This window comes from Dipteris shenzhenensis, chromosome 14 (assembly GCF_047967505.1).
Source record: "Dipteris shenzhenensis isolate YYH24624 ecotype China chromosome 14, Dip_SZ_1.0, whole genome shotgun sequence".
NCBI lineage: Eukaryota > Viridiplantae > Streptophyta > Polypodiopsida > Gleicheniales > Dipteridaceae > Dipteris > Dipteris shenzhenensis.
This window is the reverse complement of record NC_141609.1, coordinates 2983796-3127974: the sequence shown is the minus strand read 5'-3', so window position 1 is coordinate 3127974 and position 144179 is coordinate 2983796. Positions and strand designations below refer to the sequence as shown.

The 144179-nt window shown below is 43.2% G+C and overlaps 2 protein-coding genes across 2 annotated transcripts in view; both read left to right on the top strand.

Annotated features, from left to right (window-relative positions):
• The window catches only part of LOC147894072 (10 kDa chaperonin-like), a 21169-nt gene extending 5158 nt beyond the window's left edge, over positions 1 to 16011 (top strand). Inside the window, exon 3 of the mRNA XM_087384873.1 lies at positions 15476 to 16011. Within this exon, the coding sequence (XP_087240999.1) occupies positions 15476 to 15524 (49 nt within the window). The 3' untranslated portion in view covers positions 15525 to 16011. The remainder of the gene's footprint in view (positions 1 to 15475) is intronic.
• Positions 16012 to 46418: 30407 nt separating this feature from the next.
• On the top strand, positions 46419 to 108239 carry SSE1 (shrunken seed protein (SSE1)). The gene is made up of 10 exons (XM_087384822.1): positions 46419 to 46677; positions 58421 to 58478; positions 67935 to 68187; positions 68382 to 68728; positions 87858 to 88135; positions 88236 to 88303; positions 88406 to 88467; positions 88563 to 88675; positions 107520 to 107620; positions 107776 to 108239. The coding sequence occupies exons 1-8, from the start codon at positions 46609 to 46611 to the stop codon at positions 88622 to 88624; spliced, it is 1197 nt and encodes a 398-aa protein (XP_087240948.1). The 5' UTR covers positions 46419 to 46608; the 3' UTR covers positions 88625 to 88675; positions 107520 to 107620; positions 107776 to 108239.
• The last annotated feature ends 35940 nt before the right edge of the window (positions 108240 to 144179 follow it).

The following is a 144179-nucleotide window of genomic DNA, read 5'->3' as shown; positions in this document are numbered from 1 at the left end:
AATCCAGTGTTTCATGTGCATACCAAGCACATCGAGGTTCACTATCATTATGTTCGAGAGCGTTTGTCAGCAGGAGACATAGAGTTGTCCTACCTTCCCACAGAGGACAACATAGCAGATCTGTTTACAAAGGCACTTCCTTGTCCCAAGTGTGAAGTCTTTCGATAGGCTTCACTCTTGGTTTCATTTGTTACACGATTTGGCTACCTTGTACATTCATAGGTGGCTATATCCCTTGGGATAAACATGTGCCACCATGACTAGAGAATACCAGGTATTCTGAGACGTTTCCAAAATACTTCAGCCCATACCATGGAGGGGGGTTTGTAGGCCATCATCTTCCGGTTGTATTGATGCCCTCTTGGCCTTGGTATGTGCCATGTAGCTTTAGTTATTGGCACTTAGGTCACCTAGTACTTTTAGTGTCTTATGACACCTAGTACTAGTGGTACCACTAGGACACTGTCCTAGGGTTCCCTTTTATTGTACTTTGTACTTTCATTTTCATTCATAGTTGATGTGACTGATTTCACTGCTTCCTCCACTCTTTGCATCCTTTCACTTCCGTGAGCCTACAATCAACATCATTTAAAGAGGAATTTCTATGAACTATTGAGACCCAGATGGAATCTAAACTCACGAAGGCCCCTTTTCCAGAGAAGAAAAGTTGACACTAGATTGTTACCAAAGAGATTCCCACAGCTGATTGTCTTTAGTTGAGCAAGGTTTAGAGCAGACAGAATTGGATAGTTCTTTCATTTCAGAGCCCTTAAAGGTTTGACATGTTGGAAGTTTCTGGCTAGCATTTGGGCCGACAGTCCAAATCAGGATGCAACAAAGTTTTAAAAATCCAAGTGGCAGCTAATTTTGCAGCAGTGTGTTTACTCTTAAACCTCATTCATGTTTGGGTCTAATGAAAAACTCCCATCTCAACTTGGAGATTCTCTTCTTGCCACCCTAGAGGAAAGATCTACACTTACCGATGAGTTAATCAAGACCAATCCTTTGGGATTTATACAGTTGTTCAAGACCATTTTCCTCCTACAAGGTTTTCTTGAAACCCTCTCCATTTGTCAACTTGCTTACTAAATGTCAACTTGACGTCAGTGGGGATGTCATAGTAGCTAGTCCCTGCTATGTGTGATGGAGTTTATGGTTTTCAACCTTGTGAGTGACTATCATGAGATTGAAACTGCACTATGTTGTGTTTTTAGAGGATGAGTTTGGGAATGTTCATGGATTCATCTAGATATATACTAAATGTCTCCATGACTCACTCCCATCTATCTTTTAGAGCTTGTACATGATGGAAGGGTGGTTTGCAACCCAGCATGTCCCTATCGGCAACTAGTTGCTGCTTGAGCCACTTCTCTTGAGTAGGGGCCAGCAAAAAAACCAGGTTTTCCCTCCAAGTGAACCCAAATTCAATTTTTTGGTTTGCAACCCCTCCCTTCATGTGAACAGGCTCTTCGAGAAATGTCAAAACCCATGGGAATGCCCAGTAATATGAAAATAATTCTTTGAAAATTCTTTGATAGCCTAGTTGATCAAGTAAATCGTGACCTTTACCAGAAAGAGTGGCATAGCTAATCTTAAGATGGTTTATTTGAGATCCTGAGGCTTTGCAGAAAGTGTCGAGGCACTTCCTTAACGTATTACTGAGTGCTCCTTGTGTAAGAAATCCTAGATTTACTATATTTAGAAATGTGCTAAGGAACAGAAAGGAGACTGAGATAGCAGAGAACAAGGAATAATTGTATTGCTTGAATGTCTGTAGGGTAGATGTAGTTGTCATCCATACAATTGGGCCTCTCTTATATAGAGAGTGAAGAGTCACACATGAAAAGGTGTGTACTCCAAAGGGTATGTGCATGAAGAGGTGTGTACCCCTTGTGAAGGGTGTGACCCTTGATGAGAGGGTACATTACAATAGAAATGTCTCTTCAATAGGATCTCTTGTGAAGGGTTGTGCCTCATTAGGAAGTGTTTCGTCGAAAGGGCATACCCTTCCACAAGTGTCCATTCATCAAACCATCCATAAGTCTAGAAATAGAGAAAGGAATACGTCACAGATCGTGACATCCCCTCCCACTCAAAAGAAGACCCTGGTGGAGATAATGAACTGATGTAGAAAATATCACAGTAAATTCTGAAAATACTGCTGTAAAATGTCAGGGTACTGCTGTAAGTCTTCATCAGATTGCCAAGTAGCGTCGGAGTCGTCCAGATCTCGAGCGTTCATGACTGGCTGAGTAAAGATATACTTTAAAGAGTGATGGTCTGTCTTGACCACAGAGTTGGCTCCCATGAGATAATGTTTCCAAGAGCGATAAGCATGTACAACGGCAAGAAACTCCTTATCATAAACCGAATATCGGGTTTGGATATCAGAATGTTTATGGCTGTCAAAAGCAATAACTCTGCCTTCTTGCATCAAGACTGCTGCTGTAGCGATGTCAGAAGCATCGATCATGACCTCAAACGGAAGGTTTGGGTCAGCAATAGCCATAACTGGTGTGGTAGTGAGTGCTTGCTTGAGTTGTTGGAAAATATACTCTGTTTCGGGAAGCCACTGAAAAACTGCTGTGCTTTTCAATAATTCGGACATAGGAGCTGCGATTTCGGAAAACTGATAGACCTTTGTATGGTAGAAGTTTGCCAATCCGAGAAAAGAGCGGACATGATGAACATTCTTAGGAGTAGGCCAGTTTTGGATTACCTTAACCTTCTTGGGATCCACAGAGATGCCTTGAGCGGAAATAACATGTCCCAAATATTCGAGTTGGGTCTTGAAGAACTTACTCTTCTCAATGTTGATGTAGAGAGAATTTGCGCGGAGAACTTCAAAAACTTGGTGAAGATGTTGTTTGTGCTCATGTAGGGATCTGCTGAAAACGAGGATGTCATCGAGGTAAACGATGACGAACTTATCGAGGAAAGACCTGAAAATGTCGTTCATTAATGTCATGAATGTGGCCGGGGCATTGTTTAACCCAAAAGGCATGACCAAACATTCATAGTGTCCATACTTTGTTCGAAAAGCTGTCTTGTACTCATCGCCTTCTCGTATGCGTATTTGATGATAACCTGAACGAAGATCAATCTTTGAGAATTGTGTTGCGTGTAGAAGTTGATCGAAGAGGTCATCGATGCGAGGCAATGGATACTTGTTTTTGATAGTGAGCTTGTTGAGGGCTCGGTAGTCGATGCAGAGGCGCATTGACTTATTCTTTTTTTCCACAAGTAGTACAGGAGATCCGAAAGGGCTGCGACTAGGCCGAATGTGACCTTTGTCGAGTAGTTCGGTGACCTGTCTTTGGATTTCTTCATTTTGAGTGTAAGAAACCTGATAAGGAGGTTTCGACGGTGGATTACTGCCTGGAATAAGTTCGATTGGGTGATCCATTGGTCGTCGAGGTGGTAATTGCTTTGGCAATTCCTGTGGAAAAATATCCAGGTAAGGCTGGAAAAAAGGTTGGTTGAGGTATTCAGGAGGATCCTTTGTTGATGTCTCCTCGACTGCCTTAACCAACATAAGTGAAGTCTTTACTTGACGTTTACGAACCCACTTCTTTACTTGTAGGGCAGAGGCAACTGGGGTTGAAGGAGAGTCCCTAGAACCAGTTAGCTCAATAAGTTTTCCCTGGTGGACAAACTGGATAGTATGGCTGCGAAAACTGATTGATGGATCATAGTCGTAGAGCCACTGTTGTCCGAGTATGACATCGTACCGAGAAAGAGGCATGATGTCAAAGTTCAACTTGTCCGTATAATGTTGGATGCGAAAAGACAAGTTTTTGATCTTGGTGTTGCACAAGAAAGTCGTTCCATTTGCGAGTTCAATCTGATAGTCCATGAGACTAGGACTGGTGGTCAACCAAAGTTTGTCGACCATCGAACTAGCTAGGAAGTTATGAGAACAGCCATTGTCGATGAGAATAGTGACCGTTGTTCCACGAATCGATCCTTGAACACAAAGTACTTGAGTGGCCAGGGAAGGTTCGGGGTTGCTGGCAAGGCTCAGTGGATGGTATTCGCCATTCGAACAGCTTTGCCTTTCTTGTCTTGTGCTGGGGTACCATCTTCTGTTTGGGAAGTGCTAGGTTCCATATTGGAATTTTGCTTTGGTCGCTTGGGACAATCGAACCATCTATGGTCGCCTGTACAGATGGTACAAAATCCTTTTGTGATGGAGCTGTTCTGCTTGTCAGTTGCCGCACCTTTATGTTGGGGATGTCGGTAATGACTTTGTGAAGAAGAAGAAGCGCGATCCTTGGAGGAGTGCTTCTGTTGGAATCCAGCAAATGATTTTTGAGGCTTCTGGGGATCTTGAGACTGTCGCTAATCTTGATTACCAAAGTTTTTTCGAAACCTGGTGTTATCTTGAGGGCGAGCACCTTTGGCCAGAGGAGAGTTCTGTGTGCGATTAGCGCTCTGCTTCCCTGTGTTTTGAAAATCTGTAATGCGCTCTGCGTAAGCAATAGCGCCATCTGTGGTGGTGATGTTTGCTTTAAGGACATCAATGCGTAACGAGGGATTTAGGCCTGAGATGAAAGCATGAAGGCGATCATGCTCAGTTAAACCATCAATCTCCAGCACCAATGTGGTGAACTGAGAGATGTAGGAAGACAGGGAGCCCGTTTGCTCCAACTGTCGGAGTTTTGAACGTGCTTGGAAGTCCGCATTGGTAGGTATGAACTACTTACGGAGCACGTGTTCAAAACGTTCCCATGTTAACACACTTTTGCCGTCCTTTAAGTGTCTTTGCCACCATAGAAAAGCTGTATCCTTGAGGAGGGAGGCTGCCAAGGCGATCTTTTTGCCTTCAGTGAGGTCAACAGTATCAAAATACATGCGCATTTTTGCGAGCCATTGGTCAACTGTTCGGCGATTGCGTTGACTAGTGTAGGCTTCCGGGAGTTTGATGTCAAGTCTTTTAGTTTTGGAAGCTTGAAGTAAACGGTAGAGGGCATGTAGTTCAGTGTTTTCTACCTCTGGTGGGAATGAATCCGCATAGTCGTCTGGTTGCGTCACGTCATCCTCTGTATGTGTAGTACTTCGAGAATCTTGAAGTTGTTGAACTTTCTGGACCATGTCGGAAATGCTGTCCTGAAGCTGGGAAATTTGAAGTTGCAATAGTGATTCGCCTTGTACGTTGACTTCAGGGGTCTTTTTTGGACTTGAGTGTTTGATCTCTGGAGAGGCTTCACGGGAGCGTTGCGACATATCGGAGATCCCTGTGAGAAAAGCGCGAACTTGCGCTCTAGTTTGTACCATTCCTGGAAGAAGATTCGGGCTGCTCCCTGAGGTTGCTCATGTTGGAGGGGGCAGGCGAGGTAGGATGGAACCGCTCGTGGAAATCTGGTAAAGGAGGTCCTGTTTGAGGTAACACTGGTGATGCCGAAAGTGGTGTTACTGCTCGTGAGAGGACATGAGTAGGTTGCAGAGTCCACGGATCTGAGAAAGGATAGGGAGCTGCTCTCGGAAATGGAGGATATCCAGGAGAAGGAGTGCCTTCAGAGTGTAAATACTGACTTGGAGAAGGTACAACCTGTAGAGGAGGGTATCTGGGAGCTGAAGGAGGTGGAGAGTACCTGGAGATGCCGAAGGTGAGGGGTAAAATTCTCTCCAAAGATGGACAGCAAACTCTTGAGGGATATCGGGTTCTGGATATCTTCGTGTCTCGTGGAACACAACCTGTATTGTGCTGAGGAAGTAATGTAAGTGAGGTGCCTCACGCAGAAGATATAGGATGTGGTCCAAATCCCTAGGAGGGCACGTGACACAGAAGACCCACGATGCAAAAGCTCCGAAATGGGCTGGTTGTGCAATCTGAACACGATATTGTGTGGTAGATGATGCTTGAGGTGTCCTTGAAATGCCGGGTGAATTACCAGGGGTTTCCATGCTTTAAGGGAGATTCTTTCATTTGCTGTAATTTGTTAATGACAAGAGAATCCTTAAAAGCAGATTGGAAAGACTCCACCTGGCAATAATTTAATCTGCCAAATTGTTGCGTAGAAGAAGGCTGCAAACCGCTGTCCGGAGATCCATGTTGCAGTGGTTTGCGAGGAGCGGATCGAGGCTTGTCTGGTCCGGGCTATTAACAGGCTGTCTTCATCGCGAGAGGAGGCTGCAACTGGTGCTGATTTGGCAGGAAAAGATGGCGAAACAAGGGGGGGGGCTGCAGGCTGTCAATGGCGGAAAACTGGTTGCAGTTCCCAGGGCTGGACTTTGCAGATAAGGCAGGGCTGTCACGGATTTCACGCTGCAGGCTGGCAGGGAAATAGCAGGTAATCAGGGTTGCAATGGCGATTCAGGGCTGCGCAGTTAGGCTGGCTTGGCTGGCAAAGCAAATGACTGCGCAGGGAGGGGCTGCGTGCTGGCGAGGCAAATGACTGCGCAGGGGGCTGGCGTGCTGGCGAGGCTAGGGCTGCGCAGGAATGCTGGCGTGCTGGCAAGGCTAGGGCTGCGCAAGGGCTGGCGTGCAGATCCGTACGGTCCACGGGCTGAGGCAGCTGCTGCTGCGGGGAGATCCGTACGGTGCAGGCCGTACAGAATAAGAAGGTGCGCCTCTTTTCGTTGGGGCTGCCTAAAATGGTTAGTTGCCCGAAAATTAATTTGGGGGTTTAGTTAACCCTAGGGTAGCTAGGGTAAACCTAAGGGTAGGGGTTGGGTTTATTTTTTTTTTCCCTTTTTACCCCTCTAGGTACCCTTTTATAGGTGCTTGTTGCCTAAAAGGTGTGTCTATTCGAAGGGGTGTGACCCTTGGAATAGGTGCACCTTTTCATGAAGGGGTGTGTCCCTGTTTTTAAAAGGGGTATCCCTACATGAATAGGTGTGTCCTTTTGTCCACGATGGGGTGTGTCCCTTGAGTGAGGAGTCAAGACTCTTCATCAAAAGGTGTGTCCGATGGTGGAAAAGGTGCGTCCCTTGGTTTTGGGACAGTCCAAGCACCTGAAAAGACACGATTTTTGTCGTGTCCATTCACATCAACTCGTGATGTGTGGGAGATGGAGAGGCCATAGATGACTTTAGGCAGGGTTGGCACTAAAAATTTTTACGCTCATCCTCTCCATCTCTTCCATGCACAATGTGTCAGATATCCTTCTAGCGGAAAAGATGTATCAGAGCGGCGCTAGAAGGTGGGGGGCATTTCCTACAGGCAGGAGCGAATTTTGCTCTGATACCACTGTAAGAAATCCTAGATTTACTATATTTAGAAATGTGCTAAGGAACAGAAAGGAGACTGAAATAGCAGAGAACAAGGAATAATTGTATTGCTTGAATGTCTGTAGGGTAGATGTAGTTGTCATCCATACAATTGGGCCTCTCTTATATAGAGAGTGAAGAGTCACACATGAAAAGGTGTGTACTCCAAAGGGTATGTGCATGAAGAGGTGTGTACCCCTTGTGAAGGGTGTGACCCTTGATGAGAGGGTACATTACAATAGAAATGTCTCTTCAATAGGATGTCTCTTGTGAAGGGTTGTGCGTCATTAGGAAGTGTCCCGTCGAAAGGGCAAGTGTCCCGTCGAAAGGGCATACCCTTCCACAAGTGTCCATTCATCAAACCATCCATAAGTCTAGAAATAGAGAAAGGAATACGTCACAGATCGTGACACCTTGGATTAAGGTTTGTGTCATCAGCAAATTGCTGATTGACCAAGTGTTTACCTGAGGGGAGTTCAATACCGTGAAGACTACCCTGTTGCATCTTATCTAGCAAAAGCTACCCAAGAGAATCAGTTGCAATAGCAAAGAGCAGAGGTGCAGTTGGGCAACCGTGCATTTTAGACCTTCTTAAAGGGAAAGGCTCTGTGATCACACCATTAACACAAACTTTTGCTGAAGCATTTGTCAGAAGAAGGTTAATGTAGGAGACAAGTTGGCCCTAAGCCCATATTTTGAAGGGATTGAACAAGGAAGTCCCAGTCAAGCCTATCGTAGGCCTTATCAAAGTCAACTTTTAAAAACATATATCTTGACAGGTATCCTTAGCATATTCACACCCTTCCAATGGCTTCTAAAAGGTGCCTGCCCTTAATGTACCCCTTTTGATCTTGTAGAATTCATGAGCCCATTCTTCTTTGAATCCTTAGAGCAATGTGCTTTGGCAAAGTTTATAACTCCAATTTAGCATTGTAAGAGGTCTCCAATTCTTAAGGATATCTTTCCTACCTTCTTTTGGTGTGAGCTTGATAATTCCTCCATTGATCTGGGCAAGTAGCCTTTTAGTCTACTTTTTAGTTTGAATACTTTCCTACAAGCAACTTGGGGCCAACCATTTCCCAAAATATCTTATAGAATTCAATAGGGAGTATGTCTTCACTAGGAGTCTTATCATGTTTCATAACAGTAACTGCTTCTTTAAGCTCTTTAAGGGTCATGGGAGCTTCGAGATAAAAATGAAAATGGGAGCTTCCAGATTTAGATTTAGATGCTCATTGGGGAGAGACTAAAATGAAAATGTTTAGACTTCACAAGCAGTTGTAGCTTGAATGAAGAGATTTTGGACTACCTTTTGATTAGCCTTCTCCTTTAGTGCTAGCCTTCATCATGGCTGAGTCTGCCCTTCACCTCCGGAGTGCGGACAGAAACTCAGTACAAAGACTTTGTATAAATGGATGCTCAAGTATGTGTGGGTGTGTGGATTTATATGTGTGAGAGCATATTTTTATACTATGGTCTACACCCACTGTTGGGCGTTGATGACGTCAGTGGGGATGTCATAGTAGCTAGTCTCTGCTATGCATGATGGAGTTTATGGTTTTCAACCTTGTGAGTGACTATCGTGAGATTGAAACTGCACTATGTTGTGTTTTTAGAGGATGAGTTTGGGAATGTTCCTGGATTCATCTAGGTATATGCTTCTACCGTATTAGCGGACATGCAAATTTCACCTTGTGAAGTTTTTGTCCAAGTTGCGGTCTGCTGGTATTGTGATAATTCTTTCTATCTTAAATGATGCGTTGCCCTATCAACTAGATTTAGATTTAGATGCTCGTTGGGGAGACACTAAAATGAAAATGTTTAGACTTCACAAGCAGTTGTAGCTTGAATGAAGAGATTTTGGACTACCTTCTGATTAGCCTTCTCCTTTAGTGCTAGCCTTCATCATGGCTGAGTCTGCCCTTCATCTCCGGAGTGCCGACAAAAACTCAGTACGAAGACTTTGTATAAATGGATGCTCAAGTATGTGTGGGTGTGTGGATTTGTATGTGTGAGAGCATATTTTTATACTATGGTCTACACCCACTGTTGGGTGCTGATGACGTCAGTGGGGATGTCATAGTAGCTAGTCCGTGCTATGCATGATGGAGTTTATGGTTTTCAACCTTGTGAGTGACTATCATGAGATTGAAACTGCACTATGTTGTGTTTTTAGAGGATGAGTTTGGGAATGTTTCTGGATTCATCTAGGTATATGCTTCTGCCGTATTAGCGGACATGCAAATTTCACCTTGTGAAGTTTTCGTCCAAGTTGCAGTCTGCTGGTATTGTGATAATTCTTTCTATCTTAAATGGTGCGTTGCCATATCAGCTAGATTTAGATTTAGATGCTCGTTGGGGAGAGACTAAAATGAAAATGTTTAGACTTCACAAGGAGTTGTAGCTTGAATGAAGAGATTTTGGACTACCTTTTGAGTAAGCCTTCTCCTTTAGTGCTAGCCTTTATCATGGCTGAGTCTGCCCTTCACCTCTGCAGTGTCGACAGAAACTCAGTACGAAGACTTTGTATAAATGGATGCTCAAGTATGTGTGGGTGTGTGGATTTGTATGTGTGAGAGTATATTTTTATACTATGGTCTACACCCACTGTTGGGCGCTGATGACATCAGTGGGGATGTCATAGTAGCTAGTCCCTGCTATGCATGATGGAGTTTATGGTTTTCAACCTTGTGAGTGACTACCATGAGATTGAAACTGCACTATGTTGTGTTTTTAGAGGATGAGTTTGGGAATGTTCCTAGATTCATCTAGGTATATGCTTCTGCCGTATTAGCGGACATGCAAATTTCACCTTGTGAAGTTTTCGTCCAAGTTGCGGTTTGCTAGTATTGTGATAATTCTTTCTATCTTAAATGGTGCATTGCCCTATCAGCTAGATTTAGATTTAGATGCTCGTTGGGGAGAGACTAAAATGAAAATGTTTAGACTTCACAAGCAGTTGTAGCTTGAATGAAGAGATTTTGGACTACCTTTTGATTAGCCTTCTCCTTTAGTGCCAGCCTTCATCATGGCTGAGTCTGCCCTTCACCTCCGGAGTGCCGACAGAAACTCAGTACGAAGACTTTGTATAAATGGATGCTCAAGTATGTGTGGGTGTGTGGATTTGTATGTGTGAGAGCATATTTTTATACTATGGTCTACACCCACTGTTGGGTGCTGATGACGTCACTGGGGATGTCATAGTAGCTAGTCCGTGCTATGCATGATGGAGTTTATGGTTTTCAACCTTGTGAGTGACTATCATGAGATTGAAACTGTACTATGTTGTGTTTTTAGAGGATGAGTTTGGGAATGTTCCTGGATTCATCGAGGTATATGCTTCTGCCGTATTAGCAGACATGCAAATTTCACCTTGTGAAGTTTTCGTCCAAGTTGCGGTCTGCTGGTATTGTGATAATTCTTTCTATCTTAAATGGTGCGTTGCCCTATCAGCTAGATTTAGATCTAGATGCTTGTTGGGGAGAGACTAAAATGAAAATGTTTAGACTTCACAAGCAGTTGTAGCTTGAATGAAGAGATTTCGGACTACCTTTTGATTAGCCTTCTCCTTAAGTGCTAGCCTTCATCATGGCTGAGTTTGCCCTTCACCTCCGCAGTGCCGACAGAAACTCAATACGAAGACTTTGTATAAATGGATGCTCAAGTATGTGTGGGCGTGTGGATTTGTATGTGTGAGAGCATATTTTTATACTATGGTCTACACCTTGTGTTGGGCGCTGATGACGTCAGTGGGGATGTCATAGTAGCTAGTCCCTGCTATGCATGATGGAGTTTATGGTTTTCAACCTTGTGAGTGACTATCATGAGATTGAAACTGCACTATGTTGTGTTTTTAGAGGATGAGTTTGGGAATGTTCCTGGATTCATCTAGGTATATAGGCGCTTCCAGATAAAAATTATGAAAATTTTGCACAGAATTTTTTCTAACATCCTGATAGGTCCGCCTGGCTAAAATAACATGAATATTGTCTGAAAGAAGAGATGAGCTGAAGGTGGTCTGTTTCATTACTGACAAAAGAATTGTCACTCTTTGATAGGAGAGGGATCTCTTCACTATCCCTCTTTCTTTTGATGAGTTTAAAGTTTTCTTTTGATGGTGTCTATTTAACCTGCCCCCCATTCCCTAAAGTACACCTTAGCCATCATTTAATTTTCTTTGTCTAGCCTCTTGAACTCTTTCTTAGTCTGCAAAAAGGTCCTATGGAGCATTGACATTACCTTGTCTAGCCTGCATTTCCAGATTCTCAAAAGTGACTGCAATTATGTCCATCCTTTGTGTGCTTGGTTTCTGGATCTGTTCTTCCTGGTGTTTTTAAGAATAGTCTGAGTTTCATCTACAGCCTTTTGCCAAAACTCTGCAGCAGATAAACCGGTATCACGCGGCGTGCTCGACACTGGTCTTTAAAGCAAAAAGAGTAGGGTCAGCTTTGAACAAGAGGCAAATTTTCTTCCCGTCTCAAAATCACACACCAATAGTAGGGGCTTATGATCAGAGATGGCAAGGGAGGAAAAGGTCTAGGTGGTGATCTTAGTAGTCTTACACAATAGTTCTTGTGACAGATATGCTCTTATTTAAGGCATCGCAAGTTCTCTTTTTGTTTTTGCAAGATGAGGAGCGTATCAGCATCTCCTGATTGATGACTAACCTATCTTAAAACACTTAGTGCATGCAATGGTTTAACTGTAATCGAAATGAAGGAACAATGACTCAATAACTCTCATAAAGACAGTTTATTCTCACTAACAGGAGCTCAACCCGACCAGGCTTGTTGCTCTTACAAGATAGAAGATGTGCTACAAAAGCATAGCCACAAAGGCTCATATCATCATAAAAAGAAACATGACTAGAGACTGCGCCTCTTCTCGTGATAGTCAGCAGCGTCGATCCATTCAATCCTTGAGGTTCATGAGCACGAGGTCACCTTCAAGGCGTCCATATGCTGCTGTCAAGAGTCGCCTCTACTGACTCTCATGGAAGAGAGAGTTGCTCACGAACCGACCAGGAAGAAGAAGCTCCTCAGAGTGATAGAAGGACATCGTGTAGAACTACGTAGAAGTTTTCATGCAAACTAAACAGGTGGCAATTTCCATAACCTCCTTTTCGACCCCTTCAAAGACTTTGGAGCTCCCCATGAGGACGTGCTTAATTAATTTCAAAGCCTACACTGATGTACCATGGTTAGGGTAGAGAGTGAGGGCCTTGCTTGTGGGTGTGCCTGCCCTTTGAGAGGTTAGGGTAGGATAGGGCTAGGGGCATACCTGTGCACATGGTCAGCCAGGCCCCTGTGATGGATAGCCAGGCTCTTGTGGTGGATCCAGCCATCTCTGGAGCAGGTATGGCTGTTTGGAGGGCAGCTCTTGGTTGTGCACTGCATGTGTGTGTTCCCAGGAGGTCTGCGGGGCTGTACAAGTCGCCTATGGGCCTGTTTGCTGCAGCATGGCAGCCCATGAAGGCGGGATTCCAGCCCCTCTGCTGTGCATTTTATAGGCCAGGTTGAGGGGCCTGTTTGGCCACCCCTTGGCTGTAGGACCCGACCTGTTTGATCAGATTCCTAGGGCAGCACACCAGGGCCAGGTGCAGGGGAGGACGGACCTGCTGGTCGGCCCCCTACTGGCTGCTCAGTCGGCCCTAGAGCCAGGGGGGTCAGCCCCTTCTATGGCTGTGTGGCAGCCGCTTTTATGGCATGCCTGGGCAGCACATCCAGGGCATGCAGTCGGCCCTTCCTCACTTGTTGCATCTCACAGCGGAGGTTTTCCCAGCAGTTCAGAGGGTTTTTCCTGAGATCCCTTGCAGTCTCTCTTTCTTTCCTTGCATTTCAGTTGGAGTGCGTTTTGCTCTCTCTCTTTTCTGTTCAGTTTCCACTGCACTTCTCACAAGATTTATATATATATACCTTTGTAAGACTAGAATATATCCAATCATACAAATTTAGATTTTTTGTTGTTTTAAAGTCCAAAAATCTACACAGAAAATAAAAAGAGAAAACAAAAGAGAAGAAAAGAGAGGAAACAAAAACTTTTTGAAAAACAAAAGGAAGACATACTTAGCAAGCAAAGCAACACTAATGTCGTCATCAGTGCCCAAGCATAAGCAGCTATACAGGGTTTCTAAAGACCCGCGGGCAAACCCAGTGATTATGTTCTTGGTTCCCAACTCTGCGCTGAATGGAGTACTCCTGTACTCTTCACAGGACATCCTCCCACAGTCACTTTTGAACCTCCAATGCCTCGGAAACTCCAAACACTTATAGAAGCACTTATACATTGAAACTTCAGTTAGTCTACACACTTCTCAGTCTACGCTACCTGCTGTAAAGGTTTCAGTATTGTGGCAGAAGTGTGCCAAGACTTATATGGGGGGGAGGAGGGGCTAGAGCCCCAATCAAACTGGCAGACCCAGTAGGCAAACGTTCGGACTGGGTGCTTGCAGGCCCTACAGTGTTGCTACCCTGAGCTTACTCGACTTGTGGCTGATGGCCTCTGTCCTGCTGCTGCTGGAGTTCACCTACAGGCGACTGCCAGGCCTATAAATAGGCCCTGGCAGTGCAGTCTTCCTGATGTCCTGCAGCCCTCCTGCCATGCAAACTTGATGCCACACGGGTCCAAACGTGGGAACTTGCGGGTGGTGTCGTGTTAAGTCCTTGCTGGAACACATCATGAATCTGCTGAGACATGTGATATACATGGGAGGGGCAAAAGCATCATGAAAGGTGAAAAGTCACTATTCTCTAGGCTGCCTGGTCCTAGGCGGCATGGGAGCATCATGCTTTATTGGCTTTGGTCTTTCCTGTGGCCAGAATAGCATGCCACATCCTCATCACAACATTCCATTGCCCTAGGTCTTTCTTAGTTTCTAATGCATGGCGTGGATTCGTCATGGATTCAATGTTAATCACTCTATGTCTATCGTCTGTGCCATAATAATAAAATATATGAATAATTGGACACCATGCAAGTGAGCTGCACCCGATTTCATGTGTTGCTGATCAAAACAGGGATCAATACTAAATTGGACACCATGTAAGCAATCTGCACCCATTCTTGTGCACTGCTGATGCACATGGGGATATCATATCATGTAGGCTGCACTTTGCATGAGCTCGAGCTTCATGACAGGACAATATGGTCAACTTATCCTTAACTTGGGAGAGCTTCTTTTCCAAAGCCTGGTATTTTCAAAACAGCTTTGAAGTGGGGTTTTGTAGGACGTCAACCAAGGATATATTCCTCCCATAAATGGCTGTGGGTGCTTACGTCTCTCTCCCCTCCATCTTTTTTATCTATCTTTTCTTCTTGCACTCCTTTTTGCTCCCATGCTCATTGCTTGTTTTGTTTCCTTCTCTCTATTTCTATCAGGCAAGTGAAAGTTGGAAGCTCATGCTGTGCCATATGATGATGTGGCATATCTGCTTTGATTATTTTTCATATATGCTGATAGTCATGGGTGACCATTTTCCTGTATCCCACACCTGTGTAAAGATGGTGAGTGGATTTTAGAGAGTCCAGGTCCGCATCTTTTGTTTATGTTTGTTGCTACGTTTTTTAGTAAATTGCTTGTTTCTCATATGTCCTTTTTCCCCATATCTTAGTGCAAATATGGAGAGTGGATTTTAGTGAAGTCAAGTTCTTGGATCTTTTGTATGTGTTTCAGGTACTATATTTTGAGTGAACTGCACGTTTGCTTGCTTTGGGACTGTCAGAAATCACAAGTACTACAGAAAACAATGAAACAACCAACAAATCATTCTCATTTGAAAGATTCTTGGTTATGTGGTATTATCTGTTAATCTATTGGATCTAGTTGCAAAGGTCTCCAGTGCATCCGAGTGATGGGGAAGGGTTAGATGGTGGACATATAGATGGTGCATCCGAGTGATGGGGAAGGGTTAGATGGTGGACATATAAAAAAACATAAGGCAACAGCACCAGGGTGTCCCCCTATCCACATATCCTCCAATGTGACTGAACCAAAGGTAAGATAAGCATGTCAAAAGATATTGTGCAAGCGCAGTCTCATCAAGACCCAGTTCAAAGGACAGTGCATGCTCTCTTGAAGAACCTGAAGGTGGTTGGAGGAGCAACGAACGTAGGAGCTGGTTTGCTGATTTTTCCGCTCCTTGCTTCAGCTGAAGATATGAATATTTGTGCTGTTTGCTTAGGGCAGTGATTAAAATGACAATTTGTAGTTTATTTTTTGGATCTGAGAGACTTTTCAATCTAACAAATCTTTTTTCTACTGCAGGCTTTACATATACCGAGATGATGACCTCCTAGGTGTTCTACTAGATTGAAGATGCGTGTTGCACCCCCTTTTTGGCATTTAAATATTTTGCGTTTTACGCTTCAGGAAGCTGCAGCATGAGAGGGAGAATACCATTAGAATTGCTCGGAAATGGTTCAACTATAGTATCAAAATCGTTGTATTTCAACATGAGTTTCTGCTGAGCCAAACATATCCATTGTCTTCTTGTCAGGGTATTTGAACTTTTCCCTTAACGTATAAACTATGCAAATGATGGCATAATCTCCATTTAGGAGAGCCACGTGGACAATCATGGCCTATTCTATGGTTGGACATTTGCAAAGTTTGTTAGCTCTATATTCTAGCATTGAATGCCATTGTGGTAATCGAGCAGCTTACTGTTTTTAATTCTCTTTGAGAGGGCGTTTTATGACTTGGGATTTAAGTATCAACTGCCTGGTGTTGAAAGATGGGAAATCGGTAAAATTCTTACACAAATGGAGTTGTATAGATATCACAGTTGTAGCTCCAGGACTTTTCCAACTATTGATAGGTTTATGTATGATTGAATAAACTGAGCGTGTCGAAATTTGCAACGGTTGAAGAATAGCACTAAAGATGTTTAAGAATGGGAAAGCAACCTTATTGTGGAGTGCAGCCATAATGCATGTAACCATGGATAATATATTTGCCAGGTTGAACAATCAAGGAATAGGATTTCAGCTTGTACTTGGTAATCTTTGGAAAATGACTCTTTGTACCCTTCTAGGATAATCGTTTTTGGTGGTGATTCAAGAGCAAAGAGAGTATCTTTGAGGGGCATAGAAATCAACAAGGTCTTAGAGGTAGTCATTGATTTAAGTATTAATTACTTGTAGCCATCAAAGGCTCCCAAAGTCAAAGCTTTGCTACTAAAGCTTTATTGGGAAAGATCACCTACAGAGAGAGAGAGAGAGAGAGAGAGAGGTGAAGGTAGGTTATGAGTGAAGGACATAGGAAGGTGGGAGGAGACTACCTAAATATTGACATTTATCACAAAACCATGCCTAGTCACTAAGATAAGCTAGATCATCTCATTGACCAACCACAAAAACTAAGGAACCTTCTATCAAAACAACCCCTTCACTAGAGTGTAGACATTCACTAACAATAAAAGCATCAAAATGTTAGTCTGGGTCAATCGAAAAACATGACTTAACCTTGTTAGACCATGATAACATATAAGGTGAGAAGTCAATTTTGATAGGCTTTATTAGAAGGAAGTTATGGGGCCCTTATACATCAAAGAAACTCTAGTTCAAATATTAAAAAAATGTTGAATGGTTGAAGGGCCTAGATTGGCACTAAGCATGACCCTTTTAAATGTATAGTGATACTTTTTGCAAGGGTGCATGGAATTCATATGAAAATAGCTTCCTTGCCCAAATTGAGATGTGTAAAAATTATTGTGTCCATGTGAATGAATATCCGATCAATATGTACTGTTTGAATTTTTGAGATAACTTTATTTTAATACCTAATGTTGATCTAGATGAGGTAGGGATATCCGGAGTATCTATAGACACAACCCCATTCATGGCAATCTTTCTTAGAAAAGGGCAGGATACATGACCTTATCATTAGCAATGGTCTGGACGGATGGCCCTCCTCAGGTGGATTCACCTTCTTTCCACATAGTTGGGATTTTCACCTTCTTTCCACATAGTGGGGCCTCTAGCATGGTTGACTACCTCATGAGATCCCTTGCCTTTGCCCCACACATCACTACTCTATCTCCTTGCCACCACTCAAAGTTGACCATGACATCGTCCAAACACGCCATGTATCATTGACATCCATTTCGATCATAGCCTATCCCTAGAGTACTTTTCCTTCTTAGACATGGGTAGGATACTTGACCTTATCATTAACAATGGCTTGAACTTGTCACCCTCCTTGAGTGGATTCACCTTCTTTCCACATAGTGAGGCCTTTAGCATAGTTGACTACCTCATGAGATGCCTTGCCTTTTCCCCACACGTCACTACTCTATCTCCCTACCACCACTCAAAGTTGACCATGACATTGTCCAAACACATGACATATCATGACATCCATTTTGATCATAGCATTTCTCTTGAGTACTTAGCACATCTTTCTGTCCTTCTCATAGATCTTGAGGACATTGCATGCCTAGAAGATTGAGCTACCTTGATACCATGAGACTTGTCTGCACACTTTTGCACATGCTACTAGCCCACCTCCTCTCAACTCAATGCCTTGAAATAGATGGTAAGACATTATTTCGTCAACTAAAATTCAAGACTAAGCAACATCTTTCAATCAAGATGGATACACTACGTAGGTATCATCATCTGGTCCGTTGATAAGTAGCATGCATTCATTTGCCAAGATGATAAAGAGTTAATATCCTATTTAATATAACAAATCTAAGGACTTCACGCATAAGTTTCTTGATTGACAAGCCCATATCCTCTCACTGACACCAAACTTTGGTACTCTTATGCACACACACTATATGACATTTCCCACTAGCAAACCACCTAACCTCTTGTAGGTGCCTTGACCCCCACCATGTGCATTGTTCACCATTAGTGACATCAAACATGCAGCTTTGAATCTACTTAATGGCTGAGCCAAACATCCTGAGGGATTACATATTGAACATATTGCATGTGGACTAAGCACTATGGACCCGATATTGGTAAAGGTTTTTTAACAAAGGAGGTTGTGCATCGGTTATTCCCACATCTAAGCCATTTAGACCATCACTCCCATCCACAAGGCAGGGATACCCATGAGCTTAAAAACCTATAAGATAATTATGATTGGCCATGTCATGTCTAGGATCTATGTGTCATTGCTTGAAACATAAGTCACCGATTTTATAGCTCCAAGGACTCAAAACTAATGGAAAAATGGGATTTTGCACTAATTGTGTGACTCTATATCACATCCTTGCACCCAGTTGTCATTGAGCAGGCCAAGGCATGGAGATAGAGGGTTTATTATGGCTTTGTGTATTTTTGCAAGGCTTTTGAAATAGTGCCAAGAGTTTGCCTCAGGAGATCATATGGGTAGTCATGGCTTTTTATGAAAGGATCTCCACAAGGTTCAGATGGCTCTAAGGTGGATAGAGATTAGGAGGACAATCAGAGTCAAATATGGTTGTTTACAATGTCCATCATGATCACTTTGTTTGGCCTCTATGTCGATGAGCTAGACACCTTCATTGGAACACTTGGAGGGGTATACTAATGTCTCTTTGAGCCTTTGATTCAAATTCGTATGTATACAGATAATGTGGTCTTCCTCTCCTCTTTAAATGAGGGTCTCTAGTGATGGCTTGATGCACTCATTGCCTTCTACGAGACACATGATCTGAAATTCAACCTTGCTAAAACTAAAATGATGAGCTTCAACACATTTGGAGCATCATGCATAGAGACCAATTCACAATTTATAAATTGTTAGTTCCCCATGGGTATTAGATATGTAGTGTTTGTATTTGTATTTTTCTTGGGTGCAAATGACCACTTAGTGGCTCCATCCATTTAGCTCATTGTATCTAATTTTTCAATGTCATAGACCCTTTGATCATTCAAAGAATTTAAAGAACTTTCTTTCTTTGTTTCTCTCTATTTCCTTGTGTATTGTCCCTCTTTCGTATTTATTAGAACAAAAGAGATCTCACCATCATTCTCAGTAGCAATAACAGCATTAAAGGTACTGAAATCATACATAGGGGGTCGAAACTTCTCAAGATGTTGGCGACTTACAATCACCCTTCCTTGAGTCAACTTTAGTGACTTGCTAGAGTGGATGGCTGAGGTGTCATCAAGAACCCAATCAATCACAGCTTCCAAATCCATTGCCAAAGTAGAGAGAAAGAGATTTCCTTGCCTCCTTCGACGCTGCACCTTGAAAGCTTTAGAGCTATTGCGGGATCATGCGATGCATGAAAAACTTTGAAGATCTCGATAGTCAACGTAGAGGAAAGGTAGGCCACTACCACCTAAAGGTAAAACCTCTTTTAAGCACTTGGCCAATCCTTGAAAACTCACACATATGGAGAGAAAGAAATCTAAACAAACCTTGAGCACATGAACATAGATGATACATTTTCTCTTTCTCTTAAGTTAAATGTTCTATCCAGCATACAGATGCATGAGATGTTTCAAGAATTAACAAAAGCAAAGGACTACCACACTCCTTCTCACACCAGAAATCAATGATTTAAGACAATCGAATGAAACCTTACATTGAGACAACAAAGGATCAGATCGAGCAACTCTAGAAAGAGGTCATGATTGCCCGACAGGCACATGCAACCACAAGCATGGAACGTATCAAGCTGCAAGTCCCACTAGCGTTGAGTTGTTAGTTGGTAGAGAGCCGCAAGCAACAACTTGATGCTTTGCACATCAAGTTGAAGATTCGCCACACTCAAAGAATGTTGCCATGCACCCCACGACTGCCCTAGCTACATTCCTCCACAAAATGCCGAAGAACTATCAGAAGTGCAAGCTTGATGAGTAGAGATTTTCGGGTACCATGACTCTACCTGCAATGACGGTCTTCAAAAAATGATGGCCAACTTTTTTTGTTGCCATAGTCAACAAGCTTGGCGTCATCGTTATTGATGGAAGGCTTTTAAATCTAATATTACAACAAATTACAAATGAAAGCTTTTATGGATGAAAGGCAATGCCAACGCTATTTACCTTGACACTCTTGAAAGGCAATGCTATGCCAGCTGCTGCTGCATTAGAGCTTTAGTCGTTCTTGCATACCCAATCTGCCCACAGTTACTACACAATGCAAATGAAGCCCAGAACCAGCCAACAATCATAAGACTGATTGGGTAGCTGGTAAGGACTAGAGCAAATACGCCGTAGAGATTTTTCGCTAGCACGTTAAGGAGTAGGGAAAGGGAGGGGGGAAGCCTTTTCCCCTCATAAAATGGCAAGCAAGTGGGCAACCCGCAAGCCATTTTATGAGGGGGAAAGGATGAACCCCCCCCTTTCCCTTCCATCAGAGGCAGGGGGAGCATGCCATGTGTCTTTTTCTAAAGCTGGCAGTTGTTTCGAGCAGGGTGAAGATTGCCATTCCAAAGATATTTTAATCACGCGGCTGAGATCGTGTTACATGCAACCCCAACCTTTGACAGATAGGTTAAGCGAAAGCATCCATTTTACCACTACAAGTCTGTGCATGTAGCGTCATAACTCAGCACAGACGCTATGAGGAATGGAGATAAAATAACAATGCAACATCTACTGAAAGAATATAGAGAACAAGAATAAGAAGATCACAACACTACGTAACTCTGTATTCTCGGAGCAAGAGCTCTCACAACATATGGAAAGAACAGAGACAAAATGCTAGTAATAGCATGCGTACAAGAACCGACTGTCGGTGGTTAGAGACTATTGAAGACTCAAACCGCTTGGAGGACTGAACCGCCAACCGCTATGGCTAACCTACCCATGGACACCCCTCATAGTCACTACTATTTTTGCCAACCCGCATGGTTATGCAATAACACATGGCACTCATAGTGGACTATGTGAATCCACAATAGATACCCATCCACAATGATAGATATCAAATAGTGTATGTGCATCAGTGCAACAATCATTTTGGGCATAGCCTCGGCAGAGAACCAGGTGCAGTAAGGTTATCACAATCCTTCACTAAGTACTCATGCAAAGAAGCATCTCTTTTCGAATCTATTCGGCATTGAAAAAGAAAACATCAAACTCATCACCTGTCTGAACGTCCTAGGCTATCATCACCTACTAGTGTAATAGCACACCGCACTTTGGGTGCTTTTTATCCTGCAAGGCCACCCAAAAGCCATCTTCGGATCTCTACTCTTCATTTGAACTGGAAATGCACTAAATAGGTGCACCAGTTACCCCAACTTTTCTTGGTCTCACATCACTGTGTTCATGAAACTCAGTCTGCAACTACTTTGCAGGTTCTGCTCCACTCAAACTTGCATCAGCAGTTTCCTGCTACCTCTTCCACAACCAGAGCTTCAACCTCCGATCTTGCTCCACATTCATTAACCACTACAAAGGATGCTGCCTTGACCAATCCACCGACTGATGCTCAGGCCACTCTTCAGTGGGCAGAACCTCCTCAATCCACGCACCCTGTGGCAATTGTTGTTACCACTAGCGTTCTTGTGTAGCTAGTTGCTGGATTACCATAGGCTCAAATGAGGGGGGATTAGGTAACCCAGGAAAAAATGTGTGCTTATTATTAAACTTTTCCAAAAACTGATCCACTTCATTCCACTAAGGAGGGTGAGGAGGCAAGGAAAAACTAAAAGAATGGGCACACAGCTCTAACCAAAAACAAAGAGAACACCTTTGCCGCTTCAGCATCTGAACTCTTTTGCTTGAGCGAACAACAGCTACTACAATGCCTTTAGCCAACTCTTCATATTTTGCATGCCAATCCTCCCCAACAGGTGAGAAGTTATGACTAGTTTTCACATCCACTAGTGTGGTCGTTGTGGTGATTGATGGATTAGATCCTTGAGTGGTGACTGATGGACTAGAGCCTGCATCTGCACACAAGAAGTTCGTCAAAAGTGATAATAGCCTTGTAGATTGTCCTAGTTGGCTTTTGGTGAAGCTTGGCATTTCTAGCCTTGGACTCCACTTGGGCTTTCTCCTTTAAGAATGCAAGCTCTCTTTCTTGTTCTCTCCCTTGGTGGATAGCTTAGAGGGGTCCATAGTACCATTTAATCTTACCACCGTTTATATGTCCATCGATTTCAACCCCATCTAATGTCACAATTTGGCATGACCCTTGTCGAGTAATTTGCACAACCCGATAAGGACACATACATGATATTTTACACATTATGATCAATTCAAGGTCTCCATTGTTGCTAAGGTCCATGCTCTTTAGGTTACAACCAAATGAGTGCTTATGTCATAACTTTCAGCTTTCATATGATACACTACCCTTAATCTATTCTCATTAAGATCTATAAGTCATTTTGGTATGGCTTGATTGAATAACCTCTCCATAATTGCCACTTTAGACTAGGCACCACAAATTCCATAGGCATCACTGCTTCTAATCCAAAGGCAAGGCTAAATGGGGTGCAGTTTGTTGCCACCTTGTAAGACATTAAGTAAGCCCATAATGAAGCAATGCGTTTGCATTCCCACTTAATTCAATTGGCCTCTACCGTGGCATCATTGTGTTGTACAAGGTCTTGTTGGAGCTTCTAGCTTGGAAGTTTGCCCTAGGATAATAAGGGGTGAAATTTCTATGGATCCCTCTATCGACTATTTTTGAGGGGAAACCAAAGTATGATTTAATGTTTTCATACAAAAAATTAGTTGCTACCCTAGTGTTATCTTTCTTAGTCACCTTGGCTTCTACCCACTTAGTAAAGTAGTCAGTCACAACAATAATATACCATGCATGTGTGCCCTTAGCCAACTAGACTTATAGGTCTAATGAAATTGACACCCCACTTTTCAAAAGGTTAGTCCATTAGCACTCTCATTAGGGGCATATAGTCCTTCTTTTGAGGTATGGAGGCTCTTTGGCAAGGGTTACAGCATGTAACAAATTTGGATTCATCTACAAAAGAGTAGGCCACCATACGCCTAGTTGTAATACCTTGTGGGCAATGATTTCTCCTACAAAGTGACCTCTTGGTATTCCCACATGTGCTTCTTACAACACATCAACAAGTTCATCCTTTCAAACACAACATCACATAATACCATCCTTGCCCATTGAATATAATTGATCGTCAATTAGTTGGTATGATGCTACATCCTTAATGATCTTTAGGCCCTATCTTTGTTAAGACCTTTGTCGTGCAAAAATCCATTGGCTATAAAATGGCCAATCTCTTGTGCCCATTCTGGTACTAAGTCAACAAGGAACAATGGAGCATTGGGGAGATCATTGTCAATGCCAAACATGTCATCTTACGTCAATCTTCAACTGCAATCAACACTTAGTTGTAGCTCGAGAGCTTATCCAAAAAGCTATATGCTTCCTTGCTAGCTACCCTATTGAGTACATGTTAGGTAAAGGTTAGGTAAAGGAGAGTGGATAGTGATCTCAAGGATTAGCTTCATTAACCTTTTTAAGGTCCACACACACTCGAATCTTGCCATTACTTTTAATTACAATGGCTAGCAAAGCACTTACTTCACTTAGCTTTTGAATCTCATCTTTAACATAGTGGAATATTTGGGATTTATGGGATATGGCCTTTGTTTGATTGGTTTTGCATGATCCACCATTGGAATAGAATGTTTCACTACTTTTGGTGGTACAACTTTCATATCAAAATACTTCCATTCAAAACACTCTTAATATTCTTGAAGGAGTGAAATCAATGCATCTTCTTAATTTGATGTGAGGTCATTAGCGAGACATAGATTGATTTAGGGTCTTCACCAAATTCTAATAGGCTAACCTCTTTGACCTTGGTAGGACCATAAAAACCTTGATGATCTCCTTCCTGTGATGTTCTATTAGCTTGCTCAAATATTATCTTGTAGTCTTGAATCGTATATAATTTGAAGTGGTAGGAACTTGGCATAAATCATTCTTGTCATCATTGTCATCCTCCAATCTTCTCTAGTAGGCTACTTATCTTTGGCAAGAGTGTCCTTGCTCTTAGCCTTAGTGGGCTTGACCATTTTGGGAGGTTCTTCTTCCACCTTAAGGCATCCTATTGGGACCTTTACTTGATTTCTCCTAAAACCTACACAAACCTTTACTTGATTTATCTCAGAGCCCCAATTTGGTGAAAATTCATGATGTGTGGTGGCAGCACTAACATATCAGCCAATGCGTGTGCACGCACGTGCGCGCACACACACACACACACACACATACATAGAGCATACACACATGCACAAATACATATTAAAATATTTTATTTATTTATTTATTAATATAAATCTATACACACATACATACATACATGCATGCATACATATTAATATTTATTTATTTATTTAAATCTATACACACACACATGTGTGCATGTGCACGCGCACATGTGTGTGTGTAGTCAGACTTTAGCTTCCCCTTTCCTCTCCATAGATGACCTTAAGACATTAATCATATTAAGTGGCACTATTTCCTTGGGAACCTTCGAATTGGGGGTTGCAATCTATGTTTTCCTCTCATGCACATCTACAATTGCAAGGATATGCATTCAATTGTGAGAGAACTCAAGTTCTAATAATGGAGCATACCAATGCTTATCCTGGTCCTTGCCTGTGACTTTCTCGTTACATGCTTGGAACACACTGACCATCGAGTGGTGTCTAACCCGATGGCAAACAAATTCCTTGACATAAGGTGGGCCTTCCACATTTGAAGATCTACCCTCATGGCATGATTATCCTTCAGTAGATATATTCTACTAGTGCTCCAGTCACAATCTGGCGGTATTCATGTCATAAGAGTCAGGTTGGTTATACAAGTCCATTACCACAAAACACACCCTTTAAGTAAAGCCAAAATTTTCAATCTTAATATCTCTTAGCACTCCTACAAGTCAGGCTGTAACTCCATCGGCTAGTTTAATCACTAGGTTAGTGCTATCCATTTTAGGTCATTCCCATTTTTGCTAACAGCGCTTCGTGACTATGCTCACACCCACTCCTCCATCCAGGATGGTGGTAACCTTCTTACCATGGTAGGATATGGGTAGTACTGCATTTTTCTCATCGCTCTTGAAATATTGGCCCAATTTGTTAATCAATACCTTGGGACAATTTTAGTCTTCCACTAGCATTTCTACCACTTTACTAATAACTCTTGCATTCCTATTTGTCCATTCATCTAATCAAAGATGTCCCTCTAGAAAGTTGGGCTACCTCTTAAAAGCATTGAAATGGGAATTTTGACTTTTGTTTGATAGGAATGCAACTAGCCCTACCAGGTCACAAGGTTGGGAGAGCCAATCATTTATGGCTCTTCAAAACCATAGAAGACATATTGTACTCTTCTTTTGCTTTGTGCTAAGTGGGGCATTCCTCAAGCATCTTGTGCCTAAGGAGGGAGGGCCCTATTGATGAGCTTTGGGTCCCTTCTTCTTCTACTCTCTCAAGCACTTTAGAGGCTTTGGATGCTCCTATTGGGTATGCGATGCATAGGGTTGATAGTGTCATCTACCCCATGTTCCCTAAGGCATTATTCAAACTTTTTTTAGCACTCGTATACCAAATTTTGTGCTTCTATAAGGTGCTATTTTTCCATGGTAGTATTGGGGTAGTCCTCATTCCCTTAGGGGTGGTAGGTCTTTGATTGTTAGGACTCCCCAAGACTCTTCCTTGCCCTTGATATCATTTTGGGGTCAGCCAATAGATGAGGATGTTTGTAGGACAAGGTAGCCATATCCTCATCTGACCCACTCTAAATTTTAACCTTATTAGAACCCTATCCTATTTTAATGGTAGCCTTTTTGGTTGCCTCTCTAGATTGTGGTGTACTAGCCCTATTTCTTTTGGCCTACTTACAAATTTCCTTGATAAAAGCCGTGGCCTAGGACCTATAATTACATTCAAGAAGATCAAGCATATTTATCCTTCTCAACACTTAATAGATTGATGCTAGCTTAGGGTTAGCATTGATTCTAATGGGCCTTTGCATCGGGTAGTCCTTGCAGAGGTGATCCACTCTACACAGTCAAAGCACAATGCTGCTACTATATTGGATGTGGTTGCTACTGGTGTGGTCTAGTCATCCTTGTAAGGGTAATCCTTTAGGAATTGAGGTCCTTGGTATTTATAACATGTCATTGGCTGATTGTTCATGGCCTTGTATGGACACTCACTATCCCTATGAACATATATAGCATTGAATCAGTGGCCTTCAAGTCAAGGTGTTCATATCTCTCACCTTGGAGAAATACAAGCCGTTTAGAATACTAGAATTTATATTGGTCATCCTACATAACATAATGACTTACATAGCTGGACTAATTTGTAGTGCTCTTGTGTTGAGAATAATTACTTCCACTAGGGGTGTAATCTGGCTCCTCTCACTATGCAATTCTTCCACTAACATTTGGTCATAGGAGTGGTACATGGCATAGGTGGTTGGGGACCCAGTATAGGTGGGGATAGTGGAAGATTTCAAGCCCTTAATTACCCTTGGTTGGTGTCTCCTTGTATGGGTAAAGACAAGGATGCAGAAGAGGATTGGGATGAACATTGGTATGATGCATGTCCTCGCGACCATAGATGTGGCTGAGAAGATAGGGACACGAATGGTGGCCTATGATTCCAAGGTGCCAAGGGCTATAGTTTCACTAGATATGATTAATTCTTTGAGGAAAATTGAGGATGGAAAGGGGACATGAAAGTTCAAGAGTGACCTCCATTATCTCATTGGTGTTGTTACAATGCACCATGAATTCTCTTCTAACTAGGGAGCCAGATTAAATAGAATTAAGGCCCTTCTAGGATCCTTAAAGGCAGAGGAAACGCCTCTAACCATGGCTAAGGCCTTGTTGGAAACTAAATCCCCACAGGGAGATAATGCCCCAAGGAACAAAAACATAAAGACTTATCTTAAAGAGAAGCAATTCGCACCAAAATCCTTGGAGGACGATGAAGAAGAAGAGGCTAATTTACATCGTGTCCCTAAGCATTTTAAAGCCTCATGATCCAAGACCATAAAATACTTCTTGAGCAAGCAAAAAGGACTATCAAGGAAGGGAACCAACATGGTTATGACAATCCGCCGGTTAAGGTGAAGGAAGTGGACCTTGCATCAAAGCTCCATCAAAGATGAAGACCCTAAACTGCGGTCTACATAGCCATGACCTCACAACCAAGCAAGAAGAGGCCCTGATTTTCATCCTACCTGAATACAAGGATTGCTTTGCTTGAAAGTACACTGACATGAAGGAAATTCCACTCTAGGTCATGCAACATACGATCCCGATGATGGATGACATCAAATCGCCAGTGCAGCAAAGATCCTACCCTATGAATCCAAAATATATGCCAATCGTGAGGGAAGAAATATAAAAGCTATTCGACACAGGATTCATTTATGAGATCAACAATAAGGACTGGGTGTTACCCCATTGTAAAAGAATGGTAAGATCTAAGTATATGTCAATTTAAAAAAGGTAAATGCTACGACACAAAAAGACTAGTATGCCTTTTATAGAGCATGTACTAGAGAGAGTTGTAGGAAAGAAGGCTTATAGTTTCCTAGATGGATTCTCTGGGTACAATCAAGTATCCATAGCACCAGTAGATCAACACAAGACAACATTTTCCATGGAATGTGGGGTATACACTTGATGCTCTTCAGGCTCACCAATGCTCCCGCAACATTCCAATGATTAATTACCATAGCTTTTAAAGAGTACTTGAGGGATTTCCTAGAGGTTTTTCTAGACCTCCTATGTGTACATTCCACATGGGATGATCACCTTAAATATATTTGACTTGTTTTTGAAATGTGTCACCTCTACAGGATCTCTCTCAACCCTCTCAATTGCCAAATTTGGGTCAAACATGGGGTTATATTAGTCCATGTTGTATCCAAGAATGGAATCTCCACGGATTACAACAACATCAATCTCATCCTTGACCTACTGTCGCCTATTAATGTAAAAGGTGTACAGAGATTTATTGGGCTTATGGGCTACTACCATATATTTATTTACCACTATGCCAAGATTGCCCTTTGTATAAGCTATTGATCATATTCCACAGGATGGAGTCTTTCCAAACCTCCTACAAAACCCTTAAACTCATTTTGGCTTTCATCTTGATCTTGCAGTCATGTGCATATAGATGCCTCCAAGTTTGCAACAATAGGGTGTGTTGGTGCAACCAGGTGAGTATAATTTAGACTATATGATATATTTTGCTAGTCGCCAATTAATGATGCAGAGATGAATTACATGACAACAGAGAGGGAAGGCCTTGCAATGTTTTATGTTGTAAAGAAGCTTCATCACTACTTGTTAGTAAACAAGATTGTGTTCGTTGGTCTCTCCTATATCTAGCGAATTAACCTTGCATGACCAGATGCATCATGAGGTGGATGCTTATTCTTTTAGACTTTGATTTCATTGTAGCTGTATAAAAGGGACACACCCATTTTATGGCTGATCATATGTCCCAAATTCCAAATGGAGAACCTACGACAGCATTGGACAATGATCTCCTAGATGCCCCATTATTACTTGTAGATTTACTACCAAAATGGACTCAGGAGATTAGACATTTTTTGGCCAATAGTTTCCCGCAAGGTGTTACAAGCTTATTTAGGTCCACTCTCTTTGTAGATGCAGCCGAATTTGTTAAACACTATGACCCTTGTAGTGAGCTTCCATCCCTCTTAAACAAGATTATATACCTATAATGGGAATCATGAGACTAATCAACCATTCAAAAAATGGGACATTGATTTAATAGGTCCAATCAGTCCAGCAACCAAAGGGACGCAAGCTCGATACATTATCATGGCTACTGACTATTTCACGGAGTGGGCAGAATCCAAGGCCACTAGGAAGGCTGATGCAAGAGCAACTGCCAAGTTCCTATACAATAATCTTATATCATGCTTTGGCCTTCCACTCAAAATTGTGAGTGATCAAGGTACTCACTTTATCAATGACACAAGTATTCTAATTAGCAAGTTCCTGATCGTCCAAAGAAAATTTACCCCTTATTACCCTAAAGTAAAAGGCCAAGCTAAATGCTCTAATAAGACTGTGTCGAATAATGATGAGCATGGTGGAAGCCAGTCGTAGTGATGACTCGAAGCACAAACTCATTGTGGCACTTTGGGCATATCGCACGACGTACAAAGTCACAACTAACTACATACCCTTTAGCCTTTTGTTTGGGGTTGAAGCAGTTATGCCCATGGAATTTATAGTTCCAAGCCTAAGAGTGGTGATCACAGATAGACTATTGGATGAGGCCATTCTTGAAATGCTAATAGAGCTTGAAAAGCTTGACGAGCAAGATTGTGAGAGCGGCATATGGTAAGCAAGGTTGAGAAATGTCACCCAAAAAATTGGTTTAACTATAATCTTCGAAACAAGGACCTCAAGGAAGGCAACCTTGGGCTATTATATAGTGTGAGAAATAGTAAGCGCAAGCTGAAATATCATGTTATGGGTCCATATCGAGTTGTGGAAATCATGCCGTGGGTCATGCCACATCGTGACCCTTGACATAGTTGAGATGGATGGCTACATTAACGGTAGTAAGCAATTATGACCCCCTAACTCTTCAAATGCTACAAGCCATCCATCGACAAAAGGATTTGAAAAAAGAAGTGGCTTATATGAAGCAACAAGCACTAGAAGAGGCTAGAGCCCATCAAGCCAAAGCAAAACAACTAGGGCTCGTAAAACAAGTTGTAAAGCATCAATGGAAGGGTTAAATCCCATGGATGATCTAACCATTGCATCCCACTAGAGTGCAAGTGGATTATCAATTATGTAGCGCGACTATCTGTCCACTGAAGTCTTTGTGGATCCAAGGGTGAGGGTGAGTCGCAACTTGATATCTTAAGTGGTGTGTGACAAACTCTTGACATTTGAGGTGACACTTAAACCTACTACTATCATGGTGCGAGCAATAAATGATCAGAGCACACTAGCCATAGGTGATGTGGAGATGCCATTATCAATAAATAACCATAGGGTGGCAAGTAGATGCTATGTGATGCCTGCAAGTGCCATGGACAAGCAGGTTGGAAGGACCTGGTGCTAGGCATTTAATTGCCAAATTGATTTGGCAAGAACACTGTGACATGAAGTTGGGGGTAATAAACTTCACACACCTCTTCACTTCCTACTGCTTTTGAACTGAGTGATAAAGATATTTATCATTGAGAAAGGGACATTAAAAATAAGCTTTTATGCGAAGATACCACACCATACTTTTCTCCCTTATATGAGAATGAAGATGGTAACATCCCAAGTGATGTTGTACTCAAGCATCGGGAGAAGGAAAGGATCAGTAGAGGCCATAATCTCAGCAAGCCAGTCTGCACCAAAGAGAAGAGTGATACGTTGTTGAAAGAAGATCTTGTGGCTCAACATGACATGAACTGATATATATCAAGGAGTTTGAAGGGGTTGATTGGGTCGGATGGGTAGGTTCCAAGGAAACATTGCACCTCCTTCATAAATACCTTTACAATTAGCTCCAAACACTTTGCAAATTGTCATTAGACACAGAGGCCTATAACTTTCAATAGAGACATGATATCAAAGACTCAAACACATATAAAGATGTGCCTTAAGATGGGCTTCGTGTTGATATATGTTTCATAAGAAACAAAGAAGCGGCTTGAAAGTTATGGGTAGTTTACTAGACGGGGGTAAAAACTATCATGAAAATAAACTATCAAACACAGAGACTCATAACTTTTTGTTGTAGTATTTGATTCAAGATCTAATCACATAGAGACATGCACCTTAAAGAGAGCTTTGCATTGATATATCGGACTACCAAGGGGACAGTTATGAGCAAAACACTAGCAAGGGGTCAAACTGTCATAAAAATTGCCCTCCACCCATGCTAATTTCGCCCGAGCAGGATGCTCCTTCAAGACTCCACCTTCATCAACGATCCACCACTCATAGATTTCTCTTAGAAGAGGGTAAGTAACTCCCTTGGTGTCACAGGAAATGGATGGACCATGTGCGTGCAATAAGCGACCGAATAGAAAGAACTTTTAAGGATTTGAAAGAAAGAAAAGGGAAGAGAGACTCAAGAGAGGGAATACGAAGTGATCTTCATTGTCAATAGAGTGAGACTCCACTCCAATGCAACCCAAAATACTATGAACACAAGGGAGAAGAAGAGGTTTCATATGTACAAGAGGGAGCGGAAGCTCCAAGACTACTCATAGAGAGAGAATGAACTAGAGAGAGATGGACTCAAGAGTCTACATAAGAGAATATCTACAAGAGGGAGAGGGTAAGTAACTCCCTTGGTGTTGCAGGAAATGGATGGACCATGTGCATGCAATGAGCGACTGAATAGAAAGAACTTTTAATGATTTAAAAGAAAGAAAAGGGAAGAGAGACTCAAGAGAGGGAATACGAAGTGATCTTCATTGTCAATAGAGTGAGACTCCACTCCAATGCAACTCAAAATACTATAAACACAAGGGAGAAGAAGAGGTTTCATACGTACAAGAGGGAGTGGAAGCTCCAAGACTTCTCATAGAGAGAGAATGAACTAGAGAGAGATGGACTCAAGAATCTACATAAGAGAATATCTACAAGAGGGAGAGAAGGCTCATGGAAGAGGCTCGAGGAGACTAGAGCTACAGCAACATGAGGCCTAATGGTGGAAGATATGATGAACAAGGGAGAGGAGGGCTCCTTTTATAGAGATTTTGTCACCCTCCTTCACCCATTTACAATTGCTACCTATAGATTCCTTTCCCCATCAATCACATAAGCATGTATGTCACCATCCATGTCCTTTTTGGCTACTCTTGCCATGTGTCCCATCAAAAGAAGCTCAAGACGCTTAAAATATTGAGAAAGTTAAGAGTCTCCCCACATGGAGCCCATAGGCAGCCTCTCTTTTCCATATGTCCACATCCTCCTAATTCCACATAGGAATTCTAGAAGGATTCCTCTTGACTCCACACTCCTCCACACACTTGGCATGTGATCTCTCTTATATTATTGGAACACATGGACATGAGCCCACCTCTTTATATGACTCACTCTTCCTATTTTCTAAAAACCCCATAATATCCCATGCACAAATAACTCTCAACCCATACCAAGGTATTTATCATTCATACACATGGTATTTACAATGATCCATTCCACTCATCCTCTCAATCCCATACAATATCTTAGAAAATAGAAATAAGTGAGAGCCGCTAGGCTATCACTTGATACTAAAACACTTATCAAACATAGAGAAAACAATGCCAATGCCAAATAAAAAAATATCAATTTTTGGCATCACAACACACAGCAACATTGATAAATGATGGTCACATGGCTCCAAGGTCTAGTGCAGTATAACACAAAATTCCATAGGGTTGGGATCCCTATCAGCTTGATTAGTGACCCTATCACTACCAAGGCCGCTAGAGCAATTATCGTGCTGGCATAGATATCACACATAGAGCATCATATGTCATCATCCCCAATCTAGAAACAGGAAGCTAAGCAAAAGAAAAAGTAAGAGATGAGACAAGGAAAGGAGGCCGAGGTGGTAGAGAGGCTCAGGCAAGAATGCGTATTAAAAAAGCCAACACATCAAGGAAAGCCTCTCATTGATATCACTCAGGAAGGCAAACCCCACCATAGAGTCCCACTGGTGGCTATGTAAAAAATCTTGCAGCTGAATAGGTCAGGAGGTAGTAGCCATGCTCAAAGCACAAAAGCAGGGTCAGGCAAAATAGTAGTAGCCACATCACCCAACGACACTTGAGGTGCTCGAGCACTATACATTTGCGGCCTATAGTTCTCATAGCAATATGATCAGTTGAATGCGGGAGGCAGAAGCACCCCATAGAAAGAACAATTCTTTATGGAGGCCCTAACAGGCATGGCATCTATAGCTCATAATATCTTGGCATGAAAACAAGAGTATGCAGCCCGAAGAAGATGTCGATTCCACATGGGCCATTTTCAATTCCACTCATCCCCTTCCTCCTCCATCTAACCTCAAAATACTGCACCACACCAAGATCCCACTTCCACTATCATTGCCACCACCACCCTTCTTAGCCATCCACTTCACAGCACACCACCTCAGGGCACTACCACCAGGTATAAAATCCTAAAGCCCGTACTCTTACTAGCCATTGAGGGTCTATACGAGGAGGAAGATAATGAAGAGGGCCTGTATGAGAAAGACAAAAAAGAGGTCTGTATCATCGATGATGTGTCTAACATCAATAGGTGGAGGGAAAAACTCTAGGGTTTCCAATTGAGCCGTAAGGATATAATGGAGATGCATGCCCTTACAGAGTTAATACAAAGGAGTTTTCAAAAATGGTGCACCAAGAAAATCCAAGGGACACCAAAGGTTGTTGTAAGCACCTAGAAGTAGGTGCCTACATAGATGCAGACATAGGGCTCCAGCCTTAGTTGCAAATACCATTTCCAAAGCACGAGGCTTTTTGGCAAACTTATTATTCAATAAGCATCGACCAACATGTCGACCCTACCTATATGCCTCTGCGATAAAGATGGCCATGGAAATATTTTGAAGCTATGCAGGCCTCCGATCCAAACCTTGTCTATAATTTTATAAGGCTCAATTTTCGAATAGTGGGTACCTTTTATGCACTAGCGACATAGATGGAAGAAATTAATACCACTGTACCTCAATCCCTAATCTAGCAATCATAGCCTCTAAGCACTTTTTGTGGATGCTAATATTTTGTTGCGGGAAATACCCACTCAAGCCCCTACAATGGAGGAAAACTTTCACAGGGTGTGGTCCGAGATAGTATTTGACCTCAACATCAACCCCTAGTTTCTACAAATAATGTGGCTATATGTATGTGTCCAAAATCTTCACAATCACCATATACAAACCTTCAAAGATAAGTTCGAGACACATTTTTGAAGGCTCTCCATCATATTTCCGAATCTCCCACAGACTCTCAACCGATATCGCATCATGAACAATGCCCTCAAGTCCAACATAATGCACCGAGCACGGTCCATAGATGGATCATGAACAAGAAGGGGGCATATTAACCACCACAATTAACAGTTCATGCAAGTGCCAGATGTTTTGCAAGATAGAGCAGAGTAGTAGGAGAGGATAACACAATATCAGATCTTTGTTGGAGTCGTATGGGCCTAAGTGCTTGTGAAAAGAGAGTGAGAGGTGAGAAAGAAAGAACATGCTTGGCCCTCCCTTCAAAAGGTGGAATGGATAAAGGACTAAATGTTTGACTTTGGTCTTCATTGTGTATTACAACTTTTGGGAATAGACTCTCTCATTCTCTCCATCTTCTTGTTGAGTTGAGACTTCTTGATTTTCCATTGTGTGTTGCCTTGTGATTGCCACTTCCCCTCCTTCACTCTCCCCCTCTCTTCCATACTCTCTCCCCTTTCCCCCCTCCATCTTCTCTCTTGTGGAATCACATTATCACAATCTGATAGGCACTTGCATGACACAAGTGATAGGTTTGTGCTATGCAAGGCTCTTGCAAGGAGTTGTTTGGGAGAGGTGTCTCTGTTGGCATTGCTCCAAGATCCCCAAGACATGTGGAGTCACCACCAGGCTACACACTTGACCTTGGACCATCATAACCATATTGGTTTCCCTCCTCTGTAGTCCTCTTAGCTTGCTCGAGAAGTATCTTATGACCTTGGACCGTGTAGGCTTTGAAATGCTTGGGGATCTGGCATAGTCTCTCCTTCTTTGTCATCCTCCAAGCCTTTTCATTCAGGTTTCTTCTCCTTAGGAGAAGTTTTCTTATGTTTGGCCCTTAGGGCCTTATTCTCATGCGAGGCTTTAGGCATTAGTAGAGGGGCTTCCTCTGCCTTGAGGGATCCTAAGGGAGCCTCAATTGTGTTTAACCTAGCTCCCTAGTTCGAAGAGAATTCATGGTGCATCATGACAGGACCGATGTACCTCAGCCAATGGATGTTAGCCTTGACCTTCCATATCCCCTTTCCATCTTCAGGTGCACTTAAGACATTAATCATTTTTAGTGGGACTATCGCGACATGCACCTTAGGATCATACGCTACCATTTGTGTTCCTGTCTTCTCGACCACATCTATGGTTGCAAGGACATGAATCCAATTTTGGGAGAACTCGAGCTCTAGTAGTGGAGCATACCGGTGCTCATTCTAGTCCTCTCTTGCATCCTTCTCATAGTTGCAGGCTTGGAACATGTTTATGGAAGTGGTTCATTGTGTGGTATTAGACTCAGCCATGCATAGGCTAGGGATGGGTCCTTCTAGGTCTAAAGGTCAATCCTCATAATTTGCTTGTCTTCTTTGTGTAGATAGATTTGGTGGAGGACCAGTCATGGACCAGTCCCACCATGCACATAAAGGGCCTTTGTAATGTCATAACTATCTAGTTGGCCATGGAAATCCATAGCAACAAACAAGTCACAGTAGGTGTCTGAAGGTCTTGATCTTGAGTCCGCTATAGGAGCTTTTAGTTTAGCTAATTGTAGTGGCTCTCATCAATCCTATTTGTAGGTACCAAAATTGTGTTACCAACTTCACTATTACTCCATGATTGTATGTTGTTAATGGAAATTTATTCTCAATACTGAGGAAAACATTGACATTTTTCCTAATTAAATTAAATGTTACCTTTGCTTATTTGGAATGGAGGTCCTTGACTCACATGAATGCAGTTATATGTTTGTGTCCAAGGGTCAAAGATTGTAAGGCGTGTGGCCATTCACGATAAGCGGCCTTACGGAATTGTCTCCAAGTATAGAGAATAATTGCCCATAAGTATATTTTTGCTTCAACATGTAGCATATGGATTTGCACAATAGTTATGCAAACTATTCAAATGTCTTGTAGATATAATCCTCCATGGTGTTTGTGCAACAAGTGGTCATAAGATTGGCCATCTACAAGGCTCTCTTTGATAGGCTTCAAATTCTCATGACTGGTGACTTGTGGACTCATTACCTCCTAAAGGCCCACAACATATTAGACCCTATTTCTACATGGCCTATTTGAGGAGGACTTGAGAGATGTGATAGTTTTGTTGCCTGTGTTTTGAGTATGTAGTGTGCTGGAGATGGGATGTGGAACTATGTCTCTCATGAGATCTTGTCAAGCCTCTAGATGGCCATGCTTCTCTCTTGGCCTGTGTGTGCATGTGTACACGTATGCGTGTGTGTTATATGTAACTTTTTTTTGTAGAGTCCATTTAAGCTTATATTACAAGAAACATTCCCAATAGAAGGAATAGCTAGTTATAACATTAGAAGATTTCATTATATTATAAGGAGGCTGGATAATCTAGATCCTATGCATGTAGTCCATGATAGAATTATTGCCCTAAAGATGCCCAGAAGAATGCATATTTAGCAAGAGAAAGATCACCAAAGACTTGATCGTTGCGGTCTTTCCATAGGGTCCATAGAGTCCAATAATGAACCCAATAAAAAAACCCTACTTGAGTGGGTGAAAACCAAACCACCAGAATTGATTGCTAGAAGAAGCACTTGGGAAACAAGCTTGAAGTCATTATTGTAGCAAAATCAAGAAATCATGAGAGTCTAGGCAATGCCAAAATAGACAGGGCATAGACTACCACAAGGACATGCATCGTCTACTACAAGTGGCAAGAGCAATGTGACGGCGAGCTAAGAGCTGTTCAAAAGAAAGAACACTAATCAAAAAGTCACCATAGGAAAAACTTTTGCCAAATAGGGAGTTTTGAAGACCAAATACACTCTAATCTTTTTTGCCACCATCGAGAGGTACGTGCCATAGACTAGATGCAATCAGAGATGCAATTGTGATGTTAGCTAGCAATGTAACATGATCATTTGATTGGAGAATCCAGTCGTTGAAGCAATCAATCTCAAGACGAGATATTGGCTGAAAATATCAGAGCATCTATTATAATAGATGCCACAAGGGCCTATAATGCTGTCCGTAACCATACTCTATGACTGGTCTCAGAAAAGAGATGACCATACCAACTCCATCAAGTACTTCATTCACATGTGTAATGCCTTAAGACCAATGAAAATAAGAAGAGTAGGGTTCCTGTGAAGCCAAAGGGTGTGTGTGTGCACGCTCACATGTGTGTGCGTCCACGCATGCACGTGCGCACACATGCATGCACAGACATGCGCACATGCGCACGCACACACACACACACACACATGTATATGTATATATATGGCAAGGGACATGCATAATTCCAAATTGACTTTTCATGTCTACTATGTATTGGAAGCATCCAAGCACACAATTTTGAGGGGACATTTTATTATATGTTATTTTGAGGCACTTTTAGGGCTACATTTATAGTCTTCTTGTCTACACAATAGAGTTTCGACACCTTATGCATCCATTGTGCTATTATAAATGTGTTTTTACCAACAGATGGGACAAACTCTTTTTCATTTGCTTGCTTTTTTGGACTCACTCATGTCTTATTGCTTGCTCTATCAACTGCCTCCAAAATATGGCAGCTCGAATTTTGAGACTCATATTTCTTCAAAAGGATTGTGCAGCATATTGTTTCAAAAAGCAAGCCACATTCGATAGAAGCATAACTAGGTGAAGAGGTTATCTTGACTTGATACACTCTGATGTATGAGGCTATGCACAAACTATATGAGAATGGATTAATTTTATCTAACTTTCTATTAGAGTTAGCTCAAATGTCCACCTCTCTTGTACATTACCACCTTTTTATCTGAGTGGCAGATGTTGTAAGGCCCCCACATGAGAAGAAGCCATGATGAGCACTAGATATTAGGAGGGTCCCCAATCTAGACATTGGAGTGGGACTTAGTTTGTAGACCATATGGTCATGAAATGGCATATATCAACTTGATATTTAGTCAAGTGAGAGAGAGATTTATACCAACCTTGAGCGAGTGTTTGCGAGGGTTATACCCCCAAGAAGTAAGGGGTTATGGGTGGTCGTAGCCCCCATGGTCGGGGGTCATGTAGCGACCTGGCTTGATAGTACAACTTGTATATGATCTATAGTTGTCTCGATAGTAAGAAATTGGATGGACTTGTAGTCGGCAAGTCAATCAGATCTGCATGGTACACTATGTAATAGTCACCCCTTGTGTCTCAAGACATCTCAAATCTTCAGTGCTCACAGTCCTACTTCTAGCATCTGTCTAGATCACCATCAAATTTCTCTCTTGAGAGTGCTTGGGCACACACCACAAAAGCCCTTAGTTGTATCAGTAGGTTTGGTATATCCAAAATTTTATTATCTCTAGTTTTCAATTGTGTACTTGCATTTCATCGTTGTCCTCCACTACGTGCCATTTTGTTTCACTTTCATTGATGATTGCAATAGATATTGTTGGTTTTACTTTCTAAAGTCAAAGTCAGAAGTCCAACAAATATCAAATAATTGAAATTGATGGTAAGCAACTCCATGAATCGGTATAAACACGTGGATAGTCTATCAAATAAATTCCACATGCACGAATCAAAGATTGCAACTACACCTATGAAATGAGTATGGAATAGAGTTTAAGATTCACAAAACAAGAATGAAACCCTACAATCAATAATACTCTATATAGACAACTTAGTGGTTCATTGATAGGCACTATAGCCAGCACTCTAGCTCATTTTAGCCAAATCCAAAACAGACACATTGGAACACAACAAAATAAGCATTGAGATAGATCAATGGCACAAAATACTTTAGAATAAAATAGATAGTAAGCCATACACAATTGCATGGATATTGTGATAGTGATTATGCTAGTGATCATGAAACAATAAGATAAACACAAAAATATAAAGTTCTCATAGCATTGTTGCTATTTCTAGGTTATCAAACAAACTACCAATACTTTCTTTGTGCTCAATAGAAGCAAAATATAGAGCCTTTATAATAGGTGCATGTGAAGATATATGGCTTAGAAGAATCTGCATAAATAGATTACTTTGATGAATCAAAGGCAACAACCATATACACTGATAATCAATCAGGTGAAACCTTGAGATCTAGTATATCGTTCTAGGACAAGGCATATACCAAGAATTATTATACCTATTGTATAAGTATACTAATGATGAATGTTACATTTCATTGATGGCATAATTACTTTATGTGGGGGTTAAAGGTCACTGTGCCTTTACCCCAGTTATGTACAATACTCAAACACATATATAAATGAATGAAAAAGAAGATTAGGGTGGTTCTGCACCCACCAAAACTTGTGTGGCTCTTTGTCTCTGTCTCTCTCTCTCTCTCCTTCTTCCGTTCTTGCTTCCGTTGAGAGCACTCTCAACTGGTATCAGAGCTCGGGTGATCTAGCTGAGCATGCGTGAATGCTTGAAGCTCAGCAGCTCTGTGGGAGGAAGGAGAAGCTCTGTGGAAAGCTTTGTGGGTGACTTTACTTGCATCCGAGTGTGCAGAGACCTTGGAGGAACCTTTGGAAAAGTCACTTTGGCTTTGCGAAGTGGTTTTGAGAGCCTGTTAAGAGCTTTCAAAGAAAAAGTCGTTTTTTGAGCTTTTTCCTGTTTTGTTCGATGACAGAGACTCCGTATTGACTTGTAGAGGCAACTATTGCTTGCTTTTGGTGTCCATATTACTTCAGGAGCTTGGAAACACCTTCATTCTTGAATTTGGGATCATTTCAGTGGATTTCTGACTCACTGTGTCAGTTCCTGCGTTTTTTGCCCGGGTGTTGGAACTCAAGTTTGGAGCAACCATTTGCAGATCTGTCAGTTCCGGTGGACTCAGGAGGTCCTAAAACTTCTATGTTGCTCATCATTCGCACTCCAGTGGAGTTTATAGATAGCTCTGTTTCCAAAAACGTTTTTCAGCCCGTGTGTTGGACCTAGTGATTGAGACCACGGTTTCCAAAACCGTCTGTCCCATTGCGTTCCGGACGCCCAAAAACCCCTACCTATTAGTTCTTGCGTGATTTGGTGGAGGATTTTCAGAGTTATAGATCTCTGTGTATTCGATTTCGTCTCTCTGTTATGCATTTTTCATTCTAAGGTTTTGAAACCTTAGATTTATGCCACATGGCAGTGGATAAGTGTTGACTCCCATTTCTCACTCATCGGTTGGGATTTTGGAGTTCTGGTAGAAGAGAGATATTTGCAGATTTTCTTGCTGATTCCGATTATGCAATGGCGCCCATGTTTTGAGGCATCTTTGGTTCTATTTTCAGTAGCGCTCATTACTGTGGGACTATGATTTCTTGAGCATACCTTATGCAAATCACTCTGGTTGCAGTTTGAGCAGTGTGCGCTCATTCGTGGTATGCATTGGGTTGCAATGGATGATTTATAGGCCATTTGGATGCATTGCGGTCCTTGTTGGATGCGCTGATAGGCCCAAATTGCCTTGTGGGATGCTATTTTTATGGACGCTTTGCACATGGATGCTATTTTATGCTGAGGAACAGCTTTGAAACATTGCAGGTGATGCACTGCTAGTGCTATGCTCTCTTGGATGAGACATTATTGATGCATATGCCAGTGGACAGTGTTTATGCTTGAGTCATTTGGCACTTATTGGCATTTTCTTTTGGGCCAGATTTGCTCATATGGATGCATAGTATATGCACATGAGTCAGATGCTTTGAGCTTTGAGTTTTGGTGATATTTCACTCTATTGTGGCATACACATTTGGGTGCACCTAGTATTTGGTGTGATTCTCTCTTGAGGCACTAGCATTTGGGATTTTGCTTTATTTGCATCATGGCATCCTCTTCCATGTCTGAAAAGGAGTTTTTCAACATTAAAAAGTTTGATGGGACAAACTTTTCTTTGTGGAAAGAACAAATAAGGGATGTGCTTATTCAAAAGAAGCAGATTAAACCCTTGGCAGGGATTGAAGCTAAGCCTGCAAATATGTCTGAGGATGATTGGAATGAGTTGGATGCATTAGCAAAGTCTACTATTAGACTTCATCTTGCAGAGTCAGTTTATTTCATAGTAGTAAATGAGCAGACTACTGAAGATTTGTGGAAGAAACTGTGTGCCACTTATGAGAAGGAAACTGCCTCTAATAAAGTTTACCTCATGAAGAGGTTGTTTGAGCTGCAGATGAAGGAAGGGGTCTCCATTGCTTCTCACTTGAATGAATTCAATATTATTTTCAGCCAGCTTCAGGCTCAGAAGATGAATTTTGATGCGGAGACTAAGGCAATATTTCTCTTATGTTCATTGCCATCCTCATGGGATACCTTTCGTGCAGCTGTCAGTAACTCTGCACCTGGTGGAGTACTGAAATTTGATGATGTTGTGGGTAGCTTGTTGGCCGAGGAGATTAGATGGAAGTCTATGGATGGCAACAAGCAGGATGCAGCCTTAAATGTGCAAAGGGGCAGATCACAGTTCAGGGGGAAGTCCCAAGAAAGAGGGAAGTCTCATAGCAAATCCAAGGCACGGAACATTGAGTGTTACCATTGTGGCAAGAAGGGCCATATGAAAAAGGATTGCTACAAGCTGAAAAGAGAGCAAAAGGATAAGAAAAAGAATGCAAATTGGGGTGCAAATCAAAAGGAAGAGAGTCCAAGGGAGGACAAAGGAAAAGTGAAGATCAAGGAGATCAATGCAGTCACACATGATAGTGACAATGACGTTCTCTTCATGTCTAGTTTACCTGCAGAGTTGCTTACCACTTCAGATGATGCATATTCCTAGGATTGGATTTTGGATTCTGGTGCTTCATTCCATGTTACTCCCCATAGGGAATGGTTCTCCACTTATGACAGTGGAAAGACAGGTTGTGTGCATCTTGGAAATGACTATGCATGTGACATAGTGGGAGCAGGTGACATAAAGTTTTCTTTTGCAAATGGGTCTGCATTTGTTTTGAAACATGTGAGACATGTGCCTAAGCTGACCAAGAGTCTTATTTCAGTGGGTCAGCTAGATGATGCTGGTTTTCACACCACTTTTGGCTTTCAAAGTTGGAAAATTCAAAAGGGCTCTATGCTTTTGGCCAGGGGTGCCAAGTGTGGGACTTTGTATCCCTTACATGTATCAGGGGTATTTGATCATGTTGTTGCAATAACCGAGCAGCCAAGCACTTCTTTGTGGCATTGCAGGTTGGGGCACATGAGCCAGAATGGAATGAAACTCTTATGCCGTTTGGGTTATGTACCGCATTTGAGTTTCTCTGATTTTGAATTTTGTGAGCATTGTCTCTATGGGAAGCAGACTAAATCAGCCCATAAAAGAAGGGGAAAGAAAGATTTTGAAATGCTTGATTTGGTGCATTCAGACGTATGTGGTCCCATGCCTACACGGTCATTAGGCGGGGCTGAATACTATGTGACATTCATTGATGATGCAACTAGGAAAGTGTGGGCTTATGCTATAGCTCGGAAGAGTGATGTGTTCCAGGTATTTCAGAAATGGCTGGCCTTGGTTGAGAATCAGTCAGGTAGAACGCTTAAATGCCTACGGACTGACAATGGTGGAGAGTATCTCTCTCATGACTTTCAGCATTTCTGTGATACACGTGGGATTAAGAGGGAGCTCACATCCCCTCGTACTCCAGAGCAAAATCCAGTTGCAGAAAAGATGAACCGTACCATTCAAGAAAGGTTGCAATGCATGCTTTCCAATGCAAGTCTTTCTGGTGGTTTTTGGGCTGAGGCAATGAAGACTGCAGTGCATGTGATCAATAGATCACCTAGTAATGGTGGTATTCCTGAAGAGGCATGGAGTGGCAAGAAGCCCTCTTACTCTCATTTGCGTATATTTGGGTGTGAGGCATATGCACATGTGCCAAAAGAGCTTCGAAAGAAGCTAGATCCTAAGTCTAGGAAATGCATCTTTCTGGGTTATGGTGAAAGTGGAGAGATGGGCTATCGTCTCTGGGATCCAGAAGCAAAGAAGATCATACGCAGCCATGATGTGGTCTTCAATGAGAAGAAGATGCATAAGGCACCCATGAGGGATGTGGAAATGAGGAGAATCACTTTCCAGGATGTGAATCCACCTGCCTATGTTGATAGACAGCAAGCTGTCCATGCACCAAATGTGCAAGAAATGGTACCACCAAGTACTCCCACAGGTATACAATCAAGGGTAGATGATGGATCATCTATTGGTGGAAATGATGAGCCAAATGTGGCTGATATGCAAGTGGGATAGCAAGCTGAAATGCCCTTGAGAAGATCATATAGAGTGTCTAGACCGCCTCATAGGTTTGTTCCAGGGGTAGACTATGTGATGCTTACTGATTACGGGGAGCCTTCTTGCTATAAAGAGGCTATGATGCGTGAGGATCAACGCAAGTGGGAGTATGCTATGCAATCAGAGATGAGTTCACTTATGAAGAATAAGACTTGGGACTTGGTTTCTTTGCCACATGGAAAGAAAGCATTGCCATGTAAATGGGTCTACAAAATGAAGGTCACAGGTGATGATGTGCCTAGGTACAAGGCCCGTTTGGTTGCTAAAGGGTTCAAGCAAGAGAAGGGTGTGGACTTTGATGAGATATTCTCTCCGGTTGTGAAGATGACCACACTTAGATGCATTCTTGGACTAGTGGCAGCAGAGGATATGGAGCTTATGCAGATGGATGTCAAGACAGCTTTCTTGCATGGGGATTTGCATGAGGAAATTTACATGGTGCAGCCGGAAGGCTTTGAAGAAAAGGGCAAAGAGCATTTAGTTTGCAAGCTAAAGAAGAGTCTCTATGGTCTTAAGCAAGCACCTAGAGAATGGTATCAGAAGTTTAATGCTTTCATTCGGTCCCAGGGTTTTAGAAGGAGTGAAATTGATCACTGCCTCTACACTAAAAGGGCTAAGGATAATAGCCTGATAATCTTGGCACTATATGTGGATGATATGCTATTGGCTAGCAAGAATACTTATGAGCTAGATGCATTAAAGGCCAAGTTGCATGAGGCCTTTGATATGAAAGATTTGGGATTTGTAGGTCATATTCTTGGTATGCGCATCACGCGTGATCGGAGTAGGAAACTCCTTTGGCTTTCACAAAAAGAGTATGTTACAAAAGTATTACAGCGTTTCAATATGGAGGGGGGGAAGGCACTGAGTACTCCATTGCCTCCATATGTGAAACTGAGTCATACAGATAGTCCCAAATCAGACGAGGAAAGGGCCATGATGGCCAAGGTTCCTTATGCATCAGCAGTTGGGAGTCTTATGTATGCTATGATAGCTACTAGACCAAACATTGCATTTGTAGTGGGAGTTGTTAGCCGGTATATGGCTAATCCAGGAAAGAGGCATTGAGAGGCAGTTAAGTGCATCATGAGGTACATGAAGGGTACCAAGGAGATGTGCATTTGCTTTGGTAAAGGAGACATGCGTGTACTTGGGTACACAGATTCAGACTATGCAGGGCATGTGGATAGTAGGAGATCCACTTCTGGTTATGTGTTCACCTTTGCAGGTGGTGCAGTGTCGTGGATGTCTCGCGCACAGAAGTGCGTTGCTTTGTCTACCACAGAGGCTGAGTATGTTGCAGCCACAGAGGGTTGCAAGGAGGCTATATGGCTTGATCGGCTAGTAGGAGATTTGGGGATTCATACAGGTATACCGACATTGCATAGTGATTCCATGAGTGCTATTCAGCTAGCACGGAATCCAGTCTTTCATGCAAAGACCAAACACATTGAGGTCAGGTACCATTTCATCAGGGAGGTACTTGAGGACAAGCGCATAGAGCTCGTCAAGGTTCATACAGATGATAACCCTGCAGATATGCTGACGAAGAGTCTACCTAGTCAGCGGTTTGAGTATTGTCGTGTATTGATGGGCATTGGATAGTATGCTCACTAGTTATTCTCCCTTAAAGGCACATTGTCCTTTAAGTGGGAGGTTGTGGGGGTTAAAGGTCACTGTGCCTTTACCCCAGTTATGTACAATACTCAAACACATATATAAATGAATGAAAAAGAAGATTAGGGTGGTTCTGCACCCACCAAAACTTGTGTGGCTCTCTGTCTCTCTCTCCTTCTTCCGTTCTTGCTTCCGTTGAGAGCACTCTCACTTTATCAATGAGTAGTAATCACAATAATAATGGCTGATGAATAGTAAATATACACGTAATCACGTGCACTTGAACAATTATATCTTGGGTCATCAACTGATCTTGTCCAACATGAACATGTTGTGTAAAACTCTAATTAACAATAATTTGGTAGCATGGTGGTTTTGAAATCTCTTATTTTTAATCCTATGCTTGGTTCTAATGTCATCTACTAATGAGTAGGTTAGAAGGGTGTGCCGGTAGGGTTCAATGAATGATATAGCAAATATTAGTTTGGATTTGTAAGGCTAGAGCGAGGATGGATGAAGCAAAAGATGGTGACTTTGATGAATGCCTTTGCTAGATCATAGTGTATATTGGTTGAAGGATGTCACATGAGGCTGATTGATCAAGGCTTGAGCAATCTTGTGATGGGTTCATATTACATGAGTTGTATCATTGGTGAAGAATGTGGGTACTAGTTAGAGGTTTGGGCTACATTGTTTGCATTTTGTTTCTAAGTAGTGTTGGTAAAAATCATACACTACCACATACTGAAGGGGTGATGCAAGTGACTGATAATAGCAGATGTTGGGGTGCGCTCACACACAAGTATATCAATTGAGAAAATCAAATGGACACATTTGTTAATTTTTATGAGAAAATGATTCAAAAAACCCATATCCATCAAAAGTGGACAAAGACACTCCACCCCCTTTGACTTCAATTAATTAATGTTTTTTTGATTTTTTTTCAATCGGGCAAACTATCATCTTCTCAATAAGGATATCGCACTCACCACACGTTTGTTACTTCCTGGATACACTCATGGGTTGAGAGAGGATTTGTTAGGATCATCACTTGAAGCTTTAGGTTTGTATTCTAGGTAAGTTTCCCCTCAAAGCAATTATTTTTGCTGCATCGTTGATAAAGAAAGCATTATATCTTCATTAAAACTACATTCCTTAGTAAGGTGATTGTTTCATATGAATTCCATTAATTTTTGGAATTTTTGTTACCAAGATTTATTAGTTTTAGGACAACTTTCTTAAGTAAATCTCTCTCTCTCTCTCTCCCGCGCGTGCCCCTGTAGGTTCAATCACAGTGATTGTCCCTTACATAATTATCACTCCTCCTCCTTAGGTAATGTCCATTTGGAATTATGCTGTCGTTTAACAAAAATTTTGCGAAGGGGTTCTCTTGATGGAGAGATAAAAAGGAATTTATGTTTTTATTTTTCTAATCAAATGGCGGCAAAGGACGAAAAAAGGGAAGACTTACATTTGAAGATAACTAGCGATGCTATGCGTCTTTATGGAAGCGCTCATTACAAGCCGCATAGAATCTCATCGTCCCGTCCTTTAGGGCTGTAGCTCTCGCCTAAGCAATGCAAGGTGATTTACAATCCAGAAGCAGCTTGCCAACTTGAATGATCAGTGCGACAATCATTGAGTTTCGAAAACGAGCTTGCCATGGACTCTTACAAGGCTTGGGTCAGGCAAAACCGTCAATTTATTGCTTCCCTAGAGAGCATTGCCAATGTAAGTCATTAAGTCATTTTGATTCTTTTCGCTCCCACAACCTTCCCTTCTTTGCTGGAGAGGTTGCGTGTCCGTTAGGTTGGAAAACTGCCCGTACAAATCATTTTTTTTCTCCGGACGCGAGCCGCAATTTACATTTCGAATTTAGGTGTGGGGAATTTGCTGCGTGTGATCTTTAGACTAGCTAAGCTGTGTTACCCATCCCTTTCGCATTAAATTTTCCTTGGCGTCTGTAATATTATTTATTGTCAATCGTTAAGGTAGAGACTCATAAGCCAGGTTCTTACAGTCAGCTGATATAAGCTGTGTGTTTGTCATAGAATGCATCTATCTCAGGCAATAGGTTAAACCTGATATAACGTTTGTCACGTCACTCCGTAGTTGGATCTTCTGGAAAAGGCGTTTGATCTGCTCATAAGGTGATATTCAATAGTTGTACTTGAGGCAAACAAGCTTGTCTGGGTGAGTATCCTCTTACAGAGAAGCTCCAATTGATTGGGGCTTCTTCAATATCATAACGGAAACTAAGAAGTACGTTTGAGATTATGATTCTGAAAAGCGAATTTTGGTATTTATGAAAGGAACCAGGGCAGCGACTGTGAAGTCTCAAAGGTGCAAAAGAGCTGACACTATTTTTACAGCTCATCAATGATCTCACCCATAACAATCTGGTGGACCAAGTTGGGCTTGCTGATATTGGGATGAATTTTTCCATTTATAGTGGTGTGTTGCCCTAGCAGCTATCTTGTCTAAGTTTTTCTTGCTTAAATTGTCCTTTGGGAGAGACTAAAGTGAAATACTCTTATCTTCACAGGCAATTGCAGCTTGGATGAAGAGAATGTGGACTGCTTTTTGATTAGTCTTCTCCTTAATATTTGCCTTTGTCATGGCTAGCCCTAGTGCTGACATAAACTCAGCACCAAGACCTTTGTAGAGAGCTTGTCAAAGCACAACTAGAGGTCGATCACAGACTTCATCCACTTTGATGACCTGGACCAGCGTCCTATAGTTACTCCCTCCATGGCACTAGCCCTCACCAAGCTGTTGTCGGCCAAGATCATTTCTTCTATCCTTGGCTGACCGATGGAGTTGGTCCCAGCCACTAAAGTAGGCAGCCACACCCAAGGCTGAAGTCTGAAACGAGAATATCAATATGGAAATAAACCACATTGTCTCTGCGGGAAAGTAACGAAAGATTGTCCATAAATACCAAACAAGGAGTACGATGGAGATCTCCATCCATAGGCCAGTCGGTCATCACCCTTTAGCTTTCATTGTCTTTGGTTTTTCTTCAGTCTTATAGACCCTTTGGTCTTTCAAAAATATTAATAAACATTCTCTCTCTCTCTCTCTCTCTCTCATTTCGTGTTATGGCTCCCTCCCTCTTGATGAGGGAGGGACCACAGCAACCTTGGAGCACATTTTACTTTTACTTTGTATCTTGATGATAGTTGCGTTGATGATGATGTTGATGGTGATGTTGTACATGACTACTATTTGGATATGATGATGTAAGATATAGTTTTTGCCTTTGTATGGGTGAAGATGCTCGATTAGTAGCTCCACCCTTTCAGTTGGCTTGTATTAGGTTTCTCACAGTCTCATAGACCCGTCGGTCTTCCAAAGACTTTTTCAGCAGCAACCTAGGTAGTTTGTTGTTTTAAGAGGAGGGTAATGTCACGAGGACGTGAAAAGTGATTTAAAGTATATTCGTAACTCAACCTATGCTTAACCCAAGGTTAACCATGGTTAAGTGTTGTAACGGTTTGGCTGTGAGGGACTAGCTAGAGGAAGTGCACATTTCCTAGAAGTTCCTAAGGGCAAAGTCTAGGTGTACCACTAGGTCCTAGGGGCAAGGCAAAGGCTTTAAAAGGGGGGTCTAAAAGTTGGGTCCAAGGACAACGTATGGGGGTTAGGACTTTAATGTGTTGGGGTAAAGGCACATTGCCTACCCTTAAGTAAAGAATTAAAGATAGGACACCTATGACTGTCTTAAGACAGTCATAGGGTAAACCTAATCCTAATAAAACATAAGTGAGTTTGTGGTGTGGCTCACTCATCACTTCACACCCACACTAGTGTGTCTCTCTCTCACTCTCACTCTCTTGCTCCCTTCCTCCACTCTTCCCCCTCTCAACTGGTATCAGAGCTATCAAGCCTTCTCTTCCCTCTCTCTCCATCCATACCGTACGGACGTACGGACAGATCCGTGCGGCCGTACGTCGTCCGTACGGCCGTACGGACGGGCTCGATAGCGTGGTCGCGGGTGCGTGCATCCCAGGCGGCGCGGTTTTTCGAGGGCATCAGAGAAGGCGTGGTCGCGGGCGATTTCGTACGGCAGCTGCAAGGCGTGGTCGCGGGCGCATTTCGGCGCATTTCGTACGGCAGCTGCACATTTTGCAGGTCTTTGAAGAGGGCGTGGGCGTTGCCAGCCTGCTGCAGTACAGCAGCATAGCTGCTGTGTTTTACAGCAGTTCTTACATCAGCTGTACGGACAGTCCGTACAGCCGTACGGACTGCCGTACAACTTTGTACGGGAGTGATGAAGTCCTAAAGCTACATTGTCCCTTTTTTGAGTATCACAATCGCAGTATACTGTACGGCAGGTACAGTACGGCTGGCGCCGACATCAGCTGGGTACAAAAGTACAGCTTTTCTTTGCTGCAAAAATCTCATTTTTTTTTGGGGGGAAGTGTGCACCGATAGTACATAGGTACTCTGCAGGGACAAAAGTACAGCAGGTACTTTGCAGGTACTGGAAAGTACAACACATTTTTTGATTGGAAGAGGGATAATCCTGAAGCATTCTAGCAGTATACTGTGCATTTGTTGAGGTACATCAGGTACTCTCGTGTCACTCACGCTTGAGGTGACTTGTGCCACAGTGGTGGTGTTTGTGCAGTTACTTGTCATTCAGGAAGGTCAGATGCTTGCAGAAGCTTCTATGCATTTACTGAGTGCAATTCTCAATTTTCGGTGATCTTATCAAAGGGCTTTTGCCTGGATGTGGTTGCAGTATATGCCTTGAGGCAGTGTGTAGCCAGGGAGCACACATTTGCTTTATTTCCGCAGTGCATTTGGTGACATTTGTTGCAGGTCACATTCTTTGTACGCACTTTGAAAATCTCAGTTGAGCCACGCTTGGTCAGGGCGCATCGAGTTTACTCGGTCCCTAACCGCCCATCGTTGACAGTGCTCAAAAGATTTTCTTCTTGGTGTCTGTACGTTGTGATTTGTGTTGTTACTGAGTACACAGGGGCAGCCTATGCATTACACATTGTCAGGTACAAGTGTTAGAGAGATTTCATATTGCATGCTACCTCAGTGTTGAGGTGTTCTCCACTTGATTCAGGTGTCAGATCAAGGGGCTTTTGCCCAAACTTTGTTTGATAGTACTTGGGTTACCGACAGAGATCTTCAGATGCATTTTCTCCCCTTGGTATAAGGGTGATTGCTTGGGATTTATCCCATTTACTGTTGCAGGTTTTGTGACAGGCTGAAGGGTCATTTACTGTTTTTTTTTTTTTGGGGTGTTTGTCAAGTGGTTTCTGCAATTTGAGTCAGTGACATACCTCATCTGAGGTGGGAGAAGTGATCAGTACAGTCAGTACAGCAGTGTTTACAGCAGTGTTGGTGGTTTTGTCAGATAATTATGCACTGTTAAGCTCTTGTTGAGCAGCAGCAGCAGTCTGAAATTACTGTTTTTATGCCTCTTTGAGCTCAGAACAGTTTGTCAGAAGGCACAGTATTTGCAGGGACATTTACTGTTTTGCTGCAGATTTTACTGACAGTAAAAACAGAACCATTGAGAGTGCTTCTGGCTCTTGAATAGAGCAGGCTTTTCTGAGAAATCAGAACTTTTATTCAGTCCTTTTACTTCCAGGGAGTCAGGTACTTTCCTCATCTGATATGGCATCAGGAGGAGGTGATTCTTCAATTCTGAACATAAAGAAACTGGAAGGAGCACATAACTATGCATTATGGGCAGAACAGTGCTTGAATGTCCTTCTGTTAAAGAAGATTGCTAAGCCCATAAGGGTAAAGGGTGTCAAGCCATCTGATATGGCAGCTGATGACTGGGAAGAGCTTGATTTGTCCGCGAGGGCAGCTATCATGCTCACTATTTCAGACACTCTTGTGTTCAATGTACAGGCTGAAAAGACCTCTTATGGTCTATGGCAAAGACTAGAAGAATTATATGCCCAAAAGAGCTCAGCCAGTAAGGTTTATTGGTTGAAGAAGCTGGTTGATCTTCGCATGAAGGAAGGTACAGCTATGACCTCACACTTGAGTGAGTTTAATGCTATCTTTACACAGCTGATTGCACAGGGGTTGAACCTTGATGAGGAGTTCAAGGCTACTTTCTTGTTGTGTACTCTTCCTGAGAGTTGGGACACTTTCAAGACCACCCTGTCAAACTCAAATGCCACTCTTATTTATGCTGATGTAGAGAGCTCTCTTCTTATGAAGGAGATGAGCAGGAAGAATAATGCGGGCAGCAAGTCTTCAAGTGCTTTGCAGGTACAGGACAGAGGCAGGACTCAGCAGAAGGGGAGATCTGCTAGTAAGTCCAAATCTCGTAGTCAGTCCCGTGGCAAAAAGGACATTGAATGCTTTTATTGTGGCAAGAAGGGACATGTGAAGTCGAAGTGCTTCAAGTTCATACGGGATTAGAAAGCCAAGAAGGCTGAAACAAAGGATGCAGGAAATGCAAGCAAAGGCAAAGGCAAGGCCAAGGCAGATGACTTGGATGCAGTGAATGTTGCAGCGGAGGACAGTGACAGTGACACACATGATGTTTTATGCTCTTCTGCTGTAATAGCACATGCTTTGGTTATTGATGGCCATGACATGCACACCTGGCTCTTGGATTCAGGTGCCTCTTTTCATGTTACACCTCATAGGGAGTGGTTTACTTCCTACACAGGTACTCATGGAGTTGTTCATCTTGGGAACAACTATGCATGTCAGATTGCAGGGATTGGCAGTATACAGATAGTATTTCCTGATGGACAGTCATTTATGCTTGATGGTGTTCGCCATGTGCCGCAAATCAAGAAAAATCTGATTAGCACTGGCTTATTAGATGACAGTGGTTACCACACCACATTTGGGGATTCCAAATGGGTGATTACTGATGGCCAGACAGTAGTGGTCGAGGGTTTTAAGAGTGACACCTTGTACCCTCTTTATGTTTCCAGTGTGGGTAATCATGTTGTTGCCATAACCGAGCTGCCAAAGGTTTCATTGTGGCATAGCCGGTTAGGACACATGTCTGTTAAAGGAATGCAAGAACTGTCACGTTTGGGTTATCTGCCGTCTCTCTCTTTTTCAGATTTGCCTACTTGTGATCATTGTATTTTTGGCAAGCATTCTGTGACTCCTCATAAGAGGAGAACTCCCCAGAATAGAGCACCACTTGATCTAGTGCACATTGATTTGTGTGAGATGCCACAGTTATCACTAGGGGGTGCCAAATATTTTATTACCTTCATTGATGATGCCACACGTAAGGTGTGGGTCTATTTCTTGAAGCATAAGGGAGATGCCCTAGATGCTTTCAAGAGGTTTGTCGCTCAGGTTGAAAATCGGACAGGTCGTAGGCTGAAATGCCTCAGATCCGATAATGGGGGTGAGTATGTGTCACATGCTTTTGTGCAGTTTTGCCAAGCTAAGGGCATCAAACAGGAACTCACAGCCCCTCATAATGCATCTCAAAATGGTGCAAGTGAGCGGATGAATCGAACTATTCAGGAGAAGGTTCGATGTATGTTGTCTTATGCTGCATTACCCCATGGCTTTTGGGCAGAAGCCGTGCAAACAGCAGTTCACATTATTAACAGGTCACCAAATAAGGCTTTGGAGTTGAAAGTGCCAGAGGAGGTGTGGTCTGGCAAGCCACCCTCATATAAGCACTTACGGGTATTTGGCTGCGAGTGCTTTGCTCATGTACGCAAAGATCTCCGCACCAAACTGGATCCAAAGTCTATCAGATGCATCTTTATGGGATATGGTGACGAAGGTGAAATGGGGTACAGGTTATGGGATCCGGTTAAACGGAAGATTATACGCAGCAATGATGTCATCTTTAAAGAAGATAGTGTACACAAGGAACCCGTGCAACCTGTGGAATACAGGAGGGTTATTTATGATGATGTTGGACAGCAAAGAATGCCCATTTATATGTAGCAGCAGCCTGCTGCAGATCACCCTGTTCAAGAGGGTATACAGGCTGAAAATCAGCCAGATAATTTTGCCAATGATGCACCACTGGATGTGCCAACAGATGGGGCTGTAGAACAGCCAGATATGGTGGTACAGGCACCCGTCATGCATGAAGAACAGGCTGGACAGCAGCCTAATCCGGAACATTTTGTGAGGAGGAGCACCCGTGCACAACGGCCTCCTGCCAGGTTTGTTCCTGGAGCCAATAATGTGGCTGATTTTATCATGCTGACAGATTGTGGTGAGCCTTCCAGCTTCAAGGAAGCTATGGGAAGAACAGAGAAAAAGAAGTGGGAGAAAGCCATGCAGTCAGAAATGGACTCCCTACTTCAGAATGATACATGGGACTTGGTGCAGTTACCTGTAGGCAGAAAGGTTTTGCCATGCAAGTGGGTTTACAAAGTCAAAGTGGATTCAAATGCTTTACCTCGGTATAAGGCCAGATTGGTTGCCAAGGGATTTAAGCAAGAGAAGGGCATTGACTTTGATGAGATCTTTTCACCTGTAGTCAAGATGACTACTTTGAGAGCAGTGTTAGCTCTTGTTGCTCATGATGACATGGATTTATGTCAGATGGATGTGAAGACAGCTTTTCTTCACGGAGATCTTCATGATGAGATCTATATGAAACAGCCAGAGGGATATGCTGTTAAAGGGAAAGAACAGCTTGTGTGTAAGCTCAAGAGGAGCTTGTATGGACTCAAGCAGGCACCAAGGGAATGGTACAAAAAGTTTGATGCCTTCATGCAGTCCCAAGAGTATCATCGGTGTGAGACCGATCATTGCTTGTACACCAAACGGGCAAAGGATGGCAGTTTGATGCTACTCATTCTATATGTGGATGACATGCTTATTGCCAGTAAATCTCAGCATGAGATTAGTGTTTTGAAGAAACAACTGCATAAGTCTTTTGACATGAAAGACTTGGGTGATGCAAATCATATTCTTGGCATGCGTATTACTCGTGACAGGTCCAAGGGACTTTTGTTTCTGTCACAGAAAGAGTATATTGACAAAGTACTGCAGAGGTTTAAAATGGAGGGGGGGAAGTCCATTAGTACCCCGTTGCCTCCACATTTAAAACTCAGCAGTAAGGACAGCCCCAGATCAGATGATGATAAGGCTGAAATGGCCAAGGTTCCATATGCATCTGCAGTTGGATCTTTGATGTATGCCATGGTTGCCACTCGTCCGGATATTGCTTTTGCGGTGGGAGTCATCAGCAGGTATATGGCAAATCCAGGCAAGCGGCATTGGGAAGCAGTGAAAGGTGTCTTGAGGTATCTCAAAGGTACCAAAGACCTGTGCATATGCTATGGTAGGCAAGATGCATTGGTGCATGGTTTTACAGATTCAGACTATGCAAGGAATGCAGATAACCAGAAGTCTACTACCGGTTATATTTTCACATTTGCAGGAGGTGCTATATCATGGGTGTCTCGGTTGCAGAAATGCGTTGCACTGTCAACCACAGAAGCTGAATATGTTGCAGCCACTGAGGCCTGCAAGGAAGCAATATGACTTACTCGGCTGGTGGGAGATTTGGGCATTACAGGAGATATGCCAGTTTTGCATTGTGATAGTCAGAGTGCTATCATGTTGGCAAAGAATCCGGTCTTTCATCAGAAGACCAAGCACATAGAAGTGAAATATCATTTCATCAGGGAGGTACTGGAAGACAAGCGTCTTGAGCTTGTGAAAGTACATACTGATGATAATCCTGCAGATTTGCTCACTAAGAGCTTGCCTACAGAGCGGTTTGCACATTGCCGCCACATCATGGGATTAGGATGAGACCATTCTTACTTTATGGTCTTGTATACAGTAACTGTATATTGCTGTATTTTTATTCTTTTCTCCCCTTTAGGCACATTGGCCTTTAGGTGGGAGGTTGTTGGGGTAAAGGCACATTGCCTACCCTTAAGTAAAGAATTAAAGATAGGACACCTATGACTGTCTTAAGACAGTCATAGGGTAAACCTAATCCTAATAAAACATAAGTGAGTTTGTGGTGTGGCTCACTCATCACTTCACACCCACACTAGTGTGTCTCTCTCTCACTCTCACTCTCTTGCTCCCTTCCTCCACTCTTCCCCCTCTCATAATGAAGGGGCAAATGGCAAGGAGGAGATGCCATTTGTCATGCATGTGTATGCATGCCCTTCCCCCACCTTCCATCTCTCTCCCCTCACTCTCCCAGAGGTGTTGGACGTTTTCAGTTGTTCTTGTGCAGTTTTTGAGCTGTTTGAGGTGTTTCAAGCCTGTTTTGACTATTCCAAGGCTAGTACGCACTTCTAGGAAGTGCTAGAAGTCATTTTTGAACTTTTTGAAAATTTTCGTACGGACTGTACGGACACTCGATCCGTACAGACGCAGCCATACGGATGTTCGTACAGACGTGTTCAGCTGCCTCCAACAGGTGCCTGGGGTTGTCTTTTGCTGTGCTGGACCTTTGTGCACATGTTTTTGGCTGCGTGGTGGCTGCTGGAGCTGTTTTGGACCAGTGCAGGCTGCAAGAGGAACTTTTCCTGCTGCTTTTGGCACCTTCGATTGCACTACCCGGCACCATAGTGACCTGAGACTCTATACTTTATGTGACACAATAGGTAGAGATGGAGGAGCATGTTCTTATGTGATTCCCTAGATACTGAGAGATTTGGGAGAGAGATGGCATCTCATGTGTAGTGAAAGAGGTCTTATTTGTGGGTTTGCCTGCCCAGAAAGAAGATAGGAAAGCATGCTAGGTTGTGGCTTGGTTGAGGGTGGCTTGTATAGGCCAATCAGGCCCATAATTAGGGCAGGGTTGGGGCCCAGTTGGGCACCTAACTAGGTCTGGTCACCTGACCTGCCTGGTTGGGGCGACTCAACCTAACCTGACCTTGCTTGGGTCGGGTCAGCTCGACTTACAGGTCGGGTCAGGCGGACCATCTCAGCGTGCCCAAGCAAGCCGATCGGTCCAGTTTGGGGCCTATTTAAAGGTCCCCCGCTTACTCTCCTAGTTGGTCATTTGTGCCCTCTTTCCTCACATGTTTTCCTTTGGCTGAGGTTGTTTTCCTGGATATCTGCAGTTGCTATTGCCTAAATCTCGTGTCAATTTCTCTCTCTCTCTTTCACATGCTTCTGCACGTGCACTACTTCCACACTATCACTCACGGCTATGTGGATATGAGCATATACATGACTATCTTGATCAAAGGTATACTCACTTTTCGTTCATGAGGTCACCCCATTAAGATCGAGAGTGACAAAGGACACAGTCCCAATAGCAGCAGGTCATTGACGACTTCTTTGTAGGAGACGACGTGACTGGGAGGTGCCAGGAGTGTGACCTCGAGTTTCAGATACACAAGGTCAGTAGTAGAGTGGACATGGGACCTACGAGTACCTGTTCCATCCGGGCAATCATTGCTGCATCTTGACGTCAGGTTGCCTCATTTCACCCATGGGTACCACCCTCAGCAAGGAGTCCAGGACACCAATAGCAGATCTTAGATATGTTCTAGAGACACTAGGACTCCTAGTGGGACCATTGGATTGAAGGAATGCCCACACTGTTGTTTGTTGCATTGTTATTTTTGAGACGCATCATGAAGATTACAGAGAATTCCAAATGAGAGAAGGATGCATACGCTTGGGTATCCCCCCACAACCAATGTGACTGAAATGGCCGCCTTTAGGGAGCATTTTCTCCAACTAAGTGAGGATGGTTTTATTCGATTGCCGAGGTACTTATGGGATCCATCTATCCCATGCAATACGAATCACCGTGAGACCAATGCTAGGCATGCATGGCACCGTAGAGACCTGAGATTTTGTACTTTTTGTGACACACAAGACGTGGAGATGGAGAAAAATGTTCCAATGCGATGCACTGGATACGTGGATTTGGGGGAAATATGGCATCTCATGCATATTGAGAGAGGTCTTCTTTGTGGGTGTGCCTGCCCAAAGAGAGGATAGGAAAACATTTTAGTGAGGCCCGCAGTTAGGGGAGAGTTGGGGCCCAGTTTGGGCACCTAACTAGGTGGGATCACCCGACCTGCCTGGTTGGGGCAATCCAACCTAACTCGACCCTGTTTGGGTTGGGTCAGCCGGACTTACTGGTCAAGTCAGCCAACCAGTCAGCCTGCCTAAGCAGGACGACCAGGCTAGTTTGGGGCCTATTTAAAGGTCCCCCTCTTACTCTCCTACGTGGTCACTTGGGTCCTCTTTCCTCATATGTTTTCCTCTGGCTGAGGTTGTATTCTTGGATATATGCAGTTGCTATTACCTAAATCTCGTGTTGATATGGCCCATAGAATACAGAGAGCCTGGAGACCACGCCCTCTACCACAGCATGAGACGGCCAGACAGACAAAGATACGGGACGTCTTTGCAGCCCATAGGGCAGCCATGGCACATGGACATGTCTTTTGAGTCCTTATCTGAGATTGAGTCTAGCTATTGGACACCAATAGCAGATGTCGGATATGTTCTAGAGGCACGAGGACTCCCAGTGGGACCATCAGATTGGAGGAATGCCCACACTGTTGTTTATTGCATTGTTTATTTTGAGACTCATCATGAAGAATACAAAGAATGCCAAATGAGCAAAGGATGCATATAACCCTGAGCATTGGTTGCAGAAATGATTCTTTCTTCAAGGACTTGGTTGGTGGTTGCAGGGGAAACGTGGAGTCTCCAACTTTCTCACATCCTCTACTTGTGATTAGGCATTTGCAGCCAAAGCCAGAGGAAAATACAATATTTATTATATGAAGTATGGTGATTTGGATTTGAGTAGCGAGGCAGGGGAAAAGTTTAGTTTCAGGAAGGGGAATTGGAATTTTTCATAAGTATGGCTACCCCATTGTAGAATTCTGGGAAAAAGTTGCAAAATGAGAGAAAAAGCAAGGCTCTACTTGCAACAGCAGTGATAACTTAGATGCAGAAAAGTATGATTAACCTCATATGGATTAAAGTTCTGTCCAAGCTGACAAAATGGTTGTTTTGCAATAATAGAGAATGCTAATCTACTTCAATTGCTTTAAAGATCACTGACACAAGTAAAATGCATATTGAGAATCCCATCTTATGCATCATTTGCAAATCGTAGAGACTTCGTAGTTACAAAGAAACATGTTGGATTGGTTTGTAGTCTTTGGAAACAAACACGTTATACAGTTCTGCTTTTGGATATGGAGAATTGGACGTATGATATCATGACCAGCAAATTATATGGAAGTTTGAGGCATGTGACCTTAGTCATACCCTTCCTGTGAATTTATTTCTGAGTTAATTGTCTCATAAATTGCACTGATGTGGTTGTCTTCCCTTGTTCTCAGGCTTTAAATAAATGTTGATTTAATGGATTTTTTTGGCAGATGCTATTCACATTTGCCAAAAATTATGCTTTTAAAATTACTGAAAAGGGATTGCAGCTGTACATAATCATTGTTTTATTACATGGAGCTTTGTTCAGTTATGAGATTTGCTTGTTGCTGATGTATGCTATTTTGATTATTTGTTTGTTTTGTAGACATTGACTTGGTTCTTGCCTGAGCGGTTTACAAGCTCTGAGGTTGGGACAGAAGCTGGTAAAGACTATTCGCTTATCACTCAGCTAATAAGGTTTCCTTAGGTTTCAAAGATATATATGCAAGGATACAATGTTTACAAATGTGGGCCCAATACGTTGGTAAGGGCTTATTATACGTGTCTTAATTATATGTAATGCTTTAGCTTCCATATATGAAATATGAAATTTTGTCAAGCTCAGAAAGGTTATCAATGTTTAGCGGTGTTAAATATAGGTGAATTCGATACTACCTGTAATAAGTTTGAAAGGTGATGAGGATTGCATGAACTGCTGCTAGAGGCCGAATATGGCCTATGGGACCAAATACAACATTACAAGAAAATCAAACACAAAAGGTAACTGAGAGCAGTCTTGGTGGCTGTTGCTATCAGTGTGTTTAGTGCCTTGAAGTTGCCTAAGGGGTTGTTTTCAATCTTTGTGATCTGGGTGACATATGTGCCTACAACATTCGTGTGACCCTGCTGTGAGAGAGCTGTCAACAATGTGTCGTTTAAATCTAGAATGTGGCAAGTCTTGCTTGCTTAAGGGAATGTGCTATATGCTCTAAAAGCGCACGTGTTACTGAATCTCCAATGCCCCGTGATTTCAGTGTATACATCATCATTCCTCCCAAGGTATCCATGCTGTCCCTCCACATTACTCTCCATGAGTAGAATGTTACAATGAAAGTTGGGAATTGTGTAAGTTACCACAGGGAAAGAATGCCATTTGCACTAAATCCCATAGAAAAACTAAAGTCAATATTTTGTAATGGACCAACTCTTTGGTTCTCCTCGAATTCCCGATTTCCACACTTGATTTGTTGAGAAACTAAGACTCTATGGCTGATTTACAGGCCCTCCAACATAATTAAAGCTGCAGTAGTGCCCCCGTGACCCACTACATGGGGTATTTCTTTTCCTATCCTATTTGTTCCCTAGTCTAGGCTGAGTAAACTCTTGGGCGTAGGACATATCCTGGGTGCTCTTTTAGTCAGGTCTCCTCTTCGTACAAGAGAGGAGCATCCTTCCAATAGAAAGGGGTAGAAGATGGGATGTGACTGCAAGAGTGGTCACACCTCGTTAGATGTGCCCCTTTGAACTCTCCCTTAATCCTTAGACCTTAGGTACTAGAATTTGTAAGGTTCCTTGACCCCTTTCCCTACACTTTAGTTATTCTAATCCCTTTTTTTAAACCTTAGGCCATGACCTATAATAACTTAACATAACCTTTTTCCTTTCTCTATCTCACTTAATGACTTCGATTTTAGAGCCTTCTGAACCAACATTCTTCCCTTGAGTAATCCCATTGATTAGCATACTAATTTGGAAAATACTGGGTACTCATGTCATGACATTCCCTCTTGCTTAATTTTTAGCTGATTTGAGCTAGTAACTTAGGTTAATTTCCTTTCATGGGTAGTGTTTGTGGACTACATGTAGGTATAGACAATGGAAGTTTCCTATAGTTCTAGGATAACTTTTCTCTTTGTTTTCTTTGCTATCTTACCCATCCCCTCGAGCTTCTACCGCAAACATAATCCCTTAGGTTTATTGTATCGTAGTCCTTTCTTTTGATAAAATAATAATCGAAAGGAAGGGTAATAATAGTTAACTTGGTTAGTGTCTTGTAGTTGTCCTTGTTATTTTTTTCATGCACCTCATGGAACTTCTTTTGCAAAATGAACAAATGGTCTAGTCTCAAGTGGCTAGCGTAAAACTACTCTATGATAAACAAAGGTCTAGTCCCAAGTGACCAGCTTACAACTACTCTTCTATGAAAAACAAATGGTCTAGTCCGAAGTGACCAGCTTAGAACTAGTCTTCTATGATAAACAAATGGTCTAGTCCCAAGTGACCAGCTTGGAACCTCTATAATAGCATACCTCTTGATATCTTAGCGTAATGCATTGAGTAATACATTGCTTTTGGTTTCCGTTTACCAAGCTGAAATAGATTAACAATTGGGTGGCAAGTCCAATCCTCAATCCCTTACAATGTATTTTCCCATTGTACTCTCAAAGATACAATTGGTAACCTCCTTCAAGGATCGAAGTGGATGGCCAATATAACATTGTTTGTTGGTACCATGACCTCCAATGTGGAAACCCTGAATTACTCTTGGGTACCATCAAACTCTCAATTACTCTTAGTGCTTTCCAAAGTACCCTCCTGCGATGAACAATATTTCTCTCTTTCTAGGTCTTCTTTTTCTCATCTCTCAAAGGTTTATCTCTTGTGTTAGAAATAATGACAATAGAGGGTATATGTAGTGGAATACTAATAGAGCCTAGGAACTCACATAGTGGTGTTTATATGTGGAATCCAAAACTTCTTTTCTTATGCTACTTAGCATAGTTTTGTAGTAAGTAAATGGACAATGAACAGGAGAGATTTAGAATCAACAAAATTTATAGTTCTGTCCACAACGGACACAATACAAAAACAATGTCCAGTGTGTTGCATAGTTTTGTAGTAAGTAAATGGACAATGAACAGGATAGATGTAGAATCAACAAAATTTATAGTTCTGTCCACAACGGACACAATACAAAAACAATGTCCAGTGTGTTATCCTCCAATAGCAGAGTGCTATCTAGATATGAACCGATGTACATAAATAACAGTTGTTCTCCTACTTGCGTGGTACTTCCAAAACACTCGGCTTGCGTGCTCCCTATGAGCTTAGGTGGGCCTCGTTGTCGTGCCTCACAAACACACCTTCAGGTTTATCCTCTCGGACAGCTACAAATAAGGCAGTGTTTGAGACAAGCAAGATACAAATCATGTCACAATCACAGGCGATGGCATTTTTTAAATCCACCCAGCTCTAGAGAGAACAGCTCGTCAGATTTTGCACACTATTTTTTTCCTTCATGTTTTCTCTAGAGCCCTCATCTCCCTAGGTGAATCTAGATGCCAATGTCAAGACATGGAGGCCCCTAGCATGCACCCTCTTGGGATAAACATTAATTTCTTTAGCCCTTGGCAATTCACACATTTACGTGCACCTAGATCCTCAGCCTTAGATTCACCTAGTCTGTGCCATCACCCTCACCAAGGACCTTGACATTGATTCCTTTGACCATTTACGTAAAGCACATCAATATACAATGTAAAACCGGCCCTCTTAAGGAAAATATTGGTTGACCCTTCCAAGGTCATCTTATCTTAACTAGAGCATGACATTCCTTCCCTCTTTAGGCATCACCATCCTCGATGATGAAATCTGAAAATGCTCTCCGCATTTGGTACATGGATTCCTAGGTAGCCTTAGATAGAGGTAAACCATGCCATGCAACCTACATCGTGGGTATCTTCTATAGAGAAATGATAGGGTTTGCAGTGGAGCGATAAAAAATAGACGACACTCAGACAGAACTGAAGAACGGAACTCAGAAAACATAGTGCCTGTTTGGTAATATGAAAAACTGAATACAAGAACCTCAAGCTGTCGTGTCTCAAGGACCGTGGCTGAGGCGAATCAGAAAGATGATTCCATGTAGAGAAACTGTAGAAAAGATAGCAGCAAAGGGAGCGAAACGCAGTCCTCCGTGTAGCTCGATGATGACAAAGATGATGAAGGGCTGGAGCTGCCCTAGGAAATGGCTGAAAAACAGCATGCTCTGAGGAAGGAACCTTCAGGCTATCTGGAATAGCAACATGATGAAGAAAAGGAGCTCATCTGGCTGTAGATTTGGAGGTATATGCACAGCAGAGGATGAGGAGATGTGGAAGCTTGTCGGCAACCACTCAGGAGCATATCTGGAGCAGCAGTTGGAGGTCTAGGGCTAGATCTGAAGGAGAGGAATAGAGAGACAGAGGAGTTGGGGCAGAACTGGAGCAGAGGAGGCAGAGAATGAGTTGGGGCAGAACTGGAGCAGGAGGGGCTGCAGCAAAGGATGGAGGAGGTGAGGAGCAGCTGCAGGTCCTGTCACTGAGAGTGAGGGGGTAGGGAGTCTTTTATAGACCTGACCCAGGAGGTAGGTCAGCTGGTCGGTCAGTTCCTAGGTCGGTGGGCTGGCTAGCTGGTCGGCCAGTTATGGTCGGCCATTTTTTGCCTTTCTGGCCACTTGTTTGGCCCTGCTGGCTGTCCTTTTGGCTGGCCTGTTTGGTGCCTTTTGTGCCTTTGGCTGGCCTTAATGCCCCCTAAAATAGGGATTGCTGATAGGTGGTATGTTTGCCCCTAAAGTGGGGATTGTAGTTGCTTAACACCCCCTCTCAATTGCCAATTTGGAGGGGGAGACATTGTGTGCTTGGAGCTTCGTGTAGAGATGTCGACGGTGGCTATCCCTGCGAAATGCCCAAGAGATGCAATGCAAAAATGCAGACAAGGTCACAAGAGGAGTGCCCTTGCAAGGGAATTGTTCACTTCCTCAAGTGCCTGAGTTACACGTATGATCAGCAGAAATAAGAACACTGTGAAGCTCGAGAGAATAAGCCACCCCCTCTCACCGCTGAAAGGTGGAGGAAAAAGCAAAGGTAAAGAACAAATATGTCGTAGCAGCAGTGATAATCCAGAGATGGTGGGATTCCGCCAAAGGAAGAGGTCGTAGCTGAACAGTGAGCCAGTGTGTGCCCGATCTTGGACCTCGGGAGAGAGGAGTCTATCCCCGCCTCCATGCATGTAGAAGATTCGAAACAACAGTCATCAAGACACATCTGAACAGAAAGGGTCCCGCCTAGCGAGAACTTGTAGATCCTGGAAGGCGATGCCGATGGAGATCTGGTAGAGGTGAAGGATCATGACCTCCTTGTTCGAAGGAAGGGGGAGTGTCAAGCCTGAAACTGAAAAGGGAGGGAGGGATGGGAGTAGAAGATGGAGGTAAGAAAGGGAGGGAGGGATGGGAGTAGAAGATGGAGTTCTCTCCTGTAGTGCGCAACGGAATGAAGAGGAAATTGATATGTTCATAGGAGTGATGCTCCCCGTACCTATGTCCATGAAGAAGCAGGATCTTTAGATCACTAGAGATCTGGGGTCTTTACGATAGGGTTTGCAGTGGAGCGATAAAAAATAGACGATACTCAGACACAACTGAAGAACGGAACTCAGAAAACATAGTGCCTGTTTGGTAATATGAAAAACTGAATACAAGAACCTCAAGCTGTCGTGTCTCAAGGACCGTGGCTGAGGCAAATCAGAAAGATGATTCAATGTAGAGAAACTGTAGAAAAGATAGCAGCAGAGGGAGCGAAACACAGTCCTCCGTGTAGCTCGATGATGACGAAGATGATGAAGGGCTGGAGCTGCCCTAGGAAATGGCTGAAAAACAGCATGCTCTGAGGAAGGAACCTTCAAGCTATCTGGAATAGCAACATGATGAAGAAAAGGAGCTCATCTGGTTGTAGATTTGGAGGTGTATGCACAGCAGAGGATGAGGAGATGTGGAAGTTTGTCGGCAACCACTCAGGAGGAGATCTGGAGCAGCAGCTGGAGGTCCAGGGCTAGATCTGAAGGAGAGGAATAGAGAGATAGAGGAGTTGGGGCAGACCTAGAGCAGAGGAGGCAGAGAATGAGTTGGGGCAGAACTGGAGTAGGAGCTGGAGCAGGAGGGGCTGCAGCAAAGGATGGAGGAGGTGAGGAGCAGCTGCAGGTCCTGTCACTGAGAGTGAGGGGGTAGGGAGTCTTTTATAGACCTGACCCAGGAGGTCGGCCAGCTGGTCGGCCAGCTGGTCGGTCAGTTCCTAGGTCGGTGGGCTGGCCAGCTGGTCGGCCAGTTCTGGTCGGCCATTTTTTGCCTTTCTGGCCACTTGTTTGGCCCTGCTGGCTGTCCTTTTGGCTGGCCTGTTTGGTGCCTTTTGTGCCTTTGGCTGGCCTTAATGCCCCTAAAATAGGGATTGCTGATAGGTGGTATGTTTGCCCCTAAAGTGGGGATTGTAGTTGCTTAACATCTTCCGATTGTCTACTTGCATTGTTCCTCGGTCCAAGATTCTTGTTGGTTTAGGCCTTGCATTATTTCCTATCTCCTGAAACAAAACAACCCCCTCGATTATTGAGTCACTTGGTGCAAAAATTTCTTTAAACGGGAAACATGAAACACTGGGTGTACTTTACAACCCCAATTTATAGGCCACCTTGCCTATTCTTTTGAGAATTAACCACAGCCCACAATATCGGGGTGATAATTTGGCACACTCTCTTGCAGTCAAAGACAGTGTGTGCGAAGGAATTCTAAGAAAAACTTTTGCTCTTTCGTTAAATTCTCTAAAAGATCTATTTTCATCTACATACCCTTTAGCTCTATCTATAGCTTGGCGGTTGTTAGCTCTCGCAAGTGCTAGCATCTCTCCCATCTGAACAACATAGTTTGCAAGACTAGGCACTTTCTGGGGTATCCCAAACGTAGTTGGATTTGCTGTTCTATAACCATAGTTCAAATTGAACGGACTCATTCCCGTAGAGGAATGTTTTCTATCATTGTAGGCAAATTCTAAATGGTATTTCCAAGGGCTGTAAAAGGCCAGGTGACTTCACCCGCTTTGCCTTACTTACTTGACACGAGAAACATCGTGCCACATATTCATGAATTTTCTTTTTCATTTTTGGCCAAAAGAAATCTCGCTTCTGGTATATCTTGCATAGGTTTGGCCTTGCTAGGTCATCCTTTTGCCCTGGTTTAACGACATAAGCCTTAGGCCAAAGGCTTTGGACGAACTCGTTCACTTTCCGAGTTTCTCTAATCTCAGTCATTAGAGAACTCTCTAATACTTTGAAATTCATATTATGCATAATGGGCGCCAACGCATCATCAACTTTATTTTCCTTCCCTCTTTGGTACCGAATCGTCAAGTTAATCTCCTACATGAGTAGCTTGGTAGCCTCTCAAGTTGGGTTGTTCACAAAAATGCTTCAAAGTATCATGATCTACATCTACATAGAACTCTGAACCATATAAATAATGCCTCCATGCTTTCGCTTTCATGCTTTCAAAGCGAAAGCATGGATAACATCGTACAACTCTAATTCATGAGTTGGTCAATTTCGCTGAGAGGGAGAAAGCTTCTTGCTATTGGCCTTCCCTCTGAGAGGAGAATTGCTCCTACCACAATGCCACTTGCATTGGTTTCTATGAAAAACGGTTTATGGAAATCAACAATTTTAAACACGTGGGGTCGAAGAAGATTTTGACCAAGCCTAGGCTGCCATTAGAGTTACTTTTCTTTTTACCCCTATGGTCGTACTTGGTTTTAAAGGAGCCTCTGCTAGCTTTTCTTGCTTGGCTTGGCTACTAGGCTATGAAACACTTTGACTAATCCACTTCTTCTTAACCCCACTCTTTTTTGGGTACTCATACCGAGTCCCAGTTTGCACAACCCACTTGGCTTGTTACCTTTGGCATCCTCATAGTTCAAACTTCAAGGCCATGGCTATTGCTGTAAGCTAGGGCAAGCAATGGAATGTCAAAATGAAGGAGAGAAGACAAAAAAGGAGATGCTGTAATGAATTGCTGCAAAATTGAGTGAAAGTACAAGAGAGAGCCAATATAACAAAACCGTAGGGCAAAGCGCTCTAATGGGACTAAGTGTCCTAAGTGGTACATGTACTAACTGTACCAATTGACCTAACTGACTATAACTAGGCCTACGAGGTAGATACCAAGGAATAAGTGACACCTATGGATAGCCCATAGATTGGCTACAAACCCCCTTCCATGGTGTGGGCTGAAGTATCCTGGACACGTCTCAAAATACCTGAATATCTAATTCATCTTGTAGGGATATAGCAACCTACGACTGTACAAAGTACAATAGATCAAGTCACAAAGGTACTAAGTTTAAAGCTTGCCGGAAAGCTTCAAACTTAGGTCGAGGAAGAGCCTTCTTAAAAAGATCTACCAAGTTGTCTTCAGTGGGAACATAAGACAACTGAATATTACCTGCTGATAATTTCTCTCTGACATAGTGATAGTGAACCTCAATATGCTTTGTGTGGGCATGGAAAACTGGATTCTGTGCCACAGCCAAAGCACTCTGACTATCAATGTCAGGCTACTACGTGGCAGCCTAGACCTTCGCCTCTGTTCCACACTGATCTGCCCATCGAATCTGTTTCGTACTGATGCTCCACAGTCCCATACAGATTCTGTACAGTTCCTAGAGCCAGGTAGACCTCTTGGATCTGCTGCCCACATGGCAGCCTATGTGCTGCCCCTGTGGCAGGTCCATTTCCTTTGTTTTCTTTGTGAGCTTGCTGCCCACATGGCCGCTCATGTGCTGACCAGGTGACAGCCTTGCTATCCTATCTTCGTCCACCTCCCCGACGCTCTCCTCATACGGGGGCTTACAAATGGGGAGGTGACCATCTAAAATCCAACATCTTGTGGGATTCTATGTTCCTGCAATTAACTCCCTCTTGCACACATAACAGCTCCAAACTGCCTGTTCCTTGCCTCTGTATGTAGCAATATCGTTATCTCTAGTTTTGGCGTTCTGATAGTTCGTTTTTTCGTGTTCTAAATGCCTTTTCGCTTTCAATTTAGAACACTTGACCGATATGGACAGCTTTGTGCACGGCTGAATGGAAGGATTTTTAATGGTAGTTAAAACCTTTCCCTATTTTTGGTCTTAAAACATTTTTCTGTTTGGTGCTTACCTTTCTGAAATCTTGTTTGATTAAAATCTATTGCTGGACAGCTGGCTTTAGGCTCCAATGAAAACAATTCTGATTAAGGAAATAGGTTCAGAGCTTGAGTTCAGGCTCACAGTCATTTAGTATTATCAATGCTGGTGCCTTTTCTTTGGTTTTGTCATATTGATCTGACTTTCTCTTTGGAACTTAGCTTCCCTTCTTACAAGTGATAGGAACTAGCATGGTGCAGTGTGTGTAAACATATTGATGTTTTATACACGATGCAATTAAGCACCAGTCATGCATGTATGACTATTACTGTCCCTTCCACACTACATATGGTTAAGTTTTATGGCTTGAAGCTTTGTGAGTGGACTTTTACTGCATGCACTTAAATCTATGATTGGGATTTGATGATATAACTATGGATGTCATATCTTGTATCAACGAGATGCACGAGGAAGTTTTGTGTTTTAAAGCATCAGGAGTGGAATCTCATAAAGAGAAGAGTGCATCATCTCGCCCTCAGTTTACAGTTGGAATAATCCTGATCTTTTACTGCATCTTGTAAACGTGCTTCAATATATGGCAGGGACTATGATGATGATGTGACTATGGATGTCATATGATATATCTATAGAGTATGGGGAAGTTTAATGCCTGAAAATTCGGACTTCACTCTGATGAACAGAAGAGTGCATGCATCTTGTTTCATTTTATGATGGGAATATCCTGATCTCAGAGAGCATGCATCTTGTTTCAGTTTATGACTATGATGATGTAATTGTGATGGTCATTTTATGTGTGCCTCATGTCTATAGGCTTGAGTAGTAGACTCTCGCCAATTTATTTTGTTTGTCATGTTAGGGAATAATCTTGGCATGTTGCTGATATAGTTTTGTGTGCAGTTGCTGCACTTCTAGGTCTCATGACAGTGATAAATCAGCACATTGTTGACACTACCCCACAAGTTCCAGAGCAGGTGGGTTATGTAACAGGAGTTGGGGTGCCTGCACCATGTGGAGATCAGCAAGGCTATCTTCCCTTGTCTTTCTGCTTGTCTGTTGTGAAGGAGTTGGAAGTCTTAATCGAGGTGGCTGCAGAGCATTATCAAGGGCGAGACAGAAAGTGGAATATATTGGCTGCAGTTGAAGCTGTCAAGTATCTTTTCAACTCCATCACTTGTCTTATTTACTCTTCACTGAAGAAACATAGATCTTGATGGCCGTGCCTTCATGTTCTTTTTCAAAAAATTCATGTAAATTGTCTAACACAAGTGAATTCTTTGATACCTGGGCGATCTGACAGCTCTACATAGTGGAACTCATTGTAGTCTTTTGTGATGATATACTCAGGGCTTGTTTACGGTTTTCGATACTGCATCGAAGTGGCTATAAAATGCTTATTGATGGAGGGGAGACGAGACATGTAGAGGGTGGTCCTGGAGCTTATCAAAGAGAGGCCAGCCTTGCAGGATCTTCAAGGGAAAGAGATTTAGCAGGGAGGCAAATGAGACACCTGTCTACTGGTTACAGGGGACATGTGGATGCGACAAAGGGGGCAGTTCCACAAGACCTGGAAAGGAAGGCGACACTAGCTTTGATTAAGTTTGGTGAAAACGTTGGAATCAACACTAAGCCATCATGGGCAAATCGACAGAAAAGTGTTCCGGAAACTTCTGCAGAAGTTAAGAATATCCCATGTTGGTGATCAAAACCTATCCAAATAGATTCTTTTCTTTCAGAGACCACCTCATTTTTGCTGTGGAGATATCTATAGAGCAGGGTGTGAAGAGTAAAAGATTAAAGTTGACAAGTATTTTGGAATTCAATAAGGATTATGGGATTCTAAGAGAACTTGAACGCTGCATTTGAGATATTATTGCTGCTTGCATGACTTTAGGTTATTGGGTTTAACTATTCACATGCTTCTGACTTCTGTCGGAAAGTGAGCGCTTGGAACGAAATCTTGTAGATTTAAAAGGATGCACATAAAGTGGAACTAAAATGAGCTTTCAACTTTCAGATCTAGATTTGACAATATTTGTTGATCCTTGCTTTTCAGGTAAGTAAAGTTGTAAAGGATTTCAGAAGGTATTAGTTTTTACGCTCTAGTATTTGAGGTTGTACCGCCACTATGAGGTTATGAGCATTAATGTCCTGCAAGACTAGTACCCAACTAGGGCAAAAACTACACGCTACATGATTTCCCGTCAAATTCATGGAGTGTAGACTGGTCCTACGACTACTTTGGAGAATGTCTAGTGAGCCTTGGGTATGAGCCTATGGCATGATAGAGGATTGCAGGTACAAGAGAAGACGGCAGATTTAATTTGGCCTATTGGATATGCGGGAAAGGCGAACCCGAAACAAGTTTCCTTGGCTAGTATTAGTAAGGTGTCATCCTATAGAGATTAATGCCAGAAATCCAATGGTGAAAGCAGATTTAAAGTTGGAGTAATATTGATCCCAGAAACCCCCCGTTTTGTTTGAAAATAACTCCAGATCTTGAAGGTGTGAAAGGGACATGAGGCAAAGCGGCCATGTATCATGCTGATGCATCATGTGGATGTGGCAGCAATGCCACATGGCAGCCACATTGCAATGCCAAGTTGTTGGAATGGTCACCTCCCCTTCTGTAAGCCCCCAAATGAGGAGAGTGGGGGGGAGGTGAACCTAGGGCTAGGGTTGCCACATAGGCATCTGATTGGGTGCCATGTGGGCAGCATCCCCAGAGGAGGTGTCATGGAGAGGGGCTGCCACTTGGGAAGCACCTCACAAGAAAGCAACAAGGAGAGGAGGGGCTTGCACATGGGCTGCCATGTGGTGTAGCACACCTCAGAAGATACCGGGAAGGTTTGAGGGGCTTTGGAAGCCTGGATCTACACAGATCTGCCACGAAGGGACCTGCAACAGTACGGAGCTTTGGAGCTGTGTGTACAGAGCAGTGGTGTGGGATCCAAGGGCTGGAATAGCCTTGAACAGGAGATGGAACTGCAGGCAGCAGATGAGCAGGCTGCCTGCGTGGCAGGCTGTCTGGCAGAGTATATGGGCAGGCTTGGGGCCTGCATCAGGCCTGACAGAAGGCGCAGACAGGGCCAGGCAGCAGCCCAAAAGAGCCTGGCAGTAGCCCTTATATAGGGCAGGAAAAGGTGGCAGAAAGTCGGCCCAGGAGGGGCCAGTAAAAGTCGGTTGAGGGGGGGGGCAGAAAGTCGGCCACTTACCCCTTGCAGTCGGTTGGTTTTTGGGGGGGCTCAGCCCCTATAAAAGGAGGGCCTCCAGGCCCTCATTCATCATTCTCTGGAGCAGCAAAACACAAGCAGCAAGGAGCAGCAGAAGACCCATTCTTGGTGCCTATTCCTGGAGGACCAAGAGAGCAGGAAGAGCTGCAGACTAAGCTTGAAGGGCTGCCTGCCTAGGCTGAGTACAGGCAGTAAGGTAGAGAGAACCATTCTGGACAGAGTCTCTACTACGGTCGAGGTGGAGCACGCGGGCTCAGTGTTCTAGAGATATCTGGCAGATAGTACCTTGTTGTAAGATCAAAGGACCACGCAGGCTCAGTGTTCTAGAGATACTTTCCCTTGATGGGAGCTCAATTGGTCCAGCCCTTGGGCGTCCTTCTGGGCTCCTAACCTGGGATGAGACCTAGACCTAGCTAAAACCCTAGGACGGAAACACTAACCTACTATTCTCCAGTGGGTACTAGTGAACAAGGACTTGATTTCTGACTTGACCTAAGGCTGAGAGACTGACCTACGTAGCTCGTGCCTGACTGTCCTTGGACAAGGGCTCACAATGGGATCACGGCATACGACTATTTGCACTTTGTCAATGAAGGAAGTTGTCACCTTGCACCCAAGTGCAGGGGTGCATGTGACATTGTTGAGTCGAAAGTTTTATACATACCTTTAGTAGTTTGGGTCCCAAGTTTGTGAAGAGTTTGGGGAAGTCCAACCTAACTCTATAAGATTGGAATAAATGAGAGCTTGGATAGTGTGTACATTGTCCATGCTGTTGTGCAACACTCTATATTTTCCTTTTTCCAAGCGTTTTAATTCAGCAAGCCATTTTGTTCCCACAGCTTTTCCGCCCCCTTGCAATACCCTCAACAATTGAAAGCACCTCAATACGTTGCTTCCACTTTGTTGAGAGAAAGCATGGGGTTATTACATTGATATGAGGTGTATAGGTTGTGATCCTCAAGTCTCGGTGCTCCTCCCTCTTCTCATTGCAATCTTTCGGCATTCGGCTCATAGAGTCGTTTAGCCATCATGATTGACCAAGATCTTGGTCCTAGCCATGGTCTTGAGCCAAACCTCAGCTAATTGGGTGGTATGCTTGCCAATGTAGCAAATAGATGCAGATTTTGCGAGTCATCATTGTGGCCTTTCATGGTTTGTGGCTCACATCCAAAGGAAGACCCTTTGCTTGCCAAGAAGATTTGGCAAGCAAGGGTAACAAGCCTCCTTTTTCTTTTTGTGTGTGCTTCTAGTTTGGCATCCACGTTGTCTTCCATTTTCTTGGAGCTCTCTATTACTTCAAAGTTCACCTTGGGCACTCTGAGAGGGGAAGGTGAGTGGGAGAAGTACAAGAGGGAGAGAGTGAGAGAGAGAAGACTCCAAAATGTGCGGGTGTGAAGTGATGAGCCACACCACAAACTCTTAAGTTTTATTAGGATTAGGTTTTTCCCCCTATGACTGTCTTAAGACAGTCATTTAAGACAGTCATAGGTGTCATAACTTTAATAAAAGGGGTGGCAATGTGCCTTTACCCCAACAACCTCCCACCTAAAGGCCAATATGCCTAAAGGGGAGAAAAGAATAAAAATTACAGCAATATACAGTTACTGTATGCAAGACCATAAAATAAGAGTGATCTCATCCTAATCCCATGATGTGGCGGCAATGTGCAAACCGCTCTGTAGGCAAGCTCTTAGTGAGTAAATCTGCAGGATTATCATCAGTATGCACCTTCACAAGCTCAAGTCGCTTGTCTTCCAGTACCTCCCTGATGAAATGATATTTCACATCTATGTGCTTGGTCTTCTGATGAAAGTTTGCCAACATGATAGCACTCTGACTATCACAATGCAAAACTGGCATATCTCCTGTAATGCCCAAGTCTCCCACCAGCCGAGTAAGCCATATTGCTTCCTTGCAAGCCTCAGTGGCTGCAACATATTCAGCTTCAGTGGTTGACAGTGCAACGCATTTCTGCAACCGAGACACCCATGATATAGCACCTCCTGCAAATGTGAAAATATAACCGGTAGTAGATTTCCGGTTATCTGCATTCCCTGCATAGTCTGAATCTGTAAAACCATGCACCAATGCATCCTGCCTACCATAGCATATGCACAAGTCTTTGGTACCCTTGAGATACCTCAAGACACCTTTCACTGCTTCCTAGTGCCGCTTGCCTGGATTTGCCATATACCTGCTGATGACTCCCACCGCAAAAGCAATATCCGGACGAGTGGCAACCATGGCATACATCAAAGAACCAACTGCAGATGCATACGGAACCTTGGCCATCTCAGCCTTATCATCATCTGATCTGGGGCTGTCCTTACTGCTGAGTTTTAAATGTGGAGGCAACGGGGTACTAATAGACTTCCCCCCCTCCATTTTAAACCTCTGCAGTACTTTGTCAATGTACTCCTTTTGTGACAAAAACAAAAGTCCCTTGGACCTGTCACGAGTAATCCGCATGCCAAGAATATGGTTTGCATCACCCAAGTCTTTCATGTCAAAAGACTTATGCAGTTGTTTCTTTAAAGCACTAATCTCAAGCTGAGATTTACTGGCAATCAGCATGTCATCCACATATAGAATGAGTAGCATCAAACTGCCATCCTTTGCACGTTTAGTGTACAAGCAATGATCGGTCTCACACCTATGATACCCTTGGGACTGCATATCGGCATCAAACTTCTTGTACCATTCTCTTGGTGCCTGCTTGAGTCCATACAAGCTCCTCTTGAGCTTACACACAAGCTGCTCTTTCCCTTTAACAGCATATCCCTCTGGCTGACTCATATAGATCTCATCATGTAGATCTCCGTGAAGAAAAGCAGTCTTCACATCCATCTTACATAAATGCATGTCCTCATGAGCAACAAGAGCTAACACTGCTCTCAAAGTAGTCATCTTGACTACATGGGAAAAGATCTCATCAAAGTCAATACCTTTCTCCTGCTTAAATCCCTTGGCAACCAATCTGGCTTTATACCTCGGTAAAGCATTTGAATCCACTTTGACTTTGTAAACCCACTTGCATGGCAAAACCTTTCTGCATGCAGGTAGCTGCACCAAGTCCCATGTATCATTTTGAAGTAAGGAGTCCATTTCTGACTGCATGGCTTTCTCCCACTTCCTTTTCTCTGTTCTTCCCATAGCTTCCTTGAAGCTGGAAGGCTCACCACAATCTGTCAGCATAATAAAATCAGCCACATTATTGGCTCCTGGAACAAACCTGGCAGGAGGCCGTTGTACACGGGTGCTCCTCCTAACAAAATGTTCCGGATTAGGCTGTTGTCCAGCCTGTTCATCATGCATGACGGGTGGCTGTACCACCATATCTGGCTGTTCTACAGCCCCATTTGCTGGCATATTCAGTGGTGCATCATTGGCAAGATTATCTGGCTGATTTTCAGCCTGTATACCCTCTTGAACAGGGTTATCTGCAGCAGCCTGCTGCTGCATATAAATGGGCATTCTATGCTGTCCAACATCATCATAAATAACCCTTCTGTATTCCACAGGTTGCACGGGTTCCTTGTGTACACTATCCTCTTTAAAGATGACATCATTGCTGCGTATAATCTTCCGTTTAACGGGATCCCATAACCTGTACCCCATTTCACCTTCGTCACCATAACCCATAAAGATGCATCTGATAGACTTTGGCTCCAGTTTGGTGCGCAGTTCTTTGCGTACATGAGCAAAGCACTCACAGCCAAATACACGTAAGTGCTTATATGAGGGTGGCTTGCCAGACCACACTTCCTCTGGCACTTTCAACTCCAAAGCCTTGTTTGGCGACCTGTTAATAATGTGAACTGCTGTTTGCACGGCTTCTGCCCAAAAGCCATGGGGCAATGCAGCATAAGACAACATACATCGAACCTTCTCCTGAATAGTTCGATTCATTCGCTCACTTACACCATTTTGAGATGCATTATGAGGGGCTGTGAGTTCCTGTTTGATGCCCTTAGCTTCGCAAAACTGCACAAAAGCATGTGACACATACTCACCCCCATTATCGGATCTGAGGCATTTCAGCCTGCGACCTGTCCGATTCTCAACCTGAGCGACAAACTTCTTGAAAGCATCTAAGGCATCGCTTTTATGCTTGAAGAAATAGACCCACACTCTGCGTGTGGCATCATCAATAAAAGTAATGAAATACTTTGCACCCCCTAGTGATAACTGTGGCATCTCACACAAATCAGTGTGCACTAGATCAAGCAGTGCTCTATTCTGGGGAGTTCTCCTCTTATGAGGAGTCACAGAATGCTTGCCAAATATGCAATGATCACAAGTAGGCAAATCTGAAAAAGAAAGAGACGGCAGATAACCCAAACGTGACAGTTCTTGCATTCCTTTAACAGACATGTGTCCCAACCGGCTATGCCACAATGAAGCCTTTGGCAGCTCGGTTATGGCAACAACATGATTACCCACACTGGAAACATAAAGAGGGTACAAGGTATCACTCTTAAAACCCTCAGCCACTACAACCTGGCCATCAGTAATCACCCATTTGGAATCCCCAAATGTGGTGTGGTAACCATTGTCATCCAATAAGCCAGTGCTAATCAGATTTTTCTTGATTTGCGGCACATGGCGAACACCATCAAGCATAAATGTGCGTCCATCAGGGAACACTATCTGTATACTGCCAATCCCTGCAATCTGACATGCATAGTTGTTCCCAAGGTGAACAACTCCATGAGTACCTGTGTAGGAAGTAAACCACTCCCTATGAGGAGTAACATGAAAAGAGGCACCTGAATCCAAGAGCCAGGTGTGCATGTCATGGCCATCAATAACCAAGGTATGTGCAATTACAGCAGAAGAACATAATACCTCATGTCTGTCACTGTCACTGTCCTCTACTGCAACATTCACTGCATCCAAGTCATCTACCTTGGCCTTGCCTTTGCCTTTGCCTTTGCTTCCACTGCCTGCATCCTTTGTTTCAGCCTTTTTGGCTTTCTGATCCCGTATGAACTTGAAGCACTTAGACTTCACATGTCCCTTCTTGCCACAATAAAAGCATTCAGTATCCTTTTTACCACGGGACTGACTGCGGGATTTGGACTTACTAGCAGATCTGCCCTTCTGCTGAGTCCTGCCTCTATCCTGTACCTGCAAGGCATTTGAAGACTTGCTGCTCGCATTATTCTTCCTGCTCATCTCCTCCATAAGGAGAGAGCTCTCTACATCAGCATACATAAGAGTGACGTTCGAATTTGACAGGGTGGTCTTGAAAGTGTCCCAACTCTCAGGGAGGGTACACAACAAGAAAGTAGCCTTGAACTCCTCATCAAGGTTCAATCCCTGTGCAATAAGCTGTGTAAAGATGGCATTGAACTCACTCAAGTGTGAGGTCATAGCTCTACCTTCCTTCATGCGAAGATCAACCAGCTTTTTCAACCAATAAACCTTACTGGCTGAACTCTTTTGGGCATATAACTCTGCTAGCCTCTGCCATAGGCCATAAGAGGTATTTTCAGCCTGAACATTGAACACAAGAGTATCAGAAATAGTAAGCATGATAGCTGCCCTTGCGGACAAATCAAGCTCTTCCCAGTCATCATTTGTCATGTCAGATGGCTTGACACCCTTCACCCTTATGGGCTTAGAAATCTTCTTTAACAGAAGTACATTCAAACATTGTTCTGCCCATAATGCATAATTGTGTGCCTCTTCCAACTTCTTTATGTTCAGAATTGATGATTCACTTCCCCCTGATGCCATATCAGATAAGGAAAGTACCTGACGTCCTGTAAGTCAAAAAAAGACTGAATAAAATTCTGATTTCTCAGAAAAAACCTGCTCTATCAAGAGCCAGGAGCACTCACAATAGTGCTGTTTTTACTGTCAGAAAATCTGCAGCAAAACAGAAAAAATCTCTCCAATTACTGTACCTTCTGACACACTGTACCGTGCTCAAATAGGCATAAAAACAGTAATTTCAGAATGCTGCATAAAAACAGTAATTGCAGAATGCTGCAGCTGCTCCACAAGTGCTTTAACAGTGCATCATCAGCTGACAAGGCACTAAACACTGCTGCATTGCTGTCCTGATCACTTCTCCTACCTCAGACGAGGTATTGCACTGATTTAATATGCATAAACCACTTGGCATAAACTGTTTTGTTCACTGAAAAAAAAAAGCTCCAGACACTTCAGCCTGTCACAAAACCTGCAACAGAAAGTGGGATAAATCCCAAGCAATTACCCTTCTGCCAAGGGAATAAAATGCATCTGAAGATCTTTGACAGTAACCCAAGTGCTCTCAAGCAAAATCTGGGCAAAAGCCCCTTGATCTGACACTTGTACCAAGTGAAAACAACCTCAACAATGAGGGATAAGGCATACAATGTGCAAATCTCTCTGACAAAATCAACTAACAGTGTAATGCAAATACTGCCCTGTGTAGAAATGACATACACAGATCCCAACGTACAAACACTCAATGAGGAACCTTTTGAGCACTGTCAACGATGGACAGTTAGGGACCGAGTAAACTCGATGCGCCCTGGCCAAGCGTGGCTCAACTGAGGTTCTCTGAGTGTTGCACAAGAAATGTGACCTGCAAGAAAATGTCACCTCCACACTGCGGAAATCGAGACAAATGTGTGCACTCTGGCACCACACTACCTCAAGGCATACAAAGCATCAACTGCTGTGCAAAAGCCCTATGATCTGCTCACCCGTAAACTGAGATTCAAACCCAGTAAAAGCATATATCCTCTGTCAGATGCATAAATCCCGATATCTGTGCACAAGTTCTCCACGCAGAAAGAAAATAACTGAGAAAGTACTTGCTGTACTTCATGCAATGCAATGCACCTCGGGTAAAACCCAAATCTCCTCGCTGTACCTGAGCAGGGTACAGATCCAAGGAGAGAGTTCGAAATGTACTCCTCTGACGCAAATCCAAACCAGAAAATGCACCTCCCTGTCGGAAAAAAAAAAACCGGAAGCAACTCCCTGTCACAGTCCGTACGGCGATCCGTACTGTACGGTAGAAGGCTGTCCGTACGGCTGTACGGCCGACGTCTGTTCGTACGGATGTACAGACGACGTACGTCCGTACTATTGTACGGCGCGCGAAATGGCGCCTGCGCCTGCGCGATGCGCTGCCCGCTGCAGCCCGCGCTGCCTCGCTGCGTTGCCCTGTCCTACGCGATGCGCTGTCGCCCTGCTGTCCCGCTGGCCCGCGATGCACGCTGGCTGCTGCCCTGCTGTCCCGCTGACCCGCGCTGCCTGTTGCGCTGCCTCGCTGCAGCCCTGCTGGCCACTAGGGCAAAGAGGTAGGGGGAGTGGGTAGACAGGGATAGAGAGGGAGGGGTAGGCTCTGATACCAGTTGAGAGGGGAAGGTGAGTGGGAGAAGTACAAGAGGGAGAGAGTGAGAGAGAGAAGACTCCAAAATGTGCGGGTGTGAAGTGATGAGCCACACCACAAACTCTTAAGTTTTATTAGGATTAGGTTTTTCCCCCTATGACTGTCTTAAGACAGTCATAGACAGTCATAGGTGTCATAACTTTAATAAAAGGGGTGGCAATGTGCCTTTACCCCAACACACTCTTCACCTCTTCTAGTCTCTTTTTGAGATCTGAATTCTCCTTCAGTAGCAAGGCATCCAATGCGGTTGTGTCCTAGGTTCTACCCCCTCTCTTCTTGAGCTCTTGCCTAGGTTCGTCTAGCTCCAACTCAAGTGTCTTGATGTTAGAAGCGTGCTCATCTTGCTTTTGTTTTAGTATGTCATTCTTGTCACGGGGACGTGATGGTGAAGTGTCTAAACTAACTGTCATTGAATTTAGCCTAGGGTACCAGGCTAGGGGCGGCCTTAGTTAATGCCCAAAAGGTACCTATGATTTGGTGTGCAATAAGTGCAACTCCTAGTGCTATTAGAGTGGTTTCAACTTCAAGGTCATTAGTATGGTTCAGTGGGCTCATTCTTTAAAAACTGACCCCCTAGAGATCCTACAAACTAGGGTCATTGGTTCCCAAGCATTAGGGTCATGGTGTGCCATCTGACCCCCTAGGGGCATTAAAATCCCACGCCTCATTTTGTACATGTGTCTGTGTGTGGCCTCTTTGCTTGCCTTGTGGCACCTAGGTGTCACCCCCAGAAGCCCCTAGAAGGCCGTGGAGCCCTTCCTTGCTGTTTTGAGCCCAGCCTCATTCTGAAGATGGCGGATTGTTTCAGCCTCCCTCTTGCTGGCTGAAGTCGATTTTCGAGCTTTCTTTGCGACAATTCTCCTCCCCTTGGTGCTCTCTACTGCTGCTGGCATGCTTCCCGGATCTGGACGCCTCTATTTTGGGCCATTTTTGGAGCTTTTCTCAACTTTCTTTGTGACAAAAGTCTTTCTGAAGCCATAGTCTTGGACGCCTCTCTTCCTGCTCCTGCTTGGTGCAAGGCGCATCGAAAACAGAGTTGCTGGTGGGCTGGAATCACCATTCTGGTGGTCGCAAACATGGCGGATCTGTTTCAGCTTGCTGAACCCTCTCTTTCTGGTGCTTGAAGTCATTCATAGGCAGCTCCCTCCTACCAGAGTTTGCTGTCTGCTATTCAACCTACTTCTGGAGGTGTTCCGAGCTGAAACAGGCTCTTTTTGTTGGCTGGATTCTCATCTTCTCTTTCTACTCTATGCTACTGTCATTCTTACTGAGGTCTTGCAAGATTGGATGCCTTGCCATTGGCCCGGGAGAGGATTGGGGCACTGGTTGTGATACTCTCTTCTTGGGGGTGCAATGGCTAGCCTTGGGCTTAGTAATGGCTTGGGTATATGTGAATGCATTGCTTGGCATGCAGTCCGGTTGTTTTACTTGTGTTATGCATGGCTATTGAAGGGAACGAAGAGAATAGATTGGTCACTAGCACAGCCACGGGTTGGCGTTGTACTGGGTTGCACCTACGGGTGAGCTCTTGAAGGGAGTCCCTTTGTATTTGAGCTAACCAGTAATTAAATAAATACCGCAAGGGGCGCCAAGTATTGGGGCCAACAGGTGTCACTCTTCATGCTTTTTGAGTAGGGGCATTCTAGCCTCCCTTGTCTTGAATGGTTCAATGATGCTATGCAGTGAAGTTATATGCTCTGAGTTTTGTTTGTGGACAATGGCAATGTTTCAAGTTGGCTGTATTTCAGATTTGTGAGATAGTAGAGTGAGTTACACTGCCCTTTGTTGGTCAAAGGCCGGTTACAGTGGTTCCATTGCTAGGACCCTCATCAAATCATCCAGAGTAGTCCCTAGGCAGCTTGGGTAGAGAAAGCATTTGCTGATTTTGGTACAGCCATCCATTGCTTTTAGATATGGAGCATATAAGGCTTGGTTATGATGCAGACTTAGAGTCTGAGCTAGAGCCACAGATAAGGGGAGCACACCCCGGAATAAGAGTGCAAGATGCAGCCCATGAAGGGCAGAATGTTTAGGTTGATGCATTGGGGCAGTCAGCTCCACAAGCGCAAAATCTTGTGGGTACAGTTCCATTGGGTGTTTACCGAAGTGTACAGCCAAATGCTATGGCAGTAATGCAAACACATATGGCTTTTGTGTTGCAAGTTTTGACTCAGCTTACTCAGAGTTTTGCTGAGATTGTGCATAATCCAGCTTTGATGCCGAGGGTAGAGGCACAACCCATCCAGGGTCCACAGATGCATGTGGGACAGCCACTACCAGAGCCACCGACACTAGTGGTACAGCCACTATCAGAGCCTCCGACATCTGTGGTACAGCCACTTGCAGTGCCACAGAGGCAGGGACCAAATGGGAATGAGCATGGTAGCAATGCTTAGGATGTGCAGCAAGGGCAGCTCAGCCTACACACTTTGGAGGAGGATCCATATTTCAGGCCATGACCTCACAGCCAGCCCCAAATTCTTTGTATGCTAATGTGGGGATACAGCCTGGACTGCAGGGAGGCAGTCCCATGGTGTCACACACTCAGCCAGTACCACCTGTGCCTCCAAACCCAGCTGTGGGGGGTGTTCTTCAAGCTCCAGAACAACCCCAAGGACAGCAGCCTCTTTATTTGCAGCCCCCTGGATATGATCAGTTAGAGCCCAGGCTCAAGATGAAGGATTACAAGGAAGGGGGGGCAGCAGTGAAGTTTGAGACCTTAAATGGTCATGCAGATAGGATGAAGGCTCTTACTTTCTTGCAACAATTTGACTTGTCTTTTTGCTGGAGGATACTTCAGAGAGTCCTCGAAAATCAGGAAGGCAGCCACATTCCTTAAGGGTAATGCCATGCAGTGGTGGTCTAACCTTCTGCTTCAGAGTGGCTAGCCTTGGGCTTAGTAATGGCTTGAGTATATGTGAATGCATTGCTTGGTCCCTCTATGAGGTTTTTCCCCTAACCACAGTCTAATCCCTAACTACGGTTAGTGGATAAGATAGGGTTTTTGTCACTTAGACAAAACCCCTCACTTCTCTTTTATACTCACTTCATTTCAGTCCACTATTGAGTGTACTTGCGTTTTGCTCACTCTCACTCTTGCTCATCGCTCTTGCTCTCTATTCTGCTCACATTTGGTATCAGAGCAGGACAAGCTCTTGGACCAACTCCTCTTGCCTCCCTCACATCGAGCTCTGTCGCTCAGTCCAACAGCCTCACCTCGCAACTTGCACGTGCAGCAGCCCCGTCCGTACAAGTCGTACGGAAATCCGTACATGCTCCATATGTGATGCCGTACTGCCCATGCTCTCCTATCCGTACTACGTACGGATTTTCATACTACAGTGTCGCCGCTAGCCGTACAATCCCCCTTGCTCCGTTCGGACTCCGTACATCGACCTGAGTGTTGCCCGTACAGCTCTCGCTCGATGTTCGTACACTGCATGGATTCCGTACAGTCAACTTGCAAATACCCTGCCGTATAGTCCGTATACTGCACGGATTTTGCCACACACATGTTCTGACAACGCCGTACAACAATACGGTTTAGCTACAGGTTGTCCGTACAAGCTCTTTCTGGTTCAGGTTCGCTTCGAGACTCGTGCATTTCGGGATTTGTTATGCTGGTAGAATATGTGATTTCATGATGAAAATGTCATTTCTATCAAACTGTCATAGAAGGCAAAAGTGTCTGAGACATCGGCCTCTTTGGACTTACCACTACAGCGTCGTCAACTTTTATTCCTTCCTCTCTTGTAATGTTGATGGATCCATATGATGTATACTGCTTCATCTAAGAGGTGGAAGCTTTCTCCTATTCTATCTTGGAAGCGGAAGCTTGCATCAGAGTTTGTGAATCATATATTGACATGTCTACATCCCTCAATGTAACTAGCGTCATCAGTAGGAATTCTTCCATTGTCTAGTCTTTTGAACCTTAAAATCCAAGATCTTTGACACGTGTCAACATCGAATATAGATAGGACTGCGAGTGCCTCGTCCTCTTGTAGTCCAAAAAGAAACTCTATGTCATTGAGGAACACATACTCTTCTCCATCAACAAGGGGGAACATTGATATTAATTTTGATGCCCATAAAAGTACAGAGCCACGTCATTCAAAGGTTGAAAAAACCTTTGGGAAAAGCCACATCACCTTTCCCTTTATACCCCTCTCTCCTTAAGGCTTTTTTCCTTCTCTCTTTCTAAAGGTTCTAGAATCCCTTTTACAATCCCTCCTTCTTCCAAGCTTCTAAGATCCTCTTCACTCCTTTCTCCAATCTCTTGAATACCTTGTCATAAGCAAAAGAAGAAAGTAGGATTTCGAAGTTCGAGATCGAGGGAAACGGAAGAAGCGGGATCGAAAGGATTGTGAATTAAAAGAAAGCGAGAAGTCGTGGATCGAAGAAAGCATGAAGAGGAATTCAAGACCATCGAACAAATACCAAGGAAGTGGGCATCATATTTTCTTTCTATGACATAAAGCGCTTTGCTTTATAATTTTTGTAAAATACGCATCTTTAAAATGAGAACTCCAGAAAGAGACGATATGGTTAGAGAAGCCGAGGAAAGGGCTAGGAAAGGAAAAACTGTAGCTGGAGAGGAAACACATGAGGAGGTACAAATTGAAACTCAAGAGGATAACGTGGAAATGGAGGACATAGACTACAATGATTATGGAATTCCGTATACGCAATTTACTAAACTTGAAACTTGAACGCAAAATATAGAAACACAACTAGGAGTTATCAGTGATAAATTGAAAACCTTAGCTGAAGCCATAACTAAGTTAGCCGATTCTCAATCGGTAACTATTACAGAAAAATCACCGATTCCTCCTAATCAAGTTGAGAGGTCGACCTCTCGACTTAGAGAAACCTCTAACATCCTTAAGGACTTGAAACCACCAATTTTCAATGGGGAAGAAAAGGAGCGTAATAAAGATGCGATTAATACGTTCTTGCAAAAGTGGCAAGACTTCCATCGACTCAAGAATACTCCTCCTGAAAATCAAGTCGTGGAAGGAAGTCTTTCCCTTGGAAATAAAGCCTATAAATGGTGGATGAGCCTCAAGGAAAATGATAGAATTCCTAGATATTGGACAAGCCTTCCTAAAAGAGGTTTTCACTGGAAAATTAATTAGAAAGAGCGTCGGAGGCTTGGGACAATTGCACTATGGGTAAAAACACTCTAGTCCAGTACATAGCGAACTATAGGGAGGCAGTCCTTAAGTTGAAGGGAATAGATGAATTCCCAAAAATAAGGGGTTTCGTGAGAGGTCTCAAAGGCACTTATAAGGTTGAGGTGAGAATAAATTCTCCTAAAACCTTTGAAGAAGCCATTAAGTATGCCCAAATATACGATGATACAACGGGTCAAAGTTGGAACTTCAGAGCAAACAGGTTTTGTTCCAAAGTTCAACAAATTTTCCAATTTCAAAAGGAAGGGGCACTTCAAGAAGGAGGTTCCTTAGGCACCACCTAAGAAACCTCAAACACAAAATTATCCTCTCTTGAAGAAAGAGGATTATGAAAGGGCTAGGCAAGAAAATCTTTGCTTCAAATGTTTGGGCAAAGACCATGCTGCTTGGAACTGCCTATAAATAAACAAGTGGGAGCAAAAGTCCCAAATAGACCTCCGTAAAAACAAGTATATGCGGTGCAAGTGTTGCCGCTTAATGGTACTGAAAAGTACACTGAGGTAGAGGTCTATCATGAGGATAGCACCCACATGTGTTGTCTATCATCGGCAATGTGGCAGCCCACCTTTGGTTCTCACGATTTAATGAGGATGCATGGAAAAATTAAGGGGCAAAGAGTAAGAGTGATGGTCGATTGAACTACTCGTTAGTTAAGAAATTAAAATTACCTGAGAGTCCAACTGCCCATAAATATGTGGTCTCTTTGGCAAAGGGCAGTGATAAAAAAGTTTGGGATACCATGATACATGGTGTAGAGGTGGATATTCAAGGTTATCAGGATGCCTAGGATTTCCAAATCATGCATCTGGATCGAACAAATGTAGTGCTTGGTCGAAAATGGTTGTATAGTCTTGGGCATAGCTTATAGCAGGGTTATCTTAATAACTCCATTATGTTTGAAAAAGAGGGTAGAGTCTTCCAGATTCAAGGAGAACATGATGTGCCCAACTCTTCTCTTATTTGTTTGATGGAATTGGAACGACTACTACACCAAGAAGAATGCGAGGTATATCTCTGTGAACTTACTTTTATCGGTGATTTTAAGTCTTTTGCATCGGAAAGAAGTAATATTGTTTTTGATAATGTTAAAAAGTATAAATCTTTTTTCAATGATTTAATGTTTGAATTTAAAGATGTTTTTTTCGTCTGATTTGCTTGATGGTTTACCCCCTGAGAGAGAAGTAGATCATAAAATAGATTTAATTCTTGGATCTACCCCTATTTGTAAATCCCCATATAGGCTTAGTCAAATGGAGGAATGTGAGGTCGAAAGACAATTAATGGAATATCTTAGGAAGGGCCAAATCCAACCAAGTAGCTCACCTTGGTTTGCACCAGTTTTACTCGTAAAGAAAAAGGATGGTACTATGCGTTTATGCATGGATTACAAAGTACTAAATAAAATTACCATAAAAAATAAGTATCCTATGCAAGGGGTAAAATATTTTACTAAAATTTATTTAAGGTCAGGATATCACCAAGTACGAATTAGGGAAGAGGATGTCCCTAAGACACCATTTCGTACTAGGTATGGGCATTATCAATTTAAAGTAATGCCATTTGGGTTAATAAATGCTCTAGCAACTTTCATGACACTTATGAATAGTGTCTTAAGGCCATAACTAGCGAAATTTGCTGTAGTATTTTTAGATGATATTCTTATTTATAGTAAAACCAGGAAAAAGCATTTGGAACATTTGCGAAAAGTGTTTCAGCTGCTGAGAGATAATTCACTCTTTGCTAAAGAATCAAAATATGAATTCTTTGCAAAAGAAGTGAAATACTTGGTACAGATAATATCCCAAGAAGGGGTTTGTATGGACCCTGACAAAGTAAGGGCCATATTGGAATAGCCACATCCTACAAATCTGGAAGAATTACAGATATTCTTAGGTTTGTCCGGATTCTATAGGAGATTCATCCAGGATTATGCTAAGATTGCTATTCCGATGACGGACCAGCTTAAGGGGAAGGGAAGCACCTTAATATGGGATGAACCTCAAAAGAGAAGTTTTGACAAATTAAAAGTAGCTATAGCGGCAGCTCTTGTTTTAAAAGTTGTGGATCCCAATGAACCATTTGTGGTTGAGACAGATGCTAGTGATTTTGTTGTTGGGGCAGTACTTTTACAAAAAGGTTGACCAGTGGATTTTGAAAGCAAAAGGTTAGATCGTGCCAACGGAATTACTCGGCATATGAGAAGGAACTATATGCTATAGTCTATGCTTTAAAAAAGTGGAGGTACTATTTATATGGTGTAAAATTTGAGCTTTGATCAGGAGAGCAGTAAGTGGATTTGCAATCAGCCAGAGCTTAAAGGCAGAAAAGCTAGATGGGCTGAATTAATGTAAGAGTTTGATATACAATTGACATATCGGAAGGGGAAGTTCAATGTGGTCCCTTAGCCGAATGCCAATTGTTAATGAATTGAGTTTTACTCAATTTCAGAATGACTTTCTAGAGTCCTTAAAGGGAAAATGTGAGTTTGATCCTCACTTCTCTGAAATATGGAAAGCAATTAGAAATAGGGATCCAATTAATCAAGGGGCTTTCACTGAGGAGTTGCATGGAAATGGCGACACACCTCAAGTTGGTGATAAAGGACTCAAGTGGAAAAAATATACTATTGAAGATGGCTCCTTGCTCTACAAGGGTAGAGTATGTGTCTTGGATAATAATGACATTAGGCACCAAATTATTTTTGAATGTCATGATAGTCCGAGTGCTGGACACTCGGGAATTCAGGAGACATGTGCTTTTGAAAAGACAATTCTTTTGGCCTGGAATAGATAAGGATGTCCAAGATTATGTATTGAAGTGCCATAAATGCTAGGTCAATAAGGTTGAATGCCTTAAGGTAGGAGGTCTCCTACACCCATTGAAGATTCCATCTGGCAAATGGGAAAGCATCTCCATGGATTTCATTGTGGGATTACCTAGGACACAGAGGGGGCACAACTCTGTGTGGTTGATTGTGGAGCGGTTGACCAAGATGGCTCACTTTTTTCCTGTCAATGAAGATGTTAAAACTCCAGAATTAGCTAGGCTATTTGGGAGCATATCTATAGACTGTATGGGCTACCAACCGGTATTGTTAGTGACCGGGATAGCAAATTTAAAAGCCATTTTTGGAGAGCTGTGTTTAAGAGATTAGAAACTTCATTGAATATGAGCACCACGGATCATCCACATAGTAATGGTCAAACTGAAAGAGTCAATCAGATAATTGAGGATATGCTTTGAGCATATGTAAGTAAACGGCAAACTTATTGGGAACAATATTTGCCCATATTAGAATTTGCATATAATAGTGTCAAACATTCAGCTACATGTTTTAGTCCATTCATGATGCTGTATGGATTTCAACTAAGAGTCCCAATGACAATGGGACTCGAAAAAGAGAAGGTTTAAGCGGTCAAAGACTTTCTTGAAGATATGAATCAAACGCTTAAGTTAGCTAAAGATAGCATAAGAAGAGCTCACGATAGAGCACGAAGTTATGTAAATCCCCACTGTAGAAGGATGGAGTTTGAAGTAAATGAGAAAGTCTACCTCAAGGTACTTGAATCTTCAAAATCTCTAAAAACTGGTAAATGTCCGAAGTTGTCTCCTAGGTATTGTGGACCATTCACAATACTTAAAAGAATTGGAGAACTCGCTAGCCTTACCTGAGGGATGTAGAGTACATCCAGTTTTTCATGTTAGTAGGCTAAAAAGAAAATTAGGAGATGATGATAATCTCATTGGAAATGAAGTCTGACAAGAATGTTTGGTTAAGTGGAAAGATAGACCTGAAGAGAGTTCAACATGGGAAAGGGTAGGCAATCTCCAAAGGAGGTTTTTTCGGTGGACACGCAAATTAATGCCTAGGCAAAATAGATCTAGCATTAAGAGGGATGCCAAGAGGGGTTAAAAGGGTAAGGGCCTTGGAAATGACACTTGGCATCATAAGGAGTCCACATAGCATGCATTGGGTTCAGGGGAGACTTCTAGAGAGAGGCTCCACAAAAGAAAGAGAAGAAACAAAGGAGTTTAGGAGACAATGAGACGGGAACTCGGGGAGCACTCTGGAAAGTCATGGTTTGGTGGAGAACAAGAGAAGCCCTCGAAGGCGTTACAACAGAGGAGATCATGAGCATGACTTGTTATTGATCCCATGACTAGGTGGACAGAGGAGATCATGAGCAGGTATGGGAGGAGGGTTACGTGAGATGGATCTGTACTCTATGCAACATGTGGAAGGTTGAGCGAGAGAAGCACTTTGGGTTTGGATTTCTAGTGTACTATGAGATACGTTGATGTCAATAAAGTCTATTTAGGAGTGGATTTGGACGATTCTCAGATCTCTTGCCCATCCTTATCGAGGGTGCATGGCAATCTTCCTACTCAAGGCTCATTGACATCGTAAGGTGAGACCAGGAGGACGAGTCCAGCTAGAGGATGATCATAGGTTTGTACAAAACTTTACAAATCATATGATCAAAATTCCTTTGCCCAAAAAGAAAAGAAAAGAGGATGATCATAGGCTCTTCCACCCAGGTATTCTGGACCACAGGCAGCAGGGGACACGATGCAATTGGGACCTAGAGAGCATGGCATGACAGACTTGCCCTCACGTCGACTCACACACGAGGACCGTAGATATCTCCTCATGTGTGAGTTGGACTCCACATGATAGAATAATTGGTTTGGAGATCGTGCCATCCAATTAAACTCCACATGATAGAATAATTGGTTTGGATCCATGCAAAGAGATTCTCATGACTCTATTTATCTGTTCTCTGTTGCTTAGTTGGGGAGCCAAGTTGTATTTTCATGGAATTTTACAGGATTTTGTAAAAAAGAAAAGTTACAAAAAGGGGGGGGAATGTTGTCACGATCTCTTTAATTAATGTTATAATCTACATTTTGTGCTTGTTAGCTGTAGTGGTTTTCTGCCTGCATTTGTAATTGTTGGAAAGCCATTTAATGTGTGGGTTGTTGCTTGGTTTACCATCAGTTGCTTCAAAATCTTTCTCATTTGCAAGTTTGGACCTGCCGGATGAGGTAGCAGTTGTGGGAGAATGTCTTTTCATATTGAGACCATTGATATATGTGCTTCTGATTCGGCGGTATGGATTGACATCATGGAAGCCATGGTTGACTTCATTTGCTTTAGAGATTACTGGCATGAGTGCCATTTTGGTAGCAGGAATTCTGAAGAAAAGAAAGCTGGAAACTGTTAGTAATGTGCAAAAGGATGGTCATCTCCCTCTCTCTGGTGATGAAATGCAAGAGGTTAGTTGTTTGTATGATTGCCGAGTCAATTATATATTTGTAATGTACATATTGTTTTTTGTTGAACTTGGTATCTTCCTTCTGTAAATGTCCTTTGCAGTTGAAAAGGCGGCAGCTGCTTTGCGCTTTGTATCTGATGAGGGATCCATTTTTCAGCACTTATACGAGGTAGAACCATAATACCAATTATTTTTCATCTTTCTTGCGGTGTTTGCTCTCTTGGCTTACTTGCACAGGAAAAGCAATATAAACTATCTTGTGATTTTACAGGTATCCTCTTCTCAACACTGAGAGGATCTTCAGGCCTGTACCATTACTTGGATCACTGGGAGGTGAGCTCAAGGCAATTGTGAGAATATTCGGTTTTATTATGACTGCTATTTGAAACCCTATCTTGGGATTGATTTGGCTTGGCTTGGCACATCAGGGAAGGTGCTAGAATTTGTCGCTGGTATACAAGCAAGATATTGCTATACATCTGGCTCATAGTACAGTAACCATCTTAATCACTATTCTTTCATTTGATTGCTGAAACATAAGGTGAGTCTGCTCAATACATGTTCTATTCTTGGAGACTTTGATGTTATTATATCTTTTACTGGAAAAATTGCATAAAATTTGTAAGTTGTAGTAATTGCATGGAAAACGACTCAACAAGGCTTTTTACAAGGCCATTTTCTTACAATGAAAATATATTTTGCTTGATCTATGTCATCGAGGAAGGATTCTACTCTTTCATATTTCGTCTATTGATCAAACAGTAATCCTTGTGCATTCATTCATCCTATCTTGATTCATTTATGTTTTGAGAGCAGCTATCATTATGAGTCGGTTTAGGGCCTGCTATCTCTGCATAATGATGCTCATATCTTCTGCTGTCGTGGTGTGACCCACACCACTTTGGCATTCTTGGGAGTAGGAAGGTTAATACTTCTTTCTTGTCTAAAGCTGTGGCAATCCTATGCCTTGAAATTGTTTGTCCCATGCAACACCTTGTGAGTTACTACTTGCTAGGACTGACATTTGAGATGGTTTGGGATATGTTCAATTCGTGAGATCTGTTCTCCTCCTCATAGTGGGATCATTGTGGCTGCTCAAATAAATCTCCACTAACCGGCACTAACTGTTGGCCATCAAACGAACAACCAACCCGGCCAGAACAGCAACCCTCGTCACAAACTCAGCCTAGGCAATCCAGTAACTGGTCCATTTACACAAGCTCTGGAACAGCTGCCTCTGGACCATGCTCTATTGAGCTCCACTTGGTTCAATTCCTAAGCCCACCAAGGTTACCTGTAATCCCTCATGATCTCTTGGCTTCCCCATCTCTGACCCAAAGTTTTCAATCAGGTCACCATCCCTGTCCAGCATCATGCCTTTCATCTTTTTTTCAGAATTCTCCTCGTCAATTGTATATATCCGTTAACATCACTGTGACACTAATGGCGACAAGCTGACAGCTTCAAATTCTTCCGCCTTGAATGTATCTCTGGCACAGATATTGTAACCAAAGTATGAATTGGAGATCAACATCAATGCACAAAGGGAAAACATACCCTAGTGAATTTAGTTAGGTACCTTGAAGTACTAGTCAGAACATCCTCTTATCTCTAGGCATTCACCAGCGTGTTCGAGTACCTCACATTGTGTTAGAAGTTGATCTTCTACAGTCTCGTTCTCAACACAAAGACTCTAGATCCTCTGACCACCATTTGTAACCACCAAGAACAATTCTCGTTTCACTAGATTAGCTGACTCTAATGATGCCTTCTTCTTGTACAAGATGTCCAGGTTGATCATCATAGTAGCAATTTCTTTTTTTCTTACTCTCACCTTCTGAAGAGTTTCTGCCCCTAAGGAATCTTTTTTATTTTCCTTATCCTTTCTGTTTTTGGCTTTATCGTTTGTGTGAGAAGAGATAAATGCCTTCTCATCATTGCCACCTTTTTTTAAAAACCAGCACCTCATTGTTGCTCATGCACTGATCCTTCAATATCTTCTAGGTCTCACAAGCAGTCTCTGCCAATTGAGTGTGTAGAAGAGTTGAATCTACAGTCGTCCCAATGATTATCGATAGCCTTGAGCACCCATTCTTTGATCTCTTCTGGATCTGTAGCCCTCGCGATTGTGCTTGCTGCATCCTTTTGTCCTTGGGCTTGGCCTCAACACCATCAGTAGTCTTCCAGAGCGCTCTTGCCACCATGTGGCTCCGTATCTTTATCTTCCAAATTGGGTAATTAATCCCATCTAGCATTCTGTTATCATCGAAGTTGGCAATAGGCATACAAAAATGCCATGGATGCCTCTGTAGATTCCTTGAAATCTTTGTCAAAAAAATACTTTTGCACCCACTGCAAGCCTTCATTTGATTCAAAGAACACCAACCTTGTTGGCCTATACATTAATGAGTTCAAGTCATCCATTATGACACTGAGCTTACCCTAGGTGGATGAGCTTACCCTAGGTGGATCTTTGATCCTGATTCTACTGTATGCAGCTGACGTGGTTGTACTCTCTCCTCAGCTGAGGGCCCTGGATATACTTCAAACTTTTTGGGAGACACATGATTTGAAGGTCAACCTTGGTAAAACCAAGGTCATGATCCTCAACTTGTCTTGGGAAGTTGCACTTCAAAAGCAGCAGCTGAGATTTTATGTCTTATATATACATGGGAATTATATTTTCAGGCCCAATGTTAACATGAGATCGGCTATGCTCCATCTCCCACATGTCTTTTGGATCTTGATTGGACAGTTCCGAGTATCTTCTGAGCGGCTACATATTGAGACAAGACGAGTAGAGGGCACCCCAATGAGACAGATCTTGCACTCTATGCGACATGCAAGGGGTTGAGATACAGGAAAACTTTGCATCTGATGCCCTGTGTATTATGAGATCCTTGGAGGGCGTTATTGTCATGACATTCAAGAGCAGACTTGAGCCAGCCTCTGTCAGATTTTCCAGTCCATCCTGATCAGCGATGTGTGCCAACTTCTATAGAGGCCCAACAGCATAGAAATTGACTCCTTCGATTGCAAATGCGACATCAAGAGGGCCCATTGGAGTCTGACAAGAGGACGATCACAAACTTCTTCCTCTGCCCCGTTGACTCAAGCCAGAGGCAATTGGGGACACAATGCAGAGAACACGACACATTAGACTCGCCCTTGAGTTGACTCAAGCGACGAGGCTTGGCCACATCATCAAACACCTCTCAGAGCAGGATCACAGAGTTCTTCCCATCGAGTGACATTGATCGTCCAGCAGTCTCTAGCCGCCGACGTGACAGAGACCCCGACCCGACGATCGCAGCATGACACACGAGACATCGAGGGGACACACAGATCACCTTGGGGGACCTCCCGTCATTGTTTAGACCCGGGATACGTCCCACGGGAGTCACGGTGGCTCTGATCTTGCGTCGAGCCTCGTCCAGGAGACCGAGACGCACGGCACCCCTTGACGGGCACCAGCGTCCCATCATCGGCTATGCACCAGCCAGGGGGACATGACATATGGAGGATTCCGCTCTGCTCCAGTCCTTTTCTTTTCATTGTTACATCCAGATGTATTTGATTATGTATGATCAGACTTAGGATTCAGCACGGGTGATGATGCTCGTTTCAGTAGCTCCACCCTTACTGTGATTTGTATCAGGTTTTCTTTCAGTCTCATAGACCCATCGGTCTTCCGAAGACTCTAATAAAATTTCTTTCTTTTCTATACTATCTGACTTGGGAGACAAACTTCTGGAGTGATATTGGCGCTTGTCAGGCAATGAGCTACCTCCCACAGATCATAAAGGAGGAGAGAGGGGTCAAAACAAACTGAGACATCAGGAGGGGGACACAATGCAGAGAACACGACACATTAGACTCGCCCTTGAGTTGACTCATGTATTGAGGACTGTAGATATCTCCTCTATACTAATTGACTTGGGAGACAAACTTCTGGAGTGATATTGGCGCTTTTCAGACAATGAGCTACCTCCCAGAGACCATCGAGGAGGAGAGAGGGGTCCAAACAAACTGAGCGCGAGCAGTACTTTTTTATTGATTTCCTTCCTCAACGGTGCTCAGTCCTCACCTAAGCTAGAGGCACTGTTGGCTGAGAACATCTCCTCTATCCTAATGTCGACCAGCGGAGTTGGTTCCCCAAATAGTATAGGTTCCGTCGATCAGATGGTCAAATGATTGACTGGCCCTCCTTTGGTCTTTGGTTCTCGCATGGACAATCATTTGATGGTCAGATGATTGACTGGCCCTCCTTTGGTCTTTGATTCTTGCATGGACAATCATTTGTGTATTTCTCTCTATTGCTATTCTCATTTTAGACATCAACCTCAGGCTTGTGGGTGTGCCCGCCCCCCCGTGAGGTTAGGCTAGTGTAGAGAGAGGGCCTTGTTGTGGGTATGCCCGCCGCCCATGAGGATAGAGTAGGAGCAGACCAGGGTGGCTCAGATCTAGCCTTGTATGGCCCTGTTTAGGGTTCTCTTTGGCCCGTATGTATGCCACGGTGGCTGGCTGTGGAGGCGCCCTTGGTGGGCCAGGAGAGGTGGCCGTGTAGGCAGCCCTATAGGGCATCATATCCGACTGCCAGGTCCCAGTAGAGCGGTAGCTTGCTGAGGTGGTCTGACCTGCTGGTCGGCCACTAGGCAGCCTCTATATGGCTGCGTGGCAGCCTCTCATGTGGTGGGTCCTCGTAGGAGGTGCAGTAGGGCTGAGTGCCAGCCCTTTATAGAGGGCAAGGGGGGTCGGTCCTCTAGGACTGAGTCGGCCCTGTAGGGCAGTGAGTCGGCCTGCTTGGGGCAGTTCTCCCATTGTGTAGCAGAGGTTTTCCCCAGCCAGCTGTGGGGTTTTGGCTTGAGATCACTTGCAGTTCTCTCTTGTTTCTCTCTCCCCCCGTTGCACTGTTCCCTCCACCCCAGTGAGTTCTTACTCCACCTATCATGATATACGCTTCGACCACGATCACTCACCTATTTACTCAGGCCGTCTGTGCATACTCCTCGCTTATATTGACTTCATACCCCTTTTAGAGGACCAAGCTGCCCTGATCACCCGCTCACTACACGAAATTGCCCTTCGCGCTTTCCCTCACACCACTCGCTCCACCCACCCACCACCACACCTGGGGCCGTACCTTGCAATAGTTGGTACGATGATGAGTGTAAGGCTTTACACTGTCATCTCAGGCTCATAACGACAAATAGTCTTTCGAACGAACCAGAGACACTACACGAGTATTGGCGGCTGGTACGTAGGAAGAAACTAGATTTCGCTCGCCGGAACAAGGAGGAACTACTAAACATTTTGTTTAGTAACAACTCTAAGGACTTTTGGCGTAGATTTCTTGAGGGACGGTCCCCCTCACCACTCATTGACACTCAGGTCTGGTATGATTACGCACGCACGCACACTATATGACATCCTTGATCAGTTAGTCCCTGACCTCTCACATTTGCCACGCCCCACTTCTTGTACCCTCTTCACTAAGGGGGGAGTGAAGGATGTTGTGATGAAACTTCATAATGGCCGAGCAAAGGATAATGAGGGACTATGCACCGAGTTCATTGCATATGGGATTAACCTCCTAGTCTTGATCTTAGCAAAGCTTTTAAATGAGGCTGTCTGTCTGGGGTTTCTACGCACCTGGACCATTAACACTATTTCGCACATACAGGGCCATTATGATTGGACATGTCATATCTAAGATTTATGTATCAGTGCTTGATTCCGAGGTCAGCTGATTTGCAGAGTGTAGAGAACTTTGAGTAGCGGGACAGGTTGGGTTTCAGCGTGATCATGGAACCATGGACCACATTCTCACGCTCAGATGCATCATCAAGTAAATGAGGGCACGGAAGCAGAGGGTTTACTGTTGCTTTGTGGATTTCCGCAAGGCATTTGATACGGTTCCGAGATCCTGCCTCATCCGACGCCTATAGGATATCTGTTATGACCAGAAGATCATTTGGGCTGTCATGACGCTTTACGAGAGTCACAAGCAGAGTCCGGGCAGGATCTGGGTCGACAGACGAGATCATTAGCACTATTGGGGTCAAACAAGGTTGTCCTTTATCACCTATCCTGTTTGGCCTCTACATAGACGAGCTCGAGACAGTGATGCAGACACAGGAGGGGATGGATGTTCGCTTGCTGGCACATTGATTCGGATTTTGCTGTACGCAAATGATGTGGCTCTTTTGTCTTCCTTCGCAGAGGGGCTGCAGAGACACCTTCACGTACTAGAGTCCTTCTGTGAGTCCCATGACTTGAAGGTCGACCTGAGTAAAACCAAGGTTATGATCTTCAACACATCTCGAGCCGTCACGAGTCAAGAGCAGTTCACGTTTGACGGGTCACCTGTCGAGATAGTTTCATCATACACGTACCTTGGTGTTGTCTTCTCCAGACCCATCTTCACTATGAGACCTACGATGCATGCCCGTTTGAGAAGAGGGTACGCTTCATAAGCTAGACTAGGGAGGCAATGCTTCCGCTCGCACTTTCAGGATCCACCGACCAAGGGGTTGCTTTTTGACTCCTTAGTCCGTCGTGCGGGGATGTATGGCAGCCCCGGTTGGGGGCCAGACTTGTCAGATATAGAGTGGGCTCGTGTGGAGCAGCTATAGGTTCTCATGCTATCACGGATGATCCGCGGTAAGCCATCCTTTCCGCAATAGATCATTCAGGCTGAGTTTGGGTCATCCCCGTTATAGCTAGATGCTGCATTTGAGGTCATCACATATCTGTACCGAGTCAGGGAGTATGGGGATTACACTTTTGGACGTAGCAGGCTGCCATGGTTAGCATTGTCCTCTTCTATGACTCTCTCAGCAGGAGGGGACCATAGGTGCTGGTATGCATGCATAGAGAGAGGGTTTGAGCAACTAGGGCTCCACATGGATAGACTTCCTCCCTTTCAGTACAGTATGGATACTCCGTTTTCTCCCCTCCGGCCACGAGGTCAACTAGGTCATTCGTGAGGATCCCTTACAGTTACACACATTCCGGACCTGGGTGGGATCGAGCGAGCTTCCAATGAAGCTCAGCTTCTACAGGGATCACTACTTGCATATTACAGAGGAGGGGTTCATTGACCCACCAAGATACATGCGGATCCACTTACCCCACTCACTGAGGATCTCTATTGGGCAGTTTCGGGTCTCTTTACACAGACTTCGTATCGAGAGTGGTAGAGCTGCACATTGTGTGACATACATGAGGTTGAGACATAGGAGCATTTCATCTTCAGGTGCCCTGTCTACTATGAGGTTTAAGGGCGCTTCTACTACCTCTTCAGGGATAGCACTGGGGTTTTGTCTCGTTTTCTCTCCTATCTAGACTAGAGATGCGTGGCGGCTTTCATTCATGAGGCAGTCAGGCACCGCGAGAGGCTACTTCGATCACTGAGACGGGAGCAGACCTCTCCCTTGATAGATCCCTCACAGAGCTTCATCACGGAGTTCTTCCTGCCAGATCGTAGGGACCTCCACAGGGACCCCCACAGGGCGAGACCTCAACATGATCGTGACCCAGAGCAAAAAAGCTCGATAGCTCAGATAGAGGGTTGACGCACAGATTACACTTGGGGATATCCTCTCCTTGTTCAGAGTCAGAGCCCAGTTGACAGGGGTTACTGTAGCCCTTGCTAGACGCAGAGTTATGACCAGGAGACGTCAGAAGGCCACACCGGTGAGCGGCCGACAGCACCCTATTGCCGCGTTCATGCCACCTCGCCCACCTTGATGTCCTTATGTGATGATGCTGCTGAGATTGATATGTAGTCGACCACTGACATGACTATGTTGTACTTAGTACTCGGTACTTACTATTTTGCATTTTTTGCATTTCTGCATTGGTGTGGATGCTCGTTTAGTAGCTCCATCCTCACAGCTCATTTGTACCAAGTTTTTCACAGTCTCATAGACCCATCAGTCTTCCGAAGACTTTAATAAACTTTCTTTCTATCTGTCTCTCTGTATCTCACTCTCTCAGTGTGGTGTGTGTGAGGTTCTCTCTCTCTCTCTCTTTCTCTCTCTCTCTCTCATATCCTCTTTGGGGGAGGGTTTGCAGAGAGATTTGAAGGCATTAGAGGTGTTTTGCAGAGAGATATTTGGCGGTCAACCTTGGGAAAACTAAGGTTATGATCTTCAACACCTCACGAGCAATGACTCACCGATTTAGTTTCACCTATCGTGGTGAGCCAGAGATAGTGCAGTCATACACATATTTGGGAGTAGTGACCAGTCTTCACAGGACCCATCTTCACGATGAAACGTGCAGCCCAGGCACGGCTTACACGAGGGCGTAGTGCTTTGGCTAGACTAGAGAGACAGTGTTTCGAGGTGCACTTCTAGGATCCACCGACGAAGGGATGGCTTTTCGACACACTAGTGCGACCGACTGTCATGTATGGGGGGTGCGATCTTTCGAGGATAGACTGGAGGAGCTTCGAGTGGCTATAGGCGACGATGGGATCCAAGATGATCCGATGTAAGCCCTCAGTTCCACATGAGATAGTACATGCATACTTCGCCATGACACCTCTCCAGGTTGATGCCATCTTTCAAACAATGACTTTCATCCACAGAGTTTGGGACTTACCCACTGGAGACTTCCGAGGTTGGCCCTAGAGTCATCCAGACGACTCGTAGAGAGCGGGACAGACACATGGTATGGACGCATATCTACATGGCTTGCCAGGCACGGTATCCAAATGGATAGGCTTTTCCCTTTTCAGTACAACATGGATGCACCTCCTGATTCGATCCCGCGAGATGAGATCAACCATATCATACGGTTAGACCTCCTCCAGCTTCACACATCTCGGACTTGGGGGAGGACCAGGGGCTCCCCACCAAGACCCAGTTTTATCGCGACCACTTCCGGAGAGTATTAGAGGAGGGATTCATCATCAGACCCTAGTATCTCGAGGATAGAGGAGTCCACCATGCACTGAGGATTACCATTGGTCAGATGCAGGTTTCATCCCATCAGCCGAGGATCGAGGCAGGGAGAGCAGCAAAAAGCAGTGGGTCTGCACGCTATGTAGGCAGGGGGCGGTTGAGACAGAGGAGCATTTTCTTTGTGTTTGCCCAGCCTACTACGAGATTCGGGGACGCTACCATTGTCTCTACCTAGAGGGGAGTGGCTTCGGTCCTTTGTCACGACTGATCCATTTTCATGACCAGGTTTGTATCGGGATACGCTTCTGCGACAGATAAGAGAGTAGCAGGGGGTGGTCAGACCACTACAGGACATAGAGGGTGAATCAAAGAGCAGCAGGAGATGGTCATACCACTACAGGATAGAGAGGGTGATCGGGCACAGCGACACGTCATAGACTTCTATACATTTGAGTCAGCCCCCGGACACAGTGGAGTGGAGGAGGAGGAGCTAGCCGATATGAGAGCAGTCTGGATGAGCAGCCGGCCTAGTACCACCGAGAGAGGGGCGCAGAGGCCACATTTGCGACAAAGAGCCCCCAGAGTACACTCTATTGAGGTCCGACCTATCACAGCTTTCCTTAGGGAGACCGACAGAGACGAGGGGTCACTCTAGACATAGCCCAGAGAGTCCAGAGAGCGAGGAGACCGCGTCCCCCACCGCAGTGTGAGACAGCTCGACAGACATAGATACGAGACATCTTCGCAGCCCACCAGAGAGCCATCACTGTACTAGGCTTCAGTTTCGTCCTAGCGCCTGGAGAGATTGATTAATGTGGCTTCTATGATTATGATTTTGTCAACATAGATTAGTACTTAGCAAGGGTCCTAGCGTACCCTTTGCTTCAGTTCATTGAGGCTTGTATGAGTTCGCTTTTTGTGTACTTTGTATCATAGGCCCGTGAGGCATCCCGTGGATGTTAATATATTTCTTTCGTTAAGGAGAATGTGGTTGCAGATGCCTTCCTTGTCCAGGATGTGAGCTTGCAAATTGTCTGCGGACACATCTCTCTCTCTCTCTCTCTCTCTCTCTCTCCGCGCTCAGCCTCTCCCTTCCGGTAGCCTCTCTCTCTCTCTCTCTCTACCTCGTTCGTACCTCTGCACATCCATACCTCCCTCGTCCGTACAACCCGTTAGCAGGTAGCCAATACTGTACAGTCCCGTCGTCCGTACCTTCCCTCGGTCTGTACAGTCCGTCAGCAGCAGTCGTACCTCTCCATTCATACCTCTCCCTCCGTACCCGTTAGAAGCAACTAACTAACCCTAACCCCGAGTTGGGCTAAACCCCCAACCCAACCCGGGGGTTAGGTTAAGCTAGGGGGTTCAAACAGACAGCCAACTATGGACTACTGGTCTATCCTCTCCTCCAAGTCCCCCTCAACTCCCTCAACATTCATCAAGACTCGGTACTCTATAGCTGCAGCCATGACACCCTCTCCATATGCACGGAATTACCAACAAGAAGGCTCAAAATGACCCATCCTTGGGCAGCAGGCTCAGATTTTTTATCTGCAGCAAGTAGTGAGAGAGCTACAATTGGAACTGGCAGAAGTAAAGGCTCGACTTCACATTTTGGAAGGGCTTGGTAAGCAAGCAGTAATTGATGAGGCTGTAAAATCTTGTAAGGATTCCCCCCCACCCCGCAGCTAGTCTCTACAGTCAAAGATCTTGTTCACACTGAAGTAAAAACTGCTAAGAAGGAAGTGATTGTGGAAGTGGACACCAAAGCATGTAAGTTAGATCTTCAAGTAGAGATTAAAGAACATGAAGCTAGATGTGATAATACGCTGAAGATTAGAATAGGGGGACTCCCAGAAGATTGGTACATCGAGGAGGACACATATAGTGAAATATTGACAAAGATTAAAGCAAGCTTGCCCAACATTGAATGGGTGGATGATGATGAGCAGGATGATGACGACTCCAGACCAGCTTCTATTTTGCACTATAAAGGTCATGCAATCCTTACACTGAAGTCAAAAGATATGCGGATTAAGCTTCTTCGACAATCGTACAAGTTGAAGGGCACCAAAGTATGGATAGCATAGGAGCTTACACATTTAACTTAAGATTAAGGCAATTGAATTAGCTAAAGTCAGGGCTGCTAGAAAGGATGGAAAATGGGCAGTTTACCGTGAAGGCGTAGCACTAATCAGATAGTTCAAATCAAAACCAAAAGACTCTCAGTCTTAAACTGATGTATGTCTGTTTACTCTTCCAGACTATCATGTAGGTATTCTAAATAATGTGGGTGGCTTTTTACACTCCTTGGGAGCTGCCATGTGCCCTCCCTAAAGCAGATGTACTAGAGGGTTTCTTGCTGTCCCATAGAACTTTTGGTCTCCAGTGGACGTTAATAGACTGACTCTCTCTCTCTCTCTCTCTCTCTCTCTCTCTCCGTCGTAGCCTCAGCCAACGCGTAGGCATGTTCAGCAGCTCGCTGACCTGCCTGCCCTCGCCCTAGCTCTTGGGAGTATAGCCCCTCGCTGTAGATCTCAGCTTCGCAATCGATTCTGAAACCACGAGAAGACTCACCAAGAGAATCACGACATCAGCCTTGGAAGCGACCTGCAATTTCTACGAATCAAGATAGCTGCCAATAGCTACGCGACCAGCCTCAGTCAGCATCGACAATCAGCTAGCTCGACACTCAGATTTGATCACCTACAGAATACTGACACACAGGAACGTTTTTTTCTTTCTTCCCAAGAAACAGAGTGCATATTCTTCCTTGCTAGATTGGTGGAAGTGGACCGCCTTCTTTTCTAGGAAACATGGGGTCATTTTAAACCCCTTTCAAGTTGAACAAACACCCAGGCCTGACTACTCCTTTTGGGAAAGTGTATGGCACCAAGAACAGCAAGAAAATAGATATGCTTATGAATATGCTCATCGAGCTACAGGCTGAGAATTTCCAACTCCAAAAAACTGTCATGCAACTCCAAAAAAGAGTGGATGCCTTAGAGAACACAGTGGATAATGGATGCCAACAGATGCAAAAGTTTATGCAAGCCAAGCCTGTCGAAAGGGATTCAAAGAATGTACAAGAAGGGAAGAAATGGACTGAAATAGTGTCTAAGAAAGATGCCAGTGCAGCACATGTTGAAGAACCATCAAAACCAGATCAAACACCGTCACGTCCATCAACCACAAACCAAGAAGATGCCCATGAACAGAGAGAAAGAGATAAGAGATCTCAAAACATTGTTATCCGTGGTCTACCAGAGATGGATAAGGAAACTCCTCTGGCTCTAGCCAAGGAGGTGACTGAATTTTTTTCAGAACACTTTGCGATGCCTGAAGTGACTGTATATGCAGCCCATCGTGTAGGGAAAGCACAAGAGGACAAACCCAATAAAAGGGCTATTGTGTGCAGTGTAGCAGATCCACGGAAAAGGGAGATTATCCTGGATAGCAGTAAAGTGTATCTTAAAGGCACACCTTTCTATGTCAGTGAAGACCGCACCCCAAAACAGCAGGAAGTGCGAAGAAAGCAATACACGGAAAGACTAATGAGACAAGGAAAGCTGCCCCAAACACAAGATGGGGATCAAAATGTGAAATAGGGGCTCGCAACCCATGGGACACACAAATGCTTACAAGTCATGTTTTGGAATTGTAGGGGCTTCCCTTGGCATAAAGGGATAAGCATAAATGCCTTCATTCACGATGCAGACATCATCCTTTTAGGAGAAACCTGGGAAAGTGAAACATGCAGGATCCCAGAGATATCGAGATATGTGGTGCACTCAATATACCAACGGCAAGTGGGGAAAAGAGGGCAAGGAGGTGTTGCATGCATGATACAGGAACACATGGCAGAAAAAGTCAGCCTTCATAAAGTGGACAAATACAAAAGATACATGTGGCTGAAAATAGAACTTGGCAAATGCCCTGTCTTTCTTGCAGGTTGCTACATACCTCACCATGAGTCACCCTTTTACAGTAGACACGGAGTGGACCCTAGTGCTGCGTTTGAAGCACTATGTCTTGATGTGGCTGAACTCGGAGAAAAGGGCCAAGTCATAGTGATGGGAGACCTTAACGCAAGAATTGGTCAACTACAGTTTCAGCCCATTACGCATGATGAAATGGATAAAGAAGCAGTCAAAGAAGCGGACATCATGTGGTAGAGAGGATCTGAGGACGACACCATCAACACACAAGGCAGAGCACTCCGATGCATGATTAATGGGCTGCACATGCCAGTCTTGAATGGAATGCAACTATTCCCTAACACCCACAAGATGACGTGTCTCTCAGCCAGCAGAGGACAGAGTGTGCTAGATTATGCCTTGGTACATGTGGATACTATACCCATTATCAAAAGCTTCAACATAGGGATGAAATATCGGGAATCGGACCATCTCCCAATATGGATGGATCTTGACATACACCTTGAACATAGGGAGCAGAAATTTTCAGCACATGCAGGAGGTTTCAAAGTAGACCCTGACAGACAAACACCAAGTTTATGTAGACACTTTGGATGCAAAACTGAGAGCAATAACCAACCCCACATGGACAGCCTTGCAGGAAGCAATACTTGCCTCAGCCACGCAAACATTTGGAGCAGCAACTACAAGAAAAAAGAAACAGGTCAAAGGCCTACCACACAAGAAATGGTATGACGAGGAATGCAAACAACTACGCCAAGAGCTGAAATACATACTGGATGCAGATAGGCATAAACAACTGGAGAAGACATACAATGCCCTCACAAGGAAAAAGAAAAGCAAATATATTTTGGAAAGAGAGAAATCTGATTTGGTCACTTTCATAAAAAATCCAAGAAAGGGCTGGAAACAAGTGAAAGGCAGACGGAAACAGGTCATAGGGGATATATCAGATGCAACCATGCTTAATTATGTTACCAAGTTGTACAATCATGCACTTGCTATTGAAATGGGGAAGGAGGATCTATCGGTCACATGCATTAGTCCTTTCACCTTCGAAGACATTGAAGTTGGACTAAAGAAGATGGCTAATGGCAAAGCATCAGATCACATGAAGATACAGGCGGAATTTGTGAAATGGACAAGAGACCCAGCAAGAACATGGCTCTCACACATCCTAACACATGCTCTACACCATGGTTTCCCTCAGGAATGGCAAGAAAATTGGGTCCAGCCTTTACACAAAGGTGGAGACAAAAATTCAGTCACAAATTACAGAACTATAATGGCCAGCTCTACATTGGCCAAGCTCTTCAGTACAATGCTTGAAATGAAAATCAGCTCATGGGCAGAAGAGGCACAGAAAAGAGCCACCGGACAGGCAAGCTTTCGCAAGGAGTACAGGACAGTCGACCACCTTATTACCTTAAGGGTCCTCATGGATGAATGCAGACTGAGAGGACGCACTCTATTTTGTTGTTTTGTGGATTTCAAGAAAGCATTTGACAGAGTTCCAAGAGGAGGATTATGGAAGAGAATGCAAGAAATAGGAGTCCCTTTGGCCTTAAGGGTAGGCATCTCTCGCATCTATGAAAAGGTATTATGCCGACTCAAACAAACACAAGGTATGTCTGATGTATTTGAGAGCAATATGGGAGTGAAGCAAGGCTGCCCTCTATCGCCTACCTTGTTCGGAATAGCATTGACCAACTGGAGGAACTCATCAATGGATTTGCAGTAGAGAAAGGGTTGCAAGGACCGCAATTGGGGCTTTGGACAGTGCTATTGTTGTTATACGTAGATGATGTCGTACTTTTTGCATACGATCCGGAATCTATGCACAAAATTTTACCAGTGCTTAAGACTTTTTGTAGGGAAAGCGGGCTGCAAGTAAATGTCGGATAAACAAAGATGATGGCAGTCTGTACCAATCAGCCAGAACATCCCCCTGAGATCACCTTTGATGGACAGATCATTGAGTATGTCAGCACCTTCAAATACTTAGGGGTTGATATCCCAGCAGATCACAGATGGTGGCAATGTATACATAGAAGGATGGACACTGGTTGGGGGAAGTACTACTAGCTTGAGAATGATTGTAGGCACACCGACACTAGGAACTGGAAAATTCGAAATATATTGTTTGATGCATATGTAGTGCAGACAGTATTATATGGAGTGGAAGTATGGGGAGGCAGCATTTCAGCCTCTACATGGAATGATATTGAGAAAATGCAAAAAGCTTTCCTAAGGAGACACCTTGGTGTCAAACCCACTACTCCATACTCAATACTTCTGTTGGAAACGGGAAGGAGACCGATTGAATTTCATGCATTGATCAGAGTTATGCAATACCTAATAGAGGTGCAGCAAATACAACCTGATAGGCTGCCTCATAAAGCATGGAATGCCAGCACAAAGCTTCAAAAGAACTACAAAAGTAAGGTCATCTGCACAGGATGGGAAACCGACATAAGAAAATGGTTCAGCATATGGAAAGTGGAAGCATATTTGATCATGCCGCCTGAAAAGGTCAACATGCAAGAGTTTCAACTATCTTTACTGAGCACTTTGCGGAATCACTGGTTGACAAGTGAAAAGAGGGTAAAGCTGGAATATTACCAAGACAACATAAATCCCACATGTTGGTCTACATACATGTCCATAGAGACTCATGCTCAGTCTTATATTAGCACACCTATCCCCCTTCTATATTGCAGAAACATTGCCAGGTTCCGTACCAGATCTCATACATTTGCCATTGAGCAGGGAGCTTGGATACACCAGCCTAGACATGCTAGAGTCTGTACCCTTTGTGACATGCAGACAGTTGAGACGGAGGCACATGTAGCTCTACAGTGCCCCCGATATGCACATATCAGGGAGGACTACCAGTAGATACTGGGGGACTCCGCTCAGTTGACATCAGTTCTCTCCACTGCCCCCTCGGCAGCATTGGGATCTTTTGTCACTCGTCTTTTTACCTGTCGTCAGGAACTCATAGACTCCTGACCCCTCTCCTTCAGGAGACTCTTTTTACATTGTATCGAGACGGGTCCCATGGGTCATTTTTGGCCCCCGAGGACGCTAATAACTTCTACTTCTACTTCTACTTCTCTCTCTCTCTCTCTCTCTCTCTCTCCATTTCTGCTCATTTCTGCTGCACTTCTCGCATGGTATCAGAGCCGCGGTTGGCTAGAGACATACAGAGAGGTCTTTTAGGGTGCTTTTCGGAGGTGTCTTTGAGGAGGAGTGTTTGTGAGGAGTGGACTGTTCGGGTGCTTAGTAAGGGGTGACTTTGAAGGGGTTTTTTAGATCAAAGAGGAGGTGTTCCCGAGGGACAAATAGTGAGGAATCAGCCCCTTCATCCTCTTCTCCAGCCCTCTCCTTTCTTCAACCTTCTGTCTCTTTCTATCCCATCCACCTTCTCTTTCAAGTCAGCTCCTCTTCACACCGACATGGTGACTTTGTTCGAGATAGCAGAGAACAAGACAAAAATCCCAGTTTTGCCCAAATTCTCGATCGGCCGTGAGTTGGATGGACTCAATTACGGAGTCTAGCGGGTGATGGAGTCTGTGTTACAATCGTCTGATCTGGCAGATTTCATATTGTTATCCCAGGTATCTTCTTAGTATGGTGCTTTTATTCATCCTTGATAACAAGTGGAAGGATGAATGCGTTGACTTGGAGGAAGTGGTCCTGATGATGCTTGACTAGAAGGAGCGATTTGTAGATCGTAACTATGAGAGTCAGCCTGAGGCTTTGGTAGTTGAGCAGAAAGGGAAGAAGTAGTTGACAGCTGAAGAACGGGAAGCACTCAAGGTGTCACGTTGGTGGAGAAGTTCAAGGAGGAAGGCTTTCCCACGTGGCAAAGTAAGATGCAACTATTGCTTATGCGTGAAGGAGTTTGGGGTGTTGTTGAGGAAGAGCGTCTTGAGACAACTGATCAGCAACAATGCAAATTATGGAAGCAGCAGGATGCTAGGGCCATTGCTCTTATTGGTCTTTGCTTGGCCGACTCTCTCATTCATCATGTGGACTTCAAGTCAACTGCTAAGGAGATTTGGGATCGCCTTGAGAACTTCTTTGGTAATAAAATCAACAACTCTAAAGTCTTCTTGAAGCTCAAATTTTATGATCGAAAAATGAAAGAGAGGGATGAGTTGAGTGATCATCTAGCCCGGTTTCAATCTCTTGTTCAATAACTCAAGTTGGAAGAGTGTTCCTGATGATGAAGATAAGATGGCCGTCCTTATGAAGAGTATGCATGTCATTTCTCGCTTTGAGCACACTCTTGAGATCCTTCGTCTTGCCACTACCACGTTTGATGATATGGTGGCCCTCCTCATTGAGAAGGATCGTCACAATAAGGAAGCCGCTCTTGCCTCTCCTATTGATCTTGCATTTGCTTCCACAAGCAAATGGAAGACCAATAAGCATATTATTTGCAGGTTTTGCAAAAGGAAAGGACACATTGAAGCGCATTGCTTTAAGAAGAAAGCACAGGAACAAGAGAAGCATCATGCCAATCTTCTGGCTGAAGACGAAGCTGAACTTGAAGAGCCCCCAGAGGAGATACATGCAGCTACAACAGAGGTTCATGGCCTCTCTCTTGACGGCGAGGATCCATTTGACCGGGGTTGGGCTTTCTAGGCCCTTATGATATGTGTGTTTGTGTTGAGTCACATAAAGGTTCTCAGCCTTGAGTTGTCCCTCTAAATTGAATGTATTTGGAGTCAATAAGAGGTACTCTGCCCTGGGTTGTCTCCCAAAAATGATTGTATTGTGTTTCACTTTGGTTGATGGTATTGACAGTACCTGCCAGTTAGGTGTAGTAGGAAGGGAGTCTCAGGCTTTCAAGCAGGACCTCGAGCCACGAGGAGTTGTTCCCGCTGATTCAGGTGGGAGTATGTATTTTTTGTGTGGACGTTATGACCTGGCAGATCCCGTGGGGGTCTCCTAGTGTTTTGTTGCAACTATTGTCTGATGAGTGGTGGAGATCCGGAGGGGTCAACAGATTGTCAGTATCCAGACACAATTGATTGATCCTTGTGAGCTGTTCTATGCCCATTGCCATTGGAGCATTGAAGTTCATTGGTCTGGCGATAGTGTACCAATTTCGACTTGAGAGGGGGCTATCTAGCTCTGAGATATAGGTGCCCATGCAAGGAAGCAGACCTTGCACTGAGGGCAGTAACAGTTGGATTATTGTTCCAGTACCTTCTATTGGACTGATGTACCAGTACTAGCAGTGGGATTGTTGTACCATATGACTTATTATACCAGTACTCTCCAGAGGAGTGTATCTAGCACCCGCTTGAGAGCAACAGTTCATGTTTCCAGTGATTGTGCTGAGGCGGTTCATGCCAAGAGGGGGCTTCTGCGACAATGCTGTGGGGCTCTTCAGCGACGGAGCATGATATGACGGATTCCTCCAATTGTTCCAGTGGCACACCCAGCTCCATGGCGTTGGAGGTCAACATCTCGTGATGTCACCTTAGTGAGAGAGGGCCTGTGCTTGTGGGTGTGCCTGCCCTCCGTGAGGTTAGGCTAGTCCAAAGAGAGGTCCTTGTTGTGGGTATGCCCGCCCCCCCTAAGGATAGAGTACAAGCAGACCAGGGCGGCTCAGACCCAGCCTTGTACTGCCCTATTTAGGGGTCTCTTTGGCCCGTATGTATGCCACGATGGCTGGCTGTGGAGGCGCCCTTGGTGGGCCAGGAGAGGTGGCCCTGTAGGCAGCCCTGTGGGCCATCATATCCGACTGCCAGGTTGGTTTGGCAGGCCCCAAGAGAGGCATGGCTTGCCGAGCTGGTCCGACCTGCTGGTCGGTTACTTGGCAGCCTCTATATGGCTGCGTGGAAGCCTCTCATGCGGCAATTCCCAGGGTAGAGGAGGTCGGCCCCGTAGGAGGTGCAGGAGGGCTGAGTGAGTGCCAGCCCTTTATAGAGGGCAGAGGGGGGTCGGTCCGCTAGGGCTGAGTAGGCTCCTGTAGAGCAGTGAGTCGGCCTGCATGCAGCAGCCGACTGGAGGAGGGTGAGGGGCTATTTATAAGCTCCTCCTCACTCCTTGTTTTCCATCTCATTCTTGGGGCAGTTCTCCCATTGTATAGCAGAGGTTTTCCTCATCAGGCTGGGGGGTTTTGGCCCTGAGATCACTTGCAGTTCTGTGTGTGTGTGTGTGTGTGAGGTTTGCTCTCTCTCTCTCTCTCTCTCTCTCTCTCTCTCTCTCTCCATTTCTGTTCATTTCTGCTGCACTTCTCACAGCACATCCTACCAAAGAGCGCCATTTGGAGGTTCTAGCTCATCATTTGGAAGCCCTATAAGAGACTTCTATAGGTAGATAATTGTTTAAGATTATTTTTGTGTCTGTTTGCGTATTGTTCTGTCGTGAGGGGAATAGTTGTGTGGAACCTTGACACTTTGCACCCTTCTTCATTTCCAGTCTGAGCTTTGCACCCTTCTTCAGTATCGTGCATTGTGGCTATGATAATCCAGGAATGGTAAAGTGCTTGATCTGATGAAGGAATATGATTTTGCAGCATGGGATGAATAAATGATCACTTTCTTTGGCCTGAGGAGTCAGCAAGGTACATACATAAACTATGGAAGACCTTGTCTGCACATGACTTCAATGAAACCAGTAAGTTTACGCTTTCTGCTTCTGCTATGCCTGCCAGATTTGATTTTCTGGTTCTTTCTTTCTGGCCTGTGTTTGTCGATCAAACCATTCAGATTCTACAGTCAAAACAAATTATTTTGCCTTTAGTTTCCTTTCTAACTTATTTTTGTCTGCAGGGAGATTTTTTCATCCTTTGCTTGTGCTCAGCATGTACAGGGATGTTCTGGATCAGGTGGGAAATCTGAGGTCAATTGCAAAAATATTTTGTACACATAGCTGAGCATACTGCTCTCCGTTCCCCATTTTTGGCACAAAAAAGATGATTACCATGTTATCATAATTTCAACCATAATGATGGGGGGATAAAAATTAAGTCATTTTTCAATGAGATGCCAAAAGGGAAGCAAACTGTTCGGCATGGAACGATTTGGAAACTGGCCTTTGGACTGCTTTGCAGACTTTTAATATTGTTTACTTACAGAATCAACAGTTCACAATTGGAATAGTTTGAAGTTGAGCTTAAGTTTAAAAGACGATTCTTTAGGATATCTAATAAGGGCAATTGCTAACCCTACGAGATTTCAAATTGTGGAGACAATTTGTAGGATTATGGATTTGCTTCATATTGATCCAAAACAAATCTCGGCACTTAAACGGGGTCTTCTTTCTATTGTGTTCTCCCATGTTCAACCCTAGGGTAGAGTCGTGTGTTGGCGATCCTCTAGTCATTTAGAATTGCATTGTTCTAGGATTTCTTTCATTGTTAATCACATACAATATGGCTTTGAGGCACTTGCTGCCCTTGCACAAAAGGCGTTCTACTACTGATAATACTCAGATTGAGCACGAGCCCTCGCCTATGTATTATTTGGTGACCAAGGCATTTCATGAAGAAAGTGAGTTTTTGCAAAGTAGCTTCAAGTCTTGCAAGGGAGGGAGCAAAAGACTTCCAGATACTTATGTAGGCAGTGATATGCTTAGCAAGATGGGAAGTCGTAAAGTAGAGCACAGAGTGCACCTATTGGAGATGTAGCTTAAGCCACAACTCGGTACAAGTTGCAAGCATCAAGATTAATGGTATTCAAACCAATGCTTGGATTTTGGGGTGCAAAGTAGAGGATAAGAGGCAGAGGATGTAGGGAAAGAAAGCGTCCTTTGGATACCTTAGATGGCCATATTGCCTTGGAAGTCAAGTTACGCTCCTCGGTAGGTAGGTCGCAAGTGGTACCCTTAACTAAGTTTTTGCGTGTGACCTATAACCCTAGTCACATGAAGGCAACCTATGTCGCCAACTGTCACCATACCAACCATGTTGAGGTCAGGACTTGAGTTCTATGTGGTGTTGTGGCAACCCCTACAAACATGGTCATTGGTGTTCCAACTGCAATGTGGTGGTGCTCCATGCATCCACCTACAAAAAAGCCCTTTATACATGATTGAAATAATCTAGAAACACCCTAATTTATAGAATCTCATCTTAGATAAGAGTCTATCACATGTATATATTTATCCTCTTATATTTTATCCTCTTATATTTCACATAACACTCTCTAGTATTCACCTTGTCTACCCACTTGTGGCACTATCCATACCCGACATGTGCCTGTGTCTACCCACTCTCTTGTATTCACCTTGTCTACTCACTTGTGGCACTATCCATACTCGACGTGCTTGTGTTTACCCACTCTCTAGTATTCACCTTGTCTACTCACTTGTGGCACTATCCATAACCTACATTTCTTTCTCTAGGAATTTGCACAATATAGTGAAGGAAGAAAATACTTTTTTGTTTGGGGGCATTTTAAGAGGCATTTCCAATGGTTATATCCAAGACCTATGGCCATTTTTGAGTTGTGTGATGAAGGGTGATTATTGGGTTTTGTCAAGTCTTGTTTTCTTATTGAGTCCTTAAATTTTTTTAGCTCTCTTGATCATATGTAGCATGTGCCACGGTTTTTTTTTCTTGGGGCTTTTGCATTCAATAAACTCGACGCCACTTTCTAGTTGTGTATCAAAAGGCAATAACATTGTATCTTCAAGTCGTGTTTTCTTATGGAGCCTCTAAGCTTAGTGAGCTTTTTGTTGAGATTATTTTGTTTTGGGGTGAGATGTTTTCACCTTCAGTGTTGCTTCCATAAAATCTTAAGGGGTAATTGCTCAACATCGAGCCTTATGATTATGGAGCAAAGCAAGGAGGATGACACCAACATGGCATCATAAGGTGATGCATACAATTTTGCCGCTAAGACCTTCCTCTCAGAATACGAGATACTTTCTTTACGCCTCCTCATGATATTGACAACTCTTGCACAATCACATGCTCAGGCTTCTCTCTTTTGAAAGTTTGCAAAAACTCATTCCCTAAGCTTGATAACATTTGAAGATGATTGGCCCAATTTGGTGATAATATGTCATTAACATCTCCAACAACGAAAAGAAGAAAGAAGTTATGAGGGCCTTCTTCACATGTGCTTAGCTCCTCTTGCAACAAGACATTAATTTTTCCTATGTGGAGATTTTGTTGAGGAACCCAAAGGCACATGTACTTTCTTGGATAGTGTATATGTTAATTAATGGTTGCTCAATTGCTTGAACAACAATCTTGGTAGTAGAGAGACAAGATTAAAAATTGCATGCATTGTGCTTAAGTATGTTACTATAACCAAATGAAATTTTTAGGCTTGTAAAATGTATCATAAGCCATTAATAGGGTCTAGCACAAGAATTCATTTGCATTTCTTAGGAGATCATGCTATGCAAATCGAAAAGTGTCAAGGGCTAGGAATGGAGCTAATCATAGAAGATCTAACAGGCAAGAGAAAATGTGGACAGAATGGTGGATGATATAATATTACATTGAGAATCTCAGGGGGTGGATAAAGTATCTATAACCAAAGATACACAAGAAATCCATGATGATCCAACCAATAGACACTAGAGGCATCCTTCAAATCATAATACTGTTGAGAGATCTGGTGCCTTAAGCCCAAGATAAGGGCAAGGTATGAGTGGAATATTAGATGCAAGAGCAATCGGCCACATGGCAATAAGGAGACTTTATCCCACATGGAACATGGCAAGAGCATTCTACCACATGGCAAGGAGACTTTATTCCACATGAGAGCAAGCAATTAAAGGAGGTTAACTTCATGCAATGAGATATGCAAGCTCTTAAGATCCCTATGAGTATGAGCCTCAAACTTGTAACATAAATGAGCTTGAGTCTATGATTATTTAGATTAGCTCTTCATCATGTATGCAATTAAGGGTTCATTCAACTTTGATTGGTAGGAAGATTGAGTGATATTTCTTCATTATGTAGAGTGCAAGAATTATTGTGATCTTTTTTTATGAGTTTTGAGTTTTCATAAAGAGCAAAAGATTGAGAGATTGCCTTTATTCCCACTCAAATTGGGGGTGATTTGGGAAATGGTTAGGCCTATTGAGTTTAGCTTAGTTAATATTGGGATGAGGCAATCTTAGAGGCAACTACATTGATATTTAGGGATAGAATATGCTTAAAATAGTTTTGAATGGAGGTTTATGAAAGAATACTCAAGGATTTTGGAATTACAACAATGGAGCCCATCTCATTCTTAATCGAAATGGTTGTGATCAATCATGGGTAAGGGCCATTGAGTAGACCCATGAATTAGAAATTTAAGCTACCATTATGACCTTTCCTACTACCTTTACTATTCTAAAAATGTAAGAACTTTTGGTGGTGTATCCTATGTTATTAGGTCATCCATGATTGCACAAAGCTAAGATCAAGCATAATTGGACCAATGACTAGGTTATTGTCAAAAAGGGGAAAAGCAGAAAAGATGTTAATCACTATAGTGAGAGTGATAAAATGGGTTGCACATTGATCTTATGTTGAAATACTGAATTTATTAGAGGCATTGACGATGATGAAGAGCAAGAGGACCATCACACTTGTCTCTATTTCAAAATTTTGTGCTTACAATATTGTCATGATGGAAATGGCATAACTATGATATCTTTCAATCAAAGTGTCAAATCAAGGAGAGGGAGCCAAAGGAGGTTTTTAGTGATACAAAAAGCACATGAATTTGAGATGGCCAAGAGTCACACATTAAGGAAAATAATCTAGGAAAAGTCCTTAAGATGGTTCATGTTATTGTTAAATTGATGTCTTTGCATGGAGTTATCAAGGTATGAAGGGATTTGATCTCCAACTTTAAAAGCATGAAATCAACCTAAAGGAAGATGTTGTCTTGGTCTGACAACAACATGCATGAATTTCAATAACTTTCAAAGGCTAAAGTAAGAAATTAACATGCTGCTCAAGGTATGGTTAATTTATCCCATTGATAGTGTAAGTTGGTTATCACTAATTGTCATTGTTTTAAAGAAAATTGGGAAATTGCGGACTTGTATAAGCTATCAAAAGTGAGTCAAAAGTTGAATGAATTGAATTTTTTAACCGTCACTAAAGCACTTTTGGATGCCATTACTATTCATGAAATGCATTCCTTTCTAGATGGACTTAGTGAGTGCAACTAAGGAAAAATGGCTCTTAGATGTATAGAATAGATGACTTTTAGTATTAGATGGGGCATTATGCATCCAATGTAATGGTTTTGGTCTCAAGAATGCTCCCCCAAATTTTTTATAGATGGTTGGAGCAATATTTGATGAATACCTCACTATTTTATGAGAACAATTTTAGATGATTTTAGTGTCTCCATTATTGAAAAGGATCAAAGGATCACTCGTATCATTTCAATGTGTCTGGAAAAGTGTTATCACTTGAGATTAAGTCTTTATTCATCAAATTGTGCTTTTGCAATTACGAAGTGGAATTTTATTGAGGCATGTGGTCTCAACTTCTCAAATTGTGGTAGACTAGAAGAAGGTTTAAAATTGGGGTAGACTAAGAAGAAGATTGCTTGTGCTAGAATTGTGGTTTATTTATCCCGTTGATACTATAAATTGATTACCACCATTGATTGTCATTGTTTTAAAGAAAAATGAGAAATTGCAGGCTTGTATGGGCTATCAAAAGAAAGTTAAAAGTTGATGAATTGAATTTTGTAACTATCACTCAAGCAATGTTGGATGCCATTACTATTCATGAAACATATTCCTTCCCAGATGGACTTAGTGGGTGAAACTAAGTAAAACGGGCTCTTAGATGTATAAAATAGATGACTTTTAGTACTAGATGGGGTGCTTATGCATCCAGTTCAATGGTTTTTGGCCTTAAGAATGCTCCATAATTTTTTAAATAGATGTTTGGAAAAATATTTGATGAATACCTCACTATTTTATGAGGGTAGTTTTAGAGTGTCTCCACTAGTGAAAACAGTCAACTGAATCATTTCGATGTGTCTGGAAAAGTGTTGTCACTTGAGATTAAGTCTTAATTCATCAAACTGTGTATTTACAGTTATGAAGTGGCATTTTATTGAGGCATTTGGTCTCCACTTCTAGGATTGTGGTAGACTAGAAGAAGGCTTAAAATTGGGGTAGACCAAGAAGAAGATTACCTGTGCTAGACCTCCCCAAAACTTCAAAACGCTCCAATGGTTTTTGGGCAAGTACGTTTTCTTAGTCAGTTTATCTATAAGAAGATGTTGCACGTCTACTTTATCATTTTACCAAACAAAATCATATATTTGAGTAGTTGGAAGAGTGTTCCTTGGCATTTGATAATCTAAAGAAGAGGGTGTCAATAGCTCCAATCATTAAGAAAGTAGTTTGGACAAAAAATTCCACCTTCTTGTGGATGCTTTACACATTGCCATTGACCATGTCTTAATAAAGTAGCACAAAAAGGATGGCATCACTAGGTCGTTGAGAGATATGGTGCCATGTGCACATAATTAGAGGCAAAGGTACGAGCTGAGGTATGGCGTTGTGTGAATTAAAGTAGCCACCCAAGGATGTGGACTACATGATGAGATGATGTGGCATAAGGACTGCCACCAGGAGCGATGTGATTATAGGATTCCACATGGTTTGACTATTCTAAAGGCTCTCTCTATATAAAAAGCCTATCTTATATTTTCAACACACATCGCAATAGATTGAGTGTTTCCTACTTTTTGTCTCTCTCCTCATGGTTTTTCGTACATACTTTGATCCTTTGTGATCTTTATGCTCATTGAGTGGTAGATTAGGCTAGTACGATTTGCACTTTGACATGGTATCAGAGCATAGGTTATGCTAAGCCTAGGTTCCTTTCAGTTTACTTATTATGATCTTTGAAAAACTTCAGCAGAGAGAGATTTCATTAGGGAAAGAAAGAGCTAGTCCTTTTTGTGTGAGAGAGTATTATTTCTTCACTCTATAGTTGAGAGATAGCTGCCATATCATCGCAACCAAGCACATGCAGATGAGGCGTCATCGACATACAACGAAAAAGGCCGAGGCAACAAGGCGGACTCAATGCATGCACCTTCGACTGACAAACATCAAATCTCAACATGACCTGGATCTCCAGTAAGCAACATAGAACAATTACTCAATTGCTTTATAGCCTTCAACGACTTTCTGACAGCAAAGAAAGTAAGAGGAGCTGCAACGGCACAAGGAAAATGGCCACGATTCAAATGGCATGCCAATCAACTATTGTGATGAGCTATTGCAAAGTTATGCAAGACAAAGCAGCATCACATGACCATGCGAGCTTGACTCAGGCAAAGAGCCAAGGCAAAGGCAGACTCAGTGCTTCAAATGCCAAAATAAGCCTCCAGCGACGACAAGTCCTATGAGATAGCCAACAGACCCGTGACGACGAACATCCATGAGCAGCCACAATAAGAGCAACATCAAGTGGATACAGCTTGAGATGAAGGAGAAGAGTTGTAGCAGTAGGCACAAGCACAAGGTGACTGCAACATTGACCATGGATTTCTCATGAGGCGAAATTCATCTTAAGGTTGAATTCTATCGTTTGCACATGAGCTTCCATGAATCCATGGCACAATTTGTCAACAAGATCAAAAGCATTATGATCTAGTTAGAAGGCATAAATGCAAAAGTAGGAGAAAATAATGCACTTGCAATCCTCCTTAAATGCATGCCTGAAGAGTATAATGCATTGACAACAACCTTGAAGAATCTTCTAGATCCAAATTTGAGGAATGTGTGTCATCTCTTCTTGAGAAAAAAAGAGATTTAAAGGCATCGACATCAACATCTACATCAACACTTAGTAACGATCATGAAGAACAAGCATTGTTCAGCAAAACATCAAAGAATTGTTACCATTGTGGAAGGATGGATCACTATCAAAGTGATTGTAGATTGAAGAACAAACCAAAGTGTCACCATTGCAAGAAGATGGGACACAAAGAATAAGACTTTAGATTGAAGCAACAATAGATCAACTACGAGGAGTCATCTCACTAAGCAATGAGTCAAATGGTGGCAACAAAATGTACTAAGATGCAAACCTTGCCACCTTTAGCCCATGCTTTGTAAAGGTCACTAAATGAGTAGACCTTGGTTTTTGTTATCAAACTTGACCACGTGAGAGTTGATATGTACACACGTAGGGGAGGTATTGGTCTTGTAAGACCACACTTGACCACCTTAAGTGATGGAATTATAAACTCACATTTGACCACCTTAAGGGTAGGTGATGGAATTATAAACTCACATTTGACCACCTTGCAATAGCCAAATGGATCATGGCACCAAGGGGAGATGTTGAGAGATATGGTGCCATGTGCACATAATTAGAGGCAAAGGTATGAGCTAAGGTATGGTGTTGTGTGAATTAAAGTACCACCCAAGGATGTGAACTGCATGATGAGAAGATGTGGAGCAAGGACTACCACTAGGAGAGATGTGGATCATAGGATTCCACATGGTTTGACTATTCTAAAGGCTCTCTTTATATAAGAAGCCTATTTGTATTGTTCAATACACATTGCAATAGATTGAGTGCTTCCTATGATCTGTCTCTCTCCTCTTGGTTTTCTGTACATGGTTTGAACCTCCGTGATCTTTATGCTCATTGAGTGGCAGATTAGGCTAGTACAATCTACTTTTCAATTTGTATGCTATAGTATGCAATTATTCCACCTCCAGCGCAAAGCCTTGGGAAGGTATATTCCACAATGATCATCAATAACTTATCTATTTAATCAATAATGTTTTTTGGGATGAGAACCTCACCTTCCAAAATGATGTTGATGTAAGAATTTAATTCTTAGACTGATGTTCACTAGACCACAAACGTGTCCTCGAACATGGCACTAGTATATAGATTTCTTCTCATGGATCAACACAAATGTTCTTGGACTTCCTCATGCTTCTTTGTTGCCTTTTTTGTGCTTCTTTTAGCAAATTTGATAGTTTCATTCATATATTCAATAATGCAATGCACATATACGCTTTCATTGGTTCCCCTTCACCACCCTAAAATAAAATATCCACATAATTTTTGAATCTCACAAAATACGGATGATTCTTATGAGTATAAACCTTCTTGCTTATACCTCTTCACTATTTTGCACATATATTTGCAACTCAAATCACCCATATTCTCAAATATGCTTATTACCTATGAGAAAATTATATGCCCATTTTTTTTTTCTATTTATGGCACCCTCACATCATGCACATTGACATAATATCTTCACATGCAGGTGATCAAAATGACTTGGAGTTTGCTTTGCCACATTTTTAGGTGCTTGACTTCATTACAAATCACAAAATTTCCCCCATAGGATTTTATTATAATATGTGCCAAAAAAACAACTATCTATCATAGAAAATATAGTTCTAATTGGAAAACTTGAAACAAAAAATCCTAATCATCGATATAAATGAACATAAAATCCTAACGGTTGAAATGGTCATCAACACAGAATACGCATTGAAATAACAATTGATATAGTAATAATGTCGATATAACAACTGATAAAAGATGGTTGTATCTATGCTTGCAAGACCACTTTCCAATGCTCCTTTGACTTGACTTGGCCCACAATTCTTGTGTGAGAACATGGTAGGGCATGTTCTTTACAATATGTGTGTGCTTTGTCCACAATGGCTTGTATGATCGAATTTCCCTCTATTGTGGTGAAAGGGGGAAAATGTCTGACAATCATTTTGTCCACCAATGAGAAAGGAGGAATATGCCAACATTCTTTAAATGCTTGAGCCTCCTCATTGGTGGATTCCTAATTTTTTTATTAGAGCACAAATTAGTCCCTTGTTAAGTAAAGGGCCCTTTTTTACTCCAAATCTTCCCTAATGACTATGTGTTTTCTTTTGTGGCTTTTACCTTAAGTACCTACAATTTTCCTGTAAGTAATGGATATGGAGTGGGCTAACAAATCAAGTTGGGCCATGGATGAGAGAATAAGAATGTACTCTTCTTTGCATGCTGCTCAATGCTAATCACTCATAGAATCTTCAATGAGATTGAAGTTGGGTTTTTGTTGGTTGGGCACACACATGAGGATATCGATCAAGTATTTAGCACAGTTTCAAGAGAACTAAAACACAAGGTCATGGAGACGATGGATGACTTGATAAGAAAATGTGGGAGGCAAGTTGGTGGCTATAAGGAAGGAACAATATGCTCAATTGTTGAGAGGATGTATGATTGGAAGAGCTTTATTCTACCTTTCATACAAAAAGGTGGTGATGCCCTGATAGGTCATAGCGCTCCACACTGTTTTTGCTTTTTCTTAAAGGATGAAAAACCTGTGATGCAATGGCAACACGATTCTCTTGATACAAAATGGAAACCTGAAGAACCTTACTCTCTCTTAACTTCAATCCCGAGCAAAGAAATGCATCCAACATGGGCTCCTATAAAAGAATTCAGCGAGAAATCCAAAGGTGAAATAGAAGGCTTAAAAGCTTTTATTATATATAAAGAGGAAATGCTTCGGAGATTTCTTGATTGGAAGCCCTCTTATAAGGAACACTCTACTATTGTAATGAGCAAGACCTACCAATTGATAAAGGACCTTGCAAAAATGTGAGAATATGATATTAAAGCATATCAATGGCCTTTATTTTGGCCAAATGTTGGTAATGACTTGCGTCGAGCATGTGGTCTCTTTGAAAATGAGTTTGAATCACTACTCCCACGTGCATATTGTGGACTCAAGAAGAGAGAGTTTATGCCACAAATAGACATAGATGTCCATTGTTTTGTTGCAGTTCGACCATCGACGAATGATGAACATGAAAACGTGAAGTTTTGGGTTGCGAAAGTAGTTGATGTGAACGTGGATGACCAGGGGAGAGCTACAACATTTACAACAGTATGGTATGAGCCAAGGGGTAGGAAGGAGAACCAAGATAACAGTACATTGTATAGTAGTTGTTTGAAAAAGGAATGGGTCCCAAACCATGATCACTACTACACACGGATCCTATTGCGACATTTACGTACTGACGTTTAGCACCCACGTGGCGTTAATCGTCGATATGAAAAGCGGGTTTCGTAAAGCGTCGCTATATAGCGACACTTGGCAAAAGTCGCTATATAGTGACTTTTATAAGGAGAAAGGATTAGTGAGAATGATAGCCAATTTAGAGTATGGATTTCTAAGATGTTGTTGGCTTATTATATAGGATAGGTTAATTGCTCTCTTTGTTTATCATAAACCATGACTCAACCATCAAACTTGCTAGAATCTCATTAGGGGACCAACGGGAGTCATTTTTGTAGTGGAATCATGACCCAAAAGAACTTCAATCAGGTTGGTGGTGGTCATGCTTATTAATGATAGTTCAAAGTTTATCCAAGAATCTAAGAGATGCCATCAACTAGGGGATGCTAGGTCCTTTATAGTGTTAAGGTGTAAATAGCACCCTACCATATGGGGAATAGGGTTAAACCCTAAACCTCACCTTAAGGGGTTCATGTATATATTCATGTTCATGTTCAATACACAGCATTATACATTACATAGTGTACAATTATCTATCTTGTGTACTCTCTTTGCTCTTTGTTTAGTTCAAAAAAGCTCTCCATTCTGGTTTGTGAAACTTCAGCTATACTTTCATAAATATTCTTAATTTTCATGTCTTTGGGAGATATATGAATGTTTTAAGGTTTTGAGGGATTTTACTAATTTGATAAGGTCTCTCTTTAGGTACATCCATCGACTTTGACTCTTCATCTTAGATTGGTCGTTCTAGCTGGATCATTTGTTCTTCCACATTCGGCAACATTGGATGTGTTGTTTTGTAGTTGTCAATTGTGAACACTTGTATCCAATTGTTGATGTCACTTTGGCTATCACCTTCTATGGGTTTGAGTTTAAGTGATGCATGACTGGTGGCTATGGTGGAAGAAGTGTCATCAATATTCTTGGGTATAGTGGGCTTGATTTCCCTAGTTCCCAGGTTGATTTTCATAGCAATATGTCGGTTCTAGATTGTGATCCTATCTATACCCCAATCATGAAGTACTAATGCCTCCCAAAGACATGGTCTTCCCAATAATATCTGGTATATGCGATCGATCCTTAGGGAAGATTTAGTATGGTGAATTGTACGGTGAACTTGACCGTAATTTTTGTTGGCACATTGTCAACAATTCCCAATGGCTTCATTTTAGTGTGATCGGCGAAGCGTATGTTGAATGTGGAATTCTTCATTGGTGGGAGGCCCCATTCATCATAAAGATCATTTGCAAGAATGTTGACACCTGTCCCACTATCCACTATTGCAGGGCATTGGCCAAAGGATTTATGCTCTAGGGGGATGGTTACATTTTTGATGTCATCCTGAGCACCAAATTTCATCTCGATATAGCATTTTCTTCCTCTTCAGGTGGTGGGAAACACTATGCTGATTCTATCCAATCTTTGAAATTTTCCCACATGGAAGGACAATTTCTTAATAAGGCTCCAATTGGCATTGTGAGACAAGGCAGTTGATTAAGCTGGTTAGGGTGGCTCCATCCAGTTGGGGAAGAGTTGCATGAAGATGTGGTACTCTTGGGTTGATGGTGGCTTGAAGCACCATGTCTATGTTGTGGAGTGTTGGTTTGCTGCCCTCGGTTGTTTTTCTCTTTGGTTTGCCTCAAACTTTTCCTATTCATGTCTTACCCTTGATTCTAAGTTTTCTCTACTTCGGCATTGGGGTAGGCTTCCTTTGCTTCTTGAAGAACACTAGGGGTAGATGTGCTTAGCATTGTGGCACTTTGTTCTGGGACTGGCAAGGTTATGTGGGCTTTGGGATTTTTGCTTTTTGAGTAGACATTAGTTTTTGTTGTGATCACTAGTACTAGTTGGGATGCAACATTTGGTGTTACCACACTGTGGCTCTCTATGCCAATGATTACAAGGGGTACATGCGGCTTTGCTTCATGGGGCAGTTGAGGCTTTGCTCTGAGTGGGAAATCCATACAAGCATGACCAACTCCATAATATCTACACACAGGTTGGAAAGTACTGGGGCTTCTCTTTTTGTAAGGGCACTTAGCAATCCCATGGTTTACTTCACATCTAAAACACTTGATAGGTGCTCGATATGTGGTTGGTCTTACTTGATTGGCATACACCGGAATGAGTCCTTTGGAACCATCCATGTAGTACATAGGGTATTTCGTTTCATACTTAGAGTAAGATTCCAGCTCTTCAAGTTGGATTTGTTGTACTGCATCTATCAAAGCAAGATTGGGGGCTCAAGGATATTGTGGAGGATTTGGATTTCTCAAAAGTTGAGGCACCTATGTCCTCACCGAGATGGGGTGAGAGCCGTGGCACATTGGGTGCTAGTGCTGCTGCCTATATAGTGGGATTCGCAGCTATTGGTATTGTTGGGAGAGTTGTGCTACCCTCATATTCTAAAAATAGGTATTTACATCATGGCCCGCAACATTGCAAATGGCACACCACAACCTTGGGGGTTGAGCCACTTCTAGTTGGTTGATTCTATTCCTCAATATTGGGCACTCATTGGCCGTGTGGTTGGCCATATAGTGTGGGCACTAGATATTCTCTCATCATGGGTATTGTGGTGGCTGAGAGATGCACAACTTTTGCTCTATGGCCCTCATCATTTCATCTTTGAGCTTCATGGTCATGGCCGAGAGGCGACCTTCATCAACTATTTTTGTAGTTGATCTAGATTTTTCTTTTTTGGAGCATCTATTCTTGCCATCATCACTAGCGGAGTCAAAAGCTATCATTCCATCCTCTATGTCAATTGCTGCCACATGAGTAGCATTGAATGTCTCATGGCTGCTAATCTTTTTCATGTCCTTATTGATCTTCTTTCTTAGTCCTACAATGAACCAAGCTACTAGGTACTTGTCATCGGGACGTGGGTCACACTTTGCAATTAGGTGCTTCATTTTGCCTAGGTATGTGTATACATCTTCCTTGTGACCTTGTTCAAGCTTGCTCAGTTCAAGATTTGGATCATCTTCAAGTCTTTTGGTTTGGAACTGCCTCTTGAATTTGGTTTGGAGTTGGTGAGAGTGCTCTCAACGAAAGCAAGAACGGAAGAAGGAGAGAGAGAGAGAGAGGGAGACAGAGAGACACACAAGTTTTGGTGGGTGCAGAACCACCCTAATCTTCTTTTTCATTCATTTATATATGTGTTTGAGTATTGTACATAACTGGGGTAAAGGCACAGTGACCTTTAACCCCCACAACCTCCCACTTAAAGGACAATGTGCCTTTAAGGGAGAACAACCAGTGAGCATACTATCCAATGCCCATCAGTACACGACAATACTCAAACCGCTGACTAGGTAGACTCTTCGTCAGCATATCTGCAGGGTTATCATCTGTATGAACCTTGACAAGCTCTATGCGCTTGTCTTCAAGTACCTCCCTGATGAAATGGTACCTGACCTCAATGTGTTTGGTCTTTGCATGAAAGACCGGATTCCGTGCTAGCTGAATAGCACTCATGGAATCACTATGCAATGTCGGTACACTTGTATGAATCCCCAAATCTCCCACTAGCCGATCAAGCCATATAGCCTCCTTGCAACCCTCTGTGGCTGCAACATACTCAGCCTCTGTGGTAGACAAAGCAATGCACTTCTGTGCACGAGACATCCACGACACTGCACCACCTGCAAAGGTGAACACATAACCAGAAGTGGATCTCCTACTATCCACATGCCCTGCATAGTCTGAATCTGTGTACCCAAGTACATACATGTCTCCTTTACCAAAGCAAATGCACATCTCCTTGGTACCCTTCATGTACCTCATGATGCACTTAACTGCCTCCCAATGCCTCTTTCCTGGATTAGCCATATACCTGCTAACAACTCCCACTACAAATGCAATGTCTGGTCTAGTAGCTATCATAACATACATAAGACTCCCAACCGCTGATGCATAAGGAACCTTAGCCATCATGGCCCTCTCCTCTTCTGATTTGGGACTATCTGTATGACTCAGTTTCACATATGGAGGCAATGGAGTACTCATTGCCTTCCCCCCCTCCATATTGAAACGCTGCAATACTTTTGTAACATACTCTTTTTGTGAAAGCCAAAGGAGTTTCCTACTCCGATCACGCGTGATGCGCATACCAAGAATATGACCTGCAAGTCCCAAATCCTTCATATCAAAGGCCTCATGCAACTTGGCCTTTAATGCATCTAGCTCACAAGTATTCTTGCTAGCCAATAGCATATCATCCACATATAGTGCCAGGATTATCAGGCTATTATCCTTAGCCCTTTTAGTGTAGAGGCAGTGATCAATTTCACTCCTTCTAAAACCCTGGGAACGAATGAAAGCATCAAACTTCTGATACCATTCTCTAGGTGCTTGCTTAAGACCATAGAGACTCTTCTTCAGCTTGCAAACTAAATGCTCTTTGCCCTTTTGTTCAAAGCCTTCCGGCTGCACCATGTAAATTTCCTCATGCAAATCCCCATGCAAGAAAGCTGTCTTGACATCCATCTGCATAAGCTCCATATCCTCTGCTGCCACTAGTCCAAGCATGCATCTAAGTGTGGTCATCTTCACAACTGGAGAGAATATCTCATCAAAGTCCACACCCTTCTCTTGCTTGAACCCTTTAGCAACCAAACGGGCCTTGTACCTAGGCACATCATCACCTGTGACCTTCATTTTGTAGACCCATTTACATGGCAATGCTTTCTTTCCATGTGGCAAAGAAACCAAGTCCCAAGTCTTATTCTTCATAAGTGAACTCATCTCTGATTGCATAGCATACTCCCACTTGCGTTGATCCTCACGCATCATAGCCTCTTTGTAGCAAGAAGGCTCCCCGCAATCAGTAAGCATCACATAGTCTACCCCTGGAACAAACCTATCAGGTGGTCTAGACACTCTAGATGATCTTCTCAAGGGCATTTCAGCTTGCTGTCCCACCTGCATATCAGCCACATTTGGCTCATCATTTCCACCAATAGATGATCCATCATCTACCGTTGATTGTATATTTGTGGGAGTACTTGGTGGTACCATTTCTTGCACATTTGGTGCATGGACAGCTTGCTGTCTATCAACATATGCAGGTGGATTCACATCCTGGAAAGTGATTCTCCTCATTTCCACATCCCTCATGGGTGCCTTATGCATCTTCTTCTCATTGAAGACCACATCATGGCTGCGTATGATCTTCTTTGCTTCTGGATCCCAGAGACGATAGCCCATCTCTCCACTTTCACCATAACCCAGAAAGATGCATTTCCTAGACTTAGGATCTAGCTTCTTTCGAAGCTCTTTTGGCACATGTGCATATGCCTCACACCCAAATATACGCAAATGAGAGTAAGAGGGCTTCTTGCCACTCCATGCCTCTTCAGGAATACCACCATCCAAACTCTTACTAGGTGATCTATTGATCACATGCACTGCAGTCTTCATTACCTCAGCCCAAAAACCACCAGAAAGACTTGCATTGGAAAGCATGCATTGCAACCTTTCTTGAATGGTACGGTTCATCTTTTCTGCAACTGGATTTTGCTCTGGAGTACGAGGGGATGTGAGCTCCCTCTTAATCCCACGTGTATCACAGAAATGCTGAAAGTCATGAGAGAGATACTCTCCACCATTATCAGTCCGTAGGCATTTAAGCGTTCTACCTGACTGATTCTCAAACAAGGCCAGCCATTTCTGAAATACCTGGAACACATCACTCTTCCGAGCTATAGCATAAGCCCACACTTTCCTAGTTGCATCATCAATGAATGTCACATAGTATTCAGTCCCGCCTAATGACCGTGTAGGCATGGGACCACATACGTCTGAATGCACCAAATCAAGCATTTCAAACTCTTTCTTTCCCCTTCTTTTATGGGCTGATTTAGTTTGCTTCCCATAGAGACAATGCTCACAAAATTCAAAATCAGAGAAACTCAAATGCGGTACATAACCCAAACGGCATAAGAGTTTCATTCCATTCTGGCTCATGTGCCCCAACCTGCAATGCCACAAAGAAGTGCTTGGCTGCTCGGTTATTGCAACAACATGATCAAATACCCCTGATACATGTAAGGGATACAAAGTCCCACACTTGGCACCCCTGGCCAAAAGCATAGAGCCCTTCTGAATTTTCCAACTTTGAAAGCCAAAAGTGGTGTGAAAACCAGCATCATCTAGCTGACCCACTGAAATAAGACTCTTGGTCAGCTTAGGCACATGTCTCACATGTTTCAAAACAAATGCAGACCCATTTGCAAAAGAAAACTTTATGTCACCTGCTCCCACTATGTCACATGCATAGTCATTTCCAAGATGCACACAACCTGTCTTTCCACTATCATAAGTGGAGAACCATTCCCTATGGGGAGTAACATGGAATGAAGCACCAGAATCCAAAATCCAATCCTGGGAATATGCATCATCTGAAGTGGTAAGCAACTCTGCAGATAAAGTAGACATGAAGAGAACATCATTGTCACTATCATGTGTGACTGCATTGATCTCCTCGATCTTCACTTTTCCTTTGTCCTCCCTTGGACTCTCTTCCTTTTGATTTGCACCCCAATTTGCATTCTTTTTCTTATTCTTTTGCTCTCTTTTCAGCTTGTAGCAATCCTTTTTCATATGGCCCTTCTTGCCACAATGGTAACACTCAATGTTCCGTGCCCTGGATTTGCTGCGTGACTTCCCTCTTTCTTGGGACTTCCCCCTGAACTGTGATCTGCCCCTTTGCACATTTAAGGCTGCATCCTACTTGTTGCCATCCATAGACTTCCGTCTAATCTCCTCGGCCAACAAGCTACCCACAACATCATCAAATTTCAGTACTCCACCAGGTGCAGAGTTACTGACAGCTGTACGGAAGGTATCCCATGAGGATGGCAATGAACATAAGAGAAATATTGCCTTAGTCTCCGCATCAAAATTCATTTTCTGAGCCTGAAGCTCGCTGAAAATAATATTGAATTCATTCAAGTGAGAAGCAATGGAGACCCCTTCCTTCATCTGCAGCTCAAACAACCTCTTCATGAGGTAAACTTTATTAGAGGCAGTTTCCTTCTCATAAGTGGCACACAGTTTCTTCCACAAATCTTCCGTAGTCTGCTCATTTACTACTGTGAATAAACTGACTCTGCAAGATGAAGTCTAATAGTAGACTTTGCTAATGCATCCAACTCATTCCAATCATCCTCAGACATATCTGCAGGCTTAGCTTCAATACCTGCCAAGGGTTTAATCTGCTTCTTTTGAATAAGCACATCCCTTATTTGTTCTTTCCACAAAGAAAAGTTTGTCCCATCAAACTTTTTAATGCTGAAAAACTCCTTCTCAGACGTGAAAGAGGATGCCATGATGCAAATGAAACAAAATCCCAAATGCTAGTGCCTGCAAGAGAGAATCACACCAAATACCAGGTGCACCCAAATGTGTATGCCACAATAGAGTGAAATGTCACCAAAACTCAAAGCTCAAAGCATCAAAAGATGCATCTGACTCATGTGCATATACTATGCGTCCATATGAGCAAATCCGACCCAAAAGAAAATGCCAATAAGTGCCAAATGACTCAAGCATAAACACCGTCCACTGGCATATGCATCAATAATATCTCATCCAAGAGAGCATAGCACTATCAGTGCATCACCTGCAATGTGTCAAAGCTGTCCCTCAGCTTAAAATAGCATCCATGTGCAAAGCGTCCATAAAAATAGCATCCCACAAGGCAATTTGGGCCTATCAGCGCATCCAATAAGGACCGCAATGCATCCAAATGGCCTATAAATCATCCACTGCAACCCAATGCACACCACGAATGAGCGTACACTGCTCAAACTGCAACCAGAGTGATCTGCATAAGGTATGCTCAAGAAATCATAGTCCCACGGTAATGAGCGCTACTGAAAATAGAACCTGAGATGCCTCAAAACATGGGTGCCATTGCATAATCGGAATCAGCAAGAAAATCTGCAAATATCTCTCTTCTGCCAGAACTCCAAAATCCCAACCGATGAGTGAGAAATGGGAGTCAACACTTATCCACTGCCATGTGGCATAAATCTAAGGTTTCAAAACCTTAGAATGAAAAATGCATAACAGAGAGACGAAATCGAATACACAGAGATCTATAACTCTGAAAATCCTCCACCAAATCGCACAAGAACTGATAGGTAGGGGTTTTTGGGCGTCCGAAACGCAATGGAACAGACGGTTTTGGAAACCATGGTCTCAATCACTGGGTCCAGCACACGGGCTGAAAAATGTTTTTTGAAACAGAGCTGTTTGTAAACTCCACCGGAGTGCGAATGATGAGCAACATAGAAGTTTTAGGACCTCCTGAGTCCACCGGAACTGACAGATCTGCAAATGGTTGCTCCAAACTTGAGTTCCAACACCCGGGCAAAAAACGCAGGAACTGACACAGTGAGTCAGAAATCCAATGAAATGATCCCAGATTCAAGAATGAAGGTGTTTCCAAGCTCCTGAAGTAATGTGGACACCAAAAGCAAGCAATAGTTGCCTCTACAAGTCAATACAGATTCTCTGTCATCGAACAGAACAGGAAAAAGCTCAAAAAACGACTTTTTCTTTGAAAGCTCTTAACAGGCTCTCAAAACCACTTCGCAAAGCCAAAGTGACTTTTCCAAAGGTTTCTCCAAGGTCTCTGCACACTCGGATGCAAGTAAAGTCGCCCACAAACAAAGCTTCCCACAGAGCTTCTCCTTCCTCTCACAGAGCTGCTGAGCTTCAAGCATTCACGCACGCTCAGCTAGATCACCTGGGCTCTGATACCAGTTGAGAGTGCTCTCAACGGAAGCAAGAATGGAAGAAGGAGAGAGAGAGAGAGAGGGAGACAGAGAGACACACAAGTTTTGGTGGGTGCAGAACCACCCTAATCTTCTTTTTCATTCATTTATATATGTGTTTGAGTATTGTACATAACTGGGGTAAAGGCACAGTGACCTTTAACCCCCACAGTTGGTCCCATCTACCTTGTTCTTCCACCAGGAAATCAAGGTACCATTCAGAGGATTCCTCAGTTAAGGCCATGGGGAACCATGGTACCTTGGTTTCATCTAATTAATCCCCTCCTGCTCGACAAGCGGCATCAAAATGCTGGAAGAATCTTGCTGGATCGCATTGGCCATTGTATTTTGGAAGTTCTTGTTTGCCCAAGGGTCACTAGCCTTGATTCTTATAGTGTCACGGTCATAAATGTTATGACAGAGAAAATAATTGTCCCCATCCGCTTCTAGGTCAAGGTCACCATCATTGCGATGGTGATCTACCATGTGAATTGGAGGGGATTCAAATGGATGGGATCATTTGCAAGGGGGAAATTCAAGGATGAGAGTGGCTGTAGACGTTGGCTGGAGCGTAGTTGTATGCAAAATTGTCGAGAGGTCGATTATGTACATCCTCCTCAAGTTTGGATGTTGATGTATGTGTATTAGGGGGGTTATAGATGTGTCAATTTATTAGGGACCGTCATAGTGTAATTGAGCCTAAAATTGTCCCCCTTGTTAGTGGGAATGTACCGGTGCAAATAGATTGTCAATCGGAGGTCACGCGTGAAAGTTATGAGCGAATTAGTGCAAAAATTAGCCCACACAGGAGTGCAAATCAACGAGTGTTAGGATTCAAAAATTGTATGTAATGGGCTAGAAAAATAACTTGTAGCATGCTATTTTTTGTGTAAAATATGGGCACAAACTGGGTTTGATTTGGGTCTCAAATGGGCGAGTTATCGTGGGTTAATTTTGTGCCAAAATTAGGCCTTTTGGGGGGTTCTCAACCTTAAATTTTGGTGTGAATGGACTTTAAATAAAAAATGAACTAACCCTAACTAAGTTGGGCTAATTGTTGTTAGTTTAGTTACTCCAACTGGTGAGCCTAACTAAGTCCAGTTAGCTAGCAACTTTAGTTAGTTTAACTAACTATAGTTAGTCTACCTAACTTTGATTATTGAAACTCACATGTGGTTAACCTAAACCAACCTAATTATGATTAAAATGATTTAGATAAGGTTAACCTAGCCTAACCTACACTAGTTAATCGAACTAGGATTAGGGCTAGGGTTAAGGCACTTTTTTTTTCTAGGGGGTGGCGGTGGTCGTTGGCCTTGCGGGGGGGGGGGAGGGGTAGGAGCGGGGGAGTAATGTGTGAGGGTGATAAGGGAGCATGAGCAAGGGAGTAGGGAGAGTGGAAAGGGTGTAGGGTGACGCCGATGGCATAGGAGAAGGAGGGCGAGATGAGCACCACCGCTGACATGGTGAGGGCTATCGCCTACATGATTGTGGTTGTCGCCTTCAACGAGCCGCCACTAGTGCACCGCTGTCACGGGCGAGCATTGTGTGCCATTGCTGGTGGGTAGATGGGCATGCACTAGGCACGACCACCTCATGATGGTTGCCGTCGAGGCAACTTTTGAGGGTGGTAAAGGGGGCTTGGGTAGGGAGGGGAGAGGTGAGAGGAGGGGGTTGGTGGGGGGGGGAGAGAGAGAGAAAGAGAGAGAGTTATGGAGTGAGAGGGAGAGACAGGGAGAGAGAGAGAGAGGATGGAGAGAGGGATAGAAAGCATAGGGGTGGAGAGGGGGCGGGGGGGATAGGGGATGGTGGAGGGGGGGCGGGGTGAAGAGGGGATGGGGGTGGGGGTGGGAGGGTTGGAGGAGGGGGGAGAGGTTAGGGGTGGGGGAGGAGAGAGGTGGGGGGGGGAGGGAGAGGAAGGGGGTGTAGAGCGAGGTAGAGAGATGGTGGGAGGTAGGGAGATGGTTGAGTGGAGGGAAAAAGGGGGATGGAGGGAGGTAGAGAGATGGTGTGAGAGGGGGGTAGAGGGAGATAGGTGTGTAGAGAGAGGTAGAGAGATGGTGGGAGGAAGGGGGATGGTGGGGTGGAGGGAGATGTGGGTGTAGAGAGAAGTAGAGAGATGGTGGGGGGAAGGGGGATGTTAGCATGGAGGGAGATGGGGATGTAGAGAGAGGTAGGGAGATGGTGGGAGGTAGAGGGATGGTGGGGTGGAGGGAGGTAGAGGGATTACCTTGAGTGGTGGAGGTGGGGGAGTTTGGATGGAAAAGTGATGTGGAGGGGGGGTGGATGGAAAAAGGAGTGGTGGTGGGGAGGGAGATGATAGGTGGAGATGCAGATGGTGGAAATGGAGGGGGGAGCTTGACAAAAAAAGGATGGTGGTGGTGGAGATGGTGAGTGAGAGGTGGAGGGGAACTGATGGTGGAGGGGGAATGTTGGACGAAAAAAGTGGTGGTGGAGGGGGGAGATTGATGGAAAAAGTGGTGGTGGTGGTGAGATGGTGGATTGAAGGCAAAGGATAGAAAATGAGGTGGATGGAAAATATGGAGGCTTGATGGAATTTGGCAATAGAGGAGAGATGGAACTGGCTTGGAAAAGTGAGGGGAAAGAAGTGACGAGGGGTGGGAGGGGGTAGTGTTGCTTTTATAGGATGGGGGGGTTTAAGGGTTAATTTTTTGTGATTAGTGTATTAATGTGCTTATGTAAGTCAATATTTTTTAGGATGTAAATCTCATCCTTTTTCTCCAAGTGGAAGCATTTTTTCACTCTTTTGCCTTCAGGGATGTGTCTTGAATGGATTTTCAAAGGGGGTTCTTTTTCACACATGCAATCATGTGCTCTACTTTCACTTTAGGTGCTAACCTCCCTGACAGCGGTGCCAAAATGTTGTCTCTGTCTTTCCCAAGACTAGGTTTCAAGGGTGTTGGTCACCTACAATCATGTCGCGGCTCATTGTAGCATAGGTGTTCACAATTGTAGCATAGGTTCTTGGGTAATATTCTAGTGAGAGGTGTAGGCTAAAGCATGGAAAGCATATCTCATGCACGCATGGGTGAGAAACAAGGCTTGATCACAATGATGGATGGAGGCTCTTGCCTCCAAGGGAGTTCAAGGGTTTAGAAGGGGGTTGCAAGGTTTGCAAGGGGATAGGGTTGAGAGAGCTATCTAAGAGTTCTAGGGTTCTGAGAGGGTTGCAGGGTTTAGGAGGAGTCCAGGGTTGACGAGTGGAGAGCTAGTCTCCTTTGCAACTTTGAGGGATAAGGGTTGAGGAGGAGGGACAAGGGAGGAGTAGGAGGGAGAAGGGAGGAGGAGTAGGAGGAAGAGGGAGGAGGAGGAGGAGGAGGAGGAGGAGGAGGAGGGAGGGAGGAGCAAGGAGTAGGAAGAGGAGGAGGGAAAAGAGAGGAGGAGGAGGGAGGAGGGAGGAGGAGAAAAAAAAATGAGGAGGGAGGAGGAGGAGGGAGTACAAGGGTAGGGATTGCAAGGGTAAGGACATGCTACAACATGAATGTGTAAGAGAGCATGGATGATTGATCTCCAGGGAGTACAAGGGTAGGGATTGCAAGAGTAAGGACATGCTAGAACACGAACGTGTAAGAGAGCATTGAACCCCAAAGATTCATTCCACTGAGCCCCAGAGAGTGGGAGATTCATTCCATTGAGCCCCAGAGAGTGGGAGATTCATTCCATGGAGAGAGATTTATACATGTTGGTCTCTACACAATAGGTACCTCTAGGTTGGGACCTCTTTTGTATGGGACCTTTTGGACAAGAGTCCCTCCACTTTTTGGGGAGACCTCTTGGGTCTCTAGACAAAATGGGGGAGACTCATGAGTCCCTAAAAAAAGCGGGGAGACCTTTTGAGTCTCTACACAAAGTGGGGGAACCTTAGAAAGTGTAGGCTTTTAGTCTTTCTATCTCTACTTTTAGTATTTCTCTCTCTAGATCCTTATTTTGCAAGTATGATTGGATCTTTTCTAGATCCTTTAAGATTCATCATACCTTCTTTCAAGATCAAGATATTACAAGCGGAGGTTTGTCGCTACTCTACACACATAATGATCTCATCGTTGTTGCTCTAGACTGCACTTTTGGCGCTTGTTACCACCACAGGGTTAACAGGGCGGTGCTATAAAGGTGTCTCTTCTCTTCTCCGATTATCTAGGCAGATGATCAACTTTTGGTTTCAGATGGGAGCCACTCAGTTGTCCTGGTTGGTGTTGGATCATTGGAGCACACAGTCAGTAGTGCTTCCTTCCTCCTGCTTGTCTTGGTGGTTAGCCAACCGATATAAATGGCTTCTACTTCAAGCATCAAGTGCTTCCTGGATGTCGCCTTTTATCAGAGTTGTGTGGTCATATAGTATAGTGGTGGTGCCTGGTCGAGATGAGCAGTTATGTTTCTTGCATGTATACTATTGTCCCAGAGTTTTGCCATATTTTCAAATAAGATAATTTCCTCTAATTCACGTGTGCATTATTGCTTCTCATCTTGTGTGAAGTCTCATACTCCAATACTAACAATTTGTATCAGAACTGCTTTTTTGAGAGCTTGTGAGGAGTAGTGGTCTAGTTAAGAGTTTGAGAGCTCATGCATTTGAGAACTTGGGGACTCAGCATATAGAGAAGTTTACATAGGAGATCACCACGTTTTGTAATTGTCAAGGTTCCTAGTGCTTTTAGGAGACCTCGTAGTGCGCATGAATAGGAGGAAAGATTCTGCATTAGATGTGCTTGCAAGTTTGTGTGGACAATTGCTATTATAGTAAATGATGAATTCCTTCACAAAGACAATCGGGGGACTTCTTGACACATCTGTAGTAAAGTTCAATGGTCAAAACTTCCCTTCCTGCTGGCAGTTATTTGTACGACTCTTATTTATGGAAAAGGGTCTATGGGCTGTTATATCTGACTCTGAAAAGAAGCATCATGGAATCCCAAGAGTGAGAAAGCTCTTCATCTAATGGGAAGAGCTCTTGGGATTGAATACTTTCACCATATGGATGTCACAAAGATAGCACATCAAAATTGGAGTCTATTAGAAACTCTCTTTGAATCTAGAGTTAAGAACTTTAAGATCATGATCAAATAAGAACTATTTGGATTGTAGATGGGAGAGGGGGATTTACTAGTAGCTCATCTTAATCAAATTTAGTCCATCATGAAGCAATTGCAAGATCTCTCGGTTCCAATTGATGATGACAATACGAAAGCAATTTTACTACATGAGTCTCCCCTCCAAGTATACTGAACTAGTTACAATATTTTGTTTAAACTCATATGCCTTAACCTTTTAGGAAGTGGTTTCAATTCTCTTGAGTGAGGAGAGATGATTAGAGATAAATACAGCTAGCAATGGTGGTTAGTAAGCTTTTGCAGCCAAGGACAAAAAGAGCAATGGAAAAAGACCGATGGTCACTTGCAAGTACTATGGAAAAGAAGGACACGAGGAGAAGAAATTCTACAAGAAAGCCTATGATGAAAAACATGGCAACAGTTCAAAGGCTTATCTACTCGAAGATAGTGATACAAATGTAGTAACTAGCGTTGTACATGAAGATGGTATTCTAATAGTCGATTTGGAAGGCAACAGTAACTTCGACGATGATTACACTTTTGGAGCTCTAGTGTGAGCAACATTTTTGGTAGTATGTTTGTTTGCAGTCATGTTCTACCCTCCTCTATTTATGGGGGATTGTTGGGTTTGTCAGCATTAGAGAATGGTAAACCTTGTAGGGTTGATTAGGGTGGTAGTGAACAACTACTTGGTGTTATTGCATGCATGCATGGACGTGTATAGGAGCAGGGTGGTGCTCTAGAAGGTGTCTCTTCTCTTCTCCAATTATCCAGGCAGATGATTGACTTTTGGTTTCAGATGAGAGTCACTCAGTTGCACTAGCTCATGTTGGATCATTGGAGCACACGATTGGTAGTGCTTCCTTTAGCCAACCGATATAAATGGCTTTTGTCATCTACTATATTGTCCCAAATTTTTTGACATATTTTCAAATAAGATCATTTCATCTAATTCATGTGTGCATTATCATTTCTCATCTTGTGTGGAATCTCATACTCTAATACCAATAACAGCAACCATGACAACAACAAACTAGAGTAGAGATGACCATACACTTGATTATTGACACAAAGTAGGCACAAGAAAAAGCAAAGACACAAAGCAAACATCCATAATGAAATAATGCAGTGCAACTGCAATAGAACAAGACATCAACAACATAACTACCAAAACCAAGTAGGACATATGTGACGCACTACAAAACAATGGCAACAAAGCAACATCTTCCCCACTTTTATTTGCGTAATCTCTCTTTAGGGGCCATCACCACCACCTCATCGATCATCTTCTTCATCTTCCTAGCATTCACAAAAATTTTCACATAGTTTTCAACCTAAACCATGTGGTAGATAATGCCAAGCTAGGGTTTGAGGAAGGCTATATTAAAGTTTTATCATTTGGTAGCAAGACTACCCATAGTGTCACATCATCAATTTATCATGTCATGTGTTGAGAGACCACGCTCAACATCATGTGATTACATGTGCATAGCACTAACACATATAGAAGGAAAGGGTTAGATGCCCTAACCCTAACCCTAAATGGGTTTGTACATAATCTACATTTTCAACTAAATCTAGTGTATAGTTAGTCATTTGTGGTGTGCTCTCTAGCTGTGCCCTCTCTTCTCATCTCCACTCTTCTCCTCTCCCCTCTTCATATTTTGTCATGGTATTAGAGCATCCTTGTCCTCCGTTGAGACATGGTGATCCTTGTGTGAGACTATGAGAGATTGAGAGATTGAGAGGTTCTCTTGGGTATTCTCTGAGCGAGTTCACTTCTGTCAAGAGAAATTCTATTCATTCTACTTTGCGAAAATTCGGTTCATTTAATTAGAGTTTTCCATCCATGCATGTTCCTTGTGGAGAGATTTCTATTGAGAGAAAGAGAGATTCTGAGTGTTTTTGATTCAAGAGAGAGGTGTGAGAATCTAGTTCTAAGAGGATAATTTTAGCTCTTGGTTGCTTCTCCAATGATATCTATGTTGCCAAACTTCTTCACATGCAAAAGAGCTCTCCAACTATGGCTGATTCACAAGCATAGACAACCTTAACTACCTCCAACGAGTGGTAGCTTGTTGTAGCTCCTACACCTCTCATCGACTAAAGGAAACTCTCTACCTATGGCCCAGCTCTAGAGTCAAGCACCTAACGCCTTCAAACAGCCACGACCATCTACAACCGTGTAGCACCCCTCTCAAGCCGCAAGCAGCCTACACCAACATCTTCATCAACTCTCAGCAACGACTGACATGCCTCCATCAGGAGCTCCATAAAGTGGCCTCCCAACAAAATAACGGTGGCTGTCCATAAAGATCTCAAGACAAACAGTTGAGATGCCCTACAATGATAGCTAAGCTTCACACAAGCTCCCAGCTCTCCAAATGCCCAACACACCATCTGTGAGCTCAACGACGCAATAGCATAATCGCCATCCTGGATAGTGCTCAGCTCTCGCTCTCCATACACAGGCTACCACAGACCTCAGCCGGCTCTCCATACACAGGCTACCACAGACCTCAGCCGGCTCTCCAACACACTTCTCCCGCCTTTACAAATGCCTACGCTCAGCACTAAGGGACTTCTAACTTCTCAGTGCCAGTTGCCTCCAATAGACTCATAGATGCTAGGCGACTCCCATAGCTTCACAACCTGCAAACATAGGACACACAACAAAGCCATCTCTAGTCTCCGATTCTCCAAACGGGATCTGCAACGGTAACTGCCTCAACTATGTTGGACTTCCAACCGACCGGCTTTCAGAGGCTCCAGCGACCAGCTTCCACAACACACGTGATGGCTCCTATGAGCAGCTCCTTGAGGCACACACCATCCTCCATGATAAGCTCCACAAAGTTCTACAGTGCACCGCTTCTACAGTGCCTCCGGGCTGTAGCACCGACAATGATGGAATCTTGAGATTTTGTCAAAATCTTAGGCAATTCTGGTCTCACTTGGGTTGGCCATTACGGTGCCACATGGCACCTCGTCTTATCTACCACATCAGCAACAGTGGCCACATCGGTGCCACATCAGCCTTATTCTTGCTACATCATCCTTATCTCTAGTGCCACTTCATCAGAGACCCACAAGTGCCACATCAGCATTTGACCACATCATCATCCACATCATCACCCCGAGTCTAGGCCACATCAGCATTGACCAATCAAAGTACCATATCATTTGTTGACCAGTCAAACTACCACTTCACCTGCCACCTCATCATTGCCATGTGGTAGTCTCCTGTCTAGGAACTTTGACCCCTCTGCAAGCATACTATGCACACTACATGTGCGTACAGGTGACACATTAGCACATTGTTCCACTGGCACACCTCTTCATAGGCACAGCATGTGACCCCCTGACTACCACATCATCATTGAGCACTTTGCACTTCTTTTTTGCTTCCACCTAGATGAAATCGTATCTCTTGATCAAGGAAGAATTTGAGGGCACTCTAAAAAGAAAATCACTCGCTTTTTCATGCTCTGTATGCTCGTTACATCATGCGCACGTTTTGGCAGAAGTATCACTCAATTTTGAGCCTCGTTGACAAATCCACTTCCTATACGCACATCAACCTCTACATCGATGCATCTGACCTAGCACATAAAAAGAACAAAAGGAATTTTATTTTTTTTGTTCCTTCATCGATCGATGGTTGGTTTAGATGTAGATCGGAGTAGACTAGATCGCCATAGTGGAGACGATTTGAATTTCTCCAAGTTGCCAATCTAAGCCATGCCAAAAATTCCCGACTAGTTCCTGCTAGTCCCTACACTCACATATGGTTTCACATCATCACATTACCTGAAACTTGACATTCATCAGTTCAGTGAGAAGACTTTAGAGTGTTCAGAGGCATTGGCCGATTGATCAGTGGGTAGATAGCACATGATTTGATTTCACACACACATGCCATCATTGTAAAGCCTATTTGGCTATTTCACGGCATTGTGCACTTTATTCCAGCCTTGTAAAGCTTCTTGGCTATTCTCGGCATCATTTGCCACAATACTTGTAATTCAGATAGGATTATATATTACAGTTCTACCTTCACTGAAAGTTTAGATTTCACTTGCCACAGTCAGTGTTTTGCACAGTTGATTCAAACAGTGATTTTCACGACACTTTGAGTACATTTCTTGCACCATGTCTATGACTAGCAACCTCAATCTGGAGGCATCTGCTAGGCTAGACAACTCCAAATACGGCACATGAAAATACCGAATGGAGAGTATTCTTGTACTTAGGACAAATGGGAGTATGTCGATGGATCTACACCTAGACCATTGGACGATCCAGCCAGTAGTAGCTCTACTCCACTTGTTGTCATAGCACCAACAATGAGATCTATAGCGGGATCTCTAGCTACACAAACAGTTTTTGCACCTGTAGTAGATCTTGCCATTGCTCGAGCATAGGCAAAATGGGATATGAAAGATAAGTATGCACATCATCTGATCAAGCAAAATGTGCAAGATGTCATGCTACGACATCTCAACATCGTCAAGACATCAAAAGAAGCATGGGATATGTTCGCAAATCTCTACGAGTCCAAGATCACTTCCAGGATACTCACACCAAGAAACCAAATCAACCATAGTTTTCGCAACAACAGTGAAACCATTCATGCTTACGTACTCAGAATCAAAGATTACAACAATCAACTCAGAGCAGCAGGAGAGACCATGAATCTAGCAGAAATGGTTCAAGTCATCTTGAATGGACTAGGAGAGGGATACAAGAATATAGTCTAGAGTATTGCCATTCAACGGAAAATTTTGACACTGGAAGAACTTCCGTCATATTTACTTAGTGAAGAACTCAAGACACAAGCCATTCATGCACGCAAAGGTCATTCCAATGATCAAGCATTCACAACTTTAGATAGAAGTAGAGGCAAAGGTAGATCATTCCAGTGAAGTGGTCATCATCATCAACAAAATCAGTAGAGCAAAGTCAAAATCAGCATCATCATCATCCTCAGCAAACATTAGAATCAACAAAGAGGAAATCATTCTAATCGAGAAAGATTCCAAGGACACTATGAAAGAGAATACCGCAAAAAGTAGTACGACCAAGGTAGTCAATCCAACAGTAATTGAGGGAATTTCCATGGAAGAGGAAATCATCGTGGTAGACATTAGTCATAGTCATTATGCACATGAACATGGGAATATGTTCCTTGCAAATGAGGAAATGTAGAAGACTGATACAATGTATCTAGACACTGATTGCAATTCAAAAGAGGATTTCAGCTATCGAGTCAACCAAGCAAATTAGGATCTTGGGTATATCGACAACGATGAGTCATTTCATATGACAAAGCATCAAGAATGGTTCATAGAGATGAAACCACTAGAAGGCCAGAAGAATGTCATCTACACAGCCAGATAATACACTGAATCTAGTTCAAGGGACATGCATTATCCCTATGAGCAATTTCACTGGTACAAAAGGATTGGTTAAAGATGTACTCTATGTTCCGAAGCTCAGCAAGAACCTCTTGTCAGTAGGTCAAATGACAAAACACAACTACTAATTCATCTTTGATGGAGATGAATACACTATCAGAGACAAATCCAGAGGATTTCAGCTAGTAGGAAAAGGAATCAAGGAAGGATGTCTGCTCAAAATGCTAGCTACAGTACTAGATTTGCATGCCATGTCAGCTCAATCACAACACATGCCACTACCCGCAAAATGGCACAAGAGATATGGTCATGTCAATTTCAAGAGCTTGATAGATTTCAGGAATTAGAATATGGCAATTATGATTCCAAAGCTACAGTTTCTTGGAAAAGTTTGTGAAGCATGCAAGGCCATCGAGAAGATGTACGCACGTACCTAGGTAAGATGAAAAGATTAATTGCCAAATGTGACCCATGCCCTGATGCAAAGTACCTCATGGCTTGGTTCATTGTAGGACTAAGAAAGAAAATCCAAAAGGATATGAAAAAGATAAGCAGCTATGACACGTTCAGTGCTGCTCATGCGACATCCATTGACATCAAGGATGGCATGACTGATTCAGGCACTAGCAATGATGACAGCAGATCTAGTGTGCAAGATAAGCACTCGAAAAAGGGCAAATCAAAGTCCACTGCCAAAACAATAAATGAAGATTGCCTAGAGGCCATCACCATGAAGTTGAAAGAAGACATGATGCAGGCCATGGAACATAAACTTCACTTGTCTCAGCCGCCAACTTAGACATCCATGGCGAGAAAATATCTGGTGTCCACATTGCATGGCCAATCATACAGCAAATGAGTGCCTCGTCCTAAGAGCTAGGATCACTGCACAAGCAAATCCACCACCAAGGTTGTGGTGCCATATCTGCGTCGTCGGCGGCCATGATGAAAATAGTTGCATCTTCAATATGCGCAACAACCCGCCTCGACCTCAACAATACCAAGTGGCACCCATGCCAGTGTACAGGCGACCGGCACTAGCACAAGCGTCCCTAGCTCCGAGGCTAAATCATTTTCCCGTTCGGACACAAGTCCCACAACTACTCATGAATCCAAATCCATGACCATACCCAAGAGCACCAAATCCAGCTCCTCAGGTAGTTCCAATACATCAATTACAAGCCGAGGAACCCGGGGGATTCACAAGAGGAAACTTATGATATCACGTGAGTGTACAATAGGGGGGTTTTTTTTAATGAGGCATAAGCTTATACATTAGGGGTGGGGGGCCTTTTATTTTTTCTCAATATTGAATTTAAGTTAGGGGGGCCATGCCATATTTAAGAGGGGGGGACATAGTATAGGCTACCTTGGATAACTAGTCCAAACAAGTTTGGTTTTGTGTATGGTTTTAAATAGTCATAGGGAAAGTAATCTAAATTTTCTTATTGGTGCGATCTAAATGCTTGAGAAAGAACGTAGATTTAAGGAAAGGGGGGACATAATAGAATTTTGGTGGTATCTTATAAGCTTAAATAGGGGTGTTTTATCATCCTACATGGATCTTAAATAGGGGGTTTTCTTGAAGTTCATGCACGCAAGTGACGTCCCCCTTTCATGAAGAGTGAATCCCCCGGGCCAAGGAAGTAGACTCATCATTTGAGTATGAAATAGAGTACCCAGTGTACCATGTAGAAGGTGCAGAGGGTCTAATACTAGTTTATGCAAATCAAGTACGTCCTAATAGATATCGAGCACCAATCAAGTGCTACAGTTGTAGCAAAAATCACAGAATCGCAGAGTACCCTTATCGTGGTATCCCAGCTACTTTCCAACCACTCTACAGAGATTGTGGCATAGAACATGCCTGTATGGATTGTCCCATGAAAAATAAAGTCCCACAACAAACATAGGTTAAGCCTGACATCCCAATCGGCATCATTGGGGTGGACCATCAAAGTCTAGGTCCGACAAGTATATTATCACAACCTGTAAATGTAATTACACGCCAACAGAAACAGGCCACCAAGGACCCTAACATTCTAATCCAACCAAAGCGACTTTTTAAAAAGAAAGCACAAGTGCCTCCACCTCCGCCAAGCAATGAGCAGCCGAGCTCATCCACATCAACTCTCAAGCCTCAAATAAAAGAAGCTCCATACCCAAATGTAGAGGTGGAGAAGGCTCGTTTTCAGGCACTTCAACAATGGGTACAAAAGGAACAAGCTCAATTTGAGGCTAAAAAACAAGCTTAATTTGAGGCTGAGAAACAAGCTCAAGACCCACTCCATGACTTGGCCCCACAAAGTATTGATACTGCACTTGAGCCTCTGTTCCAACAACAGGACTCAACATGATGTACCGCCACGTCAACTTGAAGGAGCCACACTCTCTAGCATCCTAAGTTGCCCTGTGTCAATTCCCATCGGAATCCTCCTACAGACTTGTCCCAATCTCTGGGAGAGTTTCACAGGATGGATTGAACTCGCAAATCCCCCTCCACCTATCAACGACATTAAAGATATCCCTATGCAGATGGGTGAGAGAGATGACATACGCAACATTACTGTGCCTTTGATCCACAAGGTATATAATGAAGTCCAAGCCATAGTAGATGGTGGAGTGGGTGTAAATGTCCTATCAAAGGAGCTCTACGAAGAATAGGGTCTCCCGCCAATGCAAAAGGCTAATTTCAACATATGCCTTGCCGATGATTCACGGGCTAAACCCTTGGGAATAGTGAATGGTGTGTCCACAAAGGTCATAGGAGTCCGCTTTTCCCTTCAATTCACAATCTTGGATCTCCCCAAAAAATCCTATCAAATCTTACTGGGACGTCCTTGGTTACGGGAAGCATCAGTCCTCCATGACTGGGGAACTGATAGACTGACAATCCAGAATCGCGACACCGCAGTTAGGGTGAATGTGGGAATAGGAGCTATAAAACCAATTGTGCCTAGAGCATTGGATGATACATCTTCCACGACAATCTCAAGCAAATCAGCTCCCTTGCAATAGCATGCCATAGCGGGTGACTCACAAAGAAATGTCAATAACTGGATACAAACATTGGCAACCATCGACAACTACCATTCATTAGACCCCATCTTCTCACAAATAGATGCTAAGGCGCTACAAGTAGATCCTCCACCAACACATGAAGAACCAATCGATCTAGAGATGCCATTCTTTATGGTTGACCTTGAGTGGGATAATGAACCTGAAGAAGGTACCCATACCAATGATGACTCAGATTTTCCTTGGGACCTTGAAACAGAGGCTGAGAATGCTAAAATTGAAGATCAAATCTTTGATAATTACTTAGCCATTCTACATGCCCTAATGGCAGTCGAGCTCCCAAAAGTTGAACCTCCAAAGTTGAATAATAGCAGATGATCCTGCAAGAAAGCTAAAGGAGGAAATCGCAGAAAAGCCAAGGCCAAACACTTCAATGAATTCGAATGAGTCCAAACAAGGATCGTTGAATTGTACCTTGCAAAGCCAGCTCCCTCAAAATCAAAACCACCGCCTCTTGAATGGTCCCCTGCTGAGGGACTAGAAGGAGTATGCTCAGCAAATGAACCCTTACTTGTTGGAAACACCTTACCAGTGGAAAAGCTACCCCACAGTTCCCAACATAAGAAGTTTTTGAAATATAAACCACATGTGTGGATGAAGCTGGATCAAGAGACTTCAGAAGAAGAAAGCCAAAAAGAGCCTAACAAATTGGTAAATGAAACTATGCCACCCAGTACACATGGCACATGTCATGCTAGTTCAACACCACTAAAGGCTGATCTTTGAGAAGTGTCATAATACTTCAAGAATTACACAAGTGGCAGTGCACCTATAGCAATGCCAAGACCACTAAGAGAATCTGAAGTTCAAGAAACTGATAGCATTGGAGAAACTCCAATCCATGAGGGATCGACAAAAACATGCACAATAAACCTCGCCCTTGAAGGGAAGGAAGAAAAATTGGTTTTCATTGGGAAACAGCTTCGACAAGAAGATGAAACCAAACTCAAAGCACTCCTAATGGAATACCGTGACTGCCTAGCATGGTCATACAAAGAGGTGAAAGGAATTTCACCAGACGTGGCAGTACACATGATACCTATAAGGGAAGGTGCTCAACCTAAGGTATGTGGACCTTATCGCACAAATCCTAAATATGGCACCATGGTTTATGAGACGAGCTGGAAAAACTCCTAGATGCCGGATTCATCTACGAGACAGAGCACATTAATTGGGTTTCACCCATCGTCATTGTGCCTAAACACAACAAGAAGCTCAGAATATACGTAAACTTAAAAAATGTGAATGCCACCATAATTAGGGATCACTATCCCCTACCCTTTACAGAAACAATGTTGGAAAAAGTGGTAGGCTCTGAAATATATAGCTTCTTGGATGGCTTCAGTGGCTATAACCAAGTGCAAATCGCTCCTAAGGACTAATCAAAAATAGCATTTGCTACAGAATGGGATATTTTTGCATATAGAGTCATGCCATTTGGCCTTTGTAATGCCCCAGTCACATTCCAACGAGTCATGTTCATAGCTTTCAAGTCATTTCTGAATAAGTTTTTACAGGTGTTCTTGAATGATTTGTGCATCCATTCAAACAAAAAAGACCACTTCAAATGTCTTGAAGCAGTACTAATCAAATGCAAGGACTATAGCATCTCCCTAAATCCAACAAAATGCTAGTTCATGGTCACCCACGGAGTTGTTTTGGGACATCGTCTCTCAACATGGGATTGCAAAACTGACATGGACAAAATCAAAATCATCATGGAATTGCCTCCTCCTACAAATTCCAAAGGTGTACAAGTCTTTATGGAACATGCCGGCTATTATAGAAGATTTATATTGCGGTATGCCATGATAGCTAGACCACTTTACAAATTATTAGTGGAATTATTATGGACCAAAGAGTGCGACCAAGCCTTTGAGCTTTTAAAGTGGCGCCTAATCACAGCACCCATCCTTATATCTCCCAATTGGGATATTGATTTTCATGTTCATAACCTGGTGAACATAAGAAATACTACCCATTCTACTTCGCCAGTCGACAACTCAATTATGCAGAGATCAACTATACCACCACAGAAAGAGAAGCCCTAGCAATGGTGTATAGTGTAAAGAAATTTCGGCACTATCTACTGGCAAATGATTTTGTTTTCTACACTGACCATCAAGCATTGCTTTATTTATCTTGTGAACCGCCCGTGTACAACAGGAAGAATAACCAGATGGATCCTCTTGCTTCAAGAATTCAACTTCAAAATAGTGGTCCGCAAAGGTGCCCAACACTACATTGCCGATCACATTTCTCGTGTCAAGTCGAGAGAAGAAGCCATTGGAGTAGAAGACAACTTACCAGATGCCACACTATTTCAAATAGATGCTGTTCCAGAGTGGTGTGGAGAAATCATTGGGTACTTAATGGCAGGAAGACCACCCCTTGAAATGAAAGCAGTAGATGCCAGAAAATTGATTCTAAAGGCTGCACCCTATCAACTCATTGTAGGACAACTGTACAAGATGGGCAAGGACCAGATATTAAAAAGATGTGTAATGCCTCATGAGATCATGCCAATCCTGAGTGAAGTCCATGAAGGCATTGCAGGAGGACACTTCCAAGGGAAAGCCACAGTAGGAAAAGTTCTCCTCGCAGGCTAGTGGTGGCCAACACTGTGGGCAGATGCCTATGAATATGTAAAAGGCTGTGATGTATGCCAACAGACTACTAAACCACAACACAAAGACTTCAATCCCCTAACAACAGTTGTTGCACAAAAACCATTTGAAAAATGGGGGATTGACTATGTGGGTCCCATCCATCTAGCAGAGCAAAAGGAACAGAGGCACGCTACATCATTGTGGCCGCTGATTACTTTACAAAATGGGCTGAAGCTAAAGCAGTCAGAAAGGCAAATGCCAGAAGCATAGCAAGATTCTTATACGAAAATGTGATCACCCGATTCAGATGCCCCATCGAAATTATGTCGGATAGAGGCTCACATTTTGTCTATGAGGTAATCCAAGAACTCGTCTGGCTTCATGGTAATCCATAGAAAAAGCACACCCTACTACCCCCAACGGAATGGACAGGCCGAATCAACCAACAAAATAATATGTAATATCCTCACCAAGGTAGTAGAATCATAACATTCTGATTGGGCAGAGAAACTAAATGCAGCCTTATGGGCATACAAAACCACACTCAAGGTCAGTACATGAAACACACCTTTTCAATTGGTGTACGGCCTTGAAGCTGTGGTCCCACTAGAATTTGTAATACCAAGCCTATGCATAGTAGTACAGGAACGCATGGGAGACCATGAATCCTTGAAAGAAAGACTCTATCAGTTAGAAAAGCATACAGAGACAAGACTAGTCGCCTACCATGCCATGACAATAGAAAAACACAGAAGAAAGGCATGGTTTGATAGAAATCTTAAAGCTAAAGACATCAAGGAAGGTGACTTGGTCCTGTTATACAATGCCAAAGTACACAAGGGAAAACTGAAGTATCTAGGTCAAGGATACTACCGAGTATGAAAGATGAATCCCATCGGAGCTGTGCTGCTAGAAACATTGGATGGAATCTAATTCAACACAACAATAAACGGGAACCAACTGAAGCGCTACTACTTCAACACGCAAGCCACCCCTGACAAAAATGAAGATTTGGGAAACCAAGTCTTCCTTAGTTAGGATTAGATTGTATCATGAGCACTCACTAGCATATGCACGTTTTTGTACATATAGTTTGTACTAGATTGTTACATGCACACTCACTGGCATATGCACGTTTTTGCACATTTAGGAAAACCTAATCAATTTCATATTAGGGATGATTGAGTCTTAGTTTTCCTATTAAATCCCACAAATAGAAATATAGTT

Coding starts and splice junctions, on each gene's coding strand:
- SSE1 (XM_087384822.1), top strand. CDS start 46,609: ATGGACTCTTACAAGGCTTGGGTCAGGCAAAACCGTCAATTTATTGCT. Junction 46,678..58,420: donor CCCTAGAGAGCATTGCCAAT/GTAAGTCATTAA, acceptor TTTGTTTTGTAG/ACATTGACTTGGTTCTTGCC. Junction 68,188..68,381: donor GCTGCAGTTGAAGCTGTCAA/GTATCTTTTCAA, acceptor TGATATACTCAG/GGCTTGTTTACGGTTTTCGA.